Source organism: Rousettus aegyptiacus, unplaced genomic scaffold, assembly GCF_014176215.1.
Source record: "Rousettus aegyptiacus isolate mRouAeg1 unplaced genomic scaffold, mRouAeg1.p scaffold_m13_p_3, whole genome shotgun sequence".
NCBI lineage: Eukaryota > Metazoa > Chordata > Mammalia > Chiroptera > Pteropodidae > Rousettus > Rousettus aegyptiacus.
The window spans coordinates 300,431-433,655 of record NW_023416306.1 but is presented as its reverse complement, the minus strand read 5'-3'; the positions used below and the strand labels follow the sequence as shown (position 1 = coordinate 433,655).

General features: G+C 63.7%; 8 protein-coding genes and 1 pseudogene across 41 annotated transcripts; 4 read left to right on the top strand and 5 right to left on the bottom strand.

Moving 5' to 3' along the window:
• Positions 1–10,936: 10,936 nt before the first annotated feature.
• On the top strand, positions 10,937–19,585 carry NOXA1 (NADPH oxidase activator 1). Its single transcript, XM_036238439.1, is given in 14 exon segments — positions 10,937–11,240; positions 12,899–12,981; positions 13,615–13,723; positions 14,783–14,914; positions 15,246–15,353; positions 16,156–16,224; positions 16,461–16,504; positions 16,894–17,026; positions 18,301–18,340; positions 18,496–18,551; positions 18,741–19,067; positions 19,070–19,159; positions 19,263–19,377; positions 19,482–19,585. Coding segments are annotated over 14 exon segments (1,587 nt in total). The 5' UTR covers positions 10,937–11,063.
• ENTPD8 (ectonucleoside triphosphate diphosphohydrolase 8) lies at positions 19,477–24,318 on the bottom strand. Of its 5 annotated transcripts, XM_036239265.1 has the most exons (11): positions 24,275–24,318; positions 23,290–23,594; positions 22,631–22,775; positions 22,429–22,546; positions 21,767–21,917; positions 21,424–21,583; positions 21,108–21,338; positions 20,765–21,028; positions 20,511–20,621; positions 20,172–20,306; positions 19,477–20,090 (listed from the first exon to the last, which is right to left on the bottom strand). In XM_036239265.1, exons 3-11 carry the CDS (start codon positions 22,754–22,756, stop codon positions 19,863–19,865), a joined length of 1,524 nt encoding a protein of 507 aa, XP_036095158.1. In that variant the 5' UTR covers positions 22,757–22,775; positions 23,290–23,594; positions 24,275–24,318; the 3' UTR covers positions 19,477–19,862. The 5 variants fall into 5 exon arrangements, with proteins under 5 accessions (XP_036095158.1, XP_036095159.1, XP_036095160.1 ...); XM_036239266.1 differs by lacking the exon at positions 24,275–24,318 and adding an exon at positions 24,020–24,240 and having other exon boundaries at positions 19,477–20,306; positions 22,429–22,775; positions 23,290–23,518; XM_036239267.1 differs by lacking the exon at positions 24,275–24,318 and adding an exon at positions 23,908–23,988 and having other exon boundaries at positions 19,477–20,306; positions 22,429–22,775; positions 23,290–23,518.
• A 4,039-nt stretch (positions 24,319–28,357) lies between these two features.
• Positions 28,358–36,731, bottom strand: NSMF (NMDA receptor synaptonuclear signaling and neuronal migration factor). Of its 4 annotated transcripts, XM_016130981.2 has the most exons (16): positions 36,508–36,731; positions 36,059–36,120; positions 35,047–35,547; positions 33,872–33,947; positions 33,096–33,101; positions 32,747–32,815; positions 31,898–31,950; positions 31,341–31,430; positions 30,622–30,746; positions 30,296–30,379; positions 30,165–30,198; positions 30,002–30,072; positions 29,782–29,861; positions 29,480–29,582; positions 29,164–29,239; positions 28,358–28,947 (listed from the first exon to the last, which is right to left on the bottom strand). In XM_016130981.2, the coding sequence occupies exons 1-16, from the start codon at positions 36,576–36,578 to the stop codon at positions 28,850–28,852; spliced, it is 1,599 nt and encodes a 532-aa protein (XP_015986467.1). In that variant the 5' UTR covers positions 36,579–36,731; the 3' UTR covers positions 28,358–28,849. The 4 variants fall into 4 exon arrangements, with proteins under 4 accessions (XP_015986467.1, XP_015986470.1, XP_015986468.1 ...); XM_016130984.2 differs by lacking the exon at positions 32,747–32,815; XM_016130982.2 differs by lacking the exon at positions 33,096–33,101.
• Positions 36,732–36,856: 125 nt separating this feature from the next.
• Positions 36,857–87,658, bottom strand: PNPLA7 (patatin like phospholipase domain containing 7). 10 transcript variants are annotated; one of them, XR_001595139.2, is made up of 37 exons: positions 86,173–87,541; positions 85,741–85,908; positions 84,442–85,454; positions 84,263–84,347; positions 83,830–83,909; positions 83,497–83,588; positions 83,184–83,324; positions 82,525–82,684; positions 80,492–80,572; positions 73,496–73,624; positions 73,017–73,097; positions 72,151–72,277; positions 71,438–71,575; positions 69,667–69,767; positions 69,435–69,581; positions 63,607–63,684; positions 62,115–62,320; positions 61,467–61,598; positions 60,475–60,598; positions 59,863–59,976; positions 55,269–55,338; positions 52,251–52,400; positions 46,921–46,984; positions 46,590–46,758; positions 45,867–46,049; positions 45,024–45,142; positions 42,066–42,222; positions 40,563–40,679; positions 40,415–40,484; positions 39,671–39,787; positions 39,063–39,211; positions 38,723–38,875; positions 38,510–38,620; positions 38,129–38,213; positions 37,856–37,959; positions 37,557–37,771; positions 36,857–37,477 (listed from the first exon to the last, which is right to left on the bottom strand). XR_001595139.2 is itself a non-coding variant. In XM_016130939.2 (37 exons), the coding sequence occupies exons 4-37, from the start codon at positions 85,021–85,023 to the stop codon at positions 37,673–37,675; spliced, it is 4,515 nt and encodes a 1,504-aa protein (XP_015986425.2). In that variant the 5' UTR covers positions 85,024–85,454; positions 85,741–85,908; positions 86,173–86,271; positions 86,369–87,541; the 3' UTR covers positions 37,463–37,672. The 10 variants fall into 10 exon arrangements, 9 of the variants coding, with proteins under 9 accessions (XP_015986425.2, XP_015986428.2, XP_015986429.2 ...); XM_016130939.2 differs by having other exon boundaries at positions 37,463–37,771; positions 86,173–86,271; positions 86,369–87,541; XM_016130942.2 differs by having other exon boundaries at positions 37,463–37,771; positions 86,173–86,271; positions 86,432–87,541.
• Positions 44,478–44,592, top strand: LOC118600761 (annotated as a pseudogene).
• Positions 87,659–87,774: 116 nt separating the features above from the next.
• On the top strand, positions 87,775–88,393 carry MRPL41 (mitochondrial ribosomal protein L41). The gene has a single exon (XM_016130997.2). The coding sequence runs from the start codon at positions 87,854–87,856 to the stop codon at positions 88,259–88,261; it is 408 nt and encodes a 135-aa protein (XP_015986483.1). The 5' UTR covers positions 87,775–87,853; the 3' UTR covers positions 88,262–88,393.
• A 939-nt stretch (positions 88,394–89,332) lies between these two features.
• Positions 89,333–103,196, bottom strand: DPH7 (diphthamide biosynthesis 7). 8 transcript variants are annotated; one of them, XM_036239272.1, is made up of 10 exons: positions 100,262–103,196; positions 99,479–99,612; positions 99,025–99,112; positions 97,881–97,975; positions 97,349–97,515; positions 93,765–93,834; positions 93,582–93,647; positions 93,158–93,330; positions 92,478–92,546; positions 89,333–89,928 (listed from the first exon to the last, which is right to left on the bottom strand). In XM_036239272.1, the coding sequence occupies exons 1-10, from the start codon at positions 100,760–100,762 to the stop codon at positions 89,480–89,482; spliced, it is 1,812 nt and encodes a 603-aa protein (XP_036095165.1). In that variant the 5' UTR covers positions 100,763–103,196; the 3' UTR covers positions 89,333–89,479. The 8 variants fall into 8 exon arrangements, with proteins under 8 accessions (XP_036095165.1, XP_036095170.1, XP_036095172.1 ...); XM_036239277.1 differs by lacking the exon at positions 100,262–103,196 and adding an exon at positions 99,725–100,255; XM_036239279.1 differs by lacking the exon at positions 100,262–103,196 and adding an exon at positions 100,131–100,252.
• A 125-nt stretch (positions 103,197–103,321) lies between these two features.
• On the bottom strand, positions 103,322–110,616 carry ZMYND19 (zinc finger MYND-type containing 19). The gene is made up of 6 exons (XM_016130976.2): positions 110,402–110,616; positions 109,225–109,284; positions 108,392–108,498; positions 107,721–107,861; positions 103,813–103,993; positions 103,322–103,706 (listed from the first exon to the last, which is right to left on the bottom strand). Exons 1-6 carry the CDS (start codon positions 110,450–110,452, stop codon positions 103,563–103,565), a joined length of 684 nt encoding a protein of 227 aa, XP_015986462.1. The 5' UTR covers positions 110,453–110,616; the 3' UTR covers positions 103,322–103,562.
• A 291-nt stretch (positions 110,617–110,907) lies between these two features.
• ARRDC1 (arrestin domain containing 1) lies at positions 110,908–125,971 on the top strand. 11 transcript variants are annotated; one of them, XM_036239306.1, is made up of 14 exons: positions 110,908–111,120; positions 111,371–111,527; positions 112,232–112,477; positions 113,171–114,162; positions 114,559–115,261; positions 116,807–117,085; positions 117,585–117,793; positions 123,587–123,697; positions 124,149–124,199; positions 124,298–124,452; positions 124,668–124,850; positions 124,923–125,099; positions 125,170–125,605; positions 125,681–125,971. In XM_036239306.1, exons 7-14 carry the CDS (start codon positions 117,742–117,744, stop codon positions 125,743–125,745), a joined length of 1,230 nt encoding a protein of 409 aa, XP_036095199.1. In that variant the 5' UTR covers positions 110,908–111,120; positions 111,371–111,527; positions 112,232–112,477; positions 113,171–114,162; positions 114,559–115,261; positions 116,807–117,085; positions 117,585–117,741; the 3' UTR covers positions 125,746–125,971. The 11 variants fall into 11 exon arrangements, with proteins under 11 accessions (XP_036095199.1, XP_036095201.1, XP_036095200.1 ...); XM_036239308.1 differs by lacking the exon at positions 111,371–111,527; XM_036239305.1 differs by lacking the exon at positions 110,908–111,120 and having other exon boundaries at positions 111,127–111,527; positions 113,171–113,314.
• The last annotated feature ends 7,254 nt before the right edge of the window (positions 125,972–133,225 follow it).

Here is a 133,225-nt window from a genome sequence, read left to right as displayed (position 1 = left end):
CACCCCAGGTGCGTGGCAGGAAGCCCTCCTCCCCCACATGCCATCCCTGCACTAACCCTCGGTGACACCCGTATCACACACACGCACGCATGCACACACGTGGCCTGCTGCACGTCGCCACCCGCTGTGGCTTCTGGGACGGACTAGGAGGGGCAAGGGGAAGACTGAGCCAGCAGTGAGACGGTTGCCCCGCCCCTCACCCCGCCAGGCACAGCCCTGGGGCTCCAGGAGCCAGCCCTTCCCTGACCTGGGTGAGAGCGTGTGGGGGCCACATGTGTGGCACCTGCCTGCCACCCCAGGCCCGTGGGCTCACCTGGCAACAGCTCTGATGTCAAGGCCAGCTGGCACCAGCAGTCCACGAGGGCCAGAAGCCGCCTCTGGGGGCCGGGAAGCCACCCACGTGGTGCTGTGGGAGGACCCCGGTCCTTGGGGCGCTCGTCTGCAAGGGCACACCTCAGGCCATGGCCCACGGCGCCGACTCCCCCTTACTACAGCCCAGACCGGCTGCATCCAGCCCAGAGCAGGAAGCGCAGAGCTTCTGAACCCAGAGGGCCTGAGGCCTGAACGGAGGCCTGCCCCGCAGAGAGCACGGGGCCCAGCCAGTCAGACCCCTTTGTGAGGCCCCGCCCGGCACCCCTAGTGCGCTCATCCAGCCTGTACCCAGGGCCTGAGCCCCCGCACACACACGTGCATGCACACACCACACATGCATGTGCAGGCCCACTACTCTCTGGGCCTCATCCCTGGGCTCTGTGGTCACTCCAATCTCTGTGACAAAGGCCAGGAGGCCCACAGGCAGGGGGTCCTGGAGAAGCTCAGTCTCCTCGTCTTCACAATCCGTGGGGGGTGGGACAGAGACCAACCACTGGCAGTGGTCCTGGTGACCCAGATGTGCCTCGTCATGGGCAAGATGGCGTGCCAGCCCGTGGACCTGGTGTGTGCCCACGAGACCCCCAAGCTGCCCTGAGGGAGGCCTTGGCTGTGGTGCCGACCTTGGAACACGCCAGCCATGCCCTGGGAGAACCTGGCCTTGGTGAAGCCCCCTCCTCACCCCCTGCTCCTACCCCGCGGACAGAGGTCAGGCTGTCTGGAGCCCAGGCTGGGCAGGGCCTCCGCGCAGCCCCCGCCCCCAGCTGCACCCCCCCCCCCGCAGTTCCTCTGCCCAGTACTGCTTTGGCAGGCTCCAGGCAATTGGCCACTTTCTGAGCAGTTACGCCCAAGCCCACCGCCTGCTGACCTCTTGGAGGCCTTCGCAGGCCTCTCCCAGCCCTTCCTGGCCCCTCCCCTCAGGCCCCCCTGCAGGGTCGGGGTCACATGTGCCCTCCAGCACCCTGGCCAACTCTTCGGGGGACTCGGTGGTGGGAGAAGCCTGCCCCAGAGACCTGGGCCTGATCCAAGCGGGAACCTAACATTTACATGAGAAAGACACTCACCTTTTCAACATAGAGTTCTGGCTGCAGCCTCAGATTCGTGCCCAGCATGACAGCCTGGCAAACACAAAGGGAGTGGGCTGCACGGGGCCTGGGGGGGCAGGCAGCGCCGCGGTGGGGGCTCCCACGCCTCTGCACAGAAGCCTGGTCACCTCCCAGTCGCTGCTGGCACAGCGACAGGGCCTGTTCAAGCCCAGCCACGTGGCCCCCAGGCCAAGGGGCCTGGAATCCAGGAGCGTCCTCGCCACTAAGCCCCCCTGTACTGAGCCAGCTCCGCGGGGGTGGAGCAGGTGGTTGGGACCCCCCCCCCAGCCCCTCCCAGGCTGGGGCATGGCCGGTCGGGGTTGCAGGGTGGGTGCTGGGCCCAGGTGGCAGGACCCCGGCTTGCTGATGGGTGGGCAGAGGTCGAGTGGGAGGCGTGCGAGGGGCAGAGGGGCACGCTGCGAAGACAGGGAGCGCGAACACCGGCTCTCACCCCATCCCTCCTGAAGCATCCCCTCATCATGCTGGCCCTGGTGCCACAGGACCCCTGCCTCTGGGCACCCCACGGAGGCGCCAGCCCCAGGTCTGAGCGGCAGGAGGCGGAGGCAGGGTGCGGGGACGTGCCCAGGACCCACAGGGCACCAGGCTCTGGACCCGACCGCTTCTAGAGGCGCCGGGCAGGAGTGGGCGCGGCTGAGAACCGGGCCCTGACGCCCCCTCCCCCACGCGGCGGGAAAGCGAGGTCCTGAGCGCCCGCACGTAGCGCAGCCGCGCTATTAATAATTTCCATACATCGCGCTCCCATTATGAGCAAAGATAACCGCAGAGCAGCAGCGCCCCGCCCGCGCAGCTCACAGAAAGGACCAAAATAGCGGCCTGGGAAAGGCTCCCTCCGGCCTGCAGCCTGCAGCCCGATCGCGGGGGGCGGGGCGCAGGCCAGCGCCTTCCCCGCGCAGCGCTGACCCGGCGCCTCTGCAGGCTGGCCGAGGTCCAGGAGCTTGGCCTCCGCCAGGCCCCGCGGGGGCCCAGGGCCCGGGACTGGGCCCAGGGCGGGCAGGGGGAGGAAGAGCGGGGAAGGGGGCCTAAGGCCGGGGGAGGGGCTCAGGGCAAAGGGAGGGGGCGTAGGGCATGGGGAGGGGTCATAAGGCCTGGAGAGGGGTACCGGACGAGCGGGAGGGGCCCAGCGTTTGGGGAGGGGCATAAGGCCAGGGAGCGGGTACAGGACAAAGAGAGGGGCCCAGGGCCAGGCGGGTGAAGGCCGAAGGGGCTGGGAGAGGGACGCCTGGGGGTCCGCCACCCTCCCATCAGCCAGACCAGGCCCTGGGAGAAGGGAGAGGGGAGGCGGGGACACGAGGCGAGCTCCTCCCCCACCTCTGAGGGGTATCAGCTGTCCCCGTCATGGGGGTCCAGCTTCCCTGAGGACAGGACTTCATGGTTCTTCGGGCCTCAGCTCTCTAAGCCGTCCTATCCAAGAACCCTTCTGAGTCGTGGAGGGAGGCCTCGGGCTTGGTGGGGGAAGCCTGGGGTGGTGGCCGGGTGGCCCGCGGTGGGGGATGGTGCAGGCAGGCTGGGCGCTGCCCTTACTGCAGCTGCCGCAGCTTCTCTGGGAGGGCGGCCTGGCCGGTCACCGCCCCCCCCCCCGCCGTGAACTGTGCCCAGGGGCTTGCCGTGCTGGCCCCAGCCCGCTCCCCTGCTCACCCTCCACTGGCTGTGCCGGGAGCCCAGCCCTACCTGCCCAGGCCTGTGGCTCAGGCCCACCTGTGCGGTGGGGCACACCCCACCCGGCCACACACAGAGACCTTGTCCAAGAGGGTCTGAGGTGCCAGGTCGGCCCTGCTCCTCTCTCCCTGTGTGGTCCCGGAGCAGCCGGCTTTCTGCCCAGCCCCGGCCGGAGCAGTTCTCGCCCCCAGGGTGCCCGCTCTTGGCTCGTGGCCTGTGTGGATGCTGCAGGGCTGTGGCCAGCCTGCCTGGGGCTGGCAGGCCTAGACACCTGCATGGACATGCCCAGGGCTCTGTGGCCTGGAGGCTGGGCTTGGGGGAGGGTACAGGTGAGGTGGGAGGCCGTTTGGTCTCGCCCAGTCCCGGGAGGGAGCCCTGGCTCTGGTCTGGGGGCAGCCGGTAGCTCCTCCGGGAAGACCCCTGGCCTGGCCCCCACCGTAGGGCTCAGGGGGCCAGGCCTTGTGGTTCTCTCGCTGCCATCGGGCCTGGCTCAGACTCGGCCTCTGGCCGCTCCTCAGTCTGACCTGAAGTGCCCTCAGGCTGCTCACTGCCTCCTGCCTGGTCCACTGGGAGGCCCTGCAGGTGTAGGAAGGTCACCTGCCTGCCTAGGCACCTGTGACTCTCCAGGCCCGGTAGAAGACAGGGAGGGGCGCGCACCCCACAGAAGGAAACAGCCCGGGGCGGGGCCCGCGTGGCACCTTGCTGACCCCCGCAGGGTGAAAGCCAGGCTGAGAAGAGCCCGCGGGAACCCCTGACCAGACCAGCTCCAGAGCTGCCTTAGGGGAAAGTAATCAAGAAAAGCCAGACGGGCCGGGAGGCAGCTGTGGGCAGAGGGCTCCACGGAGCCCGGGGCAGGACGGCGACCGGCCTCCGCCGCGGGAAGCGCCTGCCTCGCACTGCCACGGCTCAGCGCGGGCCTGGAGCCAAGGCCCCCACCCTCCCCCTTTTTTTTGAGGCAAAGCTATCTTTTTACCTTGATAAGCTGTTTAAAAAATGTAAATAAAATAACTCAGCAGACAAAAGCGGGCATTCATCCTGCCCGGAGCCAGCCGCCGCGGGCCGGGCAGCGCCGCTGCGCACTGAGCCGGGGGTGCCCGCTGACCCGAGCGGCCGGGCCCGCGGGCCGCCCTCGGCGGGCGCATGGGCACTGAAGCATGCACTGCCTGCCGGGCGGGCCGCTCGGACAATGGCTTTCTTCGCAGAGGGGCCTGTGGGGACAAGAGCCCCCTTTGTGCTGGGTCTCCTGCCTCAGGGAGCATTCAGCCGGCCAGACGCTCTGAGAGGCCGAGCGCGACAGGCTGGGGGAGCGCCGGCCTGCCTCCCGCGTCTCTGCGTCCTTGCGGGCACAGCCGCCCATTCAGCTCTCGGAGAATGGCCGCTCGCCGCACGAGCAGGAGCTCCGGCCCCACACTGTCCCCGGCACGGCCGGCTCGGCTTCTCAGCGCCGTTCACCAGCCTCGCTGAGACAGCGGACGGTGCCGGAGGGGGAGCCCACTGCCGCCGACCCACGGTGCAGGGGCTGCGACTCCCCTGGGTGCCCGGCCCGCCCCGAGCCGCTGTGGTGCGGGGTCACTGCTTGTGACCGGTGCTGGCCTTGAAGCAGGCTCGCGTCTGGGCCTGCCGGGCTGTGGGGCTGCGGTGAGCAGGAGTGAGCCTCCGGACGCCTGAGCTGGCCCTGCCAGGCCCACCACACCCTGCCGCCCTCCCCAGACCCGAGTCACCTGGCATTCCTCCTGCCGTCAGGGCCAGCCCTGTGCACACAGGAGACCCGGCCACGCCCGCGGAGCTTACCGCAGAGCCCTGGCTGCTCAGCCGTTTCCACTGCCACCTTCTCAGACCGCCCGCCCCATGGCGAGGGAGCAAAACGCCCCACGGTCAGGCTCACGCGGGGTGGCTCCCCACGCGCCCGCCCGACAGCTTGCCCCGCACAGAGCTGCGTGCGTCATCCTGGGGCTGGCCCCGGGCCCGCTGCCATGGGATGGGGCTCCAGCCTGGCCTGGTGACAGCCGGGAGCCCACAGGACCCTGGAGGGCCCCCTCCTTCAGAGTCGCTGACGCCGGTCTGGCTGGGTCTAGCTGCACCACAAACATGCAGGAGCAGACGCCACCCCAGAGCACGCGACAGGTCCAGGGAGGCGGCAGGCACGGCGCCCAGGGCTGGCGGCGGCCCCCACCGGCGCCCAGACGCGCACCCCGTCACCGAGCAGGAGCAGAGGGGCCCGTCCCGCACCTGCTGAGGCTGCAGTGGCAGGTCCCCAAGCCATGCGCCGATGTGGAGGCCCGGGGACCTTGGGGTGGGCCTGGGCGGGGCGGGAGGGGGAGGGGCACGGCTGTCCAGCCTGGCCCCAGCGCCGGAGGGACCATCACTAGCTCCTCCCGCACGCCTACCCTCCTGGCCCCCAGGTGTGTTTCTGGGGTTTAACTAGGGAACCAGCAGCCTCAAGTAAGTGGCTGTGCCACATGGCGCTAGGCCAGAGCCAGGGGTCCCGCGTGGCCGACCCAGGGAGTGCGAAGGCGGGGGGAGGGGCCTGGGGGCTGTGCCCACCCAGGCGCTGGCCTCCGCTGCAGGTCCCTGTGAGGGGCTCCTGGGGCCCAACGCAGGTGTGGCCCTGAGCTGGACCCAGGTAGCTGGCCCCCTAAGCAGCAGCCCCCCCCCCCGCCCCATGCAGGCTGCAGTGGCTGGGCCAGGTGCACGTGGAGCCCATGATGCCGCCGGGGTGGGTGGCGGGAGGGGAGGGACCTTTGGGACAAGCTGGTGGGGCTCCCCTGGGCTGGCCTCAGGTGCGGCTGCACCTGCAGCCAGCACTGCGGCTCGCGGGGGACCCAGGACTTTGGGGAGGGCCCTTTCACACCAGCCCCGGCTGCTCTCCGGCTCGCCCAGGGGCCCGGCGAGCGGCTGTCCCGGACAGCAACGCCTTCAAGGCTTCCTCCTTGAGCTGCAGACTCGAGAGCACGTCGTCCCTCACGCCTTTCTTCCTGCTCCCCATGGGGCCACATCAAGGTCCAGACAGGAACCAGGGAGCTCGGCCACGGGGCCCCAAGCCGGGCGGCGGTCCCCGTCCGCAGGCATCAGTGACCCCTTAAAGACAGAGGTGGGGCTCCATTCCAGGGCCTCGAGCCACGTGTCCCTCGAGGCATGCGTAGGACACGGTGCTGGTGCTTTGGAGATGGTGACAATTAGCAGGGCTGAGCCTGAAACAGGAAACAGAAAAAAGGAAAGAAAAGCCTGAACTGAGGAGTGCCTCTGCCCCGAAGCGAGGCCCAGACCAGCGCACTCCCTGCCCGGGCCTCCAGGGGTCAGTGCTGTGCCGCAGGACACACTTTCCAGCAAGCGGAGTCCTCCAGGTGCCCATGGGGTGGTGGCGGCTGCAGAGGCCGGCCCCTGGGCCCAGCGCTCAGCCCCGGCCAGTCGTCCAGGTCAGGGAAGTGCCCTACGGCCAAGCGCCCGCCGGGCCATGGCGAGTCCCTGGCCCTGAGTGGAGCTGCAGGGCGCGAGGCGGGGAGCTCAGGAACAGGGGGTGGGCCACGCGCCCCATCCGGACAAGGAGCATGGGGCGAGGCCCCGGCCCTGGCTGTGGCTGCCGGAAGGTACCGGACCAACCTGAGGACCCTTCCGGGCGGGGGGGGTGGGCGGAGGCCAAACCCATCTGCTTCCCCCAGCATGGGGCCACAGGGCCCCCGGCCAACAGGGCCAGGGTGGGGGCTGTGTGTGGGCAGCCTCCCCACTGACCCCCCAGGAAGGCGGGGAGAAAGGCCGCCTTCTGAGACCAGCCCTCTGGCTTCCTGTGTCATTATCGTTCATATTTTCTAAATATCACGCAATGAACACCCTCCGCTTTGCACCCATGACAAAAAGGAAACCACAAGTGTTAGTTTTCAAAGTTAAAATAAACCGATGGAATCTCGGCTTACGGAGGGGACCGAGTCCCTGCTCACGCCCCACGAGCAGGATGCGGCGTGGCCTGGGGCCAGCCCAGCGGCTCGAGCCTCACTTGTCATCTGTTGCTGCCAGACCGCCCCCGACTCAGGCTCAGAACAAGGCACGTCTGCTGTGTCCCTGACGGCTGGCCCAGCGTCGGGGGGCTGCACCAGGCGGGGCGGGCCGTGCCGGCTCGGGGCTCCGGCGGGAACCGCCTGACCCGTGCGCCGTCTGCCGCTGGCGCCGGCTCCGATCCTGTCCTCCTGGGCTCCCGTCTGGGACCGAACTGCCGGGAAGCCACCCCGCTTGGGGACGCGGCCGCGTTCGCTGCGGCTCCGGTGTGCGCGCTGCCAGCCGCCGCTCGCTCGCTCGGGGCCTCCCCTGCCCAACGCTGCCCGCCTTTCACCTCCTCCGCACTGCTCCTCGGGCAGCGCGGCCCGCTGACCCCGCCGACCTTCCCAGCGAACTCGGTTCGGCTTTGTTAAGGACCAGCTTTCCCACGTAGTTTTGGTTAATGGAGCGTTTCTCTCCCCTGCGCCCTGGGCATCTCCCACTGTGGGGGACCTGGTGCCGCCCCAGCGACGAAGCTCCCGTCAAATCCGGGCTCCTGGGGTGCTCCTCCTCACAGCCCCCGCCTCTCCTTGGTGCAATGGGCGGTCCCTCGGCCTCAGGCGCCCGTCCTGGGGTGTGGGTGTGTCTGCCTGCCGGTCGCCACCACAGCCCTGTGTCCTGCCCCCTGGTTGTGCTCGGATGCGACCTCACACTGCCGGCCGCGGCTGCAGAAGCCGCCGTCCTCCCTTCTCCCTGCACAGGGCCTGGGGATGCTGGCCCTCGGCGGGGTGATGTCACAGGCCACCGCCGGGCTGGGCGGCATCTTCCACGAGGCCTTGGCTCAGAAAGCTGCAAAGAGGCAAGGAGAGAGGGTGCCGGCCGTGTGGGGCGGGGTGCCTGCAGGTGACACTGGGGGGCTCTCGAGGACCCCTCCAGGCGAGGTGGCCTCAACACCAAGGGCCCCACCTGGACGCTGTAGTTACAGACGCGAGGGCTGGGCCACTCAGCTCATCCTCACGGCTAGCGTCATACTCACAGCGAGACCACTCTCATTTCCTGAACGAAAACTATGCGGCAAGTTATTTTTTCTGGAATGTGCCGTTGCTTAAAAAAAAGAATGCTCCTGGCACTGGGCCACCATCAGCTCCCAGAGAGCCAGTCCCGCCGTGTGAGCCCCTGGGCGGGGTTCTGGCGCTGCGCTGGCCACGCTGAGCCCTGCCCTCGGCTGCCACGGCTCCTCCTGGCCCAGGGAGCAGTGGGCCGGCCAGGCCACCGTGGCCCTGCGTCAGGCTGGACGTCGGGCGCTGGCACTGGTGCCGTCCCCGCCGGCAGGCCACCTGAGGACGCGGGCGCGGGGCCCAGCCCGCCGCGTCCCCTGGGGAGGGGCCTTAGCGCGGACCTAAGGAAGTTTCCTTAAGCAGTGTTTAAACTCTTGAATTGTAGGGCTGGGAGAATCTTAGAGGTCACTTAATCGGTTCCAGCTCTCAGGATATCTGCAAAATAGAGAAGCCTGTAATCGAAACCATCTCAAACTTCTTTTTCAAACACTGCACATGTTTATTTTGGGGTAATTGCAGATACACGTGCACTTGCAGGAAGTAACCAACATCCCATCCAGGTGTCCCTGTTTTCACGATGGTGGCATCTTAACACCTCCCATCGAAACTGCAGGCAGGATCGTGACGCTGGGTCAGTCGAGATGTGGAGGCTCGTCGCGGGCCCCTCCCCTGCCCTCGTCCAGCACCCCCATCCCTCGGGGACCCAGGGACCCGCGAGTCTGCCCTTCAGGAATGCTTCGTAAATGGACAGTCTGCGGCCTTTTAGGGTCTGCTTTTCACGCAGCGCATTCCAGGGACCTGCCCATGTGGCTGCTGCAGGTCCTCCGCCCCCGATGGCCCGCGGCCCCCCGCAGCGTGGACACGCAGTCTGCTTGCCACTTGCCCCGGAAGGGCATCTAGGTTACTTCCCGTTTTCCACTTTCACAAACACAACCGCACAAAGGCAGGCACAGGGACACTTTTTCATCTTTTTATTGTGGAAATGGAAACGTTGATGAAATGCTGGGCACAGCCCACGCCCAGATGGCACACGGGGGCAGGTGCAAAGAGGCGGCCCCGCACGGAGCCCAGGGCAGGCAGAGGGGCTGGCCAGGGGACAGGGGACCCATGGAAGGCCGTGTCCTGGAGGCCCGGCATGGAAGACGAGGCTCGTCCAGGGCCACCGCTCGGCGACGAGGCTGCTACTGACCGCACAAATGTGTGGGTGGGGAGATGGCGGGAAAGGCCGCCTGGAGTGGGTCAGGACGGGACAGCAGAACATGCAGCCACTGGGAAGAGCCACGGGGTCGGAGAGACTGACCCCGCGACCCCGCAGTCCCAGCCCTGTGTCAGCTAGGTGAGGTCAGGGTGCCCAGATATTTGTGAAAGTGTTTTCTAGATGAGATTGACATTGGAAACAGCAGGCTCGCAGTAAAGCACGTGCAGCTCCATAACGCAGGGGCGCCCCTGCCAGTCCCTTGAAGGCCCCCACTTGGGCGGAGAGGGACGTCGCCCCCCTCTTCCGGGGGTCCGCGGCCCGTCGGCTCGCCGCGCGCGTTCTGGTCTGGCGGCCCCCACGGCGGCTGCAGCGAGTTCCCTCCATCATCGGTCTCTCCGCACGTTCGTCGGTTCAGGGTCCCCGGCGAAACCGAACGCCGGAAACGCCGTTGGGCGCGTGGCGGGGAGGCCAGCGGGGGGCGCGCTCGCGCCGTGCTCCCCGCGGCGTGCAGACCCCGGCGCAGCCACCGGGACAGGCCCCGCGGGGAAGACGAGCAAGGGACCGCCGGGCGGCTGGGGGCGGGAGGCGCTGCCTCTCTGAACTCCCGGTGGCCTCCGCCGGACTCTCGTTCGAAGTCCCCACCCCCAACTCTGTTGGACTCGCCTGTGGCTTTGCTACGGCTTGCTTGTCCTGAATAGCAATTCTTTGCTGTTCCCAAATACGCTCATTTTTGCTGGTAAAATAACTTTTATTTTTAAGGTCCACAGGGCCCTCACCGCATGGGGACAACCCAGACGCAAGGAGGGTCGAGGCAGGCTTCAGCCCGCTCGCTGAGACGCCCTCTCTCAGGGGGCACCGGGGAGCCCTTGGAGGGCGGTGGGGACTGGGGAGCGCTTGAGAGGCGGTCCCAGAAGGGGGGCTGCTTTCCCGTGCGGGACCCTCGGGGCTTCCCCTCTGGTCTCCTGTCGGGGTCAGGCTGCTCCCCGGGGCCCCAGAACAGGCCTCCTCGACTCCGGGCCTCGGATCCCCACCTGGGGGTGAGCGCCGGCCCCGCCCCTCGAGTCCCTCCCAGCTGCGTCCCTCTCCAGCGCTGGCCGCTGGGGTGGGAGACTCCGGACCGCTTGTGGCCGGCGCCCGGGGCCCCAGGACGTGCTCCCACGGCCCACCCTCCCCGCGGAGCCCGGACAACGAGGCGCGCGGGCTGGCGGGGGCCGTCGAAGCCCGCCAGGCCGCCAGCTCAGCCACGAAGCGGGGTGCGTTAGGCTGAGCCCCCCCGAAGCGCAGCCCCTCGGCCCGGCGGACCCCGAGGGTCGCTCACCTGAGCCCGCGGGCAAAGAAGCGCGAGCGCGCGCAGCTCGGGGCGCAGGTCGGGGGCGGGGCAGAAGCGGGAACGGGCGGGGCGGGGCGGGGCGGACTGGGGGGCGGGGCTCCGCGGAGTGCGGCGAGGGGAGGCGGGGCCGCACCTGGCGCTCACCTGCGCCCCGCTCCGCGTTCTGTGCCCAGCGGCCCTTCGCCCCTGACCCGCGCCAGCCTCGGAGGGTCGCCACAGCTCCAGACGGTCTCCGGACCCAGGCGCCCCTGCTCCGCGGTCCTCCAACCCTCAGTCATCCCACGGGACCCCTCACGGGACCCTCACCCTCTCCGGCCGCACTCGGACCCGGAAACTACTACTTCCGCCGCGGCCGGGCCGGGCCGGGCGACGCCGCCATGCCCTTGCTCGGGGACTTGGTGCGCGACTGGCAGAGGGGCGCGCAGGCCGTGGAGCGCGGGGACTGGGGCTGCGCCCTGCGCCTCTTCTCGGGTATCCCGGACCCGCCCGCCAAGATATGCTTCAACGTGGGCTGCGTGCACCTGCTGGCCGGGGACCCCGAGGCCGCGCTGCGGGTGAGCCAGGGCGCCCCGGGTTGCCTGCAGAGGCCGTCCCGCGGGGCGGTGGGGGCTTAATTACCGTGCGCTGGGTCAGCGAGAGGTGTGATAAAGACCCAGCGGCAGGGTGAGCCCAGGGCCCCAGCCTTCCCTCTCTGCAGCCACCTGTGCCTGAATAGACAGACCCAGGCACGTGGGAGCCGCGTGGCTGGGGAACCCCTGCTCTGAGCGAGTCAGGGCCCGGATGGGGGTGCAGGGCCCCTTCAGCGCCTGCACTGTGTGGTGACTGTGTGCTAGACTCTGCAGTCACCAGGAGGGGCTGGGGCGGACACCGGCTCAGGTGTTGGCCAGTGCGATGCAGACACACCTGTGGACGCTGGAGGCTCGATCCAGCCGGGGAGGGTTCACCTGCCCCGCAGGGGGTAAGATTTGGGGCAGGGGCTTCAGCAGACACTTGTGGTGACCTGAGGAGACGAGGTCTCTGCCTAAACCCCAAATCTGAGTGCTGTCTCCCCACGGCTCCCCAGAACAGAACCAAGAGCTGAGGGGTGCACTCGGGGACACACACCCCCGGCGGTGCTGAGGGGCAGCGCAGGGCCACGTGGAGAGAGGCACGCCCCCCCCCCCCCCGCCCCCCGCAGATAGAACCAGGTTCCCGCGGTGGTTCAGGCAGGCAGTGGGAACCATGCCAGCGAAGAGGCCGGGGCGCGGTCCGCGCGCTCCGCCCCTGGGGGCCGGGCCCTCCGGCCCACCGTCCGCAGCAGCCTTCCCGGGCCGGCCGCCACGTCCCTGCAGGCTGCGCCTTACCCAGAGGGGACCCGGGCTGCGTGCACAGGGCCTGGGCATCCGGTCCCCGCTGCCCACTAGGACAGAGCAGTGCTGGCTGAAATCAGCAAACCGAGTGATGGGGGCACAGGTACGTGAGTCGGAAATCCGGAGATTTTAAAAACGTGGACCGGCTGCTGTTAATGACAGTGAGTCTGAGGAGCAGGTCGGTGGGGGGCGCAGAGGGGCTGCCCTCTGTCCCGAGCCCCGTAAGCCTTGGTTTGACTGCTCGTGGGGGGTACAGCAAACAAATGGACCTCGCTGGCGCCGAGTGCCCCACCCCCACATCAGTCCCCAGGAGCCCCCCCTCACTGGACTGTTCGAGCATGGCCGGGGGCACTCCTCCGGGCGGGCTTTAACTGACCGCTGCTGGGCGCCCCCCGGCTGCCTCTGACCTCCCTGGGAGCAGGTGATGCCCTTTCTAAGTGCAGCCGAAGGAAGAGCTGAGTTTTACACACATGCTAAGACTTCTTTGTGGATCTTTCTCCTTCTACCCCGAAAAAAGAAGTGGAAAGAAGCGTCGTTTGTTCAAAGGCAAAAGTCTTGCCTAGCTCCACCCCGGAGGCCACTGTCGCTGCGTGTGGGAGCATGTCCTCTGCCGTTTCTCTGTGCTCCCGTGGCACACGCGTTGGTCGTGGCGCCACCGCACTGTGCTCCGTGCAGGGGGCTCAAGCCGGTGTAGGTGGTGGCGGGGAAGAGACCCGGACGGCGCTGCGCATGCCCCGGCTCAGGCTCGGGGCCCCTGGGCTGCTGCCGCGGTCGGGGGACCGCCTCCGCCCTGTGGACTGCGCCTGTGACGCGGGGTGATGGGGCGACGGACCTTGGTGTTCTGCGGGCATTTTTGTTCCCAGGCATTTGACCAAGCATTGACCAAGGACGTCTGGATGGCTGTCGGCTTCTTCCAGCGAGGAGCGACCAACTTCCTGCTGGAGCGGTGAGCGCCGCGCGCTTCGTCCCTTCTCTGAGTCTCCTCGGGCCGCGGGCCGCGCCCGCCGCTCCTCCGCGGGGCCTGCGAGAGGGCCCCGCCGCCCCGCCCACGTCCGCCGCTGCGGGGGCGTGTGCGTGTGCGCCGCCCGCAGACGCGGAAACCGGGCAGGGATGGAGCGCGTGTCCCAGGACAGAGGCAGGTGGGGTCCTCATTGCTCCCCGGCGCCCTGCTGTGGCTGTCCCTGGGAAGCGGTCAGGGCTGCGGGACCGGCCCCGCCTCTGCACCTCTCAGGCCCCAGGCCTGCCCCACAGGAGGCTGCACAGTGGGCAGCCCCCCAGGGACCTGGGAGACAGGAGGGAACACCCGGGGTGCCCCGCAGGGGCTTCGGAGAGGGTCAGGAGAAGGAGGCGCCCGGGGGCCAGAGGCAGGTGCCGCCCAACCATCAAGATGCCGCCATCTCTGCATGTTGACCCCTTGACCCCTTTGTCTGGACTTGAGTGCCCACCTCGTGCTGAGACCTGGGTGACCACTGCTGCCCCGGCAGCTGTCCCCTGAGCTGAGGCGGGGGCAGGAAGAAGGCGGGGGCAGGGGGGCCTTCCCTGGGCCGCTGAGGGCCCCCGCCCGCTCCCACGCCCACAGGTTCCAGGAGGCCCTGTCTGACTTCCGGCTGGCGCTGGCACAGCTCAGGGACAACAGTGCCATTGACTACACGCAGCTGGGCCTGCGGTTCAAGCTGCAGGCCTGGGAGGTGAGTGCAGGGGCCTCGTGTCCCGGAGCCAGGCCGTCCTCCCAGGACCCTGGCTCCTGCTGGCCCGTGGTCCTGTCGCAGTCCTGGGGGGGGGGGCTGTGTGGATGGAGAGACGCCCCCCCTGCCCAGTCACTCTTCCATCTGACAGGCCTAGGGCCGCCGTGGAGGTGGGGGTGCCGGGAGCAGCTCCACGCAGTGCAGGGGCAGACGCGATGGCCGTGGGCCCTGGCGGGGCCGGCAGGGCCACCCCGAGCCTCGGCTCTGCCCTTGGCCTTGCTCCCGGCCTCCTGGGACAGTGTTGGCAGTGAGGGAAGGGCACTGGGGAGGCCCCGCAGTATCCCAGCGTGCCTGAAACATGCTGCCTCGGAGCCCTCTGGCAGTAGTGGGGAAGGGCCCGGCAGGTGGGCATCCCTAGCCCACCTGCGTTCCCCGTCCCAGGGCACTGGACAGTGTAAGGCAGGTTGTGGGGAGCTGGCCCAAACATGACCCCCACCAGGCCTGTGTCAGGCCACGGGAGCATGGTTTTACCTGGCGGGCCCAGGGAAAGAAGGCTGCGGGGTGGCAGGCCTCAGGGAGGCCGGCCAGCTTCTCTTGTTGACATAGGCAGAGCTGGGCAAGCACCTGCTGTGCCCATAGCAGCCAGTGGGCAGGACGGTGACTTTGCCTCCGTCCCCCAGCAGGTGCCTGGCAGTAAGAGCCCGAACCCAGCCCAGCATGTCCATCAAAATGTCCTTTCACATGGGGCAGGGGCAGGACTCCACACTCGCGGGGGTGCAGGCAGGACAGCGGGGAGATAGATGGGGGTGCTGCTGCAGGCTGGGGTCTGGCCTCGGGTGTTCAGAGCGAGGGGCTGCTGGGGAGGTTGGGGGAGCGAGGCCTGTGGGCAGAGCTGGACCGGGGAGTGGCCGCTGCTGAGCCGGCAGGCCCCGAAGCCTGGGTGCCCAGAACGCTCTGGGGGCTGTGGCTGGGGCGCGCCAGGTTGGGGGGGGGCGGGGACAGGAGGGGCTGGGGACCCAGGGGCGGCCCGGCCACTGCCCTCGCCTTTCACCTGGCACCCAGGTGCTGTTTAACGTGGCAGCAGCGCAGTGCAGGCTGGGGCTCTGGGCAGAGGCCACCCGCAGCCTAGAGGAAGCCGCCGCCAAGGGGCCAGAAGGGGCCTGCGACCTGAACACTGCCCTGGGCCATGTGCAGGTGAGGAAGGCAGGTGAGGAGGGCAGGCAAGGGGCCAGGGGAGAACGAGGCCCTCTTAGGCTCCCGAGTGGACTCAGATGGGGTTACGGGCCTGCAGCCCACAGTGTGGGGCTCACATGTGCACAGGTGCCCCAGACCAACGACCTGATAGGATCGAGCTTCTGGAGGGTGGTGGCCCATGTGCTCAGGTGTGGAGGCTGGCAAGTGCTTCCCACGGCCTGTGGGAAGTAGGCAAGGCCCCAGGTGACCCCTTCAGCTCCAGAGCTCAGGGCTTTGGCAGGTGTGGGCCTGGTCAGATGCTCGGGTCTACACTGGCCAGACTTCCCTCCAGAAACAGGTCTCGCTGCAGCCTCGGTGGGTCCCCAGGGGCGAGGTCTTCCGGCCCCACAGGTGGCACCTGGAGCACCTGGCCCCTATGGATTTCCTGGGCAAGGCCAAGGTAAGGGGAGCGGTTTCTTGTTTCTTGGGCACAAGATGCTCAGAGGCCAGCAGCACCAGCAGGCCAGAGAGGGCCAGGTCCTCGTCCGTCTTGATATAAGGCGTCGGTGGGTGGGAAGTGGGCACAAGGCTGGGCAGCGTCCCCAAGTGGGGCTCACAGATCCAGGGCCCTCGGAGCTGAGAGGCAGGGCCCACCAGGAACCGCCCACAGAGATGGAGCTGTGCCAGGAGGGGCCACCGTAGCCACGGCTTGCCTGGCCTCCGCCGGCCAGGACCCAGGAGGCCGAAGGGGGCTGAGCCCAGGGACAGGCTGGCAGCACCATCGTCACAGGACACTGGGGACTAGCTTGTCCCCAAGGGCAGGGCACACTGGGGAAGCAAGGACTTCGGTTTCCATCCGAAGGCTCGGGCCAGCGTCACCCCCAGGTCACCGAGGGCCCCTGCGCTGCGTGTGACCATGCCGCAGGAGAGCGCACGGGCCACAAACGCACGCCTGCGCCATCTGCTGGCGGGCTGGGGCCGAGTGGAGGAGGGGCTCCCAGCCTCACTAACTCGTCAGTTTAGAGTCTGCTGATCACTGCAGACTTTCCGAGGGGCAGACGCACTCGAGTGCTGCACTAAAGTAGGTTAGACACGACGAGCACAGATGTTCCCTTCTCAACACGTGTCCCCGCCCCGGCCCCGTGGTGGTGGGCGTCCCCTGCCCCGCAGACGGGGGACCTGGGGATGGGGGCGGGCGGCGCGGTGGGGGGAGCGGACGTCCCAGGCCCCTGACCCGGCAAACCCTCGCTGTCCCTCACCAGGTGGTGGTGGCGACGGCCTCCGCCGTCCCCGGCGACCAGCATAGGGGCGTCCGGCCTCAGCAGCTCCAGGTGGGTGGGTGGCCGTCTCGCCAGCCTCGAGCACGTCAGAGCGGCCCCGGCCCTTTTGTGCGGAGGGAGGGACGTGCCCCACAGGCTCCGAGTGCCCCCGGGCTCCCCAGCCATCCTCTGTCTGAAGGCGGGGTGGCTGTCCCAACCGTGCGGGAGTCTGTAAAGTCACGCGGCCACCCGCCTTGCCGCTCGCCGTGGGCCGTGTGTCCTCAGTGTGGCCGTCCCCCTGCCTGCAGGCTCTGCGTGAGGACGGAGGAGCCGGGCCCGGGGCTGGCCCCAGGTAGGAGGGCACCGCCTCCACGTGCGGCTTCTCCCGCGGCCGACAAAGCCCCTGTGCCCGGGTGGGAGCCAGGCGTCCCCTTCCCACATCGGAACTGGCCAGAGCCCCTGGCGCCGGGAGGGGCGTCCAGCCTCTCAGCCTTCCCAGGCTCTTGCTCGTCCAGAGGCCCAGGGCTGCCTGTCCTGGGCCCGTCCTGCTCCCGCGGGACCACTGCTCAGGCCTCGGGCCCCAGAGGGTCACCATGACTGGGCACTGAGGAGGCGGTGGCACGGGGTGTGGGCAGCACACGTCGTGGGCCAGGCCCCGTGCCACTCATCCGCACACCAGGGGCCCCCAGTGGGCTGCATCAGGGAGGGGTGAGCCTGAGAACGGGCCCCCTGCCCCTCCAGGGCTCACGGCTCGGGCCCCAGTAGAGCTGGGCCCCACCTTGGCCCCAGGACATCCCCTGGCACAGAGATGGAGGTGAGCTTTGGTCAGGCGGAGCAGGCTGACCACTGCGTGCCGGTCACTGACGACAAGCAGGTGAGTGAGCCCTGGCCAGTCCTGGTAGGACCCTCACCAAGGGCGGGGCATGGGGACCAGTGGCCAGGGACATGGGGCAGGGCCGGCGGCCTTGCTTTCCGGGTGCAGAGCTTTGGCTTTCTCCACGGGGCCAGGGACGTGGCCAGGGCCAGCCGTGGAGGTCAGATCCCAAGGGTGGGGGTGCCGGTCCCTGCAGCGGACCCTCCACCCTCAGGCAGGGCCCGTCACCCCGCCTTCCCTCCTGGACGTGGAGGTGCTGGGGTGAGGCCGAGGAGAGGGCCCCAGGCCGCCCACTGCGCTCGGCCAGCGCCGGGTCCTGGGGGCCTGCTGTGCGCTGAGATGGGGGTTGAATAGGGCAGTTTATCGAAGGACGCGATAGAAAGATCAACACTCACCTTCACCGTTCACCTGTGTCCAGGTAACCTGGTCGAACAGGTCAGGCCCTAGAAGCAGCTGGTCCACGTGCGAACACGCTTAGTACAAACATGGAACACGCGTGGTGCACACACGCTTAGTACAAACACGGAACACGCATGGTGTGCACACGCTTAGTATGAACACGTGTGGTGCGTACACGCTTAGTACGAACACGGAACACGCGTGCCACGCACACGCTTAGTACCGACACACGTGTTGCGCACATGCTTAGTACCGGCACGCGTGGCGCGGACTCGCGTGGTGGAGCGCCCGCCGGTCAGGCTGCGCCCGCGGAGGCCGTCAGTGCGTCCGAAGCGCTGGACCCTCGCGGTGCAGCAGGACACGGCCTCTCCTTGCTCTGACCGGTAGGTAGGCCTGATGGAGTCTAAGCCCTGTGCGCAAACGTAGACTTGCAGACCCTCCACTTGGGACGGGACCTCGGTGAGCCGGTGCGGCTGGGACTGTGGACCCTCTTGGGGGACAGTGGCTGGGACCGTGGGTCTTCCCGGGGTGTCCCCCTGCCCCTCCAGCACACCCACTCCTTAGGTGTGAGGTCCAGCTGGCCCCCGGCCTTGGTCCTCGGCCCCCCGCGGCCTCACGCTGAGGTGAGAGGGGGCCGACCGATGGTCCCCACGGGCAAGGCGGCCAGTCTGGAGTCTCCAGGCCCGTAGGATGTGGTTCCAACCCTGAAATCGTCCCCATCATGTTTGCGTTAGTGGCTTCCTGCCTGGCCAGCTCACAGGCCACACTCGTCACCACTGGCTCCGCTGGGTTGGGGTCCAGTGCCAGGCACTGCCCAACAAGCCGCAGGCCCGGGGAAGCTGCCCCCACTCCAGAGCCTGTGGCTTCCCTTGCAGGGGTCCCGCACGGAGCAAGCTGACAAGCAGGCTCCTCCAGGTAGGGGTGACCTGAGAGGCAAGGGGCACTCTGTGGAGGGAGCAGGCCTCTGGGGGGCCAGGAGCAGCCTCTCTGACCCTCTAGGAGGAAGCAGAGGCGCGTGATGCGGGCAGCTCCTCCCTGGTCACCCGAGCCCTGCTGCATCCCCCCCACAGGGTTGCCAGCTGCCGGGGGCCCAGACCTGGAACCCTCTGAGGACCACCCCGGTGGGGTAAGAGGCCACCTTCTCCCTGGGGTCCTAGGGCCCCATGGGCAGGCCCTGCTCCTCTGAATGGCCCAGGGGCCCCGGAGGACGAAATCTTACAGCTCCTTAGCTTAGCCCCCTCCAACCCTTAGGCCTTGCCCTCACCCCACCGGTCTGGGCACACAGACCCCCCAGCGCCTTTCTGTCTGGCCCCAGGGAGTGTCCCCGGGGGGCTCCGAGCCCCCCTTGGTGACCATCACCGTTCAGTGCGCCTTCACCCTGGCCCTGAGGGCCCCGAGAGGAGCGGCCCCACCCACCCTGCGGGCCCTGCTGAGCCAGGCCCTCCCTCTCCAGGCCGAGCGTGGGCAGCTCAGGTGGGTTGGAAGCCAGTGGGGTGCAGGGGGGTGGGCTCAGCTGGCCCAGGGCAGTGACTGGAAGGGGCCGGGCGCACTGAGGTGTCTGGCGTTTGAGGTCGGCTCAGGCCCTGCAGCCCCTGTGGCCCCTCTGATGAGTCTCTTTGCAGTTACCGTGACCTGGGTTCTGGGTGCTGGGTCCCCCTCCCCGAGGAGGGGGCGCTGCAGACCGCCTGGTGGGAGTCGGCGTCCGGCCCAGCGGGGCTACGGCTGCAGTGCCGGGTGAGCCTCAGACAGCGGGGCCATGGGGCGGGGGGCTGGCCGTGCGCGGGGCCCCAGGACCCGGCTGGTGCCCAGCCGGCCCACAGCGTCCCCTCTGCTGCAGGGTGCGGGTGGCCGGCCCGTCCTCTACCAGGTGGTGGCCCGGCACGGCTACTCTGCCCAGGGGCCTGAGGACCTGGACTTGCAGCCGGGGGACATCGTGGACGTCCTGTGTGAAGGTCGGGCAGCGGGCTGCCCCTTCCGCCACCTGCTGGGGCCCCCGGCACACGGGCTTCCGGGAGCAGACACTGCTTGACACCCTGCCCCCCCCCCCGCCCCGCAGTGGACCAGGAGTGGCTGGAGGGTCACTGTGACGGCTGCATCGGCATCTTCCCCAAGTGCTTCGTGGTCCCCGCCCGCCCCCGGGCCCAGCGAGGTCAGCCCTGAGAGGCCCGTGGCGGGAGCGTTTAATAAAGCCACCTGCCCCCACAACGTGTGGCCGTGTCTGGGCTCAGCCTCTGGAGCGCCCGCCTGCGGCTCGAGGGTGGAGGTGCTGCTCCCCCAGGACCGGGCCCCTGTCCCTCTGCCCCCGCAGTCACACAGCCCTGGAGCGCTGCAGGGGTCTGGTGGCCTGGGGTTCGTGCAGGAAGCACAGTGCACAGTGGCCCAGAGGCCCCGGGGAGGGCGCAGCCCGCAGGACGGGCCCCCGGAGGCCACGCAGGGCTCAGGGCTGCGGGCGGCCGGTGCTGTGGGAGCCGTGCCTGTCCTGGTGCCAGGGGAGCTGGGCCGCAGCAGCCATGAGCACGGCCACGAGGGTCAGCACCGCGAAGACCACGCTGGCCGCCCAGACGCTGCGGCTCTGGGCCCGCCACTGCACGGGCGCCCGGGCCGGGATCATGCCGGTCAGGTTCAGCATGTAGCCCAGTGTCCAGCCGATGTCGGCGCCACCGGCCTGCGGGTACACAGCGGTCAGGGCTGCAGCTGCTGCCCCAGAGCCCACCCCCAGCCCTTCCTGGGGCTGGGGGTGCTGTACCTGCTTCCGGAACTCCAGGCTGGGCCAGGTGTCCTCGCCGAAGCCGTAGCCGTGGAGCAGGAGAGTAAGGATGTACAGGCCGGAGGCACACTGGTCACGTAGCCAGTGCTGCTGCCCGGGCCAGGTCGCCTCCACCTGGGTCCGGGAGGGAGGAGCCAGCTGAGGCCGACCTCCCAGGCCGCCTGGAGGCCAGGCCCGCCTGGGGCCTAGCCCCAGGGCCCTGCCTGGGGCAGGACAGCTCCCCTGAACCCTGCTGTTCACACTGCCCAGGGTGGGGTCCCTCCAGTCCCCACTACAGCCCAGGGAGCCGGCGGGGTGGGGGTCCTGGGGTCCACCCACCAGCTTCCAGGACCGCTGGCAGAATTCCCAGACAGTGGCGTTGGCAGCGGCCAGCGGCTGCCCGGAGGTGAGGTTCAGGAAGTGGAAGGTGTGGTAGAAGCTGGAGAAGGCCTGGGGCGCGGCGCGTGGTCAGCCGGGGCCTCTCGCCTGCCCCACGGGTCGCCGCCCCCAGGAGCCCCCCTGTCCTGGGCCCGCCCATCCCGCCTGCCCTGGGCACAGCCCCAGGGGCCCGGGAGCCAGAGCGGGGTGCTCACATAGAACTGCCCCTGCACGGGGGGCTGGTAGACCCCGTCGAAGGCGCAGTCCTGCCGGCCCATGCAGCTGGAGAAGTTGAAGAGGTCCCTGATGGCCGAGGTGCAGGCCCCGGGGTTCCCCGTCCCTTCCACGGTGAGGTTCTGTGTGAGGTCTGGGGGCGCAGTGCTGTGGACACAGGGTGACTCAAACAGGGTGGCCAGGGGCACGGTGTCCTGGTAGCCGCTGTGGTAGCACGGGTGGCGGACACGGAGGGCCCGGCTGCTCTGTGGGGAGGGGGTCCTTGAGCACCTGCCTGGGGGGCTGGGGACCGGCCCCCCTCAGCCCCCCACCCCGCAAGCCGACCTGCACCAGTGCAGCCAGGAGCCTTTGCAGCATCTGGTCGCGTCCAAAGCAGAGGTAGCTGTGGGTGTAGACGCTGTGCTCGAAGCCGTAGAGGTGGAAGGTGGCTTGGGTGCTCTCATCCAGGACGGGGCCTCGGGGCACGAAGGTGATCTGGGTGGAAGCCCCACCCATGTCCAGGGCACCCACCAGCGTCCCCTCCGGAGGCCGGATCCACTCTCCAGAGAAGGAGTACTGGCCAGAGACTGGACTCAGGCTCGGCGCCGCCGGGCAGACCCCACTCTGCTCGCCCGGCCCCCGCCCGGGCCGCCCATGGCACCTTGACCAGCGAGCCCAGGACATAGTTGACAGTGATCCAGCCTAAGGCACCTTCGTCCTTTCCGGCCAGGAGCTCAGCACCCCGAAAGTCCACGGGAGCCTGGCCCAGGACTCGAGTGACTGCAGCAAAAATGTCTTCTGCCTGAGAGCTGTTCTTCTGGCTGGGTGAGGAGGACCAGGGGCCCAGCTGGTTGGCACCCTGCCACCCACCCTGCTGGGCGGGGAGGACCAGGGGCCCAGCTGGTTGGCACCCTGCCACCCACCCTGCTGGGCGGGGAGGACCAGGGGCCCAGCTGGCCGGCGCCCCCACCCCCTGCCGGTGCCACGCGCACTGCCCACCTCACCTGAGCAGCCGCATGCCGGCTGTGGCCCCCAGGAACATGGGCGTTTCCTGGTGCTGAGCCTCTGGGACCAGAGCCAGCGCCTCCTCCAGGCAGCCCCGCAGGCTCTGCCCGGCCTGTTCGGGGTCGGAGGCGTAGGAAGAGATTCCGGGCCCTGAAACACAGCACTCAGCACGAGGCTCCGGCCCCAAGGCCGGCTGGGCCGAATGGGCCTGCGTGGGGGAGGCAGTGGACCCCAAATGGTGTGTCCGGATCCTCACCCCCACCTGGAACCTGCGTGTGTGGCCTCATTTGGACAAAGGGTCTTGGCAGATGGAACTGAGTTACGGGTCTCAAGGTGAGACCGTCCTGGGTTCCTCGGGTGGGCCCTACATCCATGATGGGGTCCTTGTAAGACGAAGGAGATAGGGGTTTGGGAGGCGGGGAGGAGCTGCGTGGAGTCAGAGGCGGAGATGGGGGGACATGGCCACAGCCTGGAGCCCCTGGAGTCCCCAGAAGTGGGAGGAGGCAGGAGAGGCCGGCGCGGTCTCTGGTGGGGACTCGTTGCTCCGCCTCTCAGACCCAGGTCCTGCCTGCCACCCCCAAGGCTCCGCCCAGCTGCGAACCCAGCCAGGCCCCGGGCAGCTCCCAGCACCCAACTGCCGTGAGCAAAACTGCCCACTGACCTTTCACCTGGCAGGCCAGGGCCTGGCTGACCACGCCTGTGTCATTCTCCTTGTCTGCAGGCCACCGGTACACAAAGAGAGACGTGTGGGAGGACCCGGCGTCAAACACGATCCCAAACTGGAGGACGCCAGGGTCAGGGCACGGGGGCCAGCACATGGCACAGCCTGGCCCGCCGCCCCCGCTCAGGGCCCGGAGGCACACCTTGGTGTCTGTGGGCAGGAGGACGTTGGTGGCCTCCACCAGGATGAGGACGAGCGTGGTGACTCCCGAGGCCACTGCAGCCCCCAGCAGGGCTGTGAGGACCCGCCCCTTCCGGATCAGCCTCATGGCGAGGGCAGGGCTGGACCTGCAGGGGGCCGGCGGCAGCGGGCAGCGGGCAGACTCGCCACCCCGTCCTCCCTGGGGCTGAGCCCACCTGGGCTGCGTCAACAGGCAGGGCCACAGGCCACGCCTCGGGGGCCCAGGGAGCCACAGGCCCTGGAGGGGCGCGTGGGCGCCGGGCGCCAGCAGGCGGGCCTGGCTGCCAGGCTGGCCTGGGGCGCAGGGCGCTGCTGGGCCCGGAGCCTCCCTTTTTGATGCCACATCGGAGACGAGCAGAGACCCCTCCTTCCCTCGCCCCCTCACCCCCTCGCCCCGCGCCCCCCACGCGGGGTTTCCCCTCTGGGTGCCCCGAGGTCGGGCCTGGACCTGGTGGGCAGGCACAGGGGACGCCTGGATGTCCAACCGCTGCCAGGTGGTCCCCGCCTGCGACCCTGCGAAAGGCCAGCGGGGCCCCGGGAACCAAATCTCCACGAGAGGACCTGAAGGCCGGGAGTTCTCGCGAGGGCATCAGGTTTCTACCCAAAAACCCAGCCTCTAACCTGGAGGTGAAACTCTCCAGGCGGCCCCCTGGGTAGCTGGCCGGGCTGAACCAGGAATGCGGTGTGCCCAGGGCCCGAGCTGGCCGTGCACACAGGGTCACCAGGAGCCTCAGGCCAGCTGGCACCACAGCCCGAAGGACACGGCCCTCTGGGCTGGCAGCACTTTGAGGTTCGTGTGATGCTGTGCGGATCCCGTATCCCCGTGAGAATGCGAATGTCGTCCGTGTGCCTGACCGAGAAGGGCAGGACGCAGGCTGCCTTCGCCCCTGCCACTCGGGCAGTGGGACGGGCTGTGTGGCTCTGGTCTCATTTTACAGAGAGAAGACAGGGACCCGCTCAAGCCTTAGTCAGGCCAGGCAAAAATGGGATCAGCACCCAGGCCACAGGCCACGTCATAAAGACAGATGACAGGCGGGGCGGGGGCAGAGACACTCGGATCCCCACCTCACCCCCCGCCTCCAGCCTGAGCCCGCAGTGGGTGGACAGAGAAAAGGGGCAGACTCCCCCAATCAGAACCCCCGGGGCCCGGGCAGCCCCGCTCAGACCAGGACAGCCCCCCAGGCCCGGACAGCCCCACTCAGACCAGGATGGTCCCCCAGGCCGGGTCAGCCCCCTCACCTGTGCTGGTAGACAACCAGCTGCAGCAAGGAGGAAGCTGGACTGTTGTCCCTGGGTACCTGCCAGGTGCTGTTCCGCCTCCCCCGCCCCCGCCCACTCAGTCACCACCCACCTGGACCTGGGTCAGGCAGCAGACCGGGGAGCCGGGGCTGCCCCCGGAGCTTGCAGACCACCCCCAGCTCACAGCTGGGCAAGTGGGGCTGAGCTCGGGCCCCTGCCCGGGGTCGTGCCCCCTCCACAGGGGTCTCCTGCCCGCCGCCACAGGGGTCTCCTCCTCTTGCCGCCTGCCCTGCTCTGGGACCAGGTAAGCCGGCCTCCGGGGCCTGAAGGCTGCTCAGACTTCGCCCTGTGACCCCGCCCTCCCCACCTGGAAGCGTGTCAGGGCTCCAGCTGAGGGCAGGTCGGAGTCAGGTGACCGGCAAGCGAAGGCCAGGAGGCGGGGGCAGCCGCAGCGGGAGGAGGGCGCAGCCCGGCCCCGCCCCGGCCTGCTCCGTTGTGTTAAGCAGCGGCACGGCGGCCCCTTTGTGCCCACGGAGGTTCCCGTGACCGGTGACCGCAGTCGGAAGCACCCAGCCCGGCCTCCTGCGGCCCGCTGTGGTCGCACCCTGCGGCCGAGAGCCCGACGCCACACGTGGCTCCGCTCTGGTTTTGTCTTTGGGAGAAGGTCCTGGGGCTGGGTCGAGTCCGGCGTCCACCCTGAGGCCCCGAGGCCCCTGCGGGCTCCGGCGGTCCCTCCTCTGTGCCCCGTTGAGTCCAGGTGTGCAGATGGGGCGTTTCCATGGTGACGGTGCAGAGGCGGGTGGGCGCCCTGACGCCCCTCTGGACCTATGCTCTCCTCTGGCACGGAGGAGGCAGACCCCTGGGCGCTAGGTCAGGCCGCTTTGATCTGATTCGGAACCGTGAGTCCAGTTTCTCTGCACCTTCCGGGCACCTGATGTCGCAGTTTAACCTTCCCGCATCCGGCAGGTGCTCGGTGGCACATTGCATGGCTTCGATTCTCGCTGCCGGCCGCTGCCGCGCGCCGCCCGAGTTTTACGCTGCGCACGTGCGTTCTCTCTGCTGAAGGCTCACATCTTCGGCCCATTTTTTGAAGTTGAATTGTTTGACTTCTTCCTGTTTAGAGAATTCTTGACATATGCCAGATGTAGTTCTTTGTCATGTACGTGATTTGCAAATATTTTCTCCCAGTCTGTAGCTGTCTTTTCAGTGTATTTCACATAGCAAAAATTTCAACTATTGATGAAATCCAGTTTATCAATCTGGAAATGTGCCAGCGATTGCAGTGAATCTGTGTATTGCTTTGAGTAGTATGGACATTTAAACAATATTAATTTTTCCAATTCATGAGCACAGAATATCCTTCCAACAGTTTGTGTCTTTTTCAACATTTACAAAGATTAATGTCTTATAGTTTTCAATATACAGGTCTTTCACCTCCTTGGTTAAATTTATTCTTAGGTATGTTATTTTTTGGATGCAATTGTAAAATATTGTTTTCTTAACTTTTTCTGATAGTTCATTAATGTAAATAAATGCGACAGAGTTTTGTGCACCGATTTTGCATTCTGAAAGGTTTTGGTGGTGTCTTTGGGGTTTTCTTTACATAACCTCGTGGGATCTGCACGTAGCGAGATCTTCCTTCTTCCTTTCCAACTTGGAAATTTTCTTTTTCTTGCCTAATTGCTCTGGCTAGAACTTCTAATGCTACGTTGAATAAAAGTGGCAAGAGCGAACATCCTTGTCCTGTTGCTGATCTTAGAGGAAAAGCTCTCGGCTGCCGCCACTGGGCATGACGTTAGCCGTAAGCTTGTCACACAGCCTTGGTCGAGGTATGTTCCCTTTGCCCCACTTGGTTTTTATCTTAACTAGATGCTGAGTTTTGTCAAGCGCTTCCTCTGCATCGATTGGGATCATTTTTACCCTTCGCTTTGCTAGGGGCTCGTGTGCAGAGGCGGAACCACCCTTGCATCTCTGAACTGGAATCCCGCTCGATCGTGACGTGTGTTTTCGACGCGTCGTCGAAGTCAGCTTGCTCGCGTTCTGTGGAGGATTTTGCCTCCGTGTGCGTCCGGGACATCGGCCTGTGATTTTCATGTGCGCGTGTCATGCCCGTTTGGTTTGGTGTCGAAATGTGTTTGGAAGAGTCCCGCCTCTTGTTTTTTGGAAGCATTTGAGAGGAATTGGTATTAATTTTATTTGAATTTTTGCTAGAATTCACCAGTGAAGCCCTCTTGTCTTGGACTTTTGTTTTTTGGGAGGTTTTTGATTACTGAGTCAACCTCCTTGCTAGGAATCAGTCTGTCCAGATTTTCTATTTCACCGTGATTCATCAAGAGTTAGTTAATGCCAGACTGTTTTCCAAAAACACGATAGCAATTCACATTGCCTTCCCCCCACAGGTTCACCAGCATAGGACACCGACGTCCTTTAGGATTTTGGGCGAGCCAAGAGGCAGGTAATGCCTTCTTTTGTTGCCTTTTACTCAACCCCTAACGAGGTTAAGGCTCTCCATGCATTTGCGGGCCATTCGATTTCCTCCTCTGAGCTGTCTTTTCAGGTCTTTGCTTGTTTTTCCCTATTGTGGCCCTGAGGTGGCCGGAGGCGGGTTCGGCCCCTGTGCTGCCCTAACCCAGCCCGCCTCCATGTCGGCGGTTGGGCACACTGGCCCTGAGGTGGCCGGAGGCGGGTTCGGCCCCCGTGCTGCCCTAACCCAGCCCACCTCCGTGTCTGCCACCACCTAGCTGGTTTTGCACCGTTTCCCAAACGCTTTTCCACGTGTGTACTGCTTGTCCCTGGGCCCCTTGTGGGTGTGATGTGTCTCCTCCATCAGGCTTCTCTTCAGCGGTCACGGGTATGACGAATGGACCTTGTGAGCCTCTTGCTGGCGGACCGCCCAGCCCTTACCCGCCGGTGGCCCTAAGCTCAGTGTGGGGTGGACACACTCGCCGAAGCAGCCCAGGCCCCAGACTGCAGGATCCCCACCAGAGTCCAGGCAAGGGGCAGGGGCACTCTGTGAACTGGCTGGTCCTGGGGTCAGGGTTGCAGCTGACACAGTGAATGTGCCTTCTAAGCACATGGGGCATGCAAGCAGGTGGGTCACGTGGAGAGTGTCTGTCTGCATGGCCTGCACGGGCTTTTGTCTACAAACAGAAATCCTGGCATCATGGCATCCAGGCCCGAGGGGTGGGGGTGGGGGGGAGACGTGGCAAGTCTCAGGAACTGAGAGGGTTCAGGGGACTCCAGAGTCACATATGACTTTGCGACGGGTGACACAGTAACTGAAAGTATGCAGACAGGCATGTGGAATTGAATCTAAATTGCCGTAAGTGTCCCAATTTAAGTTTGCAGCCAAACCTCTGCCATCCCACCCGGCCCCCATCTGGGACGCCTTGGGGACTGGGGATGCCGAAGCCACAGGGCCACGCCCTGGAGCCGATCGGCCTACCCTAGGAAGGGCCACTTGCCCCCAGGGCCCCAGCAACCCACCCAGCCTCCACTGATGCTGTCTGGCGGTGGTCTCCCCACGTCCCCAGCCGGCCAGCCCTTGGTGGACGTGCCCAGCACAAGCTGCTCCACCCCTAGGCCACTGGACCAGGAGCCACCGGGTTGCCAGGCCTGGCCGTGCCCAGTGGCACCTTGGCCACCGGAGGAGGGGTAGCACTGGGCGTGTCTGGAACCGGTGAGGCTGAGGGGGACCAGCGGGTCCTGTTGTCATTTCCTGGCCCCCTGCTGTGGCCACATGCAGAGAACAATCCGGAGGGGCAGATGGCCCTCAGCTCAGTGCCTGGAGTGGGGGCAGAGGCAGCAAAGGGCCAGGGTTTCTCTGCTGGCCGAACTCGACCCCTTTCTGGAACTACTCCTTGGTCCCTTGCAGCCTGTCAAGGACCTGCTCGTCACCTCCCACTTCCGGTGTCCTGGGAGGCCCTGACGCCTCACTGGACCCTCTCATGGAGTGAGCCCCTGGTGGGGGGCTCTAGAAGCCCTGCACCCGCAGTCCTGGCCGGGGTTTGCAGGCAGCCACCAGAGCAGAGACCTCTGAACGACAGGCCAGAGGTTCTGGGCCCAGGGGGGTCACCCACGGCGCTGAGACAGGACACCCACAGCCACCCGCGCGGAGGGTCGGGTTTAATGGTCACTCTAAGGGGTATCGTACATTGTTCAGAGCCCGGCACACACCCCGCCCCTCCCTCAGCCAGGCTCTGCACAGGGGGGCCTGCCCCCGAGCCCCAGCTATGTACAAGAGAGCCGCCCACAGGGCACAGGCAAGGCTGCTCGGCCTCGGGCCTGGGATGCGGGGCCCTGCCCCGGCTGCCCGGCCAAGCCCCCGGCCAAGCCCCCGGCCCTCTGGCTGGGAGAGGCCTCCAGAGCGGGGCTGCACAAGGTGAACCAGACAAGAGCAAGGGGCGGGGACCCGGGAGGCGGGGGGGGGGGGGGGGGGGGGGGGGGGGGGGGGGGGGGAAGGCTGCTGCTCACCGCACCCCTGAGAAGGGACAAGGGACGGCCCTCCCGCTGCAGCCGGCTGAGCTCAGGACGAGCGGGCGGGAGGAGCGCAAGCGGGCGCTCAGGGGCTGGGCCCGGGCCACCCTGTGCTGGTGATCGATTCGATTCGGCGGGGCGGCCGGGCTGGGGCGGGGCGGGAGGGCCCTGCCGCCCGGCAGTCACCTATGCAGAACCAGGAACGAGCACGTGACTAGTTAACAGGAGGCTGTAGAAAAGTGCACTTGTTTCTACGGACCGCGCGGGGGCAGCCGGCCAGGGCCAGGCCGCCGGGTGTCCGGGCCGCGGGCGACGCTCCCGGGGGCCGGGCTGAGGACCAGGCCCGGAGCGAACCTGAGCGGGTGTGGCTGCCCTGAAGTCGCCGTGAAGACGCGGGCCCACGCGGTCGCGCGGCACCCAGCCCGGGTCGCCAGTCTGAGGACGCAGCCGGGCGGTGGCCCCGCCCTCACAGGACGTCATCGAAGTCCAGCAGCTTCGAGTGCTGGCGACTCTTCCACAGGCGGTACAGACGGAAATCGAAGTAGGTCTCGATCATCTGCTTCCCTGGGGGGGAGGGACGGGAGGCGCTGGGGCCTGGCCGGATGGAGCTAGGGGAGGGAAGGCCTGAGGCGGGGTAGGGGCCGGAGGCAAGGTGGGGTGGGGCCACGACGGCTCGGGGCCGGGCAAGGGTAAGAGGGGCGGGGCATGGCTCAGGCTGGGCAGGGGTTCAGACCGCTTTAGAGCCACCCGGAGAGCTGGGAACCGGCCCGACAAACTCACCTTGGGCGGAAAGCTCCAGCGGGGACTCAAAGGTGACTCTGTAAGGGGTCATGAGGGTCCTGAGGTTCTGGAACAGCTGAAAGGGGCGGGGCCAAGAGATCAGGGTTGCACAGGGAGGGGCTGGGAGGCATCGTGTGGGGGAGGGGCAGGAACCCCCCTCCCTGCAACCAGCTAGGCTGGAGCTCGAGGGGTTTCGCTGGGGCCTCGAAGGCAGAGGGAAAGGGAATGAGGAGAGACGAGGGTGGGAGGTCTCTGTCAACTCTTTTCATGGGTCTGGGGTCCAGAAGCCTGGGATGGGGTTTGGGGGTCCCTGTACCTTCTCCCCGTTGGGGTTCCCCAGAATGTAGCAGCCCATGATGTGGATGACGTTTGGCTCCGGGTTCACTTTGCTCATCAAGCGGCTCAACCGCTTCCAGAAGCTGGTGGGGAGGGGCGAGTCACAGGCGGCCGCCAACCCAGGCCTCCAGGTGTGAGCAAGGGTGGGCCTGGGCCCAGGGCCCAGATGCAGAGACAGGAACTTCACGGGGAGGCGGCTGTGGGGGACAGCGGCCACGGCCTCCAGCCCTCCAGCCCTCCAGCCCTCCCGCCTCGGCCCCCATGGCCGCCCCCCCAGCTCACTGAATCATGTCCTCTTCCTTCTCCACTTTGGCGAAGGTGGCCACCTTGTTCCTCAGCAGGTACAGGTGTCCTGGACCGCCCTGTCAGAGGCCAGGGCTGGCTGGGCGGGCGGCACACAGGTGCCCACCCACTGCTGCCCCACCCCGCGCACATGCGCACGCCCGGGAGGGAGCACCCTTGACCCCCCCACTCCCAGCCCCGCGGGCGTGCGCAGCCCTACCTGGCAGAATATCAGCATCTTCCAGATCTTGGCGCCCTTGTGGTAGCCGTTCAGCTTCTTCTCTATCTCCTCTGGGGAGAAGGGGCTGTGAGCACTGCCCTCCGCGGCCCCGCGCACGCCCCCGGCCCCACCCCGGAAGACGGTGGGCATGTCGGGCACGTACCCAGGATGTCCTCGAACGTCGCGTGCTCGTGGTCCTGGGACAGAACAGGCCACGCTCAAATCAGAGCCTCTCTCAGGCAGCACCCCCACCCGGCATGGGGGGACAAGGAGGGGGGCTGAGCGGGCACTCACATAGAGGATGGGGATGATGGAGGGGTCGTCCCTGCGGATGATGGTGGGGATGTACTCAGCTTTGGGCACCTTGGAGGAGATCAGCTGGGGGCAACACAGGGAGCTGCTCAGGAAGGGCCCAGCCACCTCGGAGCCGAGGGGCAGGGAAGCCCAGGCGAGGTCAACCCCCTGCTGCTGGGCAGCCCACAGTGGAGCCCCGCGAGGCGCCCAAACCCTCCAGACACACTCAGGTAGCTGCCTCATTCCCAGACAGAGACAGCGACTGGAGGGGGCAGGCGCACCCTCCCAGGGCCGGCTGGAGAAACAGGAGGGTGGCCAGGTCTCACCATGACCTTGGGTGGCACAAAGCCCTCGGTGTCACAGGCCACAGCCTCCAGGCCCTTCTCGGTCTCCCAGTCCAGGTCCTCGAAAGCCTCGCCCAAGGTGCAGTGCGAGCTCTGCAGGTCACTACCTGAGGGGCAGGGTGGGTCACCAGGGCGGCAGACCGTCAGCCTCAGCCGCACCTCCTGTTTGGGCTGTAGCCCCCAGAGATGGGTGGTGGGCAGAGCTGACAAGCCCTGTCCCGGAGGCCAGTGAGGAAACCCGGGGCGGCTGAGGGAGTGGAGCCGAGATCACCACCGGCCTGGCAGCCCTGGCCGCTGCCACCAGCCAGAAGCTGTCTGGCTGGGAAGGCGAGTGGACCCCGGTGCAAGGCCGGTGGGAGCCAGGGTGCACGTGTCAGCTCCAGCGAGGGGAGCCCGGCGCGGAGCACCAAGGAGGAGCTGAGCCCCCTGCCGCTCTGGCCTCCTGGAGCAGGAACGCGGCCCGCGCAGCGAGCAGAGCCCCACGGGAGCCCTCGCCCAGCCCCGCGGCCGCTGTTCGTTAACCCTGCCCACGAGGTCAGAGGCGCCGGGCGCCTCAGTTTGCCCAGACCGGCAAACTGAGGGTCGGAGAGCAGAAGCGCAGAAGCTGGGGCGCCGGCGGGGGGCCCGCCCTGCGGTGCCCGGGGCCTGGGGACCTAGGGGCGCCTCTGGGAGAGACAGGCTGGCCTGCACAGGGCACCTACTGTCTCGGGAGTCGTGGGAAGTGTCGGCTTTCATGGGGGTGGGGTCGCTCCAGGACCGGCTGAAGCTCCGCTCGCGCCGCTCTGCGAACGCTGCAGTGAGAGCGAGACCCGCATTAGCGGGCGGAGGGGGGGCGGGGGGGGGGCCAGGCAGGTGCCGCGGGGCGAGGGGCAGTGCCTCGGGTGACGAGAGAGGGACGGATGGCAGGTAGGCTGCGGGACAGGATTCGGACGCTGGAGGCAGTGGGTCATGGGCGGGGCCAGGGTGTGCCGGGGTGGGGCCCAGGATGGAGTCGGGAGGGGCAGAGCCTGAGGACGCCGGGGCACAGAGGTCTACGGGCGGAGTGCAGCCGCCAGGGCGGGGCTGTGGGGGACAATGTCTTGCAGGGGCAGTCCCGGCGCTGGGGCCTGGGGGCGGGAGCTGGGGTCTTCCCCGCACAGCGAGCAGCACAGGAAACCCAGCCGGCCGAGAGCAGCCCAGCCCAAGGTGCAGTGCGAGCTCTGCAGGTCACTACCTGAGGGGCCCCGCCCCGCCCCGCCCCGCCGCCCCGCCCCCTTACTCTGGGCCTTCACCCGCCGGCTGCCGACCATGCGCAGGTGTTTGCGGAAGTTCCTGGGAAAGGAAGCGCCAGGGGGGGCGCTGGTGAGGCGCTGGACCGGGTACCTGCCCGCCGCCACCGCTGCCCCTGACATCGCCTGAGGCTCTGCCCTCCCCACTTTCAGTGAGGAATGCCTTCCCGGAGCCCCTAAACTCGCCCACCACCCACCCAGTGGTAAATCCCACCCAGTCCCTGTCCTATTGAGACCCTTCTACCGGTCCCCTTTGGCCGCCAGCGCAACCGCGCATGATCGAGCATTCTTTTGCAGCCCACCCTCCATCCCAGGAGGGCTCCCTCGAGGACCCCCCACCTCCACTGCACACCCTTCCATTTCCTCTTTGGGCCCAGACACTCTGAACCCCACCAGCCTCCCTCCCCGAGTCGTCTAGGGCTCCTGCGCCCAGCGGAGCAGCGCAACTGTCTGCACCAGCCAGGCAGGTCTGGGGCCTGCAGATGCCCCTCCCCTGCCGCTGTGTCTGGGCCTCCTCAGACAGGTCTTCTTTGTCCCCAAACTGTTCCCTGACAAGGCCCAATGTCCAAGAAGGCCAGACAAGCTTCCTGGACACCGACCCCACAGCTCTGCGTTTTGAGAGCCAGAAAGAAACGGTGCAATTCGAGTCAATGTACCCCCGAAACACAGGCCCCGGAGGCCCAGGCCACACGGACTCTCCTGCCTGCCGCGCCCCCAGAGCAGGGCCAGGCCAGTGGTCGCCACCGCCCTTCCCCCACCCGGGCTGCGGCCGGGCGGGCCCAGGACGGAGCAGCACACAGAGAGACAGCGCCCGGTGGCGAGCGGCTGGCAGGCCCTACCTCTGGGCCACCGACGCGGACTCATCCTCCCGCTTCCGGCGCTTCCTCTCCGCGTAGCCCCTGAACACCCTGGGAGACCACGGGGAGTCAGCGCTGCCCTTGGCCGCAAGCAGAGGGGCGGAGGCGAGGGCGCTGAGGTGCGGGCACGGGGACCGGCGGGCATCCAGGGCGCCTCGCCCCGTCCTCGCCCGGCTCCCTGAAGGCCTGCTGCGGCCTCGGTGCAGGCTGGGACACGGCGCTCCCTCAGTCCAGGCCCCAGGCCCTGGCCTGCCCAAGCCTATTAGGGGGCGGGAGGGTCCCCCAGGGACAGACACGAGCCCTTAGGCTTGAGGTCCCACAGGGTACTTACGAGATGCTGGAGGTGCGGCCGGGAGGGGCAGCGTGAGAGAGAAGACACAGTGAGCCTCGACCCCTCGGCACCCAGGTCCCTGCAGTTAGTCCCGTCCCTGTCCTTGACTCAGCGGCCCTCACGAGTACCCCAGGCACCAACAAGGTGCCGGCTGGCTACGCTGCGGGCAGTGGGCACTGCAGTCACCACGGCCCATGCCACCACGTGCTGTGACCAGACGCCTGACTGGGCCCTGTCGGCCCTGGGACTGTGGGCAGAGATGGCGCCTTCAGGCAGCCCAGGGGGGCAAGCGGCTAGGGCACTTTTTCCAAGTGGGAGCACTGCAGTGAAGGACGTCTCCCTGGAAGGAACCTCGGGGACAGAAGACCCGGATGTGAGTCTCGGGGGAAGGGCAGACCCCCAGGGGCCCTACGTTGTGGTTACTTGTGGGTGCACGGAACGGGAGCAGTCTGCTGCTCGGGGTATGTGTGAGGGCGGAGCTGGGTGACACAGGCCCAGGAAAGCCACCCCTGGGTCACTGTATCGGCTGTAGCCCCAAGCCAGGTCCTGTGGACAGGACAGGACAGGACGGGCAGACGGGGCGGGGGGGACTGGGAGAGATGGGGGAGGGTATGGGGCGGGGGTTGGGGCAGGAGAAGCAGCCAGTCCCGCCTTCCCGCAGACTGACATTGCTCCTGGCACTGGGCTGCTCAGAAACGGCCGCCCAGGTGGGCTCAGAGCGGGGCTGGGTCTGGCGAGGGGCCCTAGTGTGGGGAGGGACCCGGCCCACCACTCACGCTTGCATAGTTGTGGTTGCCGTCTGGAAGCTGAAGAGGTTTTCCTTGGGGAACCAGGTGCGGATGGGGGTGTCGTCTGGAAAAGAAGAACAGTGACTGGGGAGCCCGGGAGGGTTCCCGAAGCCTTGACCCCAGCTGCTGGGGAAGGGGGTGCTTCTGCCGCGGTTGGGGCCGCGAGGCACTGTGTGCCTGCTCCGCTGTAGGAGCCTGGACAGCTCGGCGGCTTCGTGACGCTCTGATTGTCCCTGTGTGTGTCTCTGCGGCTGCCCACAGTCGAGCAGTGTTCCTTTGAGAGCACAGCCTGTCCCCAGGGCGTCCAGGGGAAGGGTTCACTTTGTCTCCGTTCGAGCAGGAGGCGCGGGGCAGGGACAATGGGGACTCCAGAGCCTGGTCTGCAGCCAGGACACTGGGGTAAACTCGGCCAGACCACCCCTCCCCCAACTCTTCCAGGAGCGTGAGGTGGAGACCGTCTTGCTGAGGGCTGTCCCTTCCAGGGCCCTCCAGCTCCCAGACAAGGTGGACAAAGGTCCAGTCGGCTTGACCTTCTCACCCTCACCCCCACCCGAGCCCTTGCCTGTGACTACCAGAGGAGCATGGGGTCCTGGAGGCAGACTGCCCACCCCCAGACCCCAGCCCCAGGGGAGGGGGTGCCTCTGCTGCTGCGGGGGCGGTGAGCACCGGAGGTGAGCAAGGGGTCACGAGGCAGCGTGTGCGTGCTCAGCCACGGTAGCCCAGACAGCTCCGTGGCTTCCTAGGAGGACGTGGTGGCTCAGCTAGTTAGAACTCTGCTCTCCAGGAGGTGACCTCAGAGCCAGGAGGCGTGGGCTGCTTGAATGTCCCAGACCTTGCAGAAAGGACTTGGGGGCTCCTCAATCACCCGCACAGCTCAACGACCCTGGGAAGACGGCCCAGAAGCCATGTGCCTCCCTCCCGCGGCAAGTGGGCGCCCCTCCTGGTGGTGCCGGGGCAGGGGCCGTTCCCCAGGACTCCCCAGGGCCGTTGGCTCTTCCCACTGAGCCCTCCGGACCCTCTCAGGCCCCCTCCCTGAGGAAGCGCCCCACTGACTTGGCGCAGACGGGGCGCAGCCCAGCCACGGGCGTGGGGTGTGGCGGCAGCACCCTACCCACGCGCTATGACCCGGGCGCCACCCCCCGTCCGAACCCCGGGCCCCTCACCAGACACGCGGTCGACACTGCACATCCTCTCCAGCTTCTTGCGGCGGCCGGCGGCCTCTGGCAGGGGGGGCTGGCCCAGCGCGAAGGCCCGGGGGGAGGGGTCGGGGGCTGGCTGGGCGCATCCTGCGCACTCCGTGGGGCCCTGGTGGCCGCCCGCCCAGCTCTGGCACGGCCTGCTGACATCCTCTCGGCTGCCCCCCGGGCTTGCGCGCAGGGGCTGACCGTGGGGGTGGGGGTGCCGCTCCCGCTGCCGCCGCCCCTTCACCACGGCCAGCTCGATGGCCTCGGCCTCTGGGCCGGGCAGCAGGGCCGGCTCCCCAGAGATAGTGTACACTCGGGGCTGCGGGCCCACTGCGGCCGCCTTCCCGACGGCCGCCTCCTCCGAGAGGCAGCCCTCGTAGCGGCCGTTGGACACCAGGGAGAGGCGGCGCTTGTTCTGGGGGGCTGGCTGCATCTCGGGGGACCCGTCGTGGCCAGAGTAGGCGTCAGCCAGCAGGTGATCTGGGGAAGAGGCGCCAGGTGAGCCTGCAGCCGGCAGGCCCTGGCCTCCCGGCCTCCCCACTGACCCTCAGTCGCCACGTCCTCCTCCGGGACGCTCCCACCGCCCTCCTGTCCGGGCCCCAGGACCTCTGTGCGTGCGTGGGGGCGACAGGATGTGCCACCTGTGGGTATTGGGGGGCAGGCGCAAGCGGGCCACCTCCTAGCCTGCCACCGCACTCGTGCCCAGTGCCAGCTTCTCCCCTCCCCCCGACCAGCTGGCCCCAAGAGACAGTGGTGCCAGCCCCGGGGGTGCCAGGAGGCCTGTTGCCATGCCAACGGCCCAGGCTGGGTGGGTGTCATGGTGACGAGTTCCTCCTGGGGCTGTGGACCAGCGAGGGCAGGGGGCATGAGGAAGGGAGCCCAGCAGGGCGGCTGCTGCCCATCACGCCCCACGGCCCACGGGCCAGGCCCCAGGCCACCGGGCGCCTGGGTGTGGATGGGCTGCGCCTGGCCCTGCCTCACGTGGCCCTACCTGCTCCGTTCCGGTTCTCAGGGTGACTCTGGGACAGGTACTCGCCGAATGCTCGGGCCGCTCTGAAGGATGCACAGCAAGGTGCCTGTCAGTGCACACAGGCCCCTGACCTCTCCCAAAGCAGGAGCGAGGGGTGTCCCCACCCCCACACCGTCCATCGCACAGCGAGGGAGGAGTCGGGATCACGCAGGGCAGGCACTCCCATCCCACCCAGAGAGCCCAGGGCTGGCAGGTCGCAGTTCAGGGGACCCCTGCGTCCCAGGGCCCCGTGACCGGCCCTGCAGACGGGACCTGTCGCCTGCGTGTGCGTGTGCGTGTGCGTGTGTGTGTGTGTGTGTGTGGGAGCCCGTGATGTCGCGCAGCGGGCCCCCGCCGTCTCGGGGAGCCGCAGGGAGGCGGGGGTGGGAGCCAGGGAGACGGCGCAGGGGCGCTCGGCCCGCCGCACTCACCGCACTTTGGCTGCCACGGAGGACATGGCCTCGCTCCTCAGCGCCCTCCTCCGGGAGGCGGCGGCGCCCATGGTCGAGGCGGCGGCGCATCCCCCGGCCTCAGAGCGCGCCCCGCGCCCGCCGCCTCCGCCGGGGGAGCCGCGCCGTGGCCAGGCTCGGGCCCGGGACCTGCATGGCCGCGCTGGGGACCCCGCGCGTCCAGCCGCACCGGGAGCCGCGGCCGGGGCCGGGGGCGACGCTCCGCCCACCGCAGCGTCAGGGGCGGGGCCCGGGGGCCGCCCACCGTGACGCCGGGGCCGGGCCGTGGCTCCGCCCACCGTGACGTCAGGCCCAGACCTTGACCCAGCTAGGTCGTCCCCCGTGAGGTCAGAACCCAGGGTGGCGGCTCCGCCGAGGGGCTTAAGGGGCAGGGGCGGGGCGGCCTGTCCGTCAGCTCCCTAACCGCCGGCTCGAGGAGGGAAGCTGAAGGCTGGCAGTCGCCTGTCTGCAAGGTCCTAGGCCCTGAGTCAGGGGTCTCCCTGCCCCTCACAGACCCGCGCCCCCAGCTCTGAGCCTTGCAGGGACGGTGGATCCCACGGTCCCGGGCCAGCAGGTCTCCCTCTTTCCCCATAAAAGGCCTCCCCCGGGGCTGTGTCACGCCCTGAGGAACGAACCGCACTCATCCACCTGTGTGTGCCGAGGGGGAGCAACCCGTGAGGGGCGGGAAGAGGCTCATCCTTGACTCCGGGAACCCCAGCCCCACCCTGGACCCTGGGTGTCCCCCCTGCCTGGCCTGGAGGTGTTCCCCAGGGGTCTCACGTCACAGCAGAGGGCTGCCTTGGGTCCCCACATGGCGACCTCCAGGACGGCAGGCAAGGCCAACCCCCTGGTCTGCAGTGGCCAGCGATGGCTCCAGCCAGGTGCTTCTTGGGGCTGCTCTCTGCCACAGGGCTCGGCGCAGGGACGACACATCCCACACTATCCGATGTACCTTTATTGACCCGCTAAGTCAAAGCACTGGACTCCGACGCCTGTCGGAGGCCTCAGGGTGCTCGCGGGCGCTGGCTCACCCCGGGGCTGCTGGGTGTGCAGGGGGTGCCAGGACTGAGTGCCCCACCAGGAGCTGCCAGTGCAGAGAGGCCCAAGACACCCCAGGAGGTGCCAGCTGCAGGGAGTGACAGTCACTCTACCCGTCTTGGCCAGAGGGCCAGGGAGATGGGGCGTCCTGGGACGACTTCGGGGAAGCCAGACCAGGGTGCTGGTGCGAAGGCGAGGGCTCCTCCTCCTGGAAGCAAATGGCTCGCGGTCAAGGCGGGGACGAGCCTGAGGGCCGGCCCCGGGCTGCAGGCCACGGGGCCCCGCAGCTCACCGAGTCAGAGCCCAGGCCGGCCGCCGTGTGCTGGGAGCCGGTGCAGGCGTCGGGGGGGCTGTCCAGCAGCACCTCCTCGCAGTCCGTGAGATAGTCGGATTCGTCTGTGCAGAGGGCGGGCCGTGCAGGGGGTGCCTGAGCGGGCGGGGCGGCAGAGGCGCAGGGCCCCCCACGGCCGGTCCGGGGCGCCTTGCTGGGCGCGTCGGGGTCAGGAGGGGATGTGGCCACCAGCACCTCAGCCGTGTGGGCACTCATCGTGGGCATCCAACTCACCGTCCACCACAGCCACCTTGGCGGGCTCGATGCGTGACACGATCTCGGCAAGGTCCGTGAAGGAGGCGTTGGGGCAGGTGAGGACCTGCAGGCCGAGGCAGAGGGCAGATCTGGCCAGGGCCACCACCCCTGTGTCCCCCAACAGCAGCCCTGCCCCTCCCCGTGACCCGAGCTTGCTGAGGAGCCCCACCCCAGGGTGGGACAGGGTCACGGAAGCGGGGCAGAGTTCTGAGCAGCCCCCGCCCCGTGCGGCACGAGGGCGGGGGGCTGGAGGACAGAGGTGGGGGCCGCTGCGAGGTGCTGCCGGCTGCGGGAGGCGGAGGCCCTGTCCTCGGCGGGGGGGGGGGGGGGAGGGCAGGAGGGGGCGGCCCGGGCGCTCACGTCGCAGGCCTGCGTCCTGCCCGTGCCCTGCCGGTCCTGCAGCATCTTGTCCAGCACGCCACTTCGACACCAGATGTCAAACACTGTCCGGCCATGCTGGTACCCCACTTCCTGCACACACAGTGGGGACCCTGTGTGCTCAGCAGCAAGGGCGGGCGGCTGGGGAGGAGGCAGCCGGACACCGGCCCCCACTGGCCTGGAGCCCACACTCACGCAGATCTCGGCGAACTTGCCGAAGTCCAGGGTGCCGTAGCTGTCGATGGGCGGGCGCAGGTACTCGCAGTAGTCGCTGTTCCTCACCACCTCCAGCTGCCGCACGCAGCACACGTAGGCCAGGCGCGTCTGGACCTCCGCCATGTTCAGCACCTGCCCGCACAGCCCCTGCTCAGGTCCCGGCCCTTGCTCCCCTCCCACCCCCAGGACAGACGAGCTCTGCCAGGCCTGTCCCCTCCCCGCGCTGGACCCAGAGCCAGGAAGGCACTGCCCACTGCCCTGCCCTGCCCACAGAAGGCACCTGGGCGACCCACATGGTCCCCTGGGACTGTGCCCCCACCTTGACTTTCGTGGCCAAGGGATTCCAGCGCTTCCACAGCAGCCACCACCCAGACAGCGCATCGCCGTAGTTGGTGAGGTCCGTCTCGTCCTGGCTGCCCACGTCGATGGCAATCACCACCTTTGCGCCCATCGACCTGGCCACATCCGCTGGGAAGGAGGCGGCCCTGGTCACCATCCGGGACAGGTACGCAGAGTCCCAGGTGGGGGCAGAGCTTGGGGAATGGCGGCAGAGCCTGCCTGGCAGGACCCAAGAGCCAGGGGCTCGTTCCACCATGACACCTGGGCCTGCGGAGGGGGCAGCCGAGTGCACGGAACTGTCCAACAGGTGACAGGTGTGCCCAGAGGAGGGCCTCCCCCACAGCAAACCCGACACCTGCGAGCTGTTAGTTCTGGCTGTGGGCACAGACGGGACGTAATTGCTCCCAGCGCCTCCACTTGGCCCTTGTCCTGAGTGCTGCTGGGCTGACAAACGCAGCCATATGCTGGGGCTCACAGTGCCCGGGCGCGTGTGCAGGCGGGTTCTGTGCTCCGTGCCAGCCCGTCACCTACCTCGGCACATGGAGGAGAACATGTGCCAGCCATCCGGGGTGGAGCTGGCAGCGGTACCTGGGAGGTTGTTGATGTAGCCCCCGTCCATCAGCAGGTGTCCATCCTTGGGGTCGCAGAGGGGGGGCATGTAGCCCGACAGGGACATGCTGGCACGCACGTACCTCCATAGCGAGCCTGGGAGGGGTCGTGAGGGTCAGGGAAGTCTCTGCACCCCCAGCTCCTGAAGCCTGCACGCCCCACCCCTGGGGAGGACACCAGGCCTGAACACCCCTCCAGGAAGCCGTGTCTCTGGGGCAGGAGCCCGAGGCCCGAGAGGCCAGGCCTGCTTCGAGGGTTCCCACGGGCCACGTGCCAGGCTCCACCGGTGTGTGCCAAGCCTTCTGCCACCCGCCCTCTGCCTCCAGACAGTCACGCAGGCTCAAAAACACTGCCTCGGAAAGGGCCTCGGCCGCCGCCACAGGCCGGCTTTCTCCGCGTCCTCGTCCAGTCTCCCTGACAAAGCTCCTGGCCCGAGCGGGCCCTCCATGCGCCCGGCACCCCTGTGTCCGTTGCTCTCCCTGCTCAGTTCACGGCGCCGTCCCCACCTCCCCCAGTCTTGTCCGGGCTGGGGGGTCTCCGTCCCCTGGCGTCTCCCTGGCGGCCGGCCGTGTGTGCCCAGGCCAAGGTGTTCCGGTTCCCTCAGGTGGCCCCGGCCCCACTGGCTCGCAGAGCCCCCAGGCCCTCCCTTGCCACCCCCTAGAATCGGTCCCCCACGCCCCTGCTCTGGAGCTGTCCCGCCCCACGCCCAGGGGAGGCGCTCACCGTCCGTGTGGACCCGCATGGCGGAGGCCGAGATGTCCGTGGTGATGGCGAAGTAGGGGAGCCACAGGTCCTGGGGGAGGACAGGGCTCAGGGGCACAGCCCGCAGACTGCCAGCCCCCACCCTCTGGGCTGGGGCTCCTGGCAGCACCTCGATCTGCCGGTCCTTGAAGACGCTGCAGATGCTCCTGTTGAAGCCGGCGCCCGAGAACATGGAGGTGATGGGGTAGGTCAGGTCCAGCACGGCCTTCATCATCGACGTCATGCCCTGATCAGACGGGGCACAGGGAGGCTCCTGTGAGGAGGCGCGCTCACACCCCCTCCTGGTGGCACAGGCATCGGTGACTCTGGGGGACCCAGCGGGGGGCCGACTCCCGAGAGGGAGGCAGGACGCGGGCATGCTGTGTCCTTCCCGCAAACAAGACGGGGGGTCCGCAGTTTCCTTGGGGGCGGAGGTCTCTGTGGCTGGAGTGGCACACCTGGGGGTCCCCTGGGACACCCTCAGACCCTCGGCAGGCCTTGCCACCTGCCTGGCGGGGAGGATGCTGGGCACGGCTGGGACAGTGCCCTGGGGAAATGGTGGAGGGCCGCCTGGCCTTGAGCTCTCCAAGACCAGGAGGCCCACGCGGCTCCCGGGAGGGCGGCTGGCGCAGGCTGGCCCTCGCACCCTGCTGTGGCGGATGCCCCGTTCCCAGAGACCATGCTTGCTGCTCAGGTGGAGGCTGCCCGATTCCACAGGGGTCAGGGATAGAGAGGGGGGACCCTCCGCCTGTGAGGACATGGGGTGGCCCCATGTGCTCACACTGAGACATGTGAAGTCTCTGTCTTGGGACAGGCAGAGGGACAAGTGCTGAGGAGGACAGGGGCCCAGAACAGTATGGGACATCCCCAGGGTCCTCCATGGCCACCACGGCCCTCACTTGGAGGACGCCCCTGCCCAGCACCAATGGGACCTACAGAGCCAAACCCGGCAGCCCCGGTGACACCCACCGCCCTCAGCGGGGGACACACGCCATGTAGACGGGCAGAGTGGGGGACAGCCTGGGAAGGTCCCGCCCCACCCCGCCCTGCACGCTCAGGACGGGGCGTCCTGCAGGGGACGGGTGCGGGGGTAGAAGGGACAGGTCTGCCTGCCATCGTGGACCTGCGCGGAGTCTGGGCGCGTGCGTCCTCAGCGACCGTGCGGCTTGGCCCCTGGGCCCCCGGCTTGGAGCCGCCATGGTGGCGCACGGCGGGAGAGCGCGCCCTCAGAGCCTGCTCCCACCTCTCTTTAAAAGCAGGGTGCACACACTTTGACACTGCTCGTGGCTTCGGCGGGCTTGGTGTGTCCTATAAAATCAGCAGGGGAGGGCGGACGGCGGCCCGGGCCCATAGGGAATGTGCGGCCCCCACGCCCCCGGACCCTGGCTCCAGCCTGTGGCCCCCCTGTGGCCCGGTGGCCTGGCCGGGCCTTGTTCTGTGGGTGACGCTGAGGTCCTCTCTCAGTGGCACTGACCTCTCTGTGTTGTCCTCAGTCACCCCTGCAAATTAAGACCAGGCACCAAGCAGAGCCGGGCCCAGCACGGTGCAGTCACAGCCTTTGTGCTCCCTTGCAGGCTCAGGCAACGGTCCCAAGGGCCTCCTGCCCCCACAGCCCCGGGGTCCAGACCCTCACCTCAGCCCACTGCTTGGCCCGGATCCGCATCTGGCTGTAGCTCCGCTCCTCGGAGTACAGGGCGCCCATGAAGGCCCCGATGGACGTGCCTCCGACCATGTCCACGGGAATGCCGCACTCCGCCAGGGCCCGGATGACGCCCACCTGTGCGCAGCCTCTACACCAACCAGGAGCACAGAGCAGGTGGTCAGCACCGCCAGGACCAGCACCTGGGAACGCCGCCCTGTCCCACTCTCTCCTCCCCAGTGCCCGACTCTCGCCTAAGTCACAGGAAATGCAGCGAGGACTGGCTCAGCGAGGGGCCCTGCGCCTGGCCCGGTGCCCCTGTGGCGTCCTGGGAGGCAAACCAGCCTCTGAGGGGTGGCATAGCCACGTGGGCTCTAGACACAGTCAGGGGGCACGGGGACCTGAGCCCAGGCCCCCTGGTTGAGGGTCAAGGCGGGCGGGACACAGACGGGCCCCCACGGGACGGGACAGCCGGCGTCTGACCACAGTGACCCTCCTGAGCCTCAGGCTACTGTCACGTGCGATGTCCACCGCCCAAGCACAGATGGCCCTCAGTCATGTGAGGGGACCCCATGGCCACAGCCAGAGGGAACAGACGAGAGATGCGGACCCAGGGGGATCAGAAACAGGCGGTGGCACAGGCCATGAAGCGGCTGCGCCTTGAGTCAGGGAGCTGACGGGGACGCAGGTCGGGGGAGGGGCCGGGAGTGAGAGTTTAACAGGGACAGAGTTCCATGTGGGAAGATGGAAGGTTCTGGAGAGGATGGCAGTGATGGCCGCACACAGTGTGACTGTGCCTGATGCCGCCGAATTGCATATTCAAAAATAGTTTAAATAGCATTTTATGGTATGAATATTTAACACAAAAAATGAATAACTTTGGCATAGAATTGGAAACTATAAAACAACTGAATGGAAACTTCCACAGTAAAAAATGAAGAGCTCAGTGACGGGTTTAATAGATCAGACCGCTGAAGAGAGAAACGGAAGTAGACAGCTTAGAGGGACAGCTCAGAGAGCGTCGAGAGGATGGAACGGGTAAGTATTCTCTTTTAAAATGCGCAGAACAGCTTAGACGACAGAAGAGACCACGGGCCTGACCCCCATGCCACTGGGGCCCATAAAGACGGTACAAAAGCGATTTCTGGAGAGAGAATTGTTTGGAATTTTTTAGAACCAATGATGGACATCAAAATTCAGATTCAAGAAGCTTTATAAACTCTCAGCATAAATCAAAAGAAAGTCACTCTGACGGCACTGAAAACCCAGGCAGGAGAAGCCTTAAACCAGCCCGAGGACAAAAGGGTGTGTGCCTCCTTCTCCGCGCGGCAGACGCAGCGCCCTGTCCACCCTCGGTGGTCGTGACAGATGCCACCAACCCACCACCTGGCCCTTTACACGCAATGTCTGCAGGCTCATAAAACAGGGCGATGAAAGAACAATTTACGTCAAAGAGAGTAATTTTAAGGAAATACTAAAGAGCAGAAGTTAACGAACCAGAAGACAAATATGCAATGAGGCTAAAAGTCGGTGCTTTCAAAGGACCGATTCAAACTGCTGCCTCCAGGTAAGATGAGAAGGGGCGGGCGGGCGGGCAGCGGTCCCTGACATCAGGACAGTACAACAGCGAACGGGCCCACAAAAACTTAGCTGATTCTAAGACTTACACGGACACGCCAAGGACCGAGAGCACCCAGAACAACTCTGAAAACACACCTCGGACTCCCCCACCTGGGAAGTGGGGACAGTGAGTGGTGAGTCTGGTTACATGAGCAGTTTTGGGGCTCTGCTGCACTGCTGTTCCGAGCCTCCCCAAAGAAGAGGCTCTGGGTCCCCGGGCTGGCAGCGGGCCGCACCTCCCTGCCTGGCACTGGCCGGCCTGAGCACGGGTCCGAGTACAGGGGCCGAGACGAGACATCTGAGCAGACAGCCTCCCATCGCAGTGACTGCTGAAGGCTCTGGGCTGCCGGCCCCTCCCTTCCCCAGCTCACTCTGAAAGCCACGTCCTTGGGGTACTTTCTCCCGGGCACAGAGCGCCCGAGGGGGCCCTGCTAACAGGGACGGAGGAGGGGCTGCCCGAGCACCCGCTCGGCCAGCGGTGCTGATGCCCACGCGTGTGGGGGTGGGGGGTGGGCACGGGAAGCCCCAGCCCACGGGGCATCCCTAGCCCTGCACTCGGCCCAGCGGCAGACATTGTGGCAGGTGCCGCTCTGCCCTCTGGTTCACCGGGGACGGCCCTGGTGTCACCACACCCTCAGCTCTGTGTCCCTGGCCTCTGTGTCTGCTCCAAGTACATTTCTCTTAAACTAAGTTCACCGGGATGTGGTTCCATAGTGTGGTGGTTAGCACGTCTGCTTTACACGCAGAAGGTCCTGGGTTCACGGCCCAGTGGAGCCACAGTCCGTGGTCCACAGCCATACCACCCTGAACAAGCCTGATGTCTGATCTCGGAAGCAAAGCAGGGTCGGGCCTGGTTAGTACTTGGATGGGAGACCACCTAGGAAGACAGGTGCTGTAGGTATAAATAATTAAAATAAAACAAGTAAGTCCAGGGTTGGCGTACAGGTCAGCATGACACAAGTGTTTGTGCTGTGAGTCCTCTAAGGAGCCGGGCTTCACAGCTCCGTGAGCAGATCCGGCCGTCACTCTACCAAGCGCGGGTTAAAACGCACAGGCTCACCAGAGCCCAATGGAATGGCTGGCGAAGGGCAGAATAGTTTTCAGAAGAGGAGACCCAAGGGGCTCCAGGCACAATCAGAACAAGATGGAAGTTTTCTCCTGCTGCTCTGGCAGCACTGAAAGCTGGGCCGGCCAATTCGCGGGGCGCGAGCTGGGACAGACCGCGGGAGGCTCTGCTGGTCTGGGAGACGCGCTCTGGGCGCAGCTACGCCTCTGAGCGCATCAGCCCGCACATGCGCGCACAGAGCACAGGTGCACGGGCGGGGGACTCACCTTGCTCCCCCTCCCCCAAGCACCAGTGCGATGGCGTTTCCGGTCAGCACCCGCGCCAGGCGGGAGAAGTCCGAGTGTCGGTCTGGGGGCCTCTGGAAGACACGCTCGTACATTTCTGCCTGAGGGGCCAGAGACGGGGAGGGCTGGACTGAGTTCACGTGGGTCTGGGACCTGACAGAGCCCTGTCCAGGACATACCCACGCTGCCAGCACCTCGGTGCCCAGGCTCTCCCAGGAGGACGCCTCCAGAAGGGCCACCCGGGTGAGTGGGCAGTGCAGGCGGCTGGACCACATAACCACGGGCCCAGCAGTGGACCAAGAGTGCTAGAGAGCTGTCCCCAAAGGGACTCCAAGCACAGACCCCAGCTGAAACTCCGCCCCTAGGGTGGAGCGTGCTCAGGGCAGGGTTCCCGGGCATGGATGCAGGTGTCGAGACCCGGTCCATGGTGTCTTGGGGCCGGGCAGGCTGTGGCATGTGGGCAGCCTCTGCGCTCTCCCCCCGCCCAGCCCCTAGGACTGAAGACACCATCCAGAAGAGGTGCCCTAGGGTCTGCATGCGCTACTGCCCCAAGGAAGGGGCAACGCTGACCTGAGGCCTCCAGGACCCTCTGGGGTCGCAGGCTCATCCCGACACCCTGGGCCCCGCCTGTCCGGGGAGCGCGGGCGCCACCTTGCGGCCAGGCTCAAACGCGCGCTCACAATCGGGTCACCGCCTGGCGGAGAGGCGGGCCACCGCGCAGGAGCCCACAGCTCCGACAGGGGAGAACCAGAGCGCAGCAAGGGCGCGAGTCGGGCCGGACTGCGGGCTGCAGCTGCGCGGCCCTGCCCCGTGCCCCGGCCTCACCAGCTTGGCCAGGCTCCTCCTGGAGAAGACGCGGCGTGGGCAGCAGAGGTGCAGGTGGCCGGAACACCAGCTACGCATGTTCAGCCACTCCACGGTGCGGGACGGGGCCGGCCCCTCCTCCCGGTGCAGCAGGATCAGCTGCTTCTGGGCGCGCACAGCCTTGCTCTCCAGCATCCGCTCCAGCTGTGGGAGTGCAGAGCCTGCGGTCAGGCAGCCGGCGACCTGAGGACCGGTGACCTGAGGACCGGCAGGACGGAGCCGAAGGGCAGGATGGTCTGTCCCTAAAGGTCCCACAGTGGACACCACCGTGCCGAGCAGCCTCGCCCAGGCTGGAGGGTCCGTGGGCAGGGCCCTGGCCGGGCTCCCTGACTCTGTGAACAGCTGGGCTGGGGGCAGGGTCCGTGGGTGGGAGCGCGGCCAGAGGGCGGGCCGTTTCTCTGACGCTGCCTCCTGACCGCCCCAGGGAGCACCTCTGATGACTTCTGCGCCAGAGGGATTTTTGGCTGCCCCGCAATTGCAGTGGCAGAAGCTCGTGAGAACAGTGAGGCAGGAGAGGAAGGAGGTGGCAAGTGCCACCGGAAGGAACGCCGAGGCCCCGCTTCAAGCCCAGAGAGCTGGAAATCGGCAGACGGTGCACAGCAGGGGGGCCGCAGAGCCCCAGGCCTCGCCCACAGCTCCTCAGCCGCACCCCCGCCACCCCGCCCCACCTGGCGTCCCGCCCACCTCGCCCACTGTGGGCTCCTGCTCGCCCAGGCCCACGATGAGGATGCAGTCTGCCTGCCGGATGCAGCGCTGGGTCCAGGGCGTGAGGGTGCTGTCCGCCTGGTAGAGCACGATGCGGTGGATGTCCTCCTGCTGCCCCAGCCAGCTGCACAGCCGGTACTCGTGGGTGCTGGGGGGCACAGACGGGGGCGCACGAACACGGGGCGCAGTCAAGGGGCCGGAGCCATGGCGGGGCACAGACGAGGGGGCTGACCCAGGGGCGCGTGCAGACTGGGGGCTCGCTCCAGCGGTGCTCAGGCCCCGGCAGCGAGCCCGCTGCGGGCCAGCGTACCTGTCCAGAGCGGCAGAGCCCAGGCGCTGCTTTATGTTGTCACTGGTCAGCAGCAGGACGGGGCCTGAAAACAGAGCCGCCGATGACGGAACCCGCCGGGGCAGCCGCCCCCGCCAGGACCAGGCCTGCCCGCAGGAGACGAGTGCCCCCAGACCCCCACCCCGTCTGCACTTCTCGAGAGCCCCCCAAAACCTTTCACCTTCCAATGAGTAAATGCCTATGGCCCGAGGTGCCCATTCCCTCTGTCCCTGAAGGGGAGACCTCCGGGCAAGTGAATCCACCTGGTGCAAAGTGGGTGCTGAGCCCCGCAGGTGGGAGGCCCGCACCAGATCAGGAGCTCGCCAGGTACAGAAACGGGGGCCTCTCTGAACCTCGGTCTCCTCATCTACGGAGAGGAGTCTAATCTGCAGCACAGAGGCTGTGTGTGGGGGGCAGGGCAAGCACAGCTTGTAAAATGACAGACGGTGTGACTTCCCGCATCCAGACCAGCGAGGCGGCCGGATTCCAATACGGTGCAGTTCTCCAGGGCCGAGACGCGCAGTTTTTCACGCGTGCGTGCCTGAAACCTGCAGGCGCCTCCCACCGACCCACGGCGCACACAGACAGCGTGGTCAGCACCTGCGCACCCACGAGGGCCAGGGCCAGAGTCCGGGAACGGCCGCCGGGGTGCGAGACGAGGCCGGGACCGCGCCATCTCAGAAGGGCCTCTGGGTGCTGTGCTGGGCAGCCGGGGACCCCCAGGGCCCGGGCTGAGGAGGCCCCGAAGCCCTGGCCTGCAGCAGGGGCACTGTGGGGACACTGAGGGCTCCCCTCGCACCCGCACCTGAGCGCCCCCCATGGGCGTCGACTCAAGGTGAGGGCCACTTATCTCCTCACGCTGAGTGTTTCACCTACAGAGCTGCTGCCCCCTTGGTGGCGCGGGCCACCCTGGCCGCACCCACGGCTCTGCACCAGGTGACAGAGGCCTGCTGATGTGCTGCGGGTGGGGTGGAGGGTGCAGACTGGTTCGGGGATACTCCTGCTCTGGGGGTCTGACCCTGCTAGGAGGCGCCCCGGCTCTGGTCGGTCATCTGCACAGGTGGCCTCAGGGCCAGACCATACCACGGGCCTGGGAGGGTGGGCCTGCCTGGGTGCTGTGGGGACAGCCTGTCCACCTGCTGGACGTGCAGGATGTGACACGACAGGCGGGTTGTGTCTGGCTGCGGGCGTACACCCAGGTGCCCATCTCCTCTCTCAGCCTCCATACTTGGACTTGGGGGCCCTGGAGGACCCTCGGGGATGTGCAGGGCCCCCAAAGATCGTGGCAGTGTTAGGATGAAAAACTTCTATATGTCAAAAGGCATCATTAAAGGAACATAAGAGCAAGCCACAGAGAGGGAAAGATGGCTGTTTTCTTCGCATCCAAAACAGGAACTGTATCTAGGTTCCACAGAGAACTCTGCTCGTCGACAAGGAAAGAGGGCAAGCTGACAAAAGGGCGGGTGACCGACAGGCGTCCTGACGGCCCATCAGCAAGCAAGCCTCTGGGTCACGGGCAGTGCACGCTGAGGCCACGGCGGGAAGCCGCTGCGCACGCACTGGACGATGTAAGGGGGAGAATGGCCAGGGCCACGGCAGACACACCCATCGTGAGCACACGGAGCGCTGCCCAGGACGCACTGCAGGTGGGCCACGAGAGGGGCCCTAGTAAACTTTAAAAGACCCAAATCACACGAAGTCGCTTTCCAGAGCACTAGAAATCAACAACAGCAGGAAAAACGGAAAACTCACAAACGTATGTAAATTAAGCAACACATGTTTGCACAACCAGTGGGTCCAGAAAGTCACAGGAAAAGTGGAAAACACCTGAGACAAATGAAGATGAAAATATGTCATTCCGAAGCTCACAGGACGCAGTGACAGCAGTGCTGAAGGGTGGTTTATGGCCATGGGTGTGCAGATGGTAAGGCAGAAGATCTCAGATCAACCTAACTCTAAACCTTAAGCTACTAGAAAAAGATTATCGAACTAAACAGAGCTAACAGAAGGAAGGGAAAAATAAAGATTAGAACAGACATTAAGTAAAATACAGGAAAATAAACGATAGAGAAAATAAATGAAACCAAAGTTGGTTCTTTGAAAGAATCAACAAAACTGACCAATCTTTAGACGAAAAAGGAGATTAAAACCACTAAAATCAGAATGGCGGGGCACTATCGATGGTACAGAAATAACAGGAAGTGTAAGAGAGCACTACGAATAATTGGATAACATCCTGGAAATGGACAAATTCCTAGAAATGCAAGATGTACCAAGACTGAAACATGAAGAAATAAAAAATCTGCATAGGCTCATAACTAGTAAGAAAATTGAATCAGCAGTAATGATGATGATGATGGTGATGATATTAAAACCAACAAAGAAAAGCCCTGGATGAGACAGCTCCACTGGTGAATTCCATTAAATATTTAAAGAAAAATTACCAGTGACCTTTGAACTCTTCTAAAATATTGAATTGAACACACTTTCTAACTTGTTTCATGGGGCCAGTATCACCCTGATACCAGAGCCAGTAAGAGATAAAGACATCATGAGAAAATTACAGATGAATCATCTTTATTAATACTAATGCAAAAATCCTCAACAAAATACTAGATAACCAAATTCAGCAGTATAGTAAAAGGATTATATACCATGACCAGGTGGGATTTATTCCTGGATGCAAGGGTGGTTCCACACTGTAATGTCATAATGGATGGAGTAAACCACATTCACAAAATGAAGGGAAAAAACACACCATCGCCTCAATTGATACAGAAAAAGCACTTTACAAAATCCAACATCTTTTTATAATAAAAACACTTAACAAAGAAACTTCCTCAACACATTAAAGGCCATACATAAAAAACTGACTGGTGACATCACACTCAATGGTGACAGCCTGAAAGCCTCCCCTGAGATGAGGAACGAGGCCAGGGTGCCGGCTCTCACCACTGCCACTCCACATGGTGCCAGGCGTCCTAAGCGGAGCGGTCAGGTGAGCAAAGACATGAAAGGAATCGAGTCTGGGAAAGAAGGAGCAAAACTATCTTGGTTTGCAGACAGGATCTTATATATAGGAAACCCTCAAAAGTTCACCAAGAAACTTAAAACCAACAAAAGGAGGTGCAGGATATAAAACCAACACAGAAAAGTCAGCTGTGTTTCTGAATAGTAGTAATAAATATACCAGAAAAGACTTAAGAAAATAATTCCATTTACAGTAGCATCAAAAACAGTAAGGTACGTAGGAATAAGCTTAACCCAGGAGGCGAGACACACTGAAAACCACAGACTCTGCCCAGGGGAATTAAAGACGCAGATAAGTGGGAACACGCCCCGTGATTGCGGGCTGGAAGACACAGCACCGTGACGACGTTGGCGCCACCAGTGCCGTCCCTGCCAAAACCCCACTGTGGCCAGGTGTAGCACACCCTAAAATCCATGTGGGTCTCGGGGGCCCCTGAACGGCAGAAACAGTCTTGGACAAGAACAGAGCTGGAGGACTCGGACTTCCAGATTCAAACACTGACCATAAGGCCACAGGCACTGAACAGGGCGGTGCTGGCAGACAGAGGCCGCGGAATGGACCCGTGAGCCAGTCGACCGTCACGCGTGTCACGTGATCTTCAGCAGGGGCGCTGAGGCCACTCGATGGAGCAAGGGGCTGTCCTACAGCAAATGGTACTGGGGGGACTGCACAGCCACTCACAAAAGAAAATTAGCCTCTACCTGAATATTGCACTTTATACAAAAATTAGGCTAAAAGCCGATCATAGATTTAAATGAAAGCTGCAAGCCTTTTAGAAAAAAAACACAGGAAACCTAGGCCCTAGGGCTAGGCGGAGAGTTCTTAGAAAGGGATGTTTAAAGCACGACTGATAAAAAAATCAACGGACTGGACTTCGTCCCTAGCGTCAAGAGGCTGAAAACCCGAGTGAGCCTGCGGCGAAGCAGCCGTAAACCAGACGCCCAGCAGGGGCTCGAAGCAGCACCCCGGGCCCTGCGCAGCCAGGACGAGGTCTGCGCGCAGGCTGAGCGTGGGACAGGCCCCGGCGGCGCCCACCCACCAGGAACGAAAGGAACGCGTGATGCCTCCGCACCCGCCCGCCCGAGCAGCGAGACGAGCCGGTGACGTGAGGACGTGGAGCGCCGGCGGGGCCGCGGACACGCGACGGCCCTGCGCGCCACCGGCCCGAACCTGCCCGCGAACCCGCCCGCGTCCTCGCAGCGGCGCACTCGTGCCCACGGCCGCTTCCCGCGGGCCCGGGCCGTCGCGGGGCAGCCGGCCGACCCGCGCAGGGGAAGGCGTGCGGGCGCGTGCGGGCCGGGTGGTGGCTGCAGGAACCGCCGGCAGGGCCACGGCCAGGGAGCACGCGCGCATGCGCCGAACTAGCACCCCCCCCCCCCCCCCGAAGACCGCGCGTGGGCCGTGCACGTGTCCGCTTCCGCGTCCGGAAGCTGCAGTTCTGGGTCTGGATTTCTCTACTAGGTTTGTAACTTCCTGTGAATCTACAATTATTTCAAAACAAAACGCTTTTTAAAAGAACAGAACGAGCTTTTCTGAAGCCGCGCGCCTCCTCCGTGCGCCTGAGGATGGCGGCGGCGCTGGCGGCGGAGGGCGAGTCCCCCTCCGCGTGCAAGACAGAGGCGCAGACAGTGGCGCATCGCGCCCTCTGAGTTTTAAAATGTCATCTTGAGAGTAACTTGTAAATATTAAATATCTGTGGTAGTGGCCTTCAGTTTTATAAAGCGTTTCTGCTCGGCGCCCAGGAATGCCGTGTTACCTCCGGCCTGGATCAGGCACTGACACTCGCATCACAAGCACGTCTGTGACAGCGACATAATACCTGCTGGACCGTTTTGTGAAGAGGATCCCAGAACTTAGTACGGCCGCACTGGGGTCACTCACAACCGCGCAAAATGCATGAAGTCCGAAGAATGAGGAGCGCTTTATGGCTTGGGACCGCCTAAGAGCTTGCGGGAATGTCAGTTCCTGCTTCCCGAATCCCAAAGCGTAACCGCTGTCAGGAACTTGGAACCGCTGCCCCAGCTTCCTGACTGCAGCCTAAGGCCTGCCCGGGCAGTGGCCAGGCCTCTCCCCACGGCAGAGCAGCTGGTGCATGCCCCTGGCAGGCTCAGACCCGGAGCTGGGCCCCTGGGGGGCCTCGGCTCTCTGCCCTCCCCAGCACCCCAGGGCTTGCCTGTGAGGGCCACACTAGCTGCCATGTCAGAGGAACCTGGAAGGACCCACGGAGCAGGGGAGGAGGCCGCGTCTGGCCAGGCCTGTGGGCACTGTGGGCGGGGCTTACCGATGGCGCTGAGGGCATGCTTGAGCTCCAGGGCGAAGGCAGTGAGGGGCACGTCCTCTGACACAGGCATGATGGCCACCGTGGAGAGGTTGCTGGCGGGGATCCCCGAGTCCCACTTGCCACCTGCAGAGTGTAGCCCGAACTGGTGACCTGCGAAGCACAGGGTCCTGTGTTGCCGAGCCCTGTGATAACCCTGAGGTGCCCCTAGCTGCTCTGGATGACACGCGGCACAGGCAGCCTGGGGCGAGGGACGGGCAACAGGTCTCGTGACCAGAGCTGCTCTCCCACTGCCCGCTGAGCACCTGGCACCCCGGGCAGGCCCCCTGAATGAACATGAGAGCCAGGAAAACTCGAAGCCTTAAGATACGCTGCTGGGCGGGGCCCTGTCCTTTGGACCAGCCTCCCTGGGGTCTTCACCACTCGCTCTAGAAAGAGGAAGCCCTCTGAGTGTTTGGAAGATGGACAGACATGTTCCTCGGCTCAGACACTGGATGGAGGACAGGACGACCCCCGGGACATCAGGGCTGGTTCCCGGGGCAGTGCCCTGAGCCTCTAAGGACAGTCCGTGGTGCTGGAGCGTGTCAGGCCTGCACAGCCCGGCCCGGGAGCCAGATGGGGGGACGTAGGATGGCGGAGAGAGGGGGTTGCTGGGAGCACCCTGGGGCAGGGAAAGAAGATGAGGGCTGGGAGCTGGATGTGGGGTGCACAGGGCAGCAGAGGGCCTGCCCCTGCTTCCTACAACCCTTCCCCGGGGAAGCCCCTTTCTCGCTGCCATTGCCCGGGGCCTCTGACGTCAGAGCCCTCCCCGTGAGGAAGGGCTGGAAGTCTGGTCCTTCAGGACAGGCACATGGGAGGTTCTGGTTCTGGCCAAGGGGAGAAGAACAGGCACATCCCACCGCTGCCACCACTCGCAAGGACCCAGCTCCCAGGAGACTCCGAAGGGCACACAGAGGAAGGCAGCCTGGCTCGGGACCCTTGGGAAAACACCCCATGAATGCCACGGAAGCAGCGGGAGCCCCACCCCTTCCCAGATCCAGGCAGCCACACCCCTAGCACGGAGTGCTGCCTACTTTCCAGGGGCCCCAAGCACTAAGCAAAGGCAGGCTCCCCACCTGCGCGGGGCTGCAGACACAGTGGGGTGGACCCCCCAGTCTCCCACATCCTGCACTAACAAGGAGAGGTGGTACCCCCACTAGAGAGGGGAGACCACAGAAAACGGGGAGGGGGAAAAGGAATTCTCTAACTCTAGCGCCAAGTCCATGCATGAAACCAGCCAGAACCGCACAGCGGTAGCTCTGGGGACTGAGCGTGGTGTGCAGCACCAGCCAGCCCTCGCTGGCTCTGGGCAGCACCCCCATGGGCAGAGCCGGGTACCACTGCAGAGGCCCTGAGAATCCCATGCGCACTGAAGCAGCCCAGGAGGGAGGGCCAGGACATGCTCCGTCAACATGAGCACACCGCCAGTCTGCTTAAGTAGAAGCCTTCAACGGAAGCAGTCTCACGACATGAGATTCAAAAAACAGGGTACAGTCCGAAATTACCAGGCATACCAAGACCCAGAAAAATATCTCAACTAGAACAAGAAAACAGACATCAACGGATAAAAACAACAACATGTCTCAGAATGTGGAATGGCCTGACAAGGACAATACGGCTGTGATCACACCAGAGAGAAACAGCGGTCATGAACAGTCCCGAAACAGAGGCATAAACAGAATGACAGAAACGAAACTCTCCCGATGGGCTGAAAAGCAGAATCGAGCCGAGGAAGAGCCAATGACCTTGAAGACAGATCAAAAGAAACTATTCCGCCAAAACACAAGGGCGAGGGAAAGATTAAAACTGTGCCTCAGAGGCCTTTGGGATAACGGCAAACCCAGGAATCCCAGAAGAGCAGAAAGAGTACAGGGCTGAAGAACGTTTGAAGCAAAAAAGGCTGAAAACGTCCCAAATTCGCTAAGCTACAAACCTATAGATTCACGAAGATGAGCAAACCCCAAACAGGATAAACTCAAAGAAATTCACGCCTAGACGCTCTGAGATCAAACTTCTAAAAACTAAAAGATGAAGTCCCCACGACTCCCTGTGCTCAGCACCCTGGAGGCCGGAGGGAAGAGGCGCAGCCCTGCAAGGGACCGTGGGCCCAGGGCCCCATACGTCGTCCCCCGCCCGGCGGGGAGGGGCGTGCAGGCGGGCTCAGGTGAAGGGGAGCTAAGAGGACAGGTGGCCATGGACCTGCCCTACAGAGCCGTTGTCAAAGGGGCTTCTCCAGAGAGAAGGGACGTGACACCAGGACACACAGCCCTGGCCTCCTGCAGCTTCCACAACGGTGCAGGGGACAGACAGCAAACGCCAGCTGGGGAGACATGTGATGTGCCGGGGGTGGTGACAGGTGCAGGGAGGAAAGCGAAGCAGAAAACAGGAGCTGAGGAGTTGGGAGCACCACGGTGCATGGGGCTGAGAGAGGCTACGCTGAGGACGTGGCTTGGGGTAGGGGGAGGAACAGACTACGCAGGGCGTGCTCGGGGCAGAGGGGACAGCAGGTAAAGCAGGAGCCCGTGGTCCCGGAACAGCAAGGAGTCTAGAGTCAAAGGCTGTTGACTAGGAGAGGCAGACTACAGGGCGGGACTCCACGCTTGGTAGGTGGGGCTGTGGGCGGGACTGGGGTTTGCTGGGTGGGGCTCCATGCTTGGTGGGCGGGGCTGTGGGCCGGGCTGGGGTTTGGTAGGCGGGGCTCCATGCTTGGTGGGCGGGGCTGCAGGCCGGGCTGGGGTTTGGTGGGAGGAGCTCCATGCTTGGTGGGTGGGGCTGTGGGCCGGGCTGGGGTTTGGTGGGCGGAGCTCAATGCTTGGTGGGCGGGGCTGCGGTTTGGTGGGCGGAGCTCCATGCTTGGTGGGCGGGGCTGCGGGCCGGGCTGGGGTTTGGTGGGAGGGGCCCCATGCTTGGTGGGCCCGGCCGTGGCCAGGGCTCCAGGTTTGGATGGATGGGGGCTCACAGGCGCCAGGCTTGGGAACATACCTGTTGCAGTTCCCTGTTGAAGGCTGCCCAGAATCTTCTCACCCAAGAGATGAATCAGCCGAGTCACAACCTGAGGGTGGAGAAAGAACAGACCCCCAACCACACATTTTAAACCAAGAAGGCAAGTACCTTGGGTTCACTTCTTCAAAACCACATGGCCGTAAACCGCTCTGGGACGTGGGTGGGTGATGGCTCGCTGGGCTGTCTGAACAGGTCGACTGGCAGTGGCAGGTGCAAGGGGCGAGCGCCCTGTGACCCTGGTGGGGGCCTCTCCCCTCACTTCCAGGGCGGGAAACACGGGATGACGCCCCAGGGAAGGCCAGACCCCCGGCCACAGGCCAGCAGGTGCTTCCCAAAACGAGCACTGGCTGGTAGTACATGGTGCCTAGAAAGTCCTACTTTTTAAGTAATGTTACTGTCAACCATATTAATACTAAACTTTTAGAGTGTGAACAGGAGTATTTAAGGTTGGAATGTCAAAACAGCTGTCATGTACGCTTGGCTGCTGACCGCCTTTGCTCTGCTGAGGCGTCCAGGCCACAGGGGCCTCCCGCTGTGGCTCAGATGCAGCCCGTGGTCATGCTGTCAGCTTCAGAAAAACCCAAGTCACCTAAGGTGGCATGCTGAGAACAGAGAGGTGACAGGGGCCACTCCCTACGGCCAATGCTGCTTCTCCCCTGCCCTCTGCACCGCCCCGCCCCTGCCAGCCTCTGGTCTGCTTGCTAAACCCCCCAGCGCGGTGCGGTGTGGGGCTGCTCCTGAAGGAGCCGGCTCTGACGCCTTACACGCCAGTGCCCAGCGCTCCCCAGCCCCCGCCAGCCGGGCCTCCACTTGCGAGCCAGCTCTGAGGACCCCGTCAGCACAGGATGCGGGAGGCAGAGACCCGCGGAAGATACAGGTCAAACTGTCCCCGCTGTAGGATGCGAGGTGCAAAGGAGCGTGAGCAGACGGGTCCAACACAAGCTAGAAAGAAGGGTCTGCTTCACATTCACCTGACACAGCCTCTGACTGTTGGTGGGGCTAATTAAAAAAACACACCTAATTACAGAACATTTCGAACATGTACACAGGCAGACAGAAGCCTGCGAACCCCACCCTCCCTTCACCCTATTTCACGCACACCCCTGAAAAACTCTGAAGCCAATCCCAGGTTGTCTGAAAGAACCTTTAAAAACATGACTACACATAATAAGGAGAATTACAAATTGACAATAATTCTGTTAAAGCTAATTTAAAACGTGGTGATTTCTACTTTGAAAAAGGTTTGAAATAGGCCAGTGAACACACAAAACGTGCACAGCTTCTCTACCCATCAGGGAGATGCAGATTCTAACCATGGGGGGGGCCCGCTTCCCACCAAGGGAGGGGCTCGCGTCTGTCAGGGCGTCTGACCGCCTGAGCACCGAGTGTAGAGATGCCACAGGTGGGACCCCCACTGCTGGGGACCTGCGGCACAGCGCGGGGAGCTGGTGGGCAACGGCTCAGAAGTCACACCCACACCTCCCCTCGGCCAGCAATCCCGCGCTCAGCGAGCACCCGAGAGACAGGCAAACGGGCCATGAAACACCGCCGCGAGGACGCCCTGAGCGGCCCTTGGCAACGGCCTCGACCTGGACGCCACCCACGTGTCCATCACGGGGGCTGGGGGGACGACCGGGGAGACAGTGATGCACTGCTCAGAGAAACGGGCGTGCCAGCAACACGCAGAGCCACGTGGGTCCCTCGCCGCCAGCCCGAACGGCAGACTCAAAGCGCAGCACCTGTCAGGTTCCATCTGCACCGAGGCCAAGCGCAGACGGAACGGGCCAGCTGCCGCTGGGGGCCGGCAGTGTGGCCCGGGGCTCTGTGGGCAGCACACGTGGGGGCCTGGCCCGCCAGCCCCCACGGCCCTGGCACCTGGGCAGCTCACGCTACACCCGGGCTCTGCCACGCAACTTGCCAGCAGGAGGAAGGAAGTTCAGGTCCCGGTGGTCGGGCTGGGTGGTGGCATGAGCTGAACATGGACAGCCTCAGGCTGCTCTGTGGACAGCGAAGCGCCGAGGCTGGTGGCCTGGGGACAGGAGGTGGGGAGGGTCTGTGGACCCCCAGGGAGCCGCCCTGCAGAGGGCGCAGTGGGTAGGTTGGTGGGCAGGCCGGCAGCTGCGGCCGCCTGTCTGGCGTGAGGGCCCAACAGCAGGGCGCGCTGGGGCAGAGCCAGCACCGACCCCAGGGTGGCCAGCCTTCCCTAGCCCTGCCTGAGGACCGTCTGTGTCACCCAGAACCCGGGGAGAGTCAGGACCGCGGCCCATGGGCCCGGCCCACACCCCGCCACCCAGAGCCACTGGCGGGGCAGAGCCACATCGCCTACTGGCCTCCAAAGGTGCAGCTGAGGCGCCAGCAGAAAGGTGTGTCCTGGTGACAAGGGCACCACCCTCCGGGACGCCCAGACCAGCAGCAGCGGTGGCCCGCGGCGGGCCCTCACCCCTCACCCGTGCTCCCGGCCACCGCGACAGGCACTGCCATCCCCCGCGGTCTCCTGGTGCTGCAGTGGGCCACCCCCAGGCCCGCGGACGCAAGTCCCCGTCACCCCAGAAGCCGCAGGCCGGTAAAGTGCTAACCGAGGGAGGGAGGAAGGGCTGACCACCCTCTGGTGAGCCTGGGGTGGGAGGGGCTGGTGGCCGGGGGTGTGGGGGGGCGGTGGTGACAACCGGAGCGACAGCGGAGGGAAGGGCAGCGGCTTGGCGTGGGGTGGGGGTGGCTGTTGGGGCGGGGGTGGTGCCGCGGGAGGGCTGCGCGTGCTCGCGAAGAGGGGTCAGGACGATGGGGCGGGGCCGAGGTGGGGACGCGCGGGCCACGCCAGGAGGACCGGGTCTGAGGTGCAAACGTCCGCACAGACGATGACATACACGTCTGACAGCCAAAGGCGGCTCAAGCCAGGCGAACAGCTCCGTGTGACGGGAGAGCCGGCCGCCGTCCCTCGCGGTGAAGGCCGACTGCAGACGGGGAGCAGCGAGAAGGAGAGAATCGACGCCTCGCACTCGGGACCGCACTGGGCCCCCAGGAGGCCCAGACGGAGCCCCTCAGGGTGGTCACCTCGGGAACACCAGGCCAGAGCTGGAAAGGTGACCAGGAGCAGGGGCACAGGACAGGGCAGCACAGCCAGGGGGTCAGGCCGGCTGGGCAGCCTGGGCACAGACCCCGGCCCCATGTGCCGTCCCCCAGGCCACTGAGGAAAAAGCTCCCCGCGGCCCCCGCATCCACGTTTCCCTTTCTGGAGTTCTGGTTATCCGCAGGCAGCCACAGATTGAAAGCATTACGTGGAAAAGTCAGAACTAAAAAATTCACGTTTTAAATCGCAAGCCATGCCGAGTAGCGTAACGAGATTTCGCATCGCGCAGCTCCGTCCAGTTGTCCAGCGTCTTCCTGTCTGCGCTCCCTGCCCGCGGGCCACACACCCTGTCTCCAACGAGCACGGCTTGCCCTGGGACAGGCCCACACCTGCCACACGACGGGACGCGGCTAGGCCTGCAGGGGGCCAGCGGCCATGGCGCCTCCTGCAGTGAGCCTCTGTGAGCGGCCTTCCTCCGTGGTGCTGGGGGGGCCTGCTCCACCTCCACTGCCACCTGGGACTCGGGACCCCCGCCCCTGCCACGCTCACCTCGACCCACAGCCCCACCCGTTTCCCTTCCAAGTTGTTTCCCTGGAGTTTTCTAGGAAAAATGATGCGTGCTCTCCGTGACGATAGTTTTTACTCTTTTACCAAACGGGTGTCAGTTGTTTCCTTTTTTCCCGACATTTCTGATTAGCTGAGGAGCTGTCTGTTTTAGATTTTGTTCCAGAACAAATGGTCTCCTTTAAAGGTTTCCTTTCCCTCCTCAGTGTTTATTCGTAATGGCTGGATTCTGTGAAATGCCTCGACAGAATCATAAGGTTTTCCCTTCTAACTTTTTGCCATAATTCATCATATTTTCATAACTCCCCCCACTGGCCGACATTCCCTGTGTGGACCCTACTCGGACACCTGTGCTTACAGCTGACGCGCCAACACAGAGTCCGTGTGGCTACAGGACTGAGAAACAGTCGCGTTTCCTGCTGAGCTTTGCTATTGCAGGTGTGTTCACACCATAAAGGGCCTGGGCGTTTTCCACTTGTCCTGGAGCGGAGATGTCCGCTCCCCTGCCGCCGCGCTGAGCAGTGGATGGGCCTGAGCCTCTGCTTCCTCGGATGCCGCCTGCTACTCAGGTGGGGCACGAGGCCCAGAAAGCCAGCGTGGGGACGCCCCAAGAGCGGGCCCCGTCTTGCGGCCTGGACGCACGGATTTCGGGACGCCCCAGGAGCGGGCCCCGTCTTGCGGCTTGGACGCACAGATTTCAGTTTCGCCTTCCCTGAGCTGCACAGTGAGCAAGCCCGCACTGCCTAGGCCACACTGCCACCAGGCCCTTTCCCCGCCTGCTGTTACCTGTGACACGGCTGGTGGGGGCGCAGCCTCAGACACGCGGGGCCCTGTGCCCCCTGTACCTCTGGCCAGTGCCCACCCACCTGCCCGAGGCCCTGTCTGCCCTCAAAACCATAAAGCCAGGCTGCTCCACTGCCTCACCTGAGCAGGAGCCCTCACCTGTGGGTACCTGCGCTTGATGGAGGTCAGGGCCCCCGTGGGGAGCTTGGCCAGCTCCGAGTCCCGGATGGCATGCACGGTGGTGGCCCTGGGCTGATGTGTGAGCGTCTCCACCTGGGGGGGGGGGAGCCTGTTTGCGCACAGCCGCTCCTCCAGAAGTGTGGTGCAGGTGACGGCGCAGGTGACGGGCCGGAGGGGACGGCACCCGGCCGGCCCCGTGTCGGGCGTGCAAGGGGACACACGGTCAGCAGCACTGGACCTGCCAAGGCCAAAGGGGCCCCAGCACCCCAGACAGGCCGCCCCATGAGACACCGAGAACAGGCCAGGCAGCTGCCCCTGCCAGGGCCTCGTCTCACACACAAGGGGCTTGGAGGAACCACCTGGGCCCCGTCCCTACTGGAGACCTCTGACCTTTGATCTCCAGAGGTGACCCCAGTGCTGCTGCCCAGGCTGGGAGCAGGCAAATTGCCCAAACCTGAGAACTGCGGGCGTAATCACCCTCCCCCCACCCTCGAGTCACTCTGAGGGCTCATTCCCCTCGCCCAGATGAGGAGCCGGGTGGGCCAGGCATCACCCCAGCACGTGATGCAGCCAAGGGCACCGCAGACCTACCACACCGATGAGGTCGCCACGGCCATACTCCCCGGCCAGGCGCTTTTTGAGGTCATCCTTCCGGACCACGGAGCGCAGCCGGCCGCTGAGGACGATGTAGGTGCAGTCTGACTTGTCCCCTTGCCTGTGAGGGTGGGGTGCTGGGAGCGGGCAGGGCGCAGGCCAGGAGCCCCTGCCGCCCCCACTCGCATGCTAATGAAGAAATGTAATCTCACTAAATTTCTTTTTGGACGATAGTCATTTTCCATTAAAAAACCTGTATGCTAACATGGAAACAGCTCCTGGTAATATGTAAATGATAAAATACTTAAAATTTCCTTAGTTTTAATACCACAAAAGTCAACAGCTGTGACCCAGGTCTGGATTAGCCCTGTCCTGACCAGAAAATAAGGATGCTCCTCAGCTCACAGGGGAGCACGTGGGGCAGAGGCTCACAAAGGCTGTGATGCCTCTGCTGGGCCGTCGTAAAGGAGGGTGCAGATTTGCAGGTAGTGACATGGAAAGATGCCACGGAAACCTTGCGTGACTGTCTGTAGTCAGCACAGAACTGGAGAAGCCCAAGGCGTGTCCTAGAAACTTCAGAGCCACCCGAGCCAAGCCCAGCCGGTCTGCCCCCTAGCCAGCCCCGCCCCGCGGGCCCACCTGTACACTGCACGCCCCACCTCCACCTCCACCCAACCCCGCCCCCGCCTCCACCCAGCCCCGCCCCGCAGGCCCACCTGTACCCTGCAGGCCCCGCCCCGCGGGCCCACCTGTACCCTGCAGGCCCCGCCCCGCGGGCCCACCTGTACACTGCACGCCCCACCTCCACCTCCACCCAGCCCCACCTCCACCTCCACCCAGCCCCGCCCCGCCCCCACCCAGCCCCGCCCCGCGGGCCCACCTGTACCCTGCAGGCCCCGCCCCGCGGGCCCACCTGTACACTGCACGCCCCGCCTCCACCTCCACCCAGCCCCGCCCCGCCCCCACCCAGCCCCGCCCCGCGGGCCCACCTGTACACTGCACGCCCCGCCTCCACCTCCATCCAGTCCAGCGCAAAGTCGATCTGCCGCACGAAGGGCGACATCCGCTTCACCACCGTGTGCGCCACGCCCAGGACGACGGTCGGCTGCTTCCGCATGATCCTGCCGCGCGGCCCCGTCATTGCGGCCCCACGCGGCTCTGCCCCTCCCCTCCAGGCTAAGGCACTGGCCAGCACGCACCGCCTGCACCTCATCACCCCGCGAGGCCCACTCCGCAGGTCAGCAGGCCACGCGGCCCCGGCCAGGGGCTGGGGAAGAGCACGGCCCTCAGCCGGCCCCCTGCTCCATGCGCCCCACGCGCACCCAGCGCTCGTGGCTCTGACGGAGCTGCCCACCTCGGGGGCCCATGCTGTGAGCCCGCAGACACAGCGCGCACACCCTACATGTGCGGATATACGTGAACACGTGACGGGGAGACGCGCGCGCGCGCGCGTGCCCAGACACGCAGAGGGGCTGGGCCTGGGCCCCCCACAGGCGGCTCCCCGCGGGCCGGGAGGGCTGAGTGGGGTTTGCGCCCCTCAGGTTCGCCTCCACAGCATGACACCCACTGCTGCCGTCTCCCCAGGACTCCTGCCTCCTCGAGTGGGACCCGCGCGGAGCCCCGGCAGGCGGACTCACTCGTAGAAGTGCGCCTTGGAGATGCACAGGAAGCTGCAGTCCCTGTTGGCCTTGATGGTGAAGATGAGGGGCTCGCCAGTGAGCACGGCCAGCTGGCCCACCAGCTCCCCGGGGCGCGTGACGAACAGGCAGGTGTCCTCCTCGCTGTCGACCCTCCGCTGGTACACGTGCAGCAGCCCCGAGACCACGAAGAGGATGTTCACGTCCTGGCGGGGGACAGGCCGGGCCGTGGTCAGCCGCCCGCCCCTCTGGCTGACGCGGCTCACAGCTGGAGATGCGTGGCAGAGTCCACGCGGTTCTGTCCTTTAATTATGGGCCGCAGGAGGTCCGGGCAGTCGGCCCAGCCTTGGACGCACAGAGAGGCCGCCCCTGCACCCGCCTGCCTCGCCGTCCCACACAGACGTGCAGCCAGCTTAGCCTTCACCGAGCAGACAGTACAACCTCTCCTCCTCAAAAGTGACCCACAGGCTGAGTCCCCGAGACTCTGTGCAGCCCTGACAGTGGCCGGCAGGCGCGTCCCCGCACGCCCTGACCCGTCACACGCACTGCAGGGCCAATGCTGCACGGCCCACGCGAGCCCGTGCCCGCCACACGCCCGCCCTGCACCGGCTCGCCGGGCCCCGCGGACGCCGTGCTGGTCCGAGCCCCAGCCAGTGCGGCAGGGACGAAGGGCTGGCTGTGCCCACGGGGCCGGGGCTGCTCGACGGTGCAGGTCTGGGAAGCGGGGCCACGCCGAGGCCCCTGGGGCACCTGGCAGTGCAGCATGGGGACAAGGCTGGGTGGCGCACCACTCAGTGGCAGTCTGTGTCCTCTGAGGAAAAGCCAGGAGAAAAGGGCCAGGGCAGGGATGGACAGGGACAGGGGGCGTGCGGCAGCGTGTCCAGAAGGCCTGACGCCGCGTGTGCCCACGGCCCCTGCCGCCCTCCGGCCCGCCCCGTGTCAGCGGCGTCACCTGGGCCCGGCCGATAAAGCGCACAGGGCGAGCCGACCGGAGAGCAGGCCCTGGCTCGGTCTGCCTCCCCAGCAAGAGACGGGTCTGGCTGCGGCTGCTCCGAGCGCAGAAGGCACAGACATGCTGGTGTGCGGGCCGGGGGGCGCGACCCGCACGGAGACGGCCCAGGGCTCCCTGCTCCCCGCTCCCAGCAGGGCAGAGGCAGGAGGCGCAACCCGCCCAGCGCAGTGGGGCTCCCAGCACCGGAGCCCCCCTCGTGCGCGGAAACAGAGTGGATCTTCGTCTGCGGCTGGGTTTGAGGGCCGGGGAAGAGAATGGCCTTCCTCCTGGCTTGTGGTGACCAGGAAGCACGTCCGCATGTGCACACGCATGTGAGTGTGGACACGTGCCCGCCCCGTGGGGAGGACAAGCCTGAGGGGAGCCTTCGTGGGGACAGTGACGACAGACCCTGCGTTGTGCGTCCAGCGCCCTCCATCCAGCTGGGCTGCAGTGCCCGGCAGCCCTGGTGCCCGCGCACCTGGGCCACGGCCTCTTGCTCACCTGGTCGCCCTGTCTCGACACCACTGTGCCCCCTGGGACATGGAGCAGTGCCACGCGGCCGTCCAGCAGAGAAGGGTCCTACGACAGAAACACAGTGTCAGCACAGGGGCCGGGGGGACGAGGGGAAGCGGAAGCAGCACCTGGCTCCCCAAGAAGCCACAGATGCGGGGGCCTTGGAGCACCGCCCAGCAGGATGGCCAGCCGGGGTCCAGGCACGCTGCCGCCCGCCCATGGAAGTGGCGGTATCGGCCCAGGACACACAGGACGTCAGTGTGAGTGTGCCAAGTCCGACGAGCACCCCGACACGGGGTCCGAGGGCCGGCGCTGGCCCCTCTCCACGAGCCGCATGGGGTCCGAGGGCTGGCGCTGGCCCCTCTCCACGAGCCACATATGGGCCGCAGCGTGCAAGGTGCCAGGCACCCAGACGTGCTCTGTGCGCCCCCCGGGGCGTGACCCCGGGAGAGCAAGCATGGGAGGGCGGGAACCCCCGAGGTGCTGCTGTGCGGGAACCGCGGCTCACAGGACCGCTCCCGGGCCAGCCGCGGAGGACGATCGGGAGCGCATCACTACCAGCTGGGCGGCTCCGGCCCGACGCCAAGGCTGCTGCCACTGCCGAGGAAGCAGCGTCCAAGGAAACCACCGGGGGCCGCTCGGCCTCCTCCCTACGGTGGGGGCTGGAGAGCCTCCGACCGCCGCAGGCGCGGCCCCAACCACTGTGACACTTACGAGACAGATGCGATTTTGGGCCCAACCAGTCAAAGACGTTGAGAGTCACCGCCACACTTCTAAGGGTCACACGGCATTGCGTGTATGTTTAAAAACACTGCACGTCTTAAAGGAAAACGCTGACGACTCTGCTAACGTGGCGTAACGATAGATGAGGGGGTCGCTGCAGGGGCGCAGCGGGGGGCCCCGGGGACTTGGTGCTCTCAGGGTGCGAGAGAAACAAGACAGGTCACAAGCTGGTCCATGTGTTGCTAGGTGAGTACTCGGCTTCGTGAGTTTTCTGCATATTTTGTCTGGGTTTACATTTTCCCATAACCAAGGTTTTTAAAGAAGACTTAAGGAACAAACCACCCACAGCCGTGCGTGGCCCTCAGACCCTGATCTGCAGGACGTGACAAGAAACTCGTGAACACTGTTCTCGGACCTCGGGTTTACAGTCCACACACAGGGAGCTGGGGGGCCGCCGTCGGCCTGGCAAGCAGGGTGCTGGACAAGCTGCAAAGCAGAGCCATCGCAGGGCGGCCGTGGCAAGCCACCGCCCACACCGGGGAGGGGCAGCAGAGGGGCTCCGCGCGGCAACGGCTGACCTGACGAGCAGCGGGGGCCTCTAAGACGGGAGGACCCAGGAGACCCAGCCGCAGGGCCCGCCCTGTGAGAGGGACCTACAGGCCCGAGCCGGCTCGCACGTGAACACTGGGGGGGCACCCGCGGTCCCCGGCCGGGCGGGAACAGACCGCTGGGAATGCCAGGAGCGCTGTTTTCCTGATGAGTCCTGTGCTCGGGGACGCCAGCCACTGGGAGCCTCACCTCCTGGGGCTTTACCAGAGCCCGGCTGACCTGGGGGAGGGACAGCCAGCTCCTGTCCACACCGGCCGTCCTGTCCCGAAGGGGTTAGATGCGAAACAAGCGCCGTGAGGCTCGTGGTGCAGAGGCCCGGGCACCAGACACGGAGCCGTTCCCGGAACTACAGACTGCTGCCGCCGCCTCCCTCTGCGGGACTCAGGTCCCGACAGTGGCTCCCGCACGCATGTGCATCACGGAGCCACACCACGAAGCAGAGGACCCGCCCTGGAGGCACAGAGCCCGCACCGAGCCAGACGCAGACGCAGCGAGGGCACAGGGCTCGTCAGGCACGGGTCGGGAGCGGGAGGGTGACATCGGGGCGGGGCCTCGCCGCGGGGAAAGGGCCCGTGAGCCCGAGGGTGGCGCGCGCCGGAGGGACGTCCGGGGCGGCCAGACGACGCCAAGTGTGCGCACGCGTGAGCCGGATGTCGGGAGAGCACAGAAGGGGCCAGAAGACACTCTCGGAGGAGCGATGGCTGCGATTACTCAGACACCAAACCGCAGCTCCAGGAAGCTCAGGGGGCACCAAGCAGAACAGACGCCGGAAGGAACACACCGCGGCACGTCTCGTTCAAACGATCGGCACTCTCCGATGACGGCGAAATCCTGGGAGAAGCCAAAGGCGAACGGCGCTTTGCCTGCAGAGGAATCGGGGTGGGAATGTGCCCGGCCTCTCGGAAGCCGTGCAGGCGGGAAGGGGACGCGGAGGCGTGACACCCTGGAATTCCGCGCCCTGTGGAGTCACCCGCGAGAGGGACGGAGGGACCGACTCTCCCGACAAACGAGGACTTAGGGAGTCTGTGCCTGCGGGCCCGCCTGGCGCGACACCCAGGCCTTCTCCAGGGAGTGAGGCCGGGCTGCTGGAAATGCAGAATGGTACAGCCAGTCTGGTGGGCTTTTTACAAATTAAACATGTTCTTGCCACTTGACTCAGCCTTCACTGTCCTTGGTATTTACGCAAAGGAGACGAAAACGTCCGTCCGCGCAGGAACCCGCACACAGGGTTTCAGCAGCCTGATTCCCAACTACCGACATCTGGAGGCAACCCGGATGTCCTCCAGGAGGTGACGGATAGACGGTGGCCCGTCCGGGCGGGGAACGTCATTCAGCAGTGAACAGACACGAGCCGCCCCGCACGGAAAGCCCAGAGGAACGGTAAATGCACAGCGGTGCATGAGGAGCCCCCCTGCGGAGGCCGCATGCTGCGTGCGTCCAGCTACCGACATCCTGGACGAGCCGAAATCATGGAGACAGGACAGGGCCAGGGGCTGCCGCGGGCTGAGAGGGGGGAGCGGGGAGCAGGTGGGGCGCGGAAGGCGTTTAGGCGGAAAAACTGCTCCGTGCGACGCCATCGCACGGGCTACGTGTCCTTGTGCATTTGTCTAAACAAACCCACAGAACGTGTAGCACCGAGAGTGACCCCGACGTCCACCGTGGACTCCGGGTGGCAGCTGTGCGTCAGTGTGGGCTCACGGTCGTAACAGATGCACCCCGTGGGGGCGATGCTGATGACGCCGGAGGCTGGGTGTACGTGGGAAGCTCTGCGCTTTTCCCAAAACTGCTCTAGAAACTGTGGCAGTTGTGGCAGGCGGCGGGAGGGCGCGTAAGGAGTTAGCACGCACGATCCGGCCGACGAAGCCCGGCAGCGGCTGGGCACGCCAGGGCGCCAGGCCTTTCCAGGGTCTGAGCTGTGAGAGCGACACTACGGGGAGGCCCCGCGGCAGAGCGGAGCCGCGCGAGGCGGCCTCGAGTGGGTGACGACCGGCCGGGAGGCAGGCGCGTGGGGTGACAGCGCCACGCCCGCCCCTTCGTCCACGCCCGGAGCCTTCTATGATGCGTGAGAAGATGCAGGACAAACATCCCAGGTGAGCGCGAGAGGCGAGGTAAAGAAAACGGGCTTGTTTAAAATTATTAAAATGAAGCTGAAAAACCGTCAACGAAAACAATCTGAGTATTTTATTAACGGGCTAAAGGCAATGGATAAAAAAACCTTTAGCTTAACTGACGAATTCTGAAGTCCAGCTTTGGGACACCTGGGTGGCCCAGAAAACCTCGAGCCTGAACATAAGACGATCTCGAACTGCTAGCAACCCTGGCTGCTGGCGAAAGCACGCGAGAGCCTTCCGCTGGTGGTCACATCGCTAAGGTCTACACGGGCGCACCCCACGCAGCTCAGTTCCCAGGGGCCGCCAGGCCGGCGACAGACACGACCCTGCGGGCAGGAGCCAGAGGGACCCAGGAGAGACTGGACTCGCAGCCGCCAGCACCGGCACGGTCAGAGAGCGCGAGAGCCGGACGGCAGCACCACGCCACGCAGCAGTGACGGCGGCTCTCAGCGGGCACTGCAGAACCGCCGGGCGCACGGGCCCCGGCGTCACGCGGACTGGCCTGGACTGGCCCGGCCGCTGGCTACGCTCAAGCAGAGAAGGACTTCTCACGGGAAACACAGAGGGAGGCTGAGACCCACGAAGGGGAGGCGAGCAGACGCCCTGTCGAGTCCGCAGGAGGAGGGAGAGAAGGCAGAGGCGACGCCGAGAGCGGGGGAGCCAGACGCAGACTGCGGAAGCGAAGGCCTTTGAGCAAGGGAAGGAAAGGAGCCCGCGCGGTGCGCTCACGGGGCTGGGCGCGGGCACCCCGCGCGGTGCAGGGCTGCGGCCTTGGCTTCTGGTGACGCTGGTGCTAACCTGGTGCTCACCTCCCAGAAGGAAGCCAGACGCGGAGCAGGGCAGGATGACAGGGCTCCCAGCTCAAGGACCACGATGTAGGGGCTCCCGGCTCTCTTTCCTCCTCTGTCCCCGACCTTATTGGGGAAGCAGAACCCGCTGGAATGCTGAGCAGTGCCATGCGTGCCGGTGGCAAGACCCTCACAAGCAGCGGGAAGAAGCCTGTCTCCTCGTCCAGCGGCTCGAGGATGGCGGCCCCAGCTGCAGAGCTGCACTGTGCGCGCAGGCGGCAGAGCGGCGGGGACAGGGCAGGGGACCTGGACGGACCGCGCCGGTGACAGGCAGCAGAGCAGACTGTGGGGCAGGCCGGACTTCCCACAGCGATCCAAGAATAAGGCATCTCTCATCCAAACCTTCACTTGGATTTCAATTTTTTTTAACTTAAGTCAATTCCAACTGCATTAAGACCTCAGAAACAAAAGCAGCAACACTTTGACAACATCGCAGAAAAAATTCTGCCCAAGTCGAAGGACACGTCTCTTAAACAAGGCGCAGGACGCACTCGCCATGCAGAGCAAGACCGGGGCGCTCGCTGCGCCATCAGCAGGAACTCCTGCCCACGAGAGCCCTGCGGGAGGCGAACACGGCAAACCCTGGGCAGAATTCCCGCGCAGGAGCTGTGCGCGGCAGCGGGCTCCCGCCTGAGAACACAAGCCGGCCTCGGAGAGGCCGGGGCCGGGCGAGAGGCAGAGGCCCCACCGCCACCCCTGTGCAGGGCCGACCTTCCCGCCTGGAGCAGCCCTGCCTCGGCCCCGCCAGGCTCGCAGCCCACGCGGCCGCCCCTATGACGGAGGCCTGGAGCCCCGGGGCCACAGGAGCCCCCGGCCGCCCCTCTGGAAGGTGACACGGACCCCCCGGGCACGGAGGCCTGGAGCCCCGGGGCCACAGGAGCCCCCGGCCGCCCCTCTGGAAGGTGACACGGACCCCCCGGGCACGGAGGCGCGTGCCCCGCAGCACGGGTGAGGGACGGGTGCACACGGTGCACTCACGCACTGGCCCAGAGCAAGGATGACGGGGCCTCCAGCACTGCAGGGACAAGGTGGCAGTGGGCTCAGGACATGCAGGACAAGCCACCCACAGAGTCCACACGAGGCCCAAGGCTGCGGTCTCCCGAAAGCGGTCTGTGGCGTGGATGGACCCAGCTGGGCTGGGGGCCTCATCCCTGGCACAGTGGCTGCCCATGGCTCGCAGTCCCCTGGCTCGTTGGGCATGGCGGAAGAGGGTGGGAGGCGGGCGTGCGGGGGGAACTCGATCGGCGCCGTCACTCGGACCCCCGTTGGCGTCCTGGGTGGTGGCCCGGCCCACAGAATGCGAGCGGGGCACGCACCTTCCCCTGCCGCCCGCAGCCCCATGCGCCGTGAGGATGCCACCCGGAGCCCCAAGCAGCCCCGCCTCAGGTGGGGGCTGGGACCACGGAGACCGCGGGCAGCAGGGAGCCCCGTCAGGAGCCCCGTCCGCGGGAGCCGGCCGCCCACCACCCACGCGGGGGGCCGCGGCCCCGTCTGCTCCGGCAGGGCCGGCGGGCTGGGCACTCACGTCCAGCTTCATCAGGGTGAGCAGGTCCTTCTTGGCGGCTCTGAGGATGGCATCTGTCTTCCTGCTGGCGACGGCCTCGGCAGCATCGCTCTCCGGGTGGTGGCTGACCACAGCGGGCGTCTCTGCGACGGCCACGCTCTTCTTGGACTTGAGAGGAACACGGGCGGCGTGACTGGGGGCACGGGGGGGGGGCGTGGGGACAGCAGTGCGGGGCGGGGCAGGCGCTGCGCACCTTGCCAGGCACGGTGCTCCCTGGGCGCTCGTCTGCGTGCAGGAGGACCCTGGAGCGGTCGCAGGCCACCCTGGGGTCTGAGCTGGCACCCGCTGTGCCCCCTGCAGGGGAGGCAGGAAGGGTGAGGGCGCGAGCAGCGTGGTGCCTGCAGGGGGGACTCGTGTCGCGGGAGCAAGGCCACCGTGCGCCATCACGCCTCTGGGCACCGGGCTGCACGGAGAGCCGCACTGTGAGAGTCTGAGGTAAACTGCCCCGCGTGGGCGGCTCTGGAGAGGACAGGGCAGAGACAAGGCCGCCGGGAACCTGGGCACGGTCTGCGGCCCACACGACGCACGCACACGCGTGGGCGCCCCGCCACTCGGAGCAGGGACAGCGCCGCACCGTGTGCACGCGCAGTGTCGCCAACACGAGGCTGTGCAGAAGCCGCACTGGGAGCAGCGTGTGCCGGGGGGCCCTGGTGGCACAGCCCGGTGTCAGGCCTGGCGGACGGGGGACTGTGGGCTGGGGCTGGACTGTCTGGTGCTGGGCTCCCCGAGGGTCGGCTTGTGAGGATCCATCGAACTGTGCGTTCACGATCTGCACGTTCTATCTATACTCACGTCACGCACTCAAATGCTGTGCGTGAAAACAAAAAACGACGTGGTGTCAGTGAAGAACGAGGCAAAGGTGCAGAAAAGATGCCTGAGGAGTAAATCCCACAACGAAGCGTCCAGAACGGGCCACCCCACGGAGAGGGAGGGCACAGGAGTGGCGGCCGGGGCGGGGGCGGGGCCTCCTGACTGGGCGACCAACGTTCGGAGTCAGGCAGTGCTGACCGATGCACGGTTTTGTGAACATACTAAAAGCCACTGGATTGTACACTTTAAAACAGTGAACTTTACGTTACGAGAAAAAGCTGTTACAAAACAGAAACCACGCAGACTCAGAAGCATGGTATCTACAGAAGACGGCACCAGAAAGAGCGGCAGGGCCGTGAAGGGTTGCCGCAGTGACGGTGCTGGGCGAGTTCTCACCACGCACAGCGAGGACAGGTGAGAGGGAGCTGCGAGCGACAGGAAGCCCTCGGCGCCCGAGGTAAGGGTGCCCGGCCAGCGGGGAGGAGCCGGGGCTGTACTTGCGGCCTGGGAGCGAGGGAAGCCCACGCGAGGCCGACGCAGACCGCGAGGCGTGCACAGCCGCTGTCGGCGTGTGAGCATCGGGGCCCCGCTCCGTGCCGGCCGGCCTGCGTCTCACAGGGAAAGCCGGTGCAGGACCCCCACGTGGAACACAGGAGAACCGATGCCAGCCCACGAGACACCCGTGGGCGCCCAGCAGAGGACAGGCAGGCAGCGTGAGCGGACAGGCCTCAGGGGGGGAGGCCGGGCCCACCGGGTGAGTGGGCGGGCCGGTGGGGACTGCAGTGCTGACAAGCAAGCAGACGTCACAGAAAAGGTCCCGTGGAGAAAGGCTCAGGGACAGGGACGCGTGCCTACACGTGGCCGAAGAGCATGACAAACTGCAACTGGGCCGCCGGGAGCCAGGAGCCAGGCGGGGCGGCGGGCGGGCAGGCGGCAGCTCCTGGCGGCAGCAAGGCCATGGTGAAAGCAGAGCTCGCTGACCGCGGCCACGGGGGTGGGGACGCACGCACGGGTGCTGGTGGCAAGGCCCGGCACGGGCAGCGTGGCGGTGCGGGCAGCTGGTCGCCCAGCGCTGCCCGAGCGCAGGCACGGGGCCCCCGGGCTGGGCGGCCCACTCACCCGGGAATGCTCGGGGTGCGGAAGGGGTCCTCTACCTGGCGGGGCCAAAGTAGCTTGGTCGCCGGCACGGGCCTTGCCGAGCTCGTCCGAGACCTCGTGGATGGAGGGCAGCGGGACGGAGTGACTTCTCTTCAGCAGAGGCCCAGAGGCCACCACGCGGCCCCCACGGTCTGCTGGGCGGGGACGGGCGCGAGGCCAGGCCTGTGTCCCAATGCAGCACAAACCACACACCTGCCCCCTCAGGCCATGGCCTTATCGCCTGCACCTGCCTGGCTTGGCACCTGTGCCCACCTGCCCACAGGCCCTGCCTGGCCCTGTCACCAGGGTCTCCCTTCCTGCCAGCCGGGCGCTATGAAGGTGAGCTGCTGCCCCAGGCGTGGGCCCCGGTCCCCTTCTCAGTGCCATTCTTAGTGGAGGTGGCTCCGAGCTCGCGTGGTGAGCCTGGAGCCCTGGCGCCAGCGGCCACTCCGTGAGGGACGCCTCACCGCCGTGCAGGGAGGGCCCGGGGCCACCGGCTTGACCGTTTCCCGCACTGTCAGTGCTGGGTCGCGGTGTCGGCTGGGGTGGCTGTGTGTCACACACCACCCGCAGGGGGCTCCTGGTTGAGAAGCATTGATCTCCTTCCCCAAACGAAGGCCCCACCTCGGGAGCCCAGAGCCCGTCGGCAGAGCACGGAGCCCACGGCCCAGCGGCTCTCCTGGAGCCGCATCCCCCCCAGACCGTGGGCCGCGGGCGCCCCGGGCAGTACCTGGGTCGCAGGACTCCTGGGGCCGCAGGGGCCTGTCTGGCCTCTCCTCGGGGCCGCAGCACGTCTGCTTCTTGGCCTTTCCGGCGGCCACACTGGCCACAGACACGAGGGGGATGGCCTGGCTCTCCTGGGACATGAGAAAGAGGCGGCTGCCACAGGCGCGTCCTGGGCCCTCGGTGACGGGAGGCCCGCGAGGAAAAGCCACCCTGGGACCAGCCCCGTGAAAGGAGGGCAGGCGGGTTTAAGGGAGGACAACCCCGCTCGCTTCCATCTTGGCAAGTCCAGCAACTTTAGACAGTGGTCAGAAACCTGAACACTCTTCATTAAGATGAAAGATGCAGAAAACAAAAGGATTTGCTCAAGACGTCAGCAAAGACAGGTCGCCAAGCCTAGAGTGTCGTGAGTGGGCACAGCGAGGGGGCCCGCTGACACGGCCCACGCACGCACTGGCCCGGGACGCGGGGACGGAGCGGGTCGCGGTCACAGCTGCCCGTCCACGCCTCACGAGGACCCGGTGGGGGATGCGAGGTCATCCCGTCTCAGTGACATCAGCTCCTCCCCCATCTTGACCAAAAGGAGGCTCAGGGGACACCAGGGGACAGTCAGCTCCACGTGCGCCCAGTGACCGAAGGGGCTGCATCAGGCCCAAGTGCAGACTGCTGGCCGGGGCCCGCAGGGGCCAGGGGGGCACCGCGGACGAGCGGCGGGCGACCAGGAGGGACAGTCTGGCCCCCGAGAAGGAGCAACCCTGCCGGCCCGCTGGGGGCAGGTGCTGGGCACGAGGCCCAGGGCCGTGAAGCTCTGGTCCAGGAGAGACCACGGCCCCATCGTCACCTCTCACAGCCGGGGGCCCCGCGTCCGCTTACGGGGTTGAAGAGCTCCGTGGTCAGCCCCAAGTAGTGGTGCAGGGCCAGGAAGGTGACCCTCTGCAGCCGCACCATGATGATCTGCGAGACGGGCGGCCGTGAGCTGAGTGTCCACAGCCCCAGGCCGCCTCAGACGCCAAGCCAGCGGCAGAAGCATCCTGCAGGATTTTTGTAAGTTTTCCATACACCAAAAATTACTTTGAAACGAGAAGTTTAAAGCTAAAAAAGCTCTCTCGGGGGGTGGGGAGGCAGTGGGTGACCTGCTGACGTCCAAGTGACGAGGCCTCGATCTCAGTGTGAAGCGCACGCTGCAAAGCCTCCCCACACCTGAGCCCCCCTGCACCCACCCAGCAGCCCGCACTGCCAGCGGCCCGCCCCGGCACGCGGCCTCCGCCCTGCCGACCTGCACGGGGCTGCGGCCTCCGCGGCAGCTGGAAGGCCCGGGGTGGGGGGAGCGGGGGAAGGGGGAGGCGACCCACCTGCACCACCCGCACCAGGGTTTCGGGGTATCTCTCGAAGACGCCTTGAAAGGCCGCCGCTGGCAGCCGGAGGACAGTGGATGGGACGGCGGCACGGGCAGACACGGTTCTGTACGGCGCGGTGTGGCCCTGTGGGGGACGGCAGGCGGTCAGGCGGCCCCGCCGCGGTGGGGTCGGAGCTGGCTCTGCACGTGCCTGGTGCGCGGCACTCCCGGAGGAGGGGCTGCGGGAGGCAGGGCGCCCGCGGGCCGGGCAGCATGGTGGAGCGGCAGCCTCACGCGCGGCCCGCCCGCCCCCGCGCCCAGCTGCATCCTGCCAACGCCTCTCCTCCGCCGCTGTGCCCGGGGACCGCCTGCCCTTTCCTGTCCCAAAGGTTCTGCCTTTGTCTAAATACACCGTACACGCATGCGCGGAGGGCCTGGCCCCGCCCCCTGCAGGGCGCGCCGGGCGCACCGGGCCCGGCCACCGCGTGCGCCCCCCCCACTGGCCGCGGGAGGACGCGGGGCTGCCCCAGGGCAGTGGCCATCACGGAGGGCCGGGCCGTGCCCCCGGCATGTGAGCAGTGCTCACCCTCACGGTGCCCGAGGAGCCGCGCAGCTGTGAGGCTGTCGGGTGACGCGCGCAGACACGTGCCCGCACTGTCACCCCTCGCCGTGGCGGTCCCGCGTGTCACAGCTCCGGGTGCTGCGGGGCGGGGGCTGGCAGCCTCGGGAGGGAGCTGCCATGCCAGCGACCCGTGCATCTCTGTCCTTCAGGGGCAGACAGTGGTGGACAGCACTCTGCCTCGCAGCCTCGACCCCACGGCCGTGATGAGGCTGCGGCGCCCCCGGCCTCGCCCCACTTCCCGAGGGACCGGCGCACGCTGGTCACTGCTCGCCGGGCGTCTGGCCACACTGCACGTCTGTTTTGCAGTGCGTGGCCTGTTTCCTTGACGTGGGTTGTGAGAGTTCTTCGTCCACCCTGGGCACAAGTGCCTGGTCAGACGTGGGTGTCGCAGTCTGCGGCCGACTGGCTCCTCGGCCAGCGTCTCTCGGGCTGCAGGCTTTAAACCTGGCGAAGTCCAGCTCAGCAGCGCTGTTTTCACGGGTCAGGTTCCGGGGTCGGGTCTACGAAACCCTGTGGCAGGCGTGGCCACCTCCGGCCACGGCGAGGCGGGGCGAGGCCGTCTGCGGGGGACGGCGATGCCGGCACCCCCTGCCGAGAGTCTGCCCGCGGCAGCCTCGGCGGCTCGGCGGCCCACCCGCCAGCGCGTGCGCCACCTCTGGGCCCCGTGCTCAGCCGCTGGCCGGGGTGGCACCGTTGCACCATCTGGTCACTCGTGGTACGGCTTGAGTCCTTCGGTGTTTTTTTACAAACTGTTTGAGCTGTTTTGGTTTCCTTGTCATCCTTACGATTTTGTAACCGACTAGCCTATTCCTAGAATAAAAAGTTTGCAAAGGTCTTGACGGGAACCATGACGACTGCCGGGGACGCGCCTTCTCCCCAGCGTGTCCTCCGAGCACAGCACCCGGCGTGCGCCTCGCCCCGCCGGGGCTGCTCTGGCTGCCCCGCCACCCCCCCCCCCCCGGCACACGGGTGCTGCGTGTGTCCCGTCAGGCTGAGCAGCCCCCAACCTGCGGCTGTGGGGGCTGCTGGAGAAGCTGCCGCTTTCAGCGTCTCCATCCCCCTCCACTCGCTGGGCCCACGCAGAGATGCAGCAGGCTCTGCGCTCTGACGCGGGCGCCTCGCTGAGCTCACCTGGGCCGCAGAGCTCCCTGCGGACTGCTGGGTTTCGTGCTGGTTGTGGACAGAGGCCGTCTGTCCTTCCAGCTCCAGCTCTTCGTACCCCGCCCTGGGGAGGTGCTCAGTGCTGCTGGGCCAGGCGGCGGCTCCGAGTGGACGAGCAGGTGTTTCGGATCTTCAAGGGACCGCGTCCATCTCGCCCGGGGAGCCCAGTGCCAGCTGCGGGCTCTCGCAGACATCCTCACCTGAATTCGGGGAATGCTCCTCTTTTCCTAGTTTTCTGGGCGGTTTTATCAGGCGTGGATGCTGAATCCTGGCCGACGCCCCTCCTGCCTCCGCGGAGCTGACAGGGTGCCGCCGCTGCCGTCTGTGGACGTGGCGAAGCAGACTGGTGGATGACGAGACGGTCTTGCGTGCCGGGACTGAACGCCACGTGGCCTTGCGCAGCACCCTTTTTTACATGTTGCGGGACTTGAACGGATAACATTTTACAGGGGTTTCTGTTCATGAGACATTGGTGGCCATTCCCTCCTCGCAGTGTCTGGCTTGGTATGCTCTCTGCGCTTTTCTGCGAGAGTTTACGTAGAATTAGCATGATCTCTTCTCTGAACGCTGAGTGGAGTCTGCGTGAAGGTGCTCGCACCTGGAGTCCTCCTTCTGGGCAAGATTTCAGCCACAGGTGCGACTTGAGCGACCGTGCAGTAACCTCTGTCGCACTCTGGCCGCTGGCAGCTCGGCCCCTCCCAGGACTCTCCCCATTTCGGCTGCGGGGCTGCCTTCGTGGGGGTGGAGTCGCTCACGGCCCTCACCTTCTGGTCCCCGTTCCCTTCCGGCGCCGGTGGTCAGTGTCTGCTCCGTCCCCCGCTGCCCTGGCTGGAGGCTCCCCGGGTACGATGCTGGCCAGGAGCCAGCCTTTGGGCCCAGTGGCGTTCTCGCCACCTCCCTACCTGCCATCTCACTGACCCCCGCTTTTATCCTGACCCCGTTCTCCCTTCCACTGGCTCTTCCCAGTTTTCAAGGTAAGAGTGTAGGTCGCTGATTCGAGACCTTCTCTCTTTTCCAGCACAAGCGTTCCAGGCCGGCGACTTTCCGTGGCGCGCCAGCGTAGCCGCACTGCGCACATCTGCAGCGTGACGTTTCCATCCAGTTTGAAGTGCTTTGAGTTCCCTGTAACTTCTTTGACCGATGTTTTATTTAGAAGCATACTTTCGAATTTTCAAATATTTAGGGGATTTTCTACATTCCTTTCTGTTACTGGTTTCTAGTTTAATACCATCACAACCAGAGAACATAACTGCATGGTTTCGAAATCCCTTGACGTTTATTAACGTTTGTGTTCTGGGCCAGGACGAGCGGCTGCTGCGGTGGCTCCGTGTGTCCTGCTGCGGCTCCAGTGTCCGGAGAACGTCGCACTGACCGCTCAGTCCGGGCGGCGGCCTCGTGTCTGCAGACTCCCCGTCCCTCGTGTGCCGGCCACGGAGCGGGCAGCTGCAGCACGGCCTGCGAGCGAGCGTCTGCCCCTCTCGGCTTCGACACCGCTCCACTCCGAGGTCACGTCTTCGGAGCTCTGCGGCTGGGCGAGCACCGCGGCGCCCGTGGGCCCGACGTGGCCCGTGGACCACTCCCTGGCCCGAGTCTGCTCTGTGCGACGCTCGCGCAGCCCCTCGGCTGTCTTGCGTCTTCCTGACATGGCTCTGCCCGCACCTTTAGCTTTCACCGAGTCTTCTGTGAGAAGCGGGTTTCGCAGAGGCCGCCGGCCGCCGGCCCCTGGTGTGTCCCGCTGATCTGACGGCCCCCGTCATGTAACTGGTGTCTTTGGTATGATTCGTAAGGTTCGGGTTCGGTTAGTTTTCCGGGGAGCGCTAGTCTGTGTCAGCGGGTTCTCCACCAGTCAGGTTGCAGCCACTGCTCGGTCCCCCGTCTGCGGGCGGTGGGCTCCTGCGGCCCTTGGATGCTCTGCTCTGTCCTGCACAGGCCACGCGGGGCGGGGCTGGTTCCACCGTCCGTGCCGTGCCACACGGGTCAGCCCCGGACACACAGGCGTTCACAGACGGACAGACACAGTGCCCACAGCAGCACAGGCTCCTGCCGAAGGGGACTCCGGCTCCAAGGCTGGGCAGCGGTCAGCAGAGGAGACCGGAACCCAGCCTCGCAGACACTTCCCACCCATAGCCTTCCCGCAGCTGGCAATGCCCTCGGCAACTGCTTCCGCATTTGTCCAGGCTCTGGCTGTGACCAGCAGGAGGGGGCTGCAGTGTCGAGCATGGCCAAGCGCCGAGCTCCATGTCACACCTGGGCTGGATGAGTGTCCTCCTGGAAGGGGCACCTCCCGACTCCCTCCCTGACGCCCGCACGGCAGGGCACTGGCAGATTCTGGTCTGGGGCTCTGACCTGTGGGGCCCGCCAGCCTTCCTGCAGGGAGCCCCAGGGACGAGCCCTGCGCACACACAGGCTCACGGCCAGTCTCCGAGGAGCCCACGAGCCTTTTCTTGAACTATCTAGCCTTATAACCAGTGCTCAAAGGAAGGTATGGAATAGTCACAGCACCCAGATTATTCGGGGTTCCCTCTCTAGGCTGAATCAACCAAGTCTTGATGGCTCATAGTCCAGAAAAACCGCAGCCAAGGGCCCCAGCTGCCCCTGCCGGCGAAGGCGAAGCTGCTGGCGCTCGGCTGTGCGAGCTCGTTCAGGCTGGGGTGGCGGGACCGGCAGCCCACGGAGCCCACGGAGCCCGACACGGCTCCGCCAGCCCCAGGGCAATGTGCTGGCCTCCCCCTGCCGCCAGTCTGGCCAAGAAGGTGCGGTGCGCGCCCTGTGTGGGTCTGGCCTCTCCGTTCTACGACATGTGTGTGCCGCTCATCTGCAGTTCGTGTGGTGGGTCCAAGGAGGACGTCACTCTCACACACGGGTTGTGGGGCACAGGAGAGGCCAGATCTGAGAGACAAAGCCAAACTAAACAGAGGAGAAACCCAGAAGAGCCAGAGACGATGAGGAACAAACGTGAGCCTTGTTCGACATCACCCATGAGAAAAGACGTTTCAAAAGGCGGCGCTCCTGAAATGGTGAACGCGAGGACAGAAATGCAAAGTTCCGTGGGGGGCGGGGAGACGACTGCGGAGCCGCTCCGGGGAGGCGCAGTGACGAGGGCCCGGCCGGCCGCGTGAGCCCCCCAGCCGAGCTCTGTGGACTGGCGCCCCCGCCCGCTCGCAGGAGGCCCGGGGGGCCCGGCCAGCACGAGGCAGCGAGCCGGCCCGGCGAGGGACACGGCACGGCGGAGCCTGGGCACGGCGAGCTCCGGGCAGCCGGACCGTCCCCCAGGCCCACGGGCCGCCGAGCAGCACACGCGCACACGGCTTCACCATGGCGGGGCCGACGAGGCCCCAGGGCCACCAGGGCGGCTGCGGGCGACAGGGACGCGGCACAGACCGCAGCGCACGGGCGAGGTCGGCCTCGGCGCGTGGCGGGAAGCCGTTCTGGGCGAGGGGCGGTCCGCGGGTGGGGGTCGCAGAACGTCGCACGCGTTCCTAGCGCGTGGTGTTATTCTGATGAGGTTTACATTTTTTAAAAACGACAAACACCAGTCCCTGGGAGACAAGAGTGGTGCCCTTGCACATGACCGATCGAGCCCTGTGGCCACTTCCTCCAAAGGTCACTTGCTTTCTTCCCCCAACCCAGGACCTCAGGACGAGGTGACTGCAGCAGGCTGGGGGTGCAGCTCAGTGTTGTGCGATGGCATTCAGCTCGAGGTCAGGTGCCATCAGCACCGGCCACCGCGCAGACGACAGAGAAGGGCCTCTAGCAGTCTGCACAGAGGCCAGGCGGCCAAGTGGAGGACGGAGCCACGCACCCCCGGTTTACCGCACCCGCACCACAGACAGCGCCCTCACAGACTCGGACGCTCCCCAGCCAGAGCCACAGCCCCCCTCACGTCCGGGGTCCCAGCACGGGGCTGCAGGCATAAGTGTCTCCTGGGTCAGCCTTGCTCATAGGACATGGTGTCCTTGTCAGTCAGCCCTGGCCACACCGTGTGAAGCCACAGGAGCAGAGCCCGAGGCCAGGGTCCTCTCTACACCTCCACCCCAGGCCCCCAATCAGCCTCAGCACATCTGTGCCAGTGTGATGGGGAAAGGGTGAGCACTGGACACCCCAAAGTCTGTTTAGGGCTCATCCCCTCTTTGTCATGCACAAGAACTCAGGGGTGGGTTGGAGGACATCCACCAAAGGTCCACCCATCGAGAGTGCCACACAAGTACCTGGACTCCTGGCCTTACGAGCCGGCGTCCTGGCCCAGACTGTGTGACTGCCCTGGAGACCCCCCCTGTGCAGTCCTGGGAAACCAAGGTGCCAGGCACCTCAACACGCACCCAACGACGAAAGCGAGAGGTACAACTTCAAAGGATAAGGTGGAAATCGGGGCACCTGCTGAGCTGCACAGGGCTATGCAACCGTCAAAACAGTGTACACGCAAGACTGGCTTTACCGCACGGAGTTCTACTCAGAAGAAAAAGACGATTAAATAAACATTAAGTTCTGGTTAACGGGGAGGGAGTGAGGCATTCTGAGCTGAGACTCTTTGCGACTGGGGATGGGCACGCACACTGACTGCTCCCTGCCACTTCTCCGTACGTTTGAAATGTTCCACAACAACAAGTTTAGAAACCACGAGAGGCCGCGAGATGCTGTGTTTCAGCCGATCAGACTAGGTGGCTCACTCACGGGCAAGGCGAGCAGGCGGGCACCCTCGACTGTGGCTGGCGGTGCAGCGACTGGGCGGGGGGCGGGCATCCGTGGGCTCTCCTGAGGGTCTGAGCCCCAGGGTGGGCTTCCAACACAGGGAGTGCCATCTGTATGGAAGCATGCACCCAGCGGAGCCGCAGAGGACTGGGCACAAGAGAGCTGCGTGCCAGCACACAGGACCCCGAGAGTCCCCCTAAGAAGGGGCCTCTGGCCAGAAGGACGGGGACGACTCGCTCCTACGTGACACGCGGTGCCTTCTGAAGCCTGGGCACACGCTCGTGCGACCAGTCCAAACAGCAGTCATCTGAGCGACGGCCGCAGAGCTGCTTCAGCAACCCACCCGCCCCCGCCATCCAGCCCCTGCACACTAAGCTGTCCTCAGGCCCGCTCCCCCCCACCGCCATGCACAACCGGCCCCAGGCCTCGCCCCCCAACACCCACCGCCCTTGGGCCCTGCCCCCGGGCCAGCAGGGAGCCGGGCTTGGGTGAAGGCCTGCCCTCCGGGCGGGCCAGGGTGCACGGGGCTGTGGGACTCACAGTGATGACATCCAGGATGCTAAGGAGGCTGTGGACGCTGTCTCCGGCCAGAACCTCCTTGACCGCCACCTCAGTGCCGTCCTGCGCTTGGGAAGCAGAGCAGAGTCAGCCACAGGGGGAGGCCTGGCCCAGGCCAGCCGGGCAAACCGACCTTTGCCACCCATCGGCCTCCCTGGGCCGGCTGGCAGGGCGCGTGGGGTGATGAGCTTGGCAGCGAGGGCAGAAAACCCGAGGCGACAAGAGGCGTGGGGACGCCCGGCCGGGCCGCGGGGCCCTGCAGCCCCAGGTGCATCCGGCCAGGAGGCCCGGCTGGGGGGCTGTGGGGCCACCCCCTCACGCTCGGCAGGGGCAGCAGCATGGCACGCATCTTCCCGCCGGATCCACAGAGAAAGCAGCACGCCACGCTGGCGGCTGGACGGTCGCGACGCCCGACGGCAGGACGCGCGCTGAGGACGCGCCGTCGGGAGCTGTCGTCCCTGCCCGCACGTCACAGACCCAGGTGGGGCCTGCGCAGCGCGTGGCAGGGCCCAGCTCTGGGGGGACGTGCTGCGTGTCTACGTGCAGTGAAAACACGGCAGAAAGGAGAAAAACGGACAGCCGCACAGGGCGCTCAGCGCGAGTGCGGGACTGGCGGCTGCCGAGTCTGCGCGAGTGGCCGCGGCGGCCGCTCCAGACACGCTGGACGCCGAGGGCGCGAGCGTTTCTACATGCATGCTGAATTGCAAAATAAAGCTCGTGTTTATAAAAAGTATTTTTAAAATTTGCAAAAAACTTATTACAAATTTCTCCAATTACCTTAGCCTATTGTAACTTTTTCACTGCATAAACTTTTACATTTTATAAAATAAACACCTTACATTCAGCAATGTGTTTCGCTACGATGTGATGACAGCAATTCTCCAGCTCCACTGTAAGTCATGGGACCACTGTTGTATCCAGTGGTCCCCAACCTTTGTGGCACCAGGGCCCGGGGCTCCTATGGGAATCTAACGCCTGAGGACCTGAGGCGGTGATGCCGGCGCTGGGGGCGGCTGCAGATGCAGATGAAGCTTTGCTTCTTGCCCGTTGGTCGCCTCCTGCTCTGTGGCCCGGTTTCTAACAGGTCACAGCTGGCATCAGTCGGTGGCCCGGGGGTTGGGGGGTGCGGGCACATGCAATCGCTTGCTGACCGAAACGTTACTCAGCACATGGCTGTGGCAGAGCCTCATCTCCCCCTGACCCAGGAAGACCCTTGGAATCTGTTCAAACCTGGCAGTTAGCCTGTTGGACGACCACTGTCCTGGACGCCACAGCCTGACTGCAGGAGCCCGGACAAAGGCCACTTCCTTGCTAATTGTATCATCAGGTCCAGCCGTAGCCACATGTGAGAATTCTACCCAGATGGCACCGTGGCTTACAGACCATGAGGATGCGCAGGGACCTTCTGGGTCAGAGCCGGCCCTGGGACCCCAGCAGGTGGCAGCTTCCGCAAAGCTGGGGTGAGCGCGTGCAGCCTGGGTCTGCTGAGTGTCTGCTTCGGCAGTGACGAGCACTGGGGAGCCCGGGTCACACAGACCAGAGTGAACGAACACACACGCCCTCCCGGAAAGCAACGCGGCCTCGGCAGCTTTGGCGTGGAGGTCACCCCGGCAATCGTGATTAACGGGGGTAATGTGGCAGACGGGAAACAAGTGTTCCGCTTCCAGATGGACTGATACCTTGTGTCCTCAGAGCTAAAACCGCGCATAGTGTGAAACCTGAAAACAAGGCCAGGCCGCGATTGATCACGGCGATCGATGGCCGACCACGGAGGGGCGCCCCAGGAGAGTGGCGGACACGTTTTACAATGCCCAGAACACGCGATGTGAAATGCGGAAATAAAACCGCCCGCCACTGAGCCCGCCAGAGGGCGCGCACGCGAGACGCCCGCCGGCTCAGAAGGCGCAGCGTGGTCCAGTGTCGGGGCCGAGCGTGCCTTTTCCTCAAAGACCGAAATTTAACACTTTCCAATGGAAGGCTTGTGCCCTCCGCCCGGCCGCAGAGGGCGCGCTCACCGCGTCCTGGATGCACACGTCCAGCCGCCCGTCCTGCACCACGTAGATGCTGGTGTCCGGCTCGCCCGGCCGGAACACGTGCTCCCCTTCGAGCAGCTGCACGAACACCATGTGTTTGCAGAGTTCCAGGAACAGTGGCTTCTCAAAGTGGCCCAGGACTCTGTGAGAACCAGAGCACATGTGGGGTGCCCTGCAGGGAGGCGGACGGCCTTTGGAAGAGGCTGACGGGGGTGCAGCCACCGTCGCTGCAGCCAGACCCACGGAGCTGGCTTTCCCAGGGCTGCGGCCTGGAATCACCGTCAGGACAGATCTTAAACTCCGGGAACCCCCATACGCTGTTTCCTCACGAGCTCAAAGGGCTCTGGTGCTGTGACTGTGAACTCGGACCAGGCGGAGGGGCACCCTTCCCAGACAGTGAAACAGTGGCGGAAAGGGGGTTTCTGGGGAGAGACGGAGGGGACCCAGACTTGCGACTTCCGATCCAGCCACATGCCGCACACTCATTGGACATGACGACGCAGCGACACAGAGGTGCAGCAGAGGAGCGATGGCGGGGCCCCCACTAGCCAGCCGGCCGTCTGCGGCCGCGGGGAGGCAGCAGGTGGCCGCCAGGCTGCGGCGTCCCCGGCGAACACGCCGCCTGGGCCCGCTGTGCTCACCGCACGTTTTTCAGCATGTAGAGAACTTCCGACGGCAGGTGTGAGTTCTTCACGTCGAACTCCGTGAGGTCGGCCTCCAGTAGGGAGGGTGGCGGCTCCTTTGGCTGCAGGGTGGGGGACTCCTTCTTGAAACGCAGGATCCTACGAGCAAGGCCCAGGCACTGGAGCGGAACCCAAGGGGTGCACAGCAGGGGCGTGCGCACTGTGGGTCCCGAGGCGGAAAAGCCACGGTGGCTGCGACATCCGGGGTCACCAGTGCCCCTGGGGTGGGGGGGTGGCTGGGAAGTGATGTGGTCTCTCGGGCACCCAGTACCTCTTAGCCAAAGACAGCACCTTGGTCCTCTTCCTCACCCGCTGCCGGGGGGTGGCCGTGCTCCCCACAAGTGTGTTGGGGAGTGTGGTCACCTGCAGAGGACAGGCGAGGCCGAGTCGCACCCCTGAGCCTGGGGAGGCCCAGTCCTCGGTCCCAGGAATGCCCCGTGGGCTGCCCGTGGCGCCGACATCGGCCTGCCCAGCACGTGGCCCATCGCTGGTGCTGCTGACAATGACGTGCCACACAGCCACTTCCCCACACGGCCGGCACCGCCCGCGGGGCTCCCGTGTCCCTCTGCCGAGAAGGACGGCACTGTCTGGCTGCCCAAGTTACCTTCCTCATGATCTTCCGGCCGTAGAACATCACTTTGTCCCGCTTCCGGAACCTGTACTGGGGCGTGGGCTGCACGTGGCCTGGGAGGGGGTGTGGGCCGCCTGAGGGCTTGAGGGCCGTGGGCTCCGGCCGCTCTCCCACCCCGTCACGCACACATGGGAAAGGGCCCCGGCAAGCGTCCCAGGGCTGTGACAGGCCAGGCAGAGGCAGCGAGACTGGCAGCTCTCGTGGCATCTTGCTTGGAGTGTGGGCCAAGCGAGCCGGGCAGATGGGAGTTCTGCAGGCCCCGTGGGCCCAGCCTTGGCTACCATGGGCGGGCACTTTCCAATAGCAGCCACCATGGGCCTGAGGGCTGCTCCTGGAGCCCAGACAGCGGAGCCGCCCACACCCCCTTGTCCAGTCCCTAAAGTGGAGCCTGAGGCGCCGTACTCACGGGATCGGCTCGACCTCCTGTATACGAGGACAGCGGCGCCAGCGAAGGCCAGAGCCAGGACGGCTCCGATCACCATCCCTGTCAGCTGGGCGGGGGCGCAGACAGGGCGCTGTCAGCAAGTGCCACAGAGCCCCCGCCCCAGACCCCTGGGGAGAGCCTGCCACCTGTGAGGCAGTTACCATGGTGGGCGGCGGCAGCTGCTCGACCCACTGCAGCCACCAGGAGTACAGGGCAGGGACCAGACAGACGCCAGCCTGGAGGGGATGCTGTGGATCAGAGAGGGCCGTGAGGTCGGGGCTTCCGCTCAGGAGGGCTTCTCCAGAAAGGAGCATCTTCCGGGAGCACAGAGGCCTGTCTCCAAGGACCTGGGACAGCGGGACCGGGCCAGCAGCTGGGCTGTTCGCTGCCGCTGCTCCAGGCACGATGAACACGCCACGTCCTAGGCTTTCTGGGTCCGTAGGATGGAAGTCCCGAGCAAAAGGCCCAGCTGGCCCACAGGGAGTGCCAAGGCCATCTCGCGGCGCCCTCTGCTGCCCCAGGGCACGCGGCAGCCCAAGCAGCGGCAGTGCTGAGGAGCCCCGTGGAGCAATTGGGGTTTTGACATTAAATACTAGCTCACAGCTGAGAAGGGCTGTCCCAAGTTCCCCGATCGCCCAGGAGGTGAGCTCGGATGGGGAGCGGGCAGGGGCTGCGACCACCCACGCAGAGGACACTGGCTGACTCCACCTCACACACGGCACACTCTCCCTCTGCCCGTCCATGCGCCTCCCCAGGCAGCCAGGAACAGGCCAGGCGGGGCACCTGCTGGCCCTGCCTTCTCTGCACCAGTGCGCCTGACCCCTCAGAGCCAGGACCAGACATGGCTCCACGGGAATGGAGGGGTGCTCGAAGCCCCTCACAGGCTGATGCTCCGCCAGGCAGTGAGCAAGTGGCCCAGAAAACGCAGCCCCTGCATTGGGTTCAGGAGGCAAATGGGAGCATGGGGCCTGCTGTCCCTCCTGGCCCCACCGTGTGCTCAGCAACCGTGGCCACACCCTCCACTGAAGTGTGTCCCTCAGCGCTCAGCCACCACTCTGGGACAGGCAGGACTGTCCACGGACAGGTCACGAGGTGGCCCAGGGCCTGTGCTCACATTCTTCACGGGCATGCATTCAGAACTTTCCACGGTTGTTTTGATACATCAAACTGTCTGCTTTAGGAATAAAGGCCTTTGTGATGTGGCTACAGATGTTCCACTGAGAAAAAGACCCTCCAACGAAATGAGCACATGAAGTCCTGACAGGAGCCAGGGACTGCTGGCTGCGGCCTCGGGGGAAGAACGGGCAGGGCCTCGGCCGAGGGGCAGAGGCCCACGCTGCCAGGCCACGCTCGGCAGGCTCCGAGCAACCGCTGGCAGGGCAGACGCTGAGCACTAAGTGCTCCCTTTCTCCTGGTCCAGAAATAACCCGTCCCATACCTGAGACCCTCTTGTCCCATACCTCCAGGCTGACGTCCTCCTGCTCCATGGCTGCAAGGACACAAATGGCTGGGGTGAAAGGTAGGCGGGCTGGCTCAGATGAGGCAGGGGTCCCAGCAGCTCGCGATCACACGGGGGAACTGCGCTCTCAGGCGCTCCCTGGGCTCCTTCCCTGTCCAATGCCGTTTGCCTGGGAAGAAAACCTAGGTGAATCCGTCTCCATGAAGAAAAGCCACCGTTTCGCAAGCCTGAGAGCCATGCCCCTCTCCGAAAACAGCCGCATATGGCCGGCCGCCCGGGAACCCAGAACTGCAGCCAGGTCCCCGCACCTCGCCCAGCTGGCCAAGGGCACTGGCAGCAGCTGGGCCCAAGCCTAGTGTCAATGGTCCCGGAGCTGGGGAGGAGCTGGCTGGGCGGTGGCAGGCTGGGACAGACCCTCCCCAGTGGTCGGCACCTGGGGATATTTCATCCTATGTGGCTGAGCCCTCAGGTGGGTGTGTTGGGTCCAAGGACGATGAACCTGGGGACTGGCCCTGCTCACCTGGCCGCTGTACTGTGGGGAAAAGCTAGGTCTGGGGCCTTTGGCCGGTGGCTCCCAGGCCCCTTAGGAAAGCAGTAGCAAGGGAGGTTTGTCTCTTCCAAAATCCTACCCCAGGAAGTCGGGGAGCAGAGGCAGGTGTGGAGTCACATGTCCTGTGCCCTCCTCATCCCACCTGGGAGATCCTTCCTTCTCAGGTGAGTCTCAAGAGCCAGCAGGTCCTGACCCTAGCTCTGCAGCCGCTACTGCCCTGGCCAGGATGGTGTCCCCAGCTTCTTCCCTCCCCAACTTGTGCTGGGGTGGAGCTCACCCCGCTAGCACCTGCCAGTCTCCACCTGGTACAGCCTTGTGACAGAAGGAAGGCAAACCAGTGCAAAATGGAGGCCTGGAGGGCCCCGGGTGTCAAGGGGAGTGGCAAGTTAAGGCCAGCGGGGTTAGGGGGCTATCAGCTTGGAGGATGTCAGGATTAGGGCTGTAAGACTTGGGGGATGTCGGGGTTAGGGACCTGGCAGGTTAGGAGGTGTCTGGGTTAGGGGACAGGAATATCAGGGGGTGTAGGAGTTAGGGGGCCACGGTGGTTATAAAGGCATCAGGATTAGGGAATGTCATGGCTGGAAACTTGAGGTTAGGAAAGCGTAAGGATTATGGAGGCATCAGGGTTATGAGGGGGTGCCAAGGTTAGGGGGCAGTTACGGATAGGGAGAGTCTGGTATAACAGCTGCATTAGCATTAGGGAGCATCGAGTTGGAGGTCGTTGGTTACTGGAACATTGGTGTTAGGGGTTATCAGTGTTACAGGTGTGTCATGTTCGGGCGTCAGGTTGGGGGCATTGGTGTTACAGGGTTGTGGGACTCAGGGAAGCTGGTGCTACAAAGACTTGGGGTTCAGAGAAGTAGGTGCTACAGAAACATGGGGTTTAGGGCTTCGGTGTTACAGGAGTGTGGGGTTCAGAGGAGCCGGTGCTACAAAAACTTGGGGTTCAAGGGAGCAGGTGCTAAAACGTGGAGTTCAGGGGCATGGGTGTTACAGGGGTGTGGGATTCAGGGGTGTTAGTGTTACAGAAACATGGGGTTTAGGGCGTCGGTGTTAGCTACAAAAACTTGGGGTTCAGGTGCGTGAGTTACAGACACGTGGGGTTCAGGGGCGCCAGTGTTCCAGGGGCGTCAGGGCCTGAGGCAGCGGTCCACGTCCCCGGGACCGAGAGGACGCGGCATGCGGCTCCTCGCACAGGGCGGGCGGGCCGCGGGGCAGTCTGCGCCCCGGCGTGCGTCGGGGGAACTGCGGCCCCCCACCCGACACGGCGGGACCCCGGGCTCGCCACCTCGGGGCTCTCGGCGGCGACTCACCGCGACCGCGCAGCCACGACGCCCGCCGCCGGCGCCGGATCTCCGCGCGCATTGGCCGGACCCCCGCGGGCCCCGCCCCCTCGCAAGGCCGCGGCCGCGCATTGGACGCGGCGAAGCCAATCGGAGCGGCTCTTGCTGCGGCGCGCCGACCCGGGGCGCCGGAAGCTGCCGTGGGCGCCGGAAGCGGAGCGCGGCCGGGCCGGGGCGCCGCACGAGGTCGGCCGGGCTGCGGCGGGGCCGGGAGGGCCGGCATGGGGCTCCTGAGCGCGGCAGCTCGCTGCCTCGTGCGCGGTGCCGACCGGATGAGCAGGTGGACCAGCAAGCGGGGCCCGCGCACCTTTTACAAGAGCCGCGGGTCGAAGGGCACCGGCGTCCACTCCCGCGGCGGGAAGTTCGTGCTGGTCAAGGAGATGGTTCCGGAGCTGGTGGTGCCCGACCTGGCCGGCTTCAAGCTCAAGCCCTACGTGAACTACCGCGCCCCGGCGGGCACGGACACGCCCCTGACGGCGGAGCAGCTCTTTCGGGAAACGGCGGCGCCTGCCATCGAAAAAGACTTCAAGGACGGGACTTTCGACCCTGAGCACCTGGAGAAGTACGGCTTCGAGCCCTCGCAGGAAGGCAAGCTCTTCCAGCTGTACCCCAAGAACTTCCCCCGCTAGCGGCAGCGCAGCTGTGCTCTGCGATCCGTGCATGGCGGCCGGCCATCCTCGCGACCCTGGCCCGGGAGGTGGGGGGCGGGATGCCGGCTCCCTCACGTTGTCTATTAAAGACTTTGGGTACCATGCGGCTTATTTTTGGCACCTGGTCGTTGTGAAACTGAGGCGTGCAGCTGGCAGGTGGGGGTTGCTGACCTAGGCGGTGCTGGCGGAGCCCGTTCCCGTGGTTTCGGGCAGCAGGCCAGCGGCCAGAACGCCTGGCTCAGCCTGCGGTTCACGCCACAGCCGCGCGGCAGCACCGCTCGGTTCATCCTCCAGCTCCCTGCCGCCCCTCACCGCCAGCCGGCGATGAGCTCATCCTGTCTGGGTCCCAGAGCAGTGTAGGTGGGGAACGGGGGAAAGAAAACTGTTTCTTTGGGGCAGACCCAGGCCACGCGGCTAGCGCCAAAGCTAGCACTTCTCTAGTCATCCAGCCTCTCCCTGTGGCCGTTGCAGCACGTCCCTCCCTCCCGTCTTCTGGACGCGGACTCATTTGTCCATGTGTTAAATTGACTAACAAGCTCTAGAGGGGCTGTTTCCCTATTGGAATAAGTGGGCCATTAGGTGGGAACGGACCAGACAGCGGACTGATTTCTTGAAACACATTCGGCCTAGAGTGGCTAGTTGCATTGTATCAGAAAATACAACAAAGTGGAAGGGCATGGTTTCTGACTTGACGCCCGTGTACCCTGTCAGTGATGCCGAGGATGCGGCAAACTCGGGTCCTTGACGAGGAAGCGGGATCATCCCACCGCACGCTAGGGCAACGCAGCGTGCGCACCCTTCCTGCAGAGGAGGCTAACACATGTCATGGTGGGGCGATGTTTTTAAAAGTTCATAAACCACCTCTGATGTGATGAAGTAGCTCTAAAAAACCTCATTTAGTTACTGTAAATAATTGTTTGCGTTAGCGGAACTGAAGGTCAGAGCTGCGGGAGCACCCTGAGCCTGGGGGCTGGGCCGGGCCCTCTGGGTTGCACCGCCGCACACCTTCCCCCAGCCAGATGGAATCATCGCTTTGAAGGGCCCAGCAGGTAAGTTTTAGTTAAGAGAAGCCAACAGCTTTCTTGACTTTATTCTGTAGATCACATAAGACACATTGGGCTCTTGCACCTGTAGGCTGCGGTGTGACTCTCAATGGCGGGAGGGCACGTCACTGCAGCCGCTTTCCCCAGGGAGAGCTTAGCGGCTGTCCCACTTCCAGAGGTGAAGCGTGTGATTGTAGAAAGAGCAAGTGGCTAGGAGACTGCTGTCCAAGTTTGCTGTTTCCAGGTACGAGTCACAGTCATAGATCTTGGTCCCTGGGCTGCTGCTTAAAATCGTGTCCTCTGTGAGTGGCTGGAAAGAAGGCCTCCCCTTAGCTCCACTCTGGGGTTTGCTACAAGTCTCTCCATCGTGGCCTGCTAGCGGGTCAAAAGTGGGAAGTCCCAACAACTGGCTTCCAACCTTCAGGTTATTGGCCGCCTCTGCTGTTTGGGCTCCTGGGTCACTGAGGAGCGAGGACCCCACAGGGAGCGCCGGCTGTGTCTGCGGCAGGCGGCGGGAGGTGAGCCAGGACCAGTCCGCTCCGTACACCAGTGAGTTGGGCAACTTGTGGGACACAGAGACTGTGCAGATGTCCTGCTTCTCCTCTGCAGCGAAACAGGAGAACGCGGCGACGTGGGGGCTGGTGAGCGGATCTCATCGTGCCCCCACGCCCGCCCATGGCCCCTGCCCACCCTCGAGGGAGAGCGCGGCGAGCAGCCACACATGCATCAGCAAGCACGGAGTTTGACGCAGAGGGATCACGGCGCTGCTAACGGACGAGTGGAGGAGGCAGGCAGTGTGCACACTGTGTGGGTGTTAGTGCAACAGTCACGTCAGGTCACAAAGGGTGGAAACTTCCACGAAACAGAAACGGTAGAAGCAGGCACACTGCCTGATCAGAGCCTGAGACCAAACAATAACAACACAGTTGAAACCTGGACATTTAAAAACCTTCTACTAAACCACATTTGGGTAAAAGTGGAATTACAAATGCAGATCGCAGAGTTTTTTTAAACAGAAAAATGAAGTTACTGCATATCAGAACCCCCAAATATGCTTAAATTGAAGAAAAAGTCAGACTAAAAACACTTAAATTAATACAAGTAATAACAAAGATAGGTGAATTGTATCCCTAACTCCAGAAAAAGAACAAAAGAGGCACAGAAGGAAACGACAAAGATCAGAGAAGCTGATGAGGCTGAGGGCCGAGAGCTGTACAACTGAACTAAAAAGTCACACCTGTGCTCCCTTGAAAGCAACAGATAGACAAACCTCTAGCTAACCTAATTAGGGAAAAAGAACTTCACACATCTACTTGCATATTTACATAAATACACATAATCAAACATGACAAAGGAGAAATAACCATCAAAAAGGATTTTTTATAAAAGCACAAATGACTTCTCTACACACCTTTATGCAAATAAGTTTCAAAATGCAGATGAAATGAATAGCCTGGGAAAACAGTTTCCCAAAAAACTGACCCCAGTAGAGACACACAGCACAAACACACCAATTTTTACAGAAAAATATGAAGTTGTCAAGGAACCACCACACAGATCAGGTCCAGATGGTCTCAGGAGAATTTTACTGTCTTGAAAGAAAAAATAATCTAAATGATACATAAAATAATTCAAGAGAAATGAAGAAAATTTTTCACGCTCTTCGTTTTGATTTTATATGAACCAAACATAATCTGATATCTAATCTTGATTAAAATAGCACAAAAGAAAATCTGTGTCACTTTGAATATTAATGTGAAACCCTACATAAAATACCACCAGATACCATAGTAAAATGACCAAGTGGGGTTTACCCAGCAACACAGTTGGTGTGAAGAAACCCATGAACAAATTCCCCAAGGTCAGTGCACCCAAGGACGAGACCATGAGCACAGTTCAAAAGGGATGATGAATCCATCGGATAAAAATGAACGATTCCTGAGTTACAAAAATCATTCAAGAAAACAGGAATGGATAAACCTTTCTTCAACAGGATAAAACAGACACATCCCAGTCCTCACAAGTCATCCAGAGACGGCCCCATCAATGTAAGGGACGAGGCAAGGACGCTGTTGCCATCCGCTGCTTTTAAAGCTGTGCTGGAGGTGTCAGCGAATGGAATTAAGAGAAAATGAATAGAGGAATTAGAATTGGAAAATAATTAAATTATACCTTTTTGCAGATGACCTATTTAGTTGTAAAACCCAGAGTTAATAATAAAACAAACAATAAAAAATTATTTTTAGTGAGGCAGCAGAATATGAAATTATCAACAGAAAAACCAACAGCTTTCAAATACTGACAATATCTGGGTAGAATATATGATGAAAGAGAATGTTGCTATTTTGTTAAAATGGCAACAACAAAAAAGATAAACTACTTAGGAACAAAGTTAACAAGAAATGTACAACGTATACACCGAAAAATTGCACAAGTGGAAAAGTAGCCCCTTTCTCTAATAAGATGACCTGGGGTGGGAAATGAGTCGAGGTAAGCTAACATATATATTTAACACAATCCCTATAGAAAACCAATAATCTTTCCAGGAAAGATAAGTTGACACTCAAGTTCAAAATCTAAGAGCAGCCAGAAACCCTTGGAAGGAAGAGGCAGGACCCTCCAGTCCCCAGGGCATCACCCACCCTCCCGGGCCGCAGTAAGCACTGGGACAGAAGAGGGAGACGACACCGAGGGGGACACGGCAGCGCCTTGACTCGCTGGGGTACGTGGACTCTCCCCGAAATGGTGCTGGGACACCTCCAACCACCACAAAGAACGTGGGCCAAAATCCTCCCCGTAAACAACGGAACCACACAAGCACCAGAAGAAAACCCTGGGGAGCCCTTTATGACCCGAGGGAAGGAGGACAAAGGCGTTTTAACTGAGACTCAAAATCCAGATCTAATGGGGGGGAGGGGGAAGCTCTAAATTTGATGGCATTAAAAACAACAACAAAACCTTTTGCATGGGGGAAAAACTACAACAGGCAAAAATCAAGACAGCAAATAGAGCAAACACTTCCGACACACGGCAGAGATGAAAGGCTAATGCCACTGATGCGTGAGACCGCGACAGAACCGGGGGTGTGGGCGGGGGGTGAGGAGACCGGAAACCAGAGAGGGGAACGGGAAAACAGCAAAAGCGATTCTCACGAAACGGGTTCCTGGAGGGACTGACATTCCTCTGCGCGAGCTGCTTAGCGTGACTTAATTCCTTGAACACTGTTAATGTTTTTACAAAATCAAAAGATAGAAATTAAGTCATGAGAAGAAAATAGTCCTTAAATAAAAAGTAATAAACCTAATTGTATTTCAAGTAGCCACAGAAACAAACGACGTGACCCAAGGAGCTTTTCAGCACGGCACTGCCACGCCACCAACTCCGCCCAGCGGGCCGTGTGGCGGCAGGGAACTTCGGCCAGACCCCGCGGCGCGACGGCCCTCTGCAGCCACGCTCTGTGGCTCAGGCGCGAGCACAGCACTGGGGTCTGACCGGGAAGCACGAGAACGGGGGCGAGGGGCAGAGAGCTCAAGTGTGTCTGGAGCGCCAGGCTGTGGCGGCCGCACTGTTGGCCAGCAGGAAGAGCTAGGCAGGCGGGCCGCAGAGGGCCATGACAGTGACGCCGCCAAGGCTGCGAGTGGCGGTCCCAGCAGGGTCAGAGGAGTGCAGCGGGGGGCAGGGCCCTGCCAGATCAGAGCCTTTGGGTGGGCGCGGGTGGGGCCATGGCAAGGCCGAGGGCGTGGCCCTGGGAATGTGTGTGGGGCGAGGGGCGGGAGGGTGCCGGGGCAGGAAGCCGGGAGCCCCTCGCCCGGCCGCCGCGGCCCTCACTCACCTACTGCTTTCTGGCAGTTGAAGATCGTGAAGCCGCCGTGCATGCAGGCCGCCAGGAGCAGGTGCTGCTGGCGGGGGTGCCACCTGAGCCTCCACACCCCGCCCTGCGTGGGCAGGTCTGCGAACGGCTGCTCCATGTTCCGAGTGTCCCACAGGAGAACGTGCTCGTCGTAGCTGAAACCGATCGACCTCAAGGATCGTTCGTGCAGGGGGGCCAATGCCCACTTGTTCCCCAAGGTCCCGAGGAGGCAGGGAACACCTCCCAAGAGGCCCGTCTCACCTGGCCCCCAGGACCAAGTCCTCTTTCCCAAGCCCAGCAGTGACGCGCTGGTTTGAGAGCTGGCCCAATCCACCACGGCCATGGTCAGCCTGAAGACAGGGAGTGACCGACGCCAGGCTCCCTGTGCGCAACTGTGGGGACTCACCTGCCCGTGGCCAGGACGCCCTCCTGGTGGGGGCTGTTCCGGATGCTGCACACGCCCATGGAGTGTCTGCGACAGAAGGGCAAGGCCTCAGCAAGCGCCAGGCACGGGCACCCCTCCAGGGGGCAGTCCGCGCGGGGGCAGGGCTGGCGTCGCGTGCCGGGCTCCGGCCCCTGGATGATTTACCGCTCGCTGCTGAACACGGGGGAACCGGGCGTCCTGGTGTCCCAGCCTTTCAACAGGCCATCGTCCCCCCCTGTGGAAACACAAACAGCCAGTGGCGGCAGCACGGATAACGGGGAGTTAACGGGGGGAGGAGATTTACGTCTGTGGGTGAATTCCCGTGGGCGACTCTCAGGTCAGCGGCTTCAGGTGGCCACCAAGCAGGAGAGCCCCAGAGACAGCACCCCAGGGGTCAGCCCTGTGCTGTAAGCCTGTCTTTACACTCGAAGAAGGGAGTGACTGCTGGACTGCCGGCAGGAACGAGACGGGAGCCAGCAAGTGACGGGGGCCGAATGGCCAGGCCCCATGTGGCTGCGCCGCCTCCGCCCGGGCGCCGGCGGTCAGTGCTGCTGCTGCCGTCGCCGGACTGCGCCCCCAAAGAGTGCGGAACAGGAGCTGTGTGCAGAGGGCTGCAAGCGTGAGGACTTCCGAAGGTTCTGGAACCTTCAGCATGCCCGAGTCCTCGAGGAAAAGGCCCCACGTAACCTCGCAGCGAGGACCCCTTGCTTGTCTGGTGGGAACCCTAAGGATAAGAACAGGGAGGTTGCTGCCCTGACCTGCAGTCTTTGAAGAAAAGCAACACCGAATTACAGGGTGACAGGCACCTCAGGTACCCTGAGGAAGGGAAGGCAGGCTGAGGAGCAGGGCCCGCGGGAGGAAAGAGAAGAAAGCGCCTGTGGACTCCACCCACCCAGCAAGTACACGTGTACTGCCCGCCCACCCGCCTTCCACACATCCATCCTCCGTCCACTGACCAGCGTCACCCACGCCCCACACACCCACCAGCCTTCCTGGCATGCTCCCTTCCATCCACACAGGCGTCCATCTGTCACCTCGATTACCTACCCGCTCATCCATCCATCCGCCAACCATCCGTCAATTGAATTACCCGCCCACACATCCGTCCTCCCCTCAGCATCCATCCATCCGTCCGTCCACCCACCCACTCACCCAGCCAGCCCGCCACCTGACAGGTACTCTCTGAGCACGCTACGGAGCCCTGTAACAGACACGAGATACAGGATGAACGTGAGCAACAGTTACACGGCCCAGCAGGACCCATCGCTCCAGGCGCGAAGGCTGTGGCTGAGCCTCACCTGTGAGCAGCCACTCGGCGGCAGAGTCGCGAAGGGCGGGCCGCGGCTCCCTGACGTGGCGCCCCCACCTGCGCTGGTGCTCCAGACCCCCACACAGGAAGTCCCGTCCACCCGCTACCACACACCAAGTCCCTCCGCTCGTCCTCAGCCCCACTGCTCCCACCGTGGTCCGAGCCATGCTCATCGCTCACTTCGTAACCGGTCTCCGAGCCCTGTCCTCGTCCCCTGCATCTATGCTCGACGCATTTAACCAAAGAGACCCTTGTAAGGTTTAAACGCATTCAGGAAATGTCGCCTCCCTTTCAGTACTCTGCAGTGGTCCCCGCTTCGCACTGAGAGAAAGCCAAAACCCTTCCTGTGACCTGGCCCTGTGACCCCGAGCTCCCCGTCCCCTTCTTGCCACTGCGGCGACACTGGCTGCTCACCGCTCTATCACCCCAGGCTCACTCCTGCCATGGGGCCTTCACCTCCCACGAAACAGGACGACCTGCGCCTGCCCACAGCGCCGACTCCTCGCCCAGTTCTACCTCTCGTTCCAAAGCACTATGGCCTCTGGCCGATGTGCCACCCCCGGCTCTGTGCCTGTCACGTGTGGTGGCCCTTGTCTGCCCTCCTGATCAACGTGAGCTCCATGAAAGCCGGGGCTTTGGTTTATTCACTGACATACCCCGAGCCCCTAGGACAGACCTGGGCACTCGACGGGTGCTCAACAAACCCCTGCCGAGTAAATGGGCCAAACATCAAGCTGGTTTCCTGCTACAGCCCCGCCCCGCATCAGCTACGCCTCAACGCAGGAGAGCTGATCCGAGGACGAGAGACCTCAAAAGCGTCCCTTTTCACCGCTATCCTTAAGACTGATCAAGAGTGTCACATGAATAGTGTGGACGGGACCCTGCCCTCAATGGAAGTGAGCGCGAAACCCACCCTGGCAGGGGCGGCCAGGCCGGCACTGCTGAGGGAAGATTTTAAGCCGCTCCCTGCCGAGAAAGGAGAATTAACCTGCGAAGGAGACGCCGCTGAGGAAAAGACTGAGAGCAAAGGGCAGTCGCCACGAATCGGACCAGAAGAGCGGACACGGGCCCGCCCGTGCCAGGCCATTGGGGTGTCGCTGGCGTTCTGGACAGGGGCCTCAGAGGGGAGCGCCGTGACTGAGGCGTGAGAAGGTGGGCGTGTTTTTAAAAGTCACTTTGGCTACGGCGGGGACCGGACTGGACAGTCAGGAACGATGCCGCTGCTCAGTGCTCTGCTACACCAACGAGATGAGACGGTGGCCCGGACGGGTGAGGAGAGAAGACGCGGCGACTCTGAGGTGCCGAGAAGATGATGTCGGGAGGAGGCGAGGGAACCAACCGGACGTTAGTTCGAGCTACACTCGGCGGCTGCAGTGAGCCAATCGGCCCCGCAGCCGGCCATGGAGACGCCTTCAGGACAGAGATTTCTGCTGGGGCTGTGACAACCCACGCCCCACACTGTGAGGAAAAGACGGGAAAGTCTTCAAGTGGCGCCCTACGCAAAATGACATCTTCAGTCCTCACGCTAAAACCACGGGGAACGCCCGGACGAAAGGCTGGAGCTGTCGCAGGCCCGCACGCGGCGCCCGCCTGCCTTCCCGCCCTCCTCCCCTCCCCCTCCTTTCACAGGGAAGCGGCGGACAGTTTCTAAGCTGTAATTCACAAAAACCGAGTGACGAGTGACCTGGGCTTTTCCCCCCGTCTTTGCTTTTCCCTTTTCTAATAAACTTCCCTTCTGACTGGAGGCATCTGAATTCTTTCCTGCGCTCAGCAAAGAAAAGGACCCTTTCCCTCTCACTGCGGGGCCTGCGCCCCTCACCACCCCACTCGGGGGGTCTCCCATCAGCATTAAGAACAAGACTCTGGACTTGGGGAGGCCTCGTCCAGGCCTCCGCAGACTCAGTGGCTCGTCTTGAGACCAGCGCCTCCTGCCCCATGCGTGACCCCTAGAAGGGTCAGAGAAGCCGTCCCAAGCCACCTCATTCCCGGAACCACCGGCGATCCCAAGTACACGACTCGCGACAGCGGGGAGTGAATTCTGCCTCCTGTGCTTCCTTTGGGAAGGTCAACTGTACCCAAGGAGGAGGTGGCAGACCCGGAATCCAACCTGACGACAGGCGTTGGACCCATAAGCACTGCCAGGTCTGAAAGTGAGGGCCAGGGGCTCAACCTGGGGACGCCGACAAGGTGGACATGGGCTGCCAGACACCGCCTCCCCTGGGCCAGCCGCACTCTGTGCAGGGCGAGGGCCAACTTCGGCTTTCCCCGAGGAACTACCTCCTCCACAAAGCTCTTCGAGACCCTCGTGCCCTGAGTCTGCCTAGAGTCGCAGCTCCGACGGGCCTCACTTGAACCCCTACGCCCCGCCCTCCACCACGGGTCTTCAGACGAGGCAGTGGGACACGGTCCCCCTCAGGGGCCAACCTGCACGGCTACCAACCTGAATACACAATCTCCGTCTGCCAGTAATTGAATGCAGCGACCCAGGCCTCGAAGCGGTGGGCCTGCCACGTGGCCGCGGCCCGCAGCCCCGCGTCCTCCACCTGCAGCAGGTGCAGCTGCCCCTTGGAGTCGCTGCTAACGATCTTCAAAGACTGGTCGCTGTCCCTAAACACAGGGGACCAACAGAGAGACCCAGCTGAACTTCGGTCACCCCCTCCGGGTCGCAACTGGCGACACTTTATGCTCTCAAGATGCAGCGGTGCCTGGTACGGGGACACGTGTCTTCAGAGGCTTGCTTGAGCACCTGGGCAGAGAGCAAAGCCACCACCTGGCTTGTCAAAATAAGTAGACGTCAGCTGCCCTTGACAGGAACAGCGTCCCGTCTGCCGAAAGAGATGGAACTGTGGTCTCTGCGGGTCAGGAACGGCGGCGCCACTCCCAGGTCGGGGTAGCAGCGAGGCTAGCACAGGCGGCTCGGACTCTCTCCTGGTGAAACAAGCAACGACCCCCCGTGCCCCAGCAGCCCTTACCTGCTGGTGCCCCCCGTGGACCAGTCCAGGGACAAGGCCAGACAGTGCTCCTCCAGGACACAGCAGGAGGACAGCAGCAGCGTGGGCGCGTTCCACTGGAGAGAAAGGGACAACACTGAAGGAATGGCCCCAGGACCCAGAAGACGGTACCCCAAGGGCAGGGGTGCAGCACGGCCATCCCGTCCCCGGTGAGCCACGCACGCAGAGCAGAAACTGAGAGCGCCGGAGGACTGGCCCCTGCCTCCGGGAGCTCACAGCCCTGTCGCCTCAGGGGGAGCAGGCCCCTCCCACTCAGACCCCGCACAAGACACTACTGAGACTGTGATGTGACGCCTGTGCCGGGCCAGGAAGGCCCCGGGGCACCCCATCTCCCGGGCCTGCAGGCCGTCTCCAGGGACCAGGGACTTTCCTCTGGTTTCCCCCTCAGAAGCCAGGACGAGCTGTTAGAACAGAGCTTCTCTATCCTGACACCTACAGAAGTCTCACGCCTTGAGCAGCATGGGAAGGGCTCATGCCCACCGGCTGACTCCTGCCTGGACTCGGCTGACCCCCCAAGCATCTCCTTCCTCCCTTCCTCCCGACACGGGGCTGCACACTCTCCCTCGGCCTGAAGCAAAGCCCTCTGCACACAAGCCCTGGGCTGCCTTGAACTCGGGCCCGCGATGCCCATCCATGTGCCCCCAGAGGCAGGCATGGGGCTGTGGGCCATCAACTTCCCTCCGCCACAGGACTGCGGCACCTCACCCCACTAACGATCTGGGCCACCACTCCACAGACACGTGGCACAAGGGCTGTCAGAGGCCTGTGAGCGGCACGGTGGGTCACGTGCTCCCGTCACTGGGGAGACCACGCCCGCAAGGGGAGTCGCTGCTATCAGCCCAGCAGCACCCACCCAGCAGCACGGGGCTCAGCCTTCCGACCAGGGACTTTAGGATCCACTGACAAGCAAACGAGAAGCCTGTTCTTTCAGCCCTTTTACTGGTGACATATGAGGTGACCTCTCAGAGTGAGACAGAGAACCTAATAATTTAAAATAGACCGTGTGCCACTGTAGAATGTTTCACGATTACTTTTGTAATCAGCATGGCCCCCTCCCAAATCCTCCCCATTCGGTCCCCCCACTCCAATCCTAGCCATCACTGACCTCGGATCCCACCAAGCGGAGCAGCTCTATGGACCCACCAGCATCTGCCGCACCCAGGAGGGCATGGCCGGCCACTGGGATGTGGCACCTGAGGAGAGAATGCACGTGGCAGTCAGCACACAGGGCACCCGGAGCACGGGGGAGCACTCTGCACTCCGGGGATATCTCAGCTCTCACGCTGGGCTGGAGCCTACAGTTCTGTTCCCAGGAGACCTCGGATCATGAACTGAACACTAACGTCCCCTCTCAGAGTGACACCAGCCCTAGGGCTTGGAAACAGACAAAGCTCCCAGCAGCCTGTAAGTGCCAACAGTGGGCAAGGGCATTATGGAAATGAACCTACAGTTCGGACATTCCCCCATCTTGTTGAACGCCGTTGGGCACCAGGGTCCCCGATCAAGAGAGCAGACGCTCATGACAAATTCCAGACAAGCAGGAATGTTATCGTCTGTACCATTTCATGTCCAGGATGGCAGAGGTATCTCTTCTTTGAATCTCAACCAGGGGGCAGGCAGAGCTGTCCTCACTGAAGCTGTACAGGTAGAGACGGCCCAGACGGACCTGCGGCTCGTCCATGTCCAGTCCACTCTGCAAAAACGCAGATGTCCTCCGATTACCCTACCGGACACTGAGGGTGGGAACGGGGTGGCGGGAAAGGAAAGGTCGGTGCAGACCCTGGAGCGCTGTCTGCGAGCAGCACCTGCTTCTCCCAGCTGGAGAAATGCCTCTGCCGTCCGGGACTGGCCAGCACACCCGCCAACGGGCCCTGTGCGCCTGGGACGGTCCCCGCGTAGGCCTGCTGTTCCAGTGCCAGCTCTCACTCTTAAGTGTACTTGTCAGGATTCACACAGATGCTCTCAAGATGCGAGTACAGCACCTATGAAATCCCATTTTCTCTCCACTCTATAAAATTCATTCAACAGTAGAAGCCACGCCTGCCTACAGTGGGCTTTCAAGATGCCTGTTTCTAACCCACATCCTGGGCACGAGGCCAAAGTGGCTTCTTCAGCCCGTGACTCCAAGCAAGACTGTCTCCTCCAGCTTCCGCCGCTGCAGACGGGAGAGGCCTGGAGCCGGGGGGCCGCTCTGCCTCTCCGGAGCCTTACCCGGCCCTTCCCGAGACCTCTCCCGACACAGGAGCCTGGCTCTGGCGCTTCGGCTCCTCGGCAAATGCCACGCGGGGAGCGTGGCCCTGGAGACCCACGGGCGGGCCGCCCTGCGTGGGGGCGCCGCGCACCTTGTCCTCCGGCTTCTGCAGCTGGTACGTGCCGCATGCCAGCAAGTGCCTGCAGCCGTCCAGCGGGCACCACTCCACCGAGTCCGCCGTATACTCCGTGTCCACCGCCTGCAGCAGCCGGAGGCGACTGCCCATCGCCCCGCAGTCGCGGGGCGCGGCGGTGACCATGACGGGGGACACCGGGCTGCGGAGGCGGGATGTTGAGGCCACGCTACGAGCCAGCACCGGGCGCAGGACGACACGGCCCGGGGCAGCGACTTCCTCGCGACTCCTTCCGGGGCGCCGGGGCGGGACTTCCGGCCGCCGTTGCCGCCCGCTGAGCCCAGGCTGCTGCGCCCCCTGCCGGCCGGCGGACCTCGGCGGGCCCCGCGCGCCAGGGCCCCCTCCCCGCTGCTCTGGCGACGGGACGCGGGGACGCCTTGTCCCGCACGGAACGGTAGGAGCTGGGCCTTGAAGGGGCGCGGACAGCAGGACGTGAGAGTGGGGGCGAGCACAGGGCATTCAAGCTGAGTCCACGGTCGGTCCCAAAGAGGCTGGGCCTCTGCCGCCCTCCGTCCCGCACGGCCCCCCAGTAAGGCGAGTGCGGGGCATGGGCGGAAGCAAAGACCTGCCTGCCACCACGACAGCGGAGAAAGGCCACAGGGCCAGCGGGGGCGCCTGAGGCGGGAGTGCTGGGCAGAGAGGCTTAGGCTGTATGGGAGGGGACAGCGACGGGGCGCAGCACAGCCATGCCCTGACCGGGGAAAGTAGGCGGGGACACCATTCAGGAAAACTCCTGGCCTCTACACAGCTTTGGGGAGCCACGTCTTGGATACTGTTATGGGTTGAATTCTGTCTCCTCAAAAAGATACATGGAGGTCCCACCACAGAATGTGACTTTTGGAGACAGTGTCTTCACAAGATCCAGTAAAACCAAGTGGGGGATCCAAACATGAGCGCTGTGTGAAGGGGGTTTGGTCTGCAGGGACACCCACCCAGAGGGAAGACAGTGCGCAGGCTGCCAGCACTAGGGGAGGCCTGGAACACTCCTTGACCTCTGGCCCCAGAACCCAGACAATACATTGTTGTTTCAAGCCACCCAGCTGCTGCTACTTTGTTATAGCAGGTTCAAGAACCTGGTCTGTGTGAGACTGACGTCCACAGGGATGCTCGGCCTACAGTTCTGACAGGGCTATGGCTACAGATACAGACAGGAGTCCGCAGCTCAGGCGGCAGCTGGAGCAGAGGAGCAGGGTCAAGAAGAGCAGGACATTCCGAATCACCCGAACCACACACTCCACCTGGTTCGAGAGGATCAGCTCAAGCAGCCCCAGGCCACTCTCCAGACGAGAAGCCAGCCCCACCTTCCAACCGTCGGAATGTGGAACTTTCACATGTTCTCAGATGTATGGCTCTGAAAATCCAGAGGTTGAGGCCATCGGAAAGGAAACCAGGGGCTGGGTACTGGGGACAAGGGAGGCAAATGGGTGAAAACGACCTCTGGACCCAACATCCACCCCAGGCGCCATGGTGGCGACATCAGCAAAGGGAAGGAACAAATGCTTGACCCACGGCCACCTTCCCAGCTCCCACACACAGACTGGCCACCCAGGCACATTATGCTCAGGCAGGGGCCGGCTGCCTGCTGCGGCTCCAGCTCTCAGCAGCCATGGGGACAGCAGTTCCCCAGGTCAAGGCTATTCCAGAGGAGCCACACGACACGGTAGAAAAGCACCCAGGTGTCAGGACCCATCATGGCACTCCGTGGCCAGCCAAGACGCTGGGCACTTCCCATGTAACTTTCTGACAAATAACTGAGCACAGAACAATTTGTGCTGGTCAGGGGGTGTAGACAGGCTGGAGTGCCAACCTGGCCACAAAACCCACAGCCTGCAGTCCAGTGCCTCCTCGTCCCAGCAAACTGTTTGGAAGCAGACGGATGAGCATACTCGCAGGCCCTGCCTGGAGGACCACCCAAACCCCAGCACATCAGCCCACAAGGGCTCCCCGCCGCAAGTGTCCTGGCCAGAGCTGGCCTCTGGGAGCAGGAGCTACCCAGCCTGAGACCGTCCCAAGGGCCAAAGCCAGCTTTCTGCAGAAATTACACAGACCCCCCCCCCCTTCTCAATAGAGCCTCTCACGCTGAGCTGAGCTCTGGGGAGACCTGGAGCAGACCTCCCATGTGCAGCAAAAGTGTCTCTAACCTAGAAGACGCTGCAGCTAAGCTGCCATGGCCAAACATGCGTGGGGAGCACATGGAGCCCTCACCGTCAGAGCCCCTCCCCTGGGGTCAGGGCTGAACCTTCCTGCTCCCTGCCTATTACCCTCCTGTTCTCCAGGGTGCATTGCTCGGGGAGACCCCAAGTACTGCAAAAAAAAAAAAAAAAAAAAAAAAAAAAAAAAAGCTGTCGGAAGCTCAGCTCACAGACCAAAGGCCACCAAGGAGTTGTCCTCAGCCAGGGGGTCTCAGAAGACGGCAGAGGAGCTACTGAAGGCGAGTGCGGCAGGACCCACACAGGCCGCAGGGCTGCAGCGGGGCCAGCCAGCCTCCGTCCTCCCCGAAAGCAAGGCCGCCATTGCACTAGCTGGACCTGGAGACCGGCCAAGTGCTGGCCACACAGCCTGGCCCATCGTCCCCAGCAGGCTCTGCAAGGTGTGTAAACAAGGTGCCACCCAGCCCTCAGCCACCGTGGCTCCCACGGGGTAGGGAGTGAGGCCGGAGGACCACAGCCCAGCCCAGGGGGTGGGGAAGCAGCACCAGGCGCCCTGGCTGATGCAGAGGTAGGGCGGCCTCGACGAACCTGCCCAGAGGCCAACGCGCCGCCAGGCACGCGGTGCCAGTCAAGGGGGGTCTCGGCAGAGCTGGGGCTGAGATCTCCCCACGCCTGCTCCACGGCTCCCGCCCACGAGGAGGATGGGCCTGGGTGTCATCACGCTGCTCAGTCCACCCCACAGCCGGCTGATGTGGGTGGCGCCAGGAGGGCACTGGGCACCTGCCTCGCCCTTTGCTCTGAGCCGGTGTGAGTCCCCAGGGCCTCCAGGCTCCACGACGGTTTTAGGCGTGTGGCCTGACGTCTGCCATTTCAGGATGACAGCAAATGATTCTATTTGCAATTTCTAACCCTCCCCTTGCCCCCCCAAAAAACTGTACATGAGTTTACAAACATATTAACATATAAATAACGGGAAGCACCCTGGTGGCCTCCCCAGCTGTCTCTGCTCCAAGGGAGTGCGGTGTGCACGTGGTCCCCGTCTGGGGCCGTGGCTGGCGGCCACACCACCGGCTCCACCCTCCAGTCTGTCCACGGGGCCGGAAGGGCCGTCACCGCTCGGGCTCCAGCGCGTGCGGGCAGGGGCGCCTCTTCTCCCGACAGTGCCTCTTGTGGGCGGGCCAGTCCTTCTGCTGGCACTGGGAGCCACAGTAGCGTGCAACTTGGCAGCGCCCACAGATGTTAAACTCCCGGAGCTGAAAGACACAGGACACATGGCTTCCTGATCACGTGGAGACCTGGCGGCGGGGCAGACGCGACACCCAGGTGAGGAGGACCCGCAACCCCAGGGACGGCGCGTACCTGCCTCTCGATCATCGTGCAGGGCGGGTAGTGGCACTCGTAGTAGGTGCAGGAGTTCTCCTCCTCCTCCACTACGTCCCCGTTGGCATTGTAGTACCGGGTGACGTTCAGGACGGGGAACTGCTCCTCCATGGGGTCCGCGGGGAGCTGCTGGATTGCAAGCCAGTACAAGCTTTGCTCCCTGGAAGAGAAGCCAGTCAGCCCGCTCAGGCGGGGCAGAGTCGAGGCACAGGTGACAGTGAAGAGACTCCAAGACGGACAAGTTGTCTCCTCCCGCTCAGGATACCCCCGGCCCCCCTTGTTATAGCAACTAGCCCCTCGTTGGCCCACCCTCGAGCGGGCGCATCTCCACGTGCCATCGGGTATCTAGCACACTTTGTCATCCCACTGAAAGGCACAGAGCAGGGCTGTGTCTGTCCCATCCATCACCCTCCCAGCAGGCAGGGAAAGTGGACAGAGCCCTGCAGACAGCCGAGACCAGGAGGCCCCACTCCTCGCTCACGGCAGCAGCTCCCCTGCGACTCTGCGAGGCCCTTCTGAACACGAGCCTTGTTTGAGTGGCCAGCGCCAGCACCAGGAGCACTCTACCTGCCTCTGGAGCCGAGGTGCCCTAATGGGCCCAAGGTGTGCACAGGTGGGGCAGGCTGAGCACAGGGGCAGCCACAGCCCACCCGTGGGGAGGCGTCGGAGGCACCGCCACACCACGGCAGCCGACGAGCAGGTTAACCGACCCTCAGCCGCGAGCTGGGCCTTCTCTATTCTCACACATAAAAGTGAACTTGAAATGAACCCAGGACCTAAACACAGGACGTCCAACCAAAAATCCCTAGAACAGAGAGAGGGCAAAGCTGCACAGCGCTGGATCTGGCGATGACTTCTTGGATATTACACCAAATGTACAGGTAGCAAGAGAAAAGGCAGATTGGCCTTTGCAAAAATCTTTAAATTCTGTGCATTAAAAGACACTATCCATAGAGTAGAAAGGTAACCCAAGGAATGGGAGAACATGATTGCAAATCCCGTCTCTGATGACGGCTTAACATCCAGGATACATAAATAACTCTATGTCTCGACAACAATCCAATTAAAAACTGAGCAAAGCACCTGAACAGGTATTTCTCCGAAGAAGATGTACAAACGGCCAACCAGCCCATGAAAAATGCTCAGCGCCACTAGTCTTCAGGAAAATGCCCACCAAGCCCACGATGAGATAGGACCTCACACCTGCTAAAATGGCTACTTCCAAAAATCCCCAGGAAATTGTCAATCACATGTACCTCGATTTGCGGGGGAAAAGTGTCGGTGAAGATGTGGAGAAAAGGGAGCCTCGTGCACCGCGGGGGGGACGTGCCAAGGCGCAGCCGCGACGGAGACCGACGTGGAGCCACCACGTGACCGGCAGCCCTGTTCCCGGGGCCGCCCCGCGGGGACGAGAGCGGGGTCTCCCGGCGGCTCCACTCCCAGCAGCCCAGGGGCGGGAGCGACCGCAGGGGCCACCCAGAGGACAGGACCCACCAGACGGGGCCCAGCCGCACGGCGGACTGCTGCTCAGCCTTAAAAGGAAGGAAGTCCCGACACCAGCCACGGTGTGGATGGACCTGGAGGACACGGCGCTCAGTGAAGCGAGCCAGTCACAGAAGGACACGTCCTGTGGGACCCACTCACGGGAGGTCCCCAGAGGGGTCAGATCTACAGAGACAGGAAGCAGGCGGTAGGGCTGGGGGAAGGCCTGGGAATGAGAGTTTAATGGCGACAGTTTCAGTTTGGGAAGGTGAGAAAGTCCTGGAGGTGATGGTGGTGACGGCCACACGGCAATGTGCATGTACCCGACGCCACTGAGCTGTGCACCTAAAACGGTTAGAACGGTCAGATTGTGTGTATTTTACCGCAATAAACAAATTTTTTTTGAGAAAAAATGGGGGAGGCAGGATGTAGGAGGAGGCTGGCTGCTTTCTGAGCCCCTCGGCGAAGTCCCACGGCAGAGGCCAGCCCCACCGGCTTTCGAAAGCAGACTGGGAGAAAACGTGCTTTGCGAGAGGCACCCCCACTGCCCGTGGCTGAGGTGCCCTGGGAGAGGGCCACACTGAGCATGTCGGGAAGGAGGCGTAAGGAGCAGGTGCCACGGTCCCCTCATAGACAGGTGTTCCCCACCACAGGGCACACGATGCCCAGGCCAGCGGGGAGCTCTGGCCACGTTCAGGCTGGCCCGCGGGAGGGGGCCTCCAGTGTGACTGGCAGGGCTGCAGCAGCGCCTGGGGCTGGCCTAGAGGACGGGGCAGACGGTCCTCAGCCAGGCACACCATGGGTGGGAGGCCACGTGGGACTGACCCCTCCCCAGATGGCGTTCTTGACGGGTTAGCTTATCTCCCCTCCGTGAAGGGAGAGCACACATTCACATGACCAATGGGATACTCAGCCACAAGATGCCCACGTGGCAGCCACATGGAGACCCCCCCGCCTGGGCAGTGCCCCCAAGCTTAGAGTGGGCGGTAGACCAGTATGGTGTCAGGGGGGCGGCCTGGCGTCCACACTAAAGGACACCTGAGTGCAGTCGTGGGGGGGCGCAGGTGTCTCCACTGAAGGACACCCGTGTGGAGTGAGGGGGTGGCCCAGCATCCAGTGTCCACACTGGATAGCCCAAGGGGCTCCACGGACGCTAGCTGGCCTGCCGAGCTGTGCTCACCCTCTGCTGATGACACTCCGCTTGTTTGATGGAGGAGCCCTCCTGTCCCCCACTCCTGGGCAGGAGAGTGACTCTCACCAGCTCACTGGTCAGTCCAGGGCGTCCTCGATGCCCTGGGGACACCTGTGGGAAGCCGGTCTACAGCTCTGGCCGCTGCCCCCGAGGAAAGACCTGGAGGCGGCAGCGTTGTGCTTTCCCACCTCAACTGGGGAGCCAGCAAGGACCCCATTTTTGCTTCAGCCAAATCGGGTGTAATTGCTGTCGTTTCCATCAAGACTCGACCGAAAGCACCCCCAAGAGGACGACTGCTATAAAAGGGTCAGTTTCCCCAGAGTAGGGAGGCTCGGGCCCACCTCGACGGTCACGGGAAGACTCAGGGCACGGGCCGCAGCCCACTGGGAAGTCTGCACAGGGTGTCGGTCCAGGGGTGGCCTCCTCGGAGCCTGGGCCTGTCCCCTCGCTCCCCCCAGGTCTAGCCTCACGATCCCACCCTTGGTTTCCACCTCTGCGGCACAGGGCTCTGGCAAGACCCTGCGGGTGACAACTGCGATGGTTCACCCAGTCTCCCCCTGTGGGGAGCCAGCACCGCCAGAGCCGGAGCAGCTGCCCAGAGGCCCAAGGCTGAGCTCAGGAACCTCAAGGAGCGCCTGCGCCCACAACGCATGCGTGGCCAGGGCCACCCTGCATCGCTGGCTCGTGTCAGCTCCCGACTCCCATCCTGCTGGACCCCTGGCTCCTCCCGAGGATCCATGAAGCTCACTGCTGGGCTGCCGCTGGGGCCACGGGGACCAGCCCAGAGCACCCTATTCACCCACGAGGCTGCCTCTGCTGTCCTGAGCAGACCCGCCGTGGCGTGGCTGAGCCCGAGCTCCTGAACTATTGTTCCGCTTTCCTTCACTCACTGCTTGGGCCAACTATTTAGCAAAAAGAGCAGGACGAGCAAGCCCACCTGTGCACACAGGGACACCCCTGACACAAAGGCCTGCCCTGACAGGTGTGAGGGGTGCAGAGGCCTGCCCGGACAACCCCTCTCGCCATAAGAGCTGATCAGAAGGCCAACCCGAAAAGACAACTGTCACAGTCTTAGCTGTCTCCATGAAGAGGGGGTCCCCATGCTTGAGAGAAAATAACCAAAGTCCCCGAACCCACAGAAGCGCAGAAAAGACCCCCTCCCTGTAACGAGGGCTTGAAGGCGGCCTTCCTCACCAGGCCCCAGGAGACTCACCTCTGTTTGCTGGGGGTCTCTTCGGCTTTGGGCCGCCAGCCCCATGGCACCAACTGCAGGTTGTCCAGGCGGTTGTCCACAGTCACAGCGTTGAGATGCACCACCTGAAAGCCGGGAGCCACACCTCCCCGGTGCCGCTCCCTAGGAAACACACAGGTCTCCAGCTCCGTCCCCTGCCCTCCCCAAAGGGTTCAGCCCAGGATCGGTTCAGCCAGGATCAGAACTGGCCCTCATCGCACCGAGGAGCAAGGCTGCTCAGAGGCATCCGAGCACGGTCTGTAACCCAAACAGCCCGTGTGGGTGGTTCAGCCCTGGACTGAAGAGCGAGGCGGCAGGGAGGCAAGGCTGGTGCCCCAAACCATCTAACGCATGACTCAGCAGACGCCCCACTGCACACACTGAGAAAAGGTATCCCCCCTGCACCCCAGTAAGTGGCTCTGTAAGGGCCAGGAGGGACCCTCCACTCCCCTCCCCCAGAGGGGGCGGTGTCCTCTGGAGTGAGCACCGGGCACAACGTGCACTCGGTGTCTCGGGACTCTTAGGCTGGCTCACCGGGGCCACAATATGCAAACCAGCCACGCCACTGAGTCAGCAGCAATGACAAGAAAGCATTATCTGTAAGGGCTCGGGCAGGACCCAAGGGGAGAAACAGGCAGCTCGAAAACACTCACCAGAGCAGCTCGTGAAGGAGCCTTCCAGACCCCCTTCCTCGGTTTTTGTCAAAGGCACACGCAAATATCTTAGCGCCATTTCCGTCTGCGTCCACTTCCATCCGGGCCTGGGCGGGAACAAGCCAGAGTTCTGTTAAAAAGTCTTGACTTTCGGCAACACTTTAAACACCTCTTAGAAAAGCTGAGTGAGATGAGCAAGCAGACGACAAATGCAGACCTGTTCCTGGGACCCTGGAGTCTGCAGAGACTTCTAGGGACACGGGGCACTGAGAAACCAGCCATGTCCCAACAAGCGCTCTCCTGCATTCGAGCAAGACACACTCACGAGCCAGTGTGCACAGCACTGGGGGCGCGGCGAGATAAATCCCCACCCTTAGAACGCCCCCAGTCCAGGCAGAATGGTTCCCCGCACGGGAATGAGTGTGAAGGGCTGACGTGAGGGTGCTGGGCTCGCAGACTCTGGGGGGGGGGGGCTCCCAAAGGGAGGTGGCGGGTGGGTGGGGACTGGTTGCCGGAGAGTGCAAAGCAGGGGACTTGGCAAGATGGGAGCAAGGAGCACTGGGCACCAGGAGGGACAGCGGGCCAGGGCCAGAGAAAAGGTGAGGTGGCATCGACGGCCTCACAAGGAACACAGGCTCGTCAATGGAACCTTCCATCACAAACGACACAATTTGGTCTGTCTTTCAGGAAGAGTCGGCAAGCGGAATGGAAGTGGGGGAGGACCGGTGTCACAGAGGCAGTGCTGAGACCCGAGTTCATACACCAGGTCCCACCTTGTGCCGCAGAGTAGCAGAGCCTCCCTTTGGGCCCTCCCCGCGTGTGGCCATCCTTACCTCAAAAGAGTAGCCCTCCACCAGCGGGATGTCCTCCTCGTCTATCAGTGTGTACTTGGTCTAGAAATTAACCACATTCCCAGACGTTACCTTTGGGATCAGGGTGCGGTATCGGTAACAGGCAGGGCGGCCCCTTCGGACGAAGAGGTCAGTAGGTGCTGGCAAAGGGCACCCACCACAAGGGCGGGGACACCTGCCAAAAGCTGGTCATGCCCGATCAAGACGGGACCAGAGGGGCAGGTATCAGGCTTCCTCCCATCCATCTGAGACTAACCAGAACAAATGGCACCCAACGCCCAACCTCTAAGTTGTGCGTTTCCATGTGCCTACAAAACTAGTTCAACGTGGTGACAAGGGACTCGGACAAGGTTTGAAGGAGAGAACATCCAGGAAGTCTCAGCTAGTGTTCCTTCATTAAGCAGGACAGTTGGTACACAGGTGCTTGTGAAATTGTCTTTTTTAGCTTTTTGTTCCAAGTAGAATCTTTAAAGGTTGACATCAATGCAACCAGTTACTAAGTCTGAAAGGTCTCAGAGATGACAGGAGCCCACCCTTTCCTAGTAGAAAGCCACATCCCTCTTGCAGGATGGGCAGGAAAGGCCTCCAAACGAACTACTTTCTCACTCTTGCTTGGGAAGCTGTTGTCTAAGATGATTCCGTTTTACCGTCTTCTGACTGCCTCTGCTCCTCTCTCTCACCAGAAGCTTCCGCCGCTGGTGATGGAAACAGGGTTCCCACCCAGGGTAAGGACCGTAGCTCATGGCAACAGGCCAGCCTCAATGCCCACAGGTGCTAGAAGCCCCAGTCTCCAACACGCGGAGGGCGGGGCCAGGTAAGGGAGAGAAGCAGGGCGGGGAGGCCTTGCCACGCCGAGGCCCACTGAGGCTCAGCAGACGTGGCCAACGCTGCCAGCGTGAAACCTGCGGGGAGCTCTACTACGACCCGCAGGCACGGAGGGTGCGCACACACCGGTCTCGGAAGGGAGCTAGTGCGCCGCAGGTGCAGCCGACAGCGCCTCCTCCCCGGCCACCGCGCACAGTCGGAGACCCAGACCGCCGCTGGACCAGGGCTGCCCCGCAGGGACACGCCGCCAGCCCGCCGCCCGCACAACCGCCGGGGCCCGCTCGCCCGGCCCGGCCCGCGCCCCCGGCCCAGCCCCTGGCCCCGCGCCGCTCACCTTCCCGGCCACCCGGCCGAGCCGCACGATGCCCAGTTTGAAGTCGGTCATGGCCAGGCCTGCGCCCGGCCGGCGGCGCCGCTCCCTCGGGAGGCCCGGGGCGGGGACGCGGCGCGCCGGGCGAGCCGGGCGGGCGGGCTGGGCTCGGGTCTGGGCGGCCGGGCGGGACGAGGCTGGGCCGGGCTCAGGCCGCCGCTGCCCCGTGCCCGCCGGACCTGCCACGCGCCGCCGCTGCCGCCGCGCGCACCACCGCGAACGAAGCCGAGGGCGGGGCGGGGCGCGGACACACCCCCGCCCGCCGCCGCACGGCCAATGGCGGGGCGCGCACGGCACCGGCCGGCGCGCGCCGCCGCACCACGGCCAATGGGAAGCGGGAGAGTGCGCAGGCGCGCTGAGAGGCAGGGCCAGCGCGGGGGAGGGGCGCGGCCGGGGGCGGGGCCTGCGCTGCCGCCCGGCGCTACGTCAGTTTCGCGGGAAGCTTTGTGCGGGCGTCTGCGTCCCGGACGCCAGGCCCGAGGCACTCCCGCGCTGGCCCTCGAGCCCGAACCCCGCGCGTGGCGTCGACCCCGCGGCCTTCTGCCTGCCACCCATGTCTCCTAGCAACCACCCCGGCTGGGCTTTCACCCCCGCCGCCCACTGAGACTGCTCTACACCAGTGCACACGACAAGTTTCAAACTCCTGCTCATGTGCCATTGAGGGAGGCGGAAAAGGCGTATTGGTAAGTGAGTTACGTTCCTGTTCCAAGTGATAACCGCTGTGGCAGGAACATAATATTAGAGGATGGGAACCTGGCGAAGGCCGTTGGCAAAGTAGGCCTTGTTGGCAAGTGAGAACAAATAGTGGAAGAAGAGGCGGAGGGCCTGTGGGCATGTAGGGAAGAGCATCCGGCAGCCTGCAGAGCCCGTGCAGAGGCCCTAAGCTGGGAACACATCTGGTGCCTCTGAAATGGAGGTGGCCGGTGTGACCAGACTGCAGTGAACCAGGAGCCCTGGGTCAAGGTCAGAGAGGTGGTTCATGCGGGCTCGTACAAGGACTTTGACTTACACCCCAAAAGAAGTGAGGCCACAATGAGATGTCACCTTACACCTGTCAGAATGGACATCATCAGTAAATAAGCAAGCGTTGGTGAGTATGTAAAGAAAAAAACCCTCATACCCTGTTGGTGGGACTACAAATTGGGGCCGCCGCTATGGAAAACAGTATGGAGGTTCCTCAACAAACTAAACACAGGACTCCCGTAGGACCCACCCATTCCACTTCAAGGTATGGATCCAAAGAAATCCCAACCGCTAATTTGCAAAGATATATACAGTCTTACGTTCACTGCAGCATTAACTACAATAGCAACCTAAGTGTCTGGATGAATCGATAAAGAAGTAGTCCAAGTGAACTACCATGGACTATTACTCAGCAATTAAAAGAAAATGAAATTTTGCCCTTTGCGACAACATGTCACAACCTAGGGGGTATTATTGTAAGTGAGATAAGTCAGGGAAAGACACATACCATACAGTTTCACTTATATGTGGAATCTAAAAAAGCAATAGAAATCCAAGTATAGAAAACAAACTGATGGTCACCGATTGGGGGGAGGTTGGGGGCTGGGTGAGAAAGGTGGGGGGATTGAGAAGTACAAATCACCAGGTGTACAGTCATGGGGGCATCAAAGACAGCACAGAGAATGTAGTCAGTAGTATTGTGATAACTGGCACCAGGCAGGTACCAGACTTATCAGGGCGAAGACTTCGTAAGTTATGTAAATGTCTAACCACTATGCTATATACCTGAAACTAACATATTGTATGGTGCGCGTAATTGAAAAATTTAAGAAAGCAAAGAAGTGAAGCCATCGGAGGATTGGAACAGAGGAGCAGCTTTCTGATGAATCGGGCCGGCCGCAGGAGATGAAATCTTCCAGGGGGGAATGGGAGCAGGAAGCCTGTTCAGGAGGCGAATGCGAGCGTCTGGCCAGGAGATGGTGGTGTTTGGACACGTGCGGCGGCAGCGTTCCTGGTCCAGGCCGCCCTGTTTGTGTTGCAGCAGCAAACAACCGCCAGTTCTAGTGGCTTCGCAAAGTAAACTTGGATTTCTCGTTCATGCCCCATGTTAAGGTTACAAGGCAGTTGATACACGAGTGCAGAATTCAGAGGAGATGTCCAGCCTGTGGGTATCAGTATGTCACTCATGAGCATATTTGTTGTATTTAAAACCTTATGAGTGGATGAGGTCACCATGGAGAAAATGCTGATGGAGAAGAGAGCCCAGAGAGTTAGGCCTGTGAACTCCGTGTTCTCGGAGGGGAGCTGGGAGGGGGAGGCGCCGGTCAGAGAGCCTTGGTGTTGGGTGGGAGCATGGGGCGGCCGGCCCGCGCTGCTGGCTGGTCCTGTGAGGCGAGGAGTGGGATGTGGTCCCCAGGCTGAGCATCGCGAGAGCACCGGCTGCCTTGGGTACGGCGCCGAGGGAGCAGTGCGGGTGAGAGGGAGCAGGAGACAGCTGGAGGCAGAGAGTCTTCTGAAGCATTTTTGCGGAAGGTGGGAGCAGAGAAATGGAATCAAAACTAGAAAGTCAGAGTGATTACTGGCTTCACAGTGGGAAATCACATGTTTGTCACCAACGGGGATGACCCCAGAGGGAAGGAGAGAGGGAGGGGGGCTGGGCGCGAGGAGCTGGCCTTAGGAGGCGCTGGTGCAGTCACATGGCGGGGGAGGCCGGTGGTGTGGATGTGGGAGTCTGGGGGGGTTCTCTGAGGAGAACTTCCTACTTTTCAGATCAAGCAGAAAACAGGGCCCTCTGTTGTCAGTGAGAAGGGAGCAAATGTCACTGGCCCGAGGAGAGGACGAGGAGCGACGCAACTGACCAACCGGAGGAGAGCGAGGAAGACGCAGCAGGACGGCGGGCAGTTTGAGGGGCCCGTGCCTGTCCCCCAGTGCTTCAGCTGCTCTGGAGATGGTGGAGAGAAAGACGAGCGTGGGACTGAGCCAAGGCCGGGGTGGCGCCCAGCTGGCCCAGCGAGGGCGGGGAGGGAGGGGAGAGCCCGCGACAGAGGCATCGGGGCCGAGGAGGGGGCTGCAGAGGGGTTAGGCGGGCCCGAGTCCAGGCACTAGACAAGCGAGCTGGAAGGACGGGCGTGGTGGTCACACATGGCCGCAGATGCACGGACTTGAGACGGCGAGGGGCCGCAGCTGTTGGTGACCATATGTTTCTGCTATGTGCTGATGTGTAACAGATCAAAACTTAATGGCTTAACACAACATTGGCTTATTGTTTCTCACAACCCTGTGACTGATGGGACCTTCTGTTCCACATGGTGTCAGCCGGGCCCCTCCTTTGACTGCACTCGGCCGACAGTTCAGCCGAAGCACCTATCCAGGTGCCCCATGTGGCCAGACAGCTGGACTTCCTTACAGCGTGGAGGCTGTGCTCTAGGTGACAGTTCCCGCAGGGGTTTATCAGGCCTGAGGGTACCATGCTGCTGGTGACCCGCTGTGCAGAGCGAGGGTCACTGCAAGAGGCCTGCGCACCGGAGCTCAAGTCCCAGGGTGGGCTTCCCTGGGGGGCTGCCCTCTGCCCCCTCCCGTGTGAAGCTTGCACTTAGGGCCTCCCAAGACCCCGGAGCCACCATGTCGCCAGGCTTGGAGTCCCATGTCTCATGTGCAAAAGGGCCCAGTGGGGACCGGCACCTCGTGCATGGCCCCTTTTGCTTCAGAGGTGTGTCATCCGCCCCCCTGCACCCAGCACCCGTGGGGTAGGGTAGCACAGGGTAAGTGACAGACTTCCCCCTCCACAAGGACATGTGCACACCACAGTCATGGTCCATCGCAGTTCTAGAGGCCACGGACATGGGGCGCGGTGTCTGTGACCAGGGCTTCCCGCTCCCCAGTTTTGAGGTCCTTAGCTGCCCTCTCCGGGCTGTTGGCCCTCCCCTCGCGGTCATCCTCCCACGTGTGCCGCTGAGTCGCTTTTTGGCGACCTGCTTCTTGCTAGTCGGAAGTTAGGGGCCCAGGGGCCTCGCTTATTTGACACTGTTCGTTTTAGTTTAAGCAGGTATAACCTTTGAAAGAAAACACTTGATTTTCTACATTTCTGTGTTATAATGCACTTCATTAGACAAGCGCTACATCGCAACTGTCTTTAAGAAGGCCCCTTTCTGCCACAGGCTACCGGGCGCCGTGGGACAAGAACCTCGAGATCCCCGAAGCCCTGCTGTGTGACGTTTTGTGTGGAAAGAAGCCGGGTGGACCATTGAGCCTCCTGCAGGCAAACCGTCAGACGCGGTCTGTCCCCCGGCTGCCGCAGGCAGCGGTCTCGCCGTCTTTCTGCCAATACTTAGCCTGGCGCACGCTCTCTCCAGCCTCCGCCAGCGCTGCTGTCCCCACCTGGCCCACGTCCACCTGCTGCCTGGTCCCAGAGTCAGGGCCACACTCCAGAATTCTGCCGTGGCAGTGTCTCGCTTCCAAGTGCCCAGGTCTGTTGCAGTTACCTGTCGCTGCATCACGAAGCACCCGAAACGTCCAGCTTAAACAGATATGTGTTTTCTAAGGTTCTGTCATCTACATTGGGCTCAGCTGGTTGGTTCTGCTGTCTGCTGGTCGATTGTCTCAAATTGTCACTGTCGATGCCTGCCCTCCCCGTCAGTGTTGACGCTCTTCTCACACTGGGCCTGCGACTGTTCCGACGCATTTAATGTGGTAGAAAGTTCTGGGACTTGAGAGCCCAGGTCCGAGGTCCGGCAGCTTCCCCTAACTCCCTCTAGGGGGCCTGCTGCCAGGTAATCAGTCTTGCTATCTGGAGACCATCGTGCTGTGCAAAATCCCAAAATAGCCGAATGGAGAAGCCTCATGGAAGAGACACCTGACCAGGTATGTCACCTTACAGTACCTGGGCTCTCCCGGCCACCCAGGTCGAGACGTCAGACATGCATGAGAAAGACACCTTGATGCTCTCGTGGTCAGCAGACACCCCCGAGGGGAAGAGCCTGCGGGCTGAGTGGAGCCCAGTGTGCAGGATGAGTAATAGCTGAGGTGTATTGTTCTGCACCGATAGGCAGCTGACACAGCCGGTCACCAGGGTGACAGGCAGGAAGTCTGAACCGATGTCACTCACGTGTCCAGGCACCCTCCCTGTCTGCGATTGCTCCAGCAGGGTAACCAGATGCCTTCACGGGGCCGCTCAGGCCTCCTGGGAGCCTGTGGCTGGCACGGCAACTCTTGTGAGGCGCTGCCAGGTCCAGCCCAGCCTCAGCGGGAGGGGATGGGGCCCACCTTCCAACGGGGCACAGCTGGACGGAAAGGGCTGGGAGTCGTTGGCACCCGTCTTTGCAGACAAACTAAGAAAGCCATTGGAGGGAGCTGCTGGAGCCCACTGGAGAAGGTTCTCCGAGGGAGGAGTCATGGGGACCACGCCTGTCTATTTTCTGTACTTACAATGCGTCGACATCTGGGGGGCTTGCTGTCTGGGGACAGGCTGTCCCCCTGCCATGGCTTACTAATTCCCAGAGACAGCAAACAACTTCCTGTGCAGACTGGCCAATCCAGAGCTCACCCCCGAACAACCCGGCCTTTATCTAACTCACACCCTAGGCCCATACTCTGCTGCCGGTCACCAGGTGGCACCAGACAGCTAGAGACCATCACTCACCCAGAGCCCCTACCGTGGTTCGTTCACACTGCCCAGTCCTAGGTGCGGGACGCGGTGGATGCCGCGTCATCCACCGCGTCCCGCAGAACACACAGTCCAGGCTTGGCCGTGCCACTCCCGCTCCATGTTTCCTGACCCAGCCCTGCATGTCCCGCGCGGCCCTGGGTGCTGTGACGCGGCCCTCTTCGGGTGCTGTGCGCGCTTGACTCTTCTTTCAAGCAGTTGTCTTTGTGTTTCTCACCTTACGTGATTAAAACAAACCCTGGGTACCCATGAAGACAGGCCAGGATGACCTGTGTGGATTCTGAAATCACTAAGAAGTCCTGCAAGACCATTACTGGAGGTCATGACAGTGACTCAGGAACTGAAATCACCAAGAAATAAAGGGGACTAACCTGGCCTTGGAGATGAGAGACCAGCAGAGGGTGGTGGATTGTCATTGAGAAAATGAGTTGAAGCCGGGAGCTTCCAGGGGCAGGGGGAAATGGCCTGGAAGTGGCCATAAAGCGCCGCTCCAGGCCCAGAGGCACAGGAGTTGTGTGGAAACGAACACATGAGCCGAGGCCCTGGGGAAGCCCCGGTTCCACGGGGCAGGGGGGAAGGGCCGCGGAGAGAAAGGACGTCAGCGCGTGAGTGCTGTGGCGGATGCGGGAGCACAGCAGCACGCTTTCCAGAATAGGGGGTGGGGACCACATGGGGGTGTGATCGTGGGAGACAGGGTGACCTGGGACAAAGGCCAGCCATTTTCTGTCCTTACTCTATCTCAGCAGCAGCCAACGCACTTTTCCTTACTGAAACACTTCCTTCTTGACTTCTCTCGTGGACATTTGGCATTTTGGGCTGTCCACGACCTTCCTCTTCCCCATGGGCACCCTGATCGCTTGTGCAAGAATCTCCACGTCTATACAGTCTTGACGGAAACCGTCAAGTGTGGACAATCAGACCCTCCCTCCAGGAACTTCGGGACCCAGAGTTGGGGCCTGGCACTCCTGCATGCCCCTGGCTCCTCCCTTTCCTCACCTGGCTCAACAGGACCCCCCCAGCCTGTAAGTCCTCTCTCCTTTTGCGGGAGGGCTAGGTTAGGTTTCTGTGGCTTTTACCCCAAACTCCGATGTCATCAGCGCCCTGACTTGTTACCATCTACAAACAAGCATCTAACAAATCTCGGTCCTTCGGCTCCCCAATCTCATGCGCCCGTCATTCACAGTGGGCATTTCAGACCTTGTTCCTAGAGGGAGGGTCATGCCTTCCTCCCACACCCCAAACAACCTACATCCAGCCAGTTTCCTCCATCGGAAAATGCCACCCCATACGCCCAGCTGTTCTGCCCCCAAACCTAGCGTCACCTCGATGCCCTCCTTCAGGCACCCCGGTAACAGTAGAGTTCGAGCAAGCATCGCCTTCGCCCTCGTTCACGAGCCCCCTCCGCGATTCACTCTCCACAGAGGGCCCTTTAAAAGCGATAAGTCACAGAGCATCCCTCCCGCCCGGGGCCTGTCCGTCCTCGCCCCACGCAGCCTGCGTCCTCTCGCCCCTCTTCCCCAGCCCAGCGCTGCGGCTGCGGCCCGGGCCGCACTGGCCGGCACCCACGCGTCCGGGGCTGGTTCGGCGCTAAGGCCTCCCCCAGGGACCCCGCCCGATCGCCCAGCACGCCGCCCGCCCTCGTGACGTCTTTCCGTCGAGCGATGCGCGCAGCGAAGCGATGGGCCGGCCCTTCCCCTCGCGACCCGCGGAGTCCCCAGCCCGCCGGACAGGTGAGAGGGCCGCTCCCCCAGGCCAGCAGGGGGCGCCCTGCGCCAGGCTCCCACGAGCCGCGCCGGTCCGTCTCCCTGCTGCCCGGGGGCGGGGCCGCTGCGGGGGGGCGGACCTGGCGACGGGGGGCGGGGCCGCTGCGGGGGGGCGGACCTGGCGACGGGGGGGCGGGGCCGCTGCGGGGGGGCGGACCTGGCGACGGGGGGGCGGGGCCGCTGCGGGGGGGGCGGACCTGGCGACGGGGGGCGGGGCCGCTGCGGGGGGGCGGACCTGGCGGCGGGGGTGGCGGGGCCGCTGCGGGGGGACGGACCTGGCGACCGGGGGGCGGGGCCGCTGCGGGGGGGACGGACCTGGCGACGGGGGGGCGGGGCCGCTGCGGGGGGACGGACCTGGCGGCGGGGGGGCGGGGCCGCTGCGGGGGGGACGGACCTGGCGGCGGGGGGGGGCGGGGCCGCTGCGGGGGGACGGACTTGGAGGCCGAGGCGGGGCCGAGGCGGGGCCGAGGCGGGGCCGAGGCGGGGCCGAGGCGGGGCCGAGGCGGGGCCGAGGGGGGCCGAGGCGGGGCCGAGGGCGGGGCGGGCCCAGGCAGCGCTCCCGGCTCAGCCGCCCGGCAGGCGGGCGGGGACCGCAGTGAACGCCTGTCCGGCCAAGCCCACGGGCGGCATGGGGCGGGTACAGCTCTTCGAGATCCTCCTGAGCCACGGCCGCGTCGTCTACAGCCCTGGGGAGCCGCTGTCGGGAACTGTGCGCGTGCGTCTCGGGGCTCAGCTGCCCTTCCGAGGTGGGCGCTGGGTCCCTTCCGGGAGGGCGGGCGCGACTCAGAAAGCTGCGCTCACACCTGCGGCAGGGCCGGGGCTCCCGGAAACGGCTGCCGGTGGCGCTGGGCCTGAGACACCTTCCCTGCCCTTTCCGCCGGCCTGGAGCGCGCGTCGGTTCCTCTCGGGCTCCCCGGCTGCAGGAAGGGCCGAGCGGGGCTGGTAGGGCGGTGCAGACCCGCCACGGTGGGAGGCTGGCGGCGGTCGCGGCAGAGCAGGGAGGCCCAGGTGGCTCAATCCTTCCGCTTCTGCCTTTCCTGTCCTCTGGGCCCCGGGGCGGGGCCTGCCCACCTTCCTGCAACTGACCTAGACACGTGCATATCTTCAACCTTATCTTGGGTCTCCGGGGTCCGCTGTGCCCCACACCTGCTGGGCCCTTACCTGGAGTCTGGCCCATGCTGGTCTTTCCCACGCACCGATGCTCCTGACGCAGGTCCTCCGTTTTCACAGACTCCCGCCAAGTGTGCGGGTCTCCAGCAGGGCCACCCGGCACCCCCTTACACCCAGCTTAAGCTGGTCCTTACTGACTGGTGTCTTTCTGACCCCTTGGAGCCCCAGGCCCCCGGCCCAGTGGGCACCTGGAAACAACCTGAGCCCTCCTGGCCTGTCCCTCTGCAGTTGCAGACATCTGGGACTTTGGGACTGAGATCCGGTTGCCGTGGTGGCCCTCGCTAGGGCTCTCCACAGGTGCTGGCCTCATCTGCTCTTTGAGGTGTGGACAGGGCCCTGGATGGGACTTCACTGCTCCACCTTTAGGGCACCAGGTGCCAGTCACAGCCCAGAGCCCTTCTGACTGATCCCTGGCTTTGAGCACAAGGTTGCCTGACGTGTCTGTCTCTGCTGGGGTGCCCCTCCACCTTGGGGTGCTTGGCCAAAACCACAGCTGCTGGCCTTCCCTGTGGACCTTGACCCTCCAGGCCCCTGTGTGGCTGACAGCTCCATGCTTCTGGCACCTGCCGTCCTCTCGGGGCAGCTGCTGCCTCCATCCTGGACAGGTCTGATTGCCCCACTACACCGCCGTTTGAGGCTGCCCGGGTCTGAAAGGAAGCTGGGCGTGGGTGCCTCTTGTCAGGTGTCTGGCCTGTGGAGCCTCCCCCTGTGACCCTGTCATCTCCTTTCCCATCTCCCCAGCTGGAGTAAGGGGTTTGGTGGGAGTAGGTGTGGCTATGGCAGGGGCTTAGCAGGGAGAGGACAGCTCTTCCTGGGCAGGAGCCAGAGATTCTAGGGGAGACGGGGCTAGAAGGCTCTGGCCTGAGGGGAGAGTTCCATGCAGGGCCACAGGGAGGAGGGGCAGGGTCATGGCTGGAGGGATGAGCAGAGACCACAGAGACCCAGTGCTGAGCTCCCCGCCTGGTTCGTCCATCCCATCGACCTCTGGTAGCTGACCACAGTGAGGGATGGTCCAAGCTGTCGTGGCCATCATGTGACAGGTGGGATGCACGTGAACACACAAGTGAGCCACAGGAGTCGGAGGGAGACCCCTCCCCCCCCACCCCCACCCCTGGCCCTGAGGAGAGGAGGGAGGGTGGGGGATGGGCCAGGCCAGAGCAGGGACACCTCAGGTTGCCTCGGGAGAAAGGGGTGTGGGTGCTGTGCTCCCTCTGAGGCTTTCTCCAAGCCCTGCCTGGGTGTGGGAAAGGAAAGGCCATGATTCTTTTTAGTTTTTTTCTCTCATTCAAAAGATACTCATTGAGTTCTTGCTACCAGCCAGTGATACAACGGGGAGGCCCCGCATGCCCCAGGAGGACGGAGAGAGAGGGCGGCCAGCAGGCTCTGAATACTTGTCTGAGGGGCTCAGCGTGGGCCTGCACTCAGCCACGAGGACCCTGGCTGCCTCGTGAGCTGAGCCGATGCGAAAGGAAGCTGGGGAGGGAGTGCCCAGGCCAGCCCTGCATCAGGCGGGCTGCCCCAAACTGCTCTCAAGGTGGCCAGTGGGGACGGGGCTGCGCAGGCGGCAGCAGCAGCAGCCACTCCAGCTCCACCGTCTCACTGAGCTCTTGTCACGGGCCAGATGCTCTTCTCCCCACTTCCTGCGAATCCTCGCGGCGACTTTGCAAGGCGGGCGCTGTTACTGCTTTACGTTACACGTTTGGAGAAAGGACAGAGAAGTGGCCGGCAGGCTAGAGCTTCAGTGGAAGGCTGTGGCAAGGCCAGGTCGCTCCAGGTTTGTGGGAGCTGGCGGAGGGGGCACACGGTTAGGACCGGAATGAGGAGAGCAGACTGCTGTCACGGTCAGACTGCAGGTGTGCCGGGGCGAGGGCTGCTGGACAGGTGGGTGTGCGGGCTCGAGAGGAAAGTTTCAGAAGTCGCTCTGGTACACAGTCCACGTGATGATGTCCCCTAGAGCAGCGGTCCTTAACCTCTGTGGCACCAGAGACTGGTGCTTCCCTGAGAGTCTAAGGCCTGAGGACCTGCGGCGGGGGCCGAGGGGCGGGGGTGCGGGCGGGGATGCCGGCGCTGGGGGGCGGCCGCAGATGCAGACAGGCTTCGAAGCTTCGCGCTCTCGCCTGGGGCTCGCCTCCTGCTGTGCAGCCCAGTTCCTAACAGTCCACAGACCAGCACTGGTCCACAGCCCAGAGGTTGGGCACCCCTGCCTTAGAGAACGGGGTGGCCCTGAACCTCCAAACACGGTGCACGTCAGTTTGTGCCTGGCTTCTGTTATGCGCTGGAGCTCCACTGGGCTGAAACAGTCTCAGACTTAAAGGCACGCAACCCCGCCACCGCACACTGCCTGGCCTGTGGCTGTGCCGCGGGCGCACAGGCTAGTGCGGGGCCATGCTTGCCTGTGGGAACTCCCCACCCCCATCCCACGTGGGGCAGGAGGGGCAGGCCTGCTGTGAGTGTCCCCTGCCCCGCGCCTGCATTTTCCCCCATGAAGGAGAGCGTGGGCAGGAACAAGATGGTGCCTGGAGGCTGCTTGTTCAGTCAGGGTTCCCCAAGGGGCCTTGGTGTTCATGCAGGACAGGACTCTTGGCCTGGGCGTGAGAGAGGCCACAGAGCTGGGCCCCTCTGGGGTAACCCAAGGGCTGGTTCGATGCTGTTCACTTTCCTGGGGCCAGGTGCCCCCATGGCTTGCTCACCTGAATTCCTGGGGCTGGGTCCAGGCTGACTGCATGATGGTTTTGGCTCCCTGCCATTGGACACGTGGGCCGCGCCCAGACGGTTTGCCTCTCGCAGCAGTGAGCAGCATTACTCGAGGCCTCAGGGACACAGTGTGAGACCCTCAGGAGGACTCCCGCGCCCCTGCGTGTGCACGAATGCGCCGCAGGTCTGCCCGCCCCGGCAGCGGCCCGGTCCCAGCCCACGCTTGGGTTGCTACAAGGGACTATCTGGTTTTCTCTCTCTTCTCTAACTCATGTCAAAATAGTTAATATGCGCCAACCTGATAGGTTGGAATGGTAAGTCATCTGAGTTTCCCTGACTCTTGGTGAGGTTGGACATCGGTTCCTCTTATCTGCTACTCTGAACCCCCAAGTCATAGATCACCCCTAAACTAAGTGGTTTAAAAGAATGATTTTATTATATCTCACGTTGTCATGGGTAAGAATTTGGACAGAGGTGAGCAGGACAATCCGTTAGCTCCGCGTGCCGTCCGCTGGGGCTCCTTGCTAGTGCTCAGCTGGCCCCAGGCCAGCCCGGGGCCACTGCATCCCGCTGGCAGTCTGTTGGGCCCAGCGTTTGAATGCAGCCAGGTGCGAGGGAGCTGCACCCAGGGAGGGTTAAAGGGCTGTGGCATCTGGACGCAGCAGAGCGCCTTCTCGTCAGCTCGCCGCCTCGCCTCGTCTCCGAACTGTGCAGGTGCACCCCCAGTGTCCCAGATTGCAGGGTGTGAAAGACCCCAGAGCCGGCCCCGGAGCGTGGATCAGAAAGCTGGGCTGAGGTCCGGGAGGTGACACGGAGGTTGAGGGTTGCTCACTGGCAGAGCCCGCGGGGGCAGAGGATGAGCTAAGGGCCCGGGAAGGAAGCTCGGCGCACCGTGGGTGACCGACGGGCCTGCGTCAGCAAGGTGGGGAAGACTGTGGACGTATCTGGTGTGGCTGACGCCTGGCCCTGGGCACTTGGGACACCAGGTTCTTCCTGCCTGGTGGCTTTCTCAGGTTGGTGTCAGATTCTGACTCACTTTCCATGAAGTCAGGACTGGGCAGGGAGGCCAGAGTCCTTGGCCTTGACTCAGCCCTGCAGGGACAGGAGGGGTACAGCCACAGGGCCACCTGTCACTGAGCTCCGCCCCGTCCCTGCTCAAGCCTCCTGCTGTGTCATCCCCCTCCCCGATGACCAGTCTCTTCTGGACCTCGGCCTTCTGACTCTGAGACGTTTGCGGGGCTGAGGAATCCAGGTTCCCCGTCGCGGAATGGCGGGCTGTGAACAGCCCCTGGCTGGGCCTCCCACCGGGGAGTGGCGCAGAGGACCCAGCCTTCTCTTGGTGCAGGAAACCAGCTCTCCTGGGCAGTACGTAATAAGGAAGAAGTCAAGGGTATCCCCACCCTCCAGAGTCTGGACTTGGGGACCTTCCTACTCGGGCGGGTCTGACAACATTCCTGCATCGTGAGAGCTGGCACTCGCTTCCTGCAGCGTGACGGGGTGCCTCCCAGCCTAAGTGACTGGCCGTGAGGCAGCAGAAAGTGAGGTCAGAGGTCAGCTGCCCCACGGGCCTCTGCTCCTTGCCAGTTTCCCAAGTGTGCCCTCTAGAGAGCGAGGTTTTCGCAGGTCCTTGGGCCCAGGTGTGGCTGGAGGTGCGGTTACCCAGCCCTCCTCTGGGTGACTGTGGGGGCCCTCCTCTTCTGCACTGCAGGGCAGCTGTCCCTCTGCCTGACCACCCTGGTTCTCGGGGAACACCCCGGGATGTACAATGGGCAGGAGATGTCCCGTGAAAGGCCGCAGGCCACCTGGGTGCTGCCAGCCCTGCTAGAAGCCCCGCGGCAGGCAGGGAGGGGCCCGGGCAGGCGCTGACTGGGGCTCACGCCGCCCTGGTTCTTGCAGCTATCCGGGTGAGCTGCACGGGCTCCTGCAGGGTCTCCAGCAAGGCCAACGACGCCGCGTGGGTGTCCGAGGAGAGCTACTTCAACAGCGCGCTGTCGCTGGCCGACAAGGGTGAGTGTGTCTGGGAGCTCTCCCTGGCTCATCCCCGCGGCAGCACTAGCTTGAGAGTGGAGCCTGTCTGTCTCCCCTGCCTCCCCACCTGCCTCTGGGACCCCACCCTGGCCTGCCCTCTCCCAGGGCCTTACGTCCTGGTTTCTCTCCCCGGCAGGCTCTGAGCATAGGATCTGGGTGGCTAAGGGGACCAGCGTCTCCTGGATTGGAGCGGGCTCTGGCCCCTGGAACACCCTTGCCCTCTCTGTTGTTCAAGCTGAGCTCTTGTTCCCATCCTTTGCCCAGGCCATGGCCCTGTGCTGCTTTGGTGCTGGGGACAGAGGCTGGGAGACCAATAGCCAGACATAGTGTGAGCAGGTTGGCTGCATTGCCTGCTTTCCTCCTGGGCCCTGCAGTGTCACCTCGAGGCTCCCGAGGTCCCCTCCCCCACGTCTCCCTCCTCTCTCTGCAGGGAGCCTGCCCGCTGGAGAGCACGACTTCCCCTTCCAGTTCCTGCTTCCTGGTGAGCGCCCAGGCTGGCTGGCCGGGTGGGGACCGGCGGTGGGGGTGGGTGGGAGCTGGTGGAGGGGGCAGTCGGGTGCCAGTCCTGCTTCTCCCCAGCCGCGGTGCCCACATCCTTCGAGGGCTCTTTTGGGAAGATTGTGTACCAGGTGCGGGCCACCATCGACACGCCGCGTTTCTTCAGGGACCACCAGTGCAGCTGTGCGTTCTACATCTTGAGCCCCCTGAACCTGAACAGCATCCCAGACATTGAGGTGAGGGTGGGCAGCAGCTCCTGGGTGGCCCTGCCTTCACGCGATGCCCTGTCCCCAGCCGAGGGGAGCCGGTCGGGGTCTGGGAGAGCAGTGGCCTCCCCTGAGCTGACCATGCTGTGTATAGGGGCGGGGCTTGGTGAGGCTTCATGGCCTAGTCTCGGGGCCCCAGGGATCCAGCCAGCCCACACTGACAACCCTCCGCCCTCCCCTGCAAGCAACCCAATGTGGCCTCCACCACCAAGAAGTTCTCCTACAAGCTGGTGAGGACGGGCAGTGTGGTCCTCACTGCCAGCACTGAGCTCCGAGGCTACGTGGTGGGGCAGGTGCTGCGGCTGCAGGCTGACATCGAGAACCAGTCGGGCAAGGACACCAGCCCCGTGGTGGCCAGCCTGCTGCAGGTCAGAGTCGCTATGGGCCGATGGAGGGGAGGAGGCTGGTGTGCCCAGACTCACAGGCTGGCCTTTCCCCAGAAAGTGTCCTACAAGGCCAAGCGCTGGATCTGCGACGTGCGGGCCATCGCGGAGGTGGAGGGTGCCGGCGCCAAGGCCTGGAGGCAGGCGCACTGGCAGCAGCAGATCCTGGTGCCCGCCCTGCCGCAGTCCGTCCTGCCGGGCTGCAGCCTTATCCATGTGGACTACTACCTGCAGGTACGGCAGGCGGGCATGAGTGGGGTGCCTGGGGCCCGCGGCCTGGTCTCACACTGCCCCTCCCCCGCAGGTCTCCCTGAAGGTGCCTGAAGCCACTGTGACTCTCCCGGTCTTCATCGGCGATATCGCTGTGAACCACGTCCCGCTGAGCCCCCAGCCAGGTCCCGGGCAACCCCTTGGGGCCCTGCCCTTAGTGGTGCCCTCAGCGCCGCCCCAGGAGGAGGCCGAGGCTGCGGCTGGAGGGCCTCCCTTCGCAGACCCCGGCTCCCTCTTCACCAAGAGCTGCTCACAGCAGCTGCCACCATTTGCTGCCTTGGGCTCCGTGCCTGGTGCCCCTGAACCTCGACCTCAGGATGGAAGCCCCGCCCCCCACCCTCTGGCCCCTGCCTTGTGCATCTCTACAGGTGCCACCGTGCCCTACTTTGCAGAGGGTTCTGGAGGGCCTGTGCCCACCACCAGTACCTTGATCCAACCCCCGGAATACAGCTCGTGGGGCCACCCCTATGGTGAGTGGGGAGCTGGGGCCTGGGGCAGGGGGCACCACAGGCCCAATGCGGACCTCCCTCTCTCTCTCTCCGCAGAGGCCCCGCCATCCTATGAGCAGAGCTGCAGTGGTGCGGACCCCGGCCTGACCCCAGGGAGCTGACTGTGTGCCGCCTTCTCCAGGCAGGCCGACCTCTGCCCTGGGTCCGGGTGCCCAGGGCCTTGTGCCTTTGCTCCTGGCCTGGCCTGGCCCACTCAGGACTCGCCGCGCCCGGCCGCCCCCTCCGCTTCCTGGGGCCGCCTCTGCCACCTGCTGCAATCTGCGTCTTCTGGCGGGCTAGGGATGGATGGACGCCTTGTAAATAAAGCGCTTCATTTGTAGAGCTGAGCGCAGGCCGGCCTCTGGGGCGCCCTCTGGCGGGCGAGTGGATGGTGGTGGGGGAACCGCCTCCTCGGTCACGCCCCTTTGGAACACGCCCCCCACGAAGCCCCGCCTCTCCGGGGAGCGCCCACTCTGCCCCGCCCCTCCAGGTGCGCCCCTGGAAGGCAGGCCGTTGGAGCGCTTCAGGCCGCGGAGCAGCACTCACCCTGCGGGCTGCGAGTGTGGGTTTCCTTTAACCCGGGCCGGGGTCGGAATCCTGGTTCCGGCTGAGGGTGTGCCCTCGGAGCCAGATTTCGCATCTCGCGCTCTGGTGTTAATTTAAAATGAGTTTGCGATGTGGGGCGAAGACCGCCCATTTCATTTTATTATTACTCACCTTGGGCTCCCCCGTCCTGCGTCCATCGTTCCAGGCAGCGCGGTTTAGACCAGCGCCAGAGGAAGTCCCGCGGGAGCGAGGAAGAGGACCTGCCCTTATCCTTGGTTCAAGTGTCGCCACCCTGCTGGCACCACTGCCCGGTCTGGCACTAAGATGCTGCCTCTCCCCTCCCATCCGAGTACGACACTCACAAGCCCGCTCCTGAGGTCTATGTTTTGGGACTGTCGTCTAGGACTCAAGGAACCCAAGGGCAAATAAGTCAGGGTTTGGCAGAGCGACGTGTCCCATAGGGACATCCCGCAGACTTTCCATGCATTACGGGGCTAGAGGTCCTGGAAAGAACCTTGGGAAACACTGGAGATGGGGTTAAGACTTTGGGTTCAAATTCCAGCTCTCCTATATGGTAAAGGGGTGACCTTGGGTAGGTGTCTTGGTCACCTTAATCTCTAACAAACTCATGGGTCTATGAGGGTGCAGGTTGAGTCGCCCCTCCCACACCATGATAGTTCATTTCTTGAACATTTAACAGTCCAGAGGTGGAAGATTTGGGCTGGTGATGTAGCTGTCATGCTCTAGCCAAGGCTTCCACCCTTCGGTACTTGGTGGCTGTTGCAGTTCCCACCACCCAGCTTACTGGGCCTGCACCCCCAACTTTTTTGAGGGCAGGCTGGGAAATAGTTTATATTACTTTTGCACATCTCGTGGCTGCCCTTTGCTGTTGGAAATGTCCTCTTAAGCAGGCAGCCATGTACCTGGCTAAAATTTTACTATTAGTGGTCCAAGGAGAGGATGAATACTTGAGAAAAGCACAAAGTATGCCACAAAATGCTATGTAAAAGGTGTGCTAGCAGCTGCAACTTCAGAGTCAAAAGGAAAGTCTGCATGGGTTCAAATACCACCTCTGTGTCTGGACAGTTGTGTGCCCTTGAATGCACTCAAGTCCCTCACTTTGGTTTGCTCGTTCACAAAATATGGGTAAGAACAATGTCCGCCTCTCATGACTGACCTGATGGTTACAGAATTGACACGTCATGTGCCTAGAATAGCACCTGACCATTTACCAGTGATCATTCGAGGGGCAAGTTGGGCTGATGGTGCAAAATGGAAGTGTGGCCCACTTCTGACACATTCATTTACACTTGGTATTTGCCTGGTAAAGTATTTTTCTCCAAACATTGATTCAACAAATATTTCCTGCCGAGTATAGTCGTAGGCACTAGGGCACAGACAACAAAAAGCCCTGACCTGGACTTACACCGTAGTGCAGAAGACAGACGACATGGCGGCGATAAGGCAAGTTCTGGGGTGCAGTATCATTTTTAAGTCGGGAGGCAAGGGAAGGCTTCCCTGAAGAGGTGGTATTAAGATCCAAGAATGGTAGAGAAGTGAGCCATACAGACACCTGAGCTAAAAGTGTTTCGGGGAAGGGACAGACTAAAGCCCAAGGCAGGAGTGGAGATGGAGAGGGTGGTCCAGGACAGGCAGGTGTGGGTGAAGGCGGGTCAGTTTGGGTGGTGCAGGCTGCGAAGGGTGATCGCTTCTGAGCTTGGAGTCCCTGGCCTGTCACGAGCTGACTTAGGCTATCCCCAAAGAAACCTGGGAAGGTTTCCCCAGTACTAGGGGTAGCCCGTTTCCTTCTCTGCACCTGTGTGCACCATCGGTGACAGACAAAATGGTATTTTCCAGGACTCTTTCTCCCATTAGACTGAATCCTCACAGTAGGGTTGGGGGGTATATTAACTTCCAACTCAGGGCCTCAATTCTTGTTTTGAAGATGGGTCAGAAAACCTCAATTTCAGTCCATGCTTCTTTCCTTAACTCCCAGGGGATGGGAGAAACAGTTCTAGAAGTGGGGAACAGGCAGCCTAAGCCAGCACTGTCCAATAAGGCTGTTTGGTGGGCAGGAAAGGCCTTGCCCTGTGCATAACTGGGTTGTAGGCAGGCAGACAGGTAGGCGCTGGGCATGGAGCTTGGGGTGACCAGGGATGCTGTCCAGAAGGTGCATACCGCCTAACTGGCACACCCCACAAAACCAGGCACCTCTCTTAAACAGAACATCCCCAAACGGCGGCAATCCTCATTGGGACATTCCTCACCCCATGCCCACTTTTCCAATCTGGACACTGTCCCCAACCAGGGCACATTTTCCCTCATTGACCCAGCATGCTCCTGGCTGGAGCACCCCAGAGCTGGGGCACTGCTCCTAATCGGGGAACCTCCTGTAACCGGAGCAACTTTCTCATTGAGACATCCTCCCAAGTGGGGGCAGTCCTTCCCACCGGGACACCCGGCCACCTCCCCAACGCCTCCGGGCAGCCTTTTCAGGCCGAACGTCGTCCCCAGCTGACAAGCTCATACCAGGACACCCCCTGCTGCAGCTGGGGCATGCCACCGAACCCGGCACTGCCCATAACCGGAGCACATCCCTCCGGGCCGGGCACACCCCTAACTGGGGCACCGCCCTAGGAGGCCGGTCAGGGGCCGCCCTCTGCGAAGGCCGACGGAACCGATGTGTGTCCGGGGTTAGAGGTCAGGGGTCCTTCTCCGCCCCCGGCTAGCCCGCCAGAATGCCTATGTAGAAGGAGGATACTGTGAATACGCGAGGACGGCGTCCGCCCGCCGCGGCGCCGGGGGCGAGGCCGCTCCGCGTGGCCACGCCCCCCCCGCCGGCGCGCCCCCGTCCCGGCCGGCGCAGGCTCGCGCCGCGGACGCCGCCGTGCGGGCCGCCGTGCGCAGGCGCGCGCGCGCGCGCAGGCGCAGACGCGCTCGGCCGGGCCGCCCCGCCCTGGGCGCGAGGCGCGGGCGGGGCGTGGCGGCGGGAGGGGCGGGGCCACGCTGCGGGCCGGGCCATGGCCGCCGATGATGCCGAGGTGAGGAGCGGGGCCGGCGGGCCGGCGGCGGGCGCGGGCGGCGCGGGGCGGCGGGGGGCGGGCGCGCCGATCGGGGGCGCCGGGCGGGCAGGCGCGGGCGCCGGGCGGAGGGCGGGCCGCGCCTCGCCGCCGCCGCCGCGCCTCAGGCCGAGGCCGGGCCGAGGCCCCGGGCGTGCGGGCCGCGCTGCGCCGGGCGCGCTTTGTGCGGGCGCGGGCGGGGGCGGCGCGGCGGGGCGCGGGCGGCGCGGAGGAGGGGGCGGCCCGGCCGCCGCCCGCGCCCCCGCCGGGCCCCGCGGAAGCCGCGGAGGACAAAAGGGAAAGTGGGGCGAGCCGGCCAACTTCGCGGCGCGGGCGCGGCGAGCCTGTGTGCTCCGGGGCTCCCCTGCGCCCCGCTGACCTTCCACTTTGTTCCGAATAGGAGGCCGCGTCTCTGGCGGAAAGTTGGCCGGCCCGGCGCCGCTCCGCGCACAATGCCGCCCGGCGCCGGCGGCTGTCAGCGGCGCGAGCGCGCGGCTCCGGCGTGAGCCCCGGCGCGGCGCGCGGCCGGCCGCCCGCGGCCAAAGTTCCCGTTCTTTTGTTGGTGCTCCCGGCCTTCTCCCGAGCGCACTCTCGGGGGCGGCCTGGCGCCCTGCTCGCCGCGGCTCCGGACTCGAACTCCTGGAGGCGGAGCGCCGGAGCGCCGGGGGCGGCGTGCACGCCCGGGGAAGTGCCGGGGCCGTGCGGTCTGGCGGCTGACAGCGGGGACCGGTGGGGAAAAAGTGATGACCCAGCAGGTTCCCTGAGCAGCTACTCGGGTGTAGTGGTGACTGCGGGACGGCTCAGGAGCCGAGGCGCAGGAGGGAGCCCTTCCCGTCGCCCGGCGCGGAGCCCCGACTGCGTGTTTTAAGAGGGGAGCGCGGCCGTTTTATCGATTTGTCTTTCTCTTCCGTTGTTGGCGGGGGTTCTTGAGTTGAGTGCGAGCGGTGTTGGTTGAGGACCCCAGAGTGCCAGCAACGTATTAGGCTCCAGGAACGAAAAGGCCAACCAGAGGGCCCCAGGTCGCTCCCGGGCTGGTGGGAGAGAGCATGGTCAGTCCTCTGCGGAGCGCCTGTTGTGTCCTGGGTCCTGTGCAGCAGACCTTTGAGGTAAGTCCTCGAGGACACGAGACCTGGAGGAGGAATGACTTGGCGGCCAGTCCAAGGACTAGCACCAGTCCGGTGTCTGGCACACAGTAGGTTTTCAGTAAATAATCGAGGAGCAGATGGCCCCAGATGTCTGAGTCCACAGGCAGCCTTGAGAGAGGGCTTGACCGAGCTGCGGACGATGGCAGCTTGTGTTTGTTGAGCCCTCACCTGAGTCCACCCTGCCAGTTCGCCTTTTGTGAATTCTTTCCTTAAAGCCTGACGGCGGTCCTGGGTGGTGCTGCTACAGCCTCATTTGCTGATGAGAAAGCAGGCACGGTGAGGCCCAAGGCTGTAGAACTTGTGGCAGAGAAGGTCAGTGCAGGTGGCCCGGGTCCAGAGCCCCTGTGCATTAAGCACACACTGTACCGTAAGTCGTCATTTTAAGTCAGCCAAAGCTCTGGGTTTGGATCTGTGATTCTGAGTAGTATGGGGTTCTTGATAGGGCAAGGGGCCTCCTGGACAGTGGGTAGGCATGGGACCATCTGTTGCTAATAAATCGGAGAAGTAGTTACAGGGTCAGGGTTCACGAATTACCCAATGATAAACCGGCTGAGTAGACGCATGGAACTTACCTGACTGCATGTTTATTTTCTCTTTTCCTTGACCTGGACTAATAGTTACACCTAAAAAGAACTCCTGAGACTGTGTAGTGGACTGCACTCCATCCTCCGTTTTGTGGGTTAGTAAGTGGGGGCTCCTGGGGTTTCATATATGTTCAGGGTCACCCAAGACCAGGGCCCAGGGTGTGCACTTCATTGAAGGCTCGTGACCCAGTGAACTGTCGTCTTTCAGCACGAGGGCCTTCCCAGGCAAATCCGGCCCTGTTCCAGCAGGGCGGCTACCATGCATCTCTTTCTTTAACCATATTTTTTTTGTTAAAGTAATACATATACACATGCACATAGTCTACAAAGTCAAATATTGGTGAGAGAGATTTGAAAGCTGCCCCTCTTCTCCTGCCTTTCTAGAAAGGCGGCTGCCACTTGACACAAGCATTTACTTCATGTTTCTAAGTAACATGCTCGTTTGTCGTGTCGTGTCTTTATTCTCCAATCTTGGGGATTGTCTTTTGGTCCCACTCGTGGCAGGAGATGATTTCAGTACTCGTGCCCTCCCTTTCACCTAAATAGCTTGCAGCTTGGGTCAGATCCACATCCAGAATCTCTATTGGTCTATTCAGGGCATGGCTGCACCATGCTGAGCTGGATGGTAAACTGCAGTTCTTTCTTGTACAGCCTTTTCTTCTTTCCTGGAGTTAATTGCCTTATTTTTTCATTTGTCTGGTTTCCTTTGAACTTCAGAAAAGTGTCCTCATACCTTTAATTTTGTAAAATGTTCCTCGTTTCAGGTTTTCACCACTCAGCGCACTGGCGGTTCCCCCGAGCGTCCTGGTCACCCCGCCTGGGCCTTGGTTCCCACGTTAAGGCTCCCTTCTGCGTGTACTTGCTCATGGCGGTGGGGGACACGCTGCCAGTACCTTCTCAGTAGTTTGCTGGAGGCAGACTTTGGGAACTTGCACGTCTGGGAATGCGGTCATTCTGCCACCACACTTAAAGACAAAGTTCGGCCAGGCTTGGCATCCAGGCCGCAAGTCATTTCAATATTGAAGTTATCACCCCGGTATCTTCTAGTTTTCATTGTCGCTGTGGACAAGTCCGGTTTGATTCTTAATCCAATTTGATTCTTAATCCTCGGCGTTATTCCCCCTCCTAATTTAACTTTTAGGATTGTTGCATCCTTGGTTGTTTCATCATTTGCCTTACTGCCAGCTGTGCTTCACCTGTCGTGCAGTGTATCGAGTGGTCTTTGAAATCCGGAGATTGCCGCCCTTTCATTTATAGAGAGTTTATTTTCTACCATGTTCTCTGTGTTCTCCTTTTCCAATTCCTTGACTTTAATGTCGGACTTCCAGTACTTAGTATTCTAATTTCTAAAATATTTTCTCATCATGCCTCGATCTTTGTGTTTACTTTTTAGGAGCATTTTTGACTACTTTCCAGTTCTTTCACTGGATTTTTAACCTCTGCTTTCGTATTTTCATGTTCTCTACTGCTCTGTTACTTTTTTAATGCCTCCTGTTCTTGTTTTATGTGTACAATTTTTGTGTTTATAGTATTTTTGCTTATCTGTTAATTTTAGTTAAGTTAAAAAGAAATTAAGAAGTTTTTGCTTCCTGCATTTTTCTGTTTCCCCTGCATTCCTCTTTGCTGTTGTATCCTGTGGCCTCTTAGTGCTGGAAACCTTCCAGCGTCTGATGACCCCCTTGGCTGCTTACTCACCTTTGAGAGTAAAGGCATCAAATCGGCAAGCTGATTGGGGGCTGGTGTGCTTGGTGCTTTCCCTGGAGGGTGATGAGTCATTTTTTTTGTTGGCTCTCCTCCACGTGTTGCTGTTATCTTACTGTCCGCTGGTTTGGTTTCCTTGGACGAGGGTCCTTCAGCGCCTTGCCTGGCTGGTGCCAGCCGATGTCCTGGGGCCAGGTCGAAGGGCAGGGGCAGGAGCAGGGCTGTGCCAGCGATTTTGCGTTCCCACCCCCACCTTCCTGTTCGTGTTGTGTGTGGGGTTTCAAATGACTCTTAGGTGGAGTTTGCTTCTCTTCCCTGTTCTTGTCTTGGGCTGATTTTTGATAAGAGAGGGGGGTGGAAAGTCTGTTCTGCCATCTAGAAATCAAGCACATACTGTTAGTCTTGAGCGAATTTGAACGCACACCGAGCGCACAGCGTTGGGTGGGAAGGGCCTTGGGTGCGAAGGGTTCGCCAGGCTGAGAAAGGCGCCTCAGCCCTGCTCGCATGGGGGCACCTATGGGTGGCTTGGTCAGTGGCCATTCCACCTGTGGTCAGGGCCAGCATGAG

Coding starts and splice junctions, on each gene's coding strand:
- PNPLA7 (XM_016130945.2), bottom strand. CDS start 85,023: ATGGACGGGCAGAGGGAGAGTGTGCCGTGTGTGAGGTGGAGTCAGCCA. Junction 83,910..84,262: donor CAGGAGGTCGAGCCGATCCC/GTGAGTACGGCG, acceptor ACCCCCTCCCAG/GCCACGTGCAGCCCACGCCC. Junction 37,960..38,128: donor CAAGGTGGCTGTGGTGGACG/GTGAGTTGGATG, acceptor CCCTCTGCACAG/ACGAATCCGACTATCTCACG.
- MRPL41 (XM_016130997.2), top strand. CDS start 87,854: ATGGGGCTCCTGAGCGCGGCAGCTCGCTGCCTCGTGCGCGGTGCCGAC.
- ZMYND19 (XM_016130976.2), bottom strand. CDS start 110,452: ATGACCGACTTCAAACTGGGCATCGTGCGGCTCGGCCGGGTGGCCGGG. Junction 107,862..108,391: donor CTCCTTCACGAGCTGCTCTG/GTGAGTGTTTTC, acceptor TGTGTTTCCTAG/GGAGCGGCACCGGGGAGGTG. Junction 103,707..103,812: donor GCACGATGATCGAGAGGCAG/GTACGCGCCGTC, acceptor TGTGTCTTTCAG/CTCCGGGAGTTTAACATCTG.
- DPH7 (XM_036239272.1), bottom strand. CDS start 100,762: ATGCCCTGTGCTCGCCCCCACTCTCACGTCCTGCTGTCCGCGCCCCTT. Junction 99,113..99,478: donor GCCATCCTGGACATGAAATG/GTACAGACGATA, acceptor TTCTCTCCTCAG/GTGCCACATCCCAGTGGCCG. Junction 93,835..97,348: donor GACGGAGATTGTGTATTCAG/GTTGGTAGCCGT, acceptor GTGTTTCCACAG/GGGGGGACGATGGCCTGTTG.
- ARRDC1 (XM_016130972.2), top strand. CDS start 118,455: ATGGGGCGGGTACAGCTCTTCGAGATCCTCCTGAGCCACGGCCGCGTC. Junction 125,100..125,169: donor ATGTGGACTACTACCTGCAG/GTACGGCAGGCG, acceptor CCTCCCCCGCAG/GTCTCCCTGAAGGTGCCTGA. Junction 125,606..125,680: donor CTCGTGGGGCCACCCCTATG/GTGAGTGGGGAG, acceptor CTCTCTCCGCAG/AGGCCCCGCCATCCTATGAG.
- NSMF (XM_016130981.2), bottom strand. CDS start 36,578: ATGGGCGCCGCCGCCTCCCGGAGGAGGGCGCTGAGGAGCGAGGCCATG. Junction 31,951..32,746: donor TCCGCGTCGGTGGCCCAGAG/GTAGGGCCTGCC, acceptor TTCCTTTCCCAG/GAACTTCCGCAAACACCTGC. Junction 29,862..30,001: donor AGATGCTGATATTCTGCCAG/GTAGGGCTGCGC, acceptor GGCCTCTGACAG/GGCGGTCCAGGACACCTGTA.
- ENTPD8 (XM_036239266.1), bottom strand. CDS start 22,756: ATGAGGCTGATCCGGAAGGGGCGGGTCCTCACAGCCCTGCTGGGGGCT. Junction 21,918..22,428: donor CCTGGCCTGCCAGGTGAAAG/GTCAGTGGGCAG, acceptor GCTGTGTTTCAG/GGCCCGGAATCTCTTCCTAC. Junction 20,307..20,510: donor GCCAGCGGTCCTGGAAGCTG/GTGGGTGGACCC, acceptor TCCCGGACCCAG/GTGGAGGCGACCTGGCCCGG.